This window comes from Schistocerca cancellata, chromosome 2 (assembly GCF_023864275.1).
Source record: "Schistocerca cancellata isolate TAMUIC-IGC-003103 chromosome 2, iqSchCanc2.1, whole genome shotgun sequence".
Lineage (NCBI taxonomy): Eukaryota > Metazoa > Arthropoda > Insecta > Orthoptera > Acrididae > Schistocerca > Schistocerca cancellata.
In genome coordinates this window covers 401,103,489-401,247,667 of record NC_064627.1, presented here as the reverse complement: position 1 = coordinate 401,247,667, position 144,179 = coordinate 401,103,489, and the positions used below count along the sequence as shown (strand labels likewise).

At 42.0% G+C, this 144,179-nt stretch overlaps 2 protein-coding genes and 1 non-coding gene across 4 annotated transcripts in view; 1 reads left to right on the top strand and 2 right to left on the bottom strand.

The window, feature by feature from the left end:
* LOC126161838 (uncharacterized) overlaps positions 1-37,463 on the top strand; it is a 55,389-nt gene extending 17,926 nt beyond the window's left edge. Inside the window, exons 2-7 of one of the 2 annotated variants that reach the window (XR_007534964.1) lie at positions 9,689-9,781; positions 14,599-14,743; positions 18,178-18,311; positions 19,263-19,412; positions 36,836-37,045; positions 37,177-37,463. Coding sequence is in view for 1 of the 2 variants with exons in the window: in XM_049917943.1 (XP_049773900.1) it covers positions 9,689-9,781; positions 14,599-14,743; positions 18,178-18,311; positions 19,263-19,412; positions 36,836-36,981 (668 nt within the window). In the remaining variant the exon portion in view is untranslated. Of the gene's footprint in view, positions 1-9,688; positions 9,782-14,598; positions 14,744-18,177; positions 18,312-19,262; positions 19,413-36,835; positions 37,050-37,176 lie in introns of those variants that run through there. The other variant, XM_049917943.1, reaches the window with a different exon arrangement.
* A 31,056-nt stretch (positions 37,464-68,519) lies between these two features.
* LOC126161837 (protein takeout) lies at positions 68,520-138,388 on the bottom strand. Its single transcript, XM_049917942.1, has 6 exons — positions 138,270-138,388; positions 97,808-97,900; positions 87,620-87,758; positions 83,799-83,932; positions 78,610-78,759; positions 68,520-69,298 (listed from the first exon to the last, which is right to left on the bottom strand). The coding sequence occupies exons 1-6, from the start codon at positions 138,361-138,363 to the stop codon at positions 69,144-69,146; spliced, it is 765 nt and encodes a 254-aa protein (XP_049773899.1). The 5' UTR covers positions 138,364-138,388; the 3' UTR covers positions 68,520-69,143.
* On the bottom strand, positions 90,917-90,991 carry Trnas-cga (transfer RNA serine (anticodon CGA)). Its single transcript has one exon. It is a non-coding gene; the product is annotated as a tRNA-Ser (tRNA).
* Positions 138,389-144,179: the final 5,791 nt, after the last annotated feature.

Here is a 144,179-nt window from a genome sequence, read left to right as displayed (position 1 = left end):
CAGTCTCCATTACTGGAAGCTGGTTGTAATGTCCTCTGTCCTTTTTATTGTATTGTAGAGCTAGATTTCAACCGATTGTGTAGCTGTCATCACTACGTTATTAGTAGTCATGGAGACTGTTCGTAATTATAATGACACAATCCACAAGCCTGAATTAGGTTGGAATGACTACTTATAACGCATTGGTAATAGCTACACTGTCAATTGAAATCTAGAGCTGCAGTGCAATAAGAAAAAACATCAACACTGAAATGTAAACATACAGCCGTTACTTTTCGTGGCATTTTCGTATAGATCTGCTCTTCAAAAAGCACCGCAAATCATCCTTTCCCTCCATAAAGAGCGTGGAATAAAACCGAGAATCTTTCTGGAACATGAATCTTATAGGACATCGAATTATTTCTAATTTAACAAGAAAAAGAAAATAATTTGAATTTTTCTCTCTATTACCAAAATCATGGTGTAAGCATAGGGAATGAATCGATGGATGACACTGAAGTGGCTGCGCTGTACGAGTGTTTTATGGTCGCCTCAGCCCCACGCCTTTCCTCTGCAGGCAGCGCACTGGGTCTTAACGGTCGAGAAACGGTTCTGACTGTATGTTAATTCACGTTATGGTGCGCTTTCGTTATACAGTCATACTTCTACGCAATATTTGGTTGTTAGATAATCTGCCTTGTAAGCACGATGGATACATCTCGAATACTCGAATATCTGTATGGTAGTAGCAATTTTCTAACACTATTTTCCTGCCCATCCTCTCTACCCTTACACATTCTTTCTTTTGTTTTCAAATGACACAGCCAAGTTCCACCTATCTGCGAATTCTCAGTAGGCCTACCTATTTAAACATTTTCGAAAGACTATGACATCATAAACTTAGAAGAAGGATTGTGGTGATAAAATAAGAAGAATGCCATTTGTATCGGTTTCAAAGGCTCTAGCCCTTTCAGTGACGGAGTAGAAACGTACGAACTGTATGTGAAGACGACAAAGATCCTGCTGCCGTAGCTAACATACAGCTATAATCTTTGTAACACAGAGCTTTCTTACTATCTTATTATGGATGTATGACGTATCATGCGCACTTGAACGCTGTTTGCGATAGTACTTCAAAAGCTGTTTAACACCATTGTTTCTATCACTACTCACCCTTTACCAGGTAAGGCTATAAAATACCGAAGATCGACTTTAAGTAAAATGTATTATAATAATTAAAACATGTAGCTAAATATAATTAATACACTTTCATCTGCACTTGTCCATTCCCTTTTGGATATGTAGGGCTTTGGCATGCAACCTGGTGCACAGTATTTTAGTGGTCACACGCAGCTTTTCCAGTAGTACGAGGGTCATTCGGAAAGTAAGGTCTGAATCGCCCTAACTATCGTATATCGCACGAACACTGAAACACGCAAGCGCACCGACTGCCGACATACCTTGTTCGTCGAACGGCGGTATTTGCATTGTTATTGTTGCAGTGTGCTGTTTACAGTCTCAGTTCAAAATGTTTAAAACAATTAATCAGCCCATTGACTACGAAATACGCTCAGTGATACGGTTTTTGATGGAAAGGAACGTTGTAGCAGCGGAAATTCATCGACAGATAAGTAAGGCGCAGGGTTCCATTGCGATGAGTGACGGCAAGGTGTCTAAATGGGTGAGAGCTTTCAAGGACGGAGGGGAAATGTCTGCGATGAACTGCGATCAGGTCGACCATTAGTGATCTCAGAAGATTCGGTCGAAGCCGCGGAAGAAAAGATTCGTGAAGACCAGCGAATGACAATTTCAGCTTTAGCACTGAAATTTTCAAATGCGGGTGTAAAAACTTTGGACTTGTCTTAGAAAAATTGTAATTTAGGAAATTCTGTACACATTTCGTTCCCAGGCTGCATATCGGAAAACACAAAATGGAAAGAACGGCTTGTGCCTGGACTGATATCATAAGAAAGGTGATCAATTTTTAGAGATCTGACATAGGGTACGAGACGTGAGTTTCTTACATGACCCTTACATCTAAACGTCAGTTAATGCAATGGCGTCACCCGATTCGCGTATCAAAGTCAAAGACAAGCAGACAATGTCAAGACAGGTTATGGCAACTGATTTTTGGGACAGAAATGGAGATTTTTTAGTAGGGTTATGAGTAAGGGGCAATAGTTGACGCAGCTACATACTTGCACTATCCTGGCTGAACTTCATTGTTCGTAATAGACTAAGCGATGTGGCCTTCTGAGTCTGGAATTCTGCTATTGCGTCATAATGCCAGATCCCATTCTGCCATTCACACCCAAAATCTGATCAGAACTTTAGGATGAGAATAGACCGTCCACCTGCTGCACGATCCAGACTTGTTGCCGAGCGATTTTCAATTGTTCCGCTGTCTAAAGGAGTTTCTCGGCTGCGAACACTTCGCGACAGATGACGAGGTTGGTTGGTTGGTTTGGGGGATAAAGGGACCAAACTACAGGATCATCATGAATGCGGAACAACACCTAAATAGAAAACAAATGGTACAACCAGTTCACAGGGAAAACATACACCATAAGGAAAAATAGAAGATTGTATTAAAACCATAGAGCTGATGGTCTGGGCTGGCTGATCACAAGAATAAAAGAGGATGAGCCAGCCGCTCTGCAACACATTAAAACGTCCACTCCAAAAAGACAAGGCAAGATGAACACATGTAGGGAAAAGATGAACACAAACAAATGCAAAGAAAGGTTGACAAAGTTAAATTGGAGGGAAGGTGGAGGCCACAGAGAGAAGGCCAAACGCCCACCCTTATATGGCATGATAAAAAAACCCTTCACGAATTAGAAAGTAAAACTAAATCTTCCATTGAGGAATTGTCACCCAACACCGAAGAAAGGCTGCTGAGAAGGTTAAAAGTCCGCCGCAGAGCAGCTAAAATTGGGCAGTCAAGGAAGATGTGCACGACAGTCAGAAGTGAGCCACAGCGACACCGTGGTGGGTCCCCACGATGGAGAATGTAGCCAAGTGTTAGCCACGTATGGCCAATGCGGAAGCGGCAAAGGACAACACATTCCCTGGGAGTGGCTTGCGTGGATGACCGCCACACTTTCGTCGTCTCCCTGATAGCACGTAGTTTATTTGGTGTACTCAGAATGCCCATTCAGTATCCCAGATCGCGAAAACATTGCGGCGGAAGACTGCTCGCAAATCGGTCTCCGGTAGGCCAATCTCCAGAGATGGTTTACTGGTGGCCTGCTTGGCCAGGTTGTCAGCAAGCTCATTGCCTGGCATCCCGATATGGCCTGGGGTCCAAATGAAGGTCATTGAGCGTCCACTGGTGTAGAGGGCATAAAGAGACTCCTGGATTAAGAGTACATAAAGATGCCTGGGGAAGCACTGGTCGAGAGCTTGTAGGCTGCTTAAGGAGTCACTACAAATAAAGGAATCTCCAGAGCAGGAGCGGATGTGATCAAGAGCGCGATAGATGGCAACCAACTCTGTTGTGAAAATGCTGAGCCATCCAGCAAGGAGCGTTGTTCAGTATGGACAACGTGAGCATAAACGTAACCAACAAGACCATCAACCAGTGATCCATCGGTGTAGATTATTTCTGAGCCCTCAAAGACAAGAACAGAGATAGAATTCCGACAGAGGGCCTCAGGTGGAACTGAGCCTTTGGGGCTTTGCAATAGGTCCAACCGTGGCCGTGGCCGAAGTATGAAGTGGACCTGCAGAAAAAAGGTGGTGAGGAGAAGCGCCGATTTCATGAAGAAGTGAACAGACACGGGTGGCGAAGGGAAGTCAAGTTCTAGGCCGCCGTTGTGGGAGATGGACAGCCATGTTGGGGAAAAGATGACGGTAATTTGGATGGCGAGGCGAGCCATATATGTGGGCGGTAGAATTTCCGAGGAATAGCTGCCGCTGGAGCCGCAGCTTCCATAAGTAGGCTGTTCACGGGGCTAGATCGGAAGGCACCCGTCGCGAGGCTAACCCCTCAGTGGTGGAAGGGGTCTAGTAGACTCAGTGTAGAGGGGGCTGCTGAACTATATACCACGCTCCCGTAAACAATACAGGACTGTAGAAGGACTTGGTACAGATGCAACAGCACCCCAGTCTGTGTGGCTCAGGCATCGAATAAGATTAAGGTGCCGCCAGCACTTGTCCTTAAGCTGACAAAGATGTGGAAGCTAACTTAAGCAGGCGTTGAAGATCAGTCCCAGAAAGCGGTAACTCTCCACTACATGTAGTAGTTGGTCATTAAGGTAAAGTTCTGGATGGCGCTGGATGGTAAGATGACGACAAAGGTGTATCACGCAAGTTTTGGTGGCCGAAAACTAAAAGCCGTGAGTGAGGGCTCACGATTGCGCCTTCTGTATAGTTCCCTGCAGACGGCGTTCAGCCGCAACAGTAGGAGCAGAACGAAATACAAAAATCGTCAGCGTGTAGGAGAGGAGATACTGACGATCCTACTGCTAATGCAAGACCATTGACGGTAATTAAAAAGAGTGGGACACTCAGGACAGATACCTGTGGGACCCCATTCTCTTGTATATGGGGTGCACTATGGGAAGCACACCACTCTGAAAGTGTGGTGTGATAAAAAGTTCTGTATAAAAATCGGGAGTGGACCCCAGACCCCACTCATGCAGTGTAGCGAGGATGTGGTGTCGCCAAATGGTTTTGTAGATCTTCGTGAGATCTAAAAGGATGGCAATGAGGTGTTGTCGCCAGGAAAAGGCTGGTTGAATGGCAGACTCCAGGTACACCAAGTTGTCGATGGTGGAGCGTCCTTGGTGAAAACAGCCCTGGGACGGAGCCAGGAGGTCCCAAGACTCAAGAAGCCAACACAACTGCTGGCTCACCATATGTTCAAGCAGCTTGCACAGAACATTGGTGGGGCTGATGGGATGATAACTGTCAACATCTAGTGGGTTCTTCCTGGACTTTAGCACTGGAATGATGACACTTTCCCGCCATTGCGATGGGAAGTCGCTATCGCTCCAAATGCTGTTGAAGACAGCTAGGAGGTAGCGTTGGGAATCCGTTGAGAGATGTTTCAGCATTTGTGAATGGATGTGACCTGGGCCAGGGGATGTGTCAGGACAGGAATTCCCACTCACTGAAGGGAGCGTTATAAGGCTCAGGGTGACGTGGAGCAAAAAGAGTTGTTGTCGCTCCACCCTTTGTTTGAGGAGACGAAAGGTTGGGTGGTAATTCTCCGATGCAGAGATGTGAGCATAATGCTCAGCAAGATGCCCTGCAATTACGTCGAGATTGGCTGAGACAGCTCCTTTTTGGAAATTCCAGATTCACCTGCTGGGTTCTGGTAGCCATAAAGTCGGCAGAGCTTGGTGAAAACCTGGGTGGGGGAGGTCCTGTTCCAATTGTGGAGACATAGCGTTCCCAACACTCCTGTTTCCTTCGTTTGATGAGGAGGCAAACCTGCACTCAGATCCATTTGAAGGTAATATGGTTCTCCGGGTATAGGTGGCGCTTATGTCGTTGGAGGGCCCACCTACAATCTCTAATGGCTGCAGTGATTTCAGGTGACCACCAATGAACTGACTTCCACTGGGGGTAACCAGATGAATGAGGGATTGCTGATTCAGCTGCGGGAACAATATTATTAGTGACGACATGGATCACTTCATCGATGGTGGCATACAATAGATACTCTATGTGGGTAGCAGATGTGAAAGTGTTCCAGTCAGCCTTGGGAAGAACCCACCTGGGCAGGCGCTGAGAAGAGGAACGCTGTGGTAGGGAAAGTAAACTGGAGAAGGTAAGGACTACAAACCGAGAGATCAATGGCTGAATATGTGCCATTTACCACACTGAAATGTGTGGGGGCACGTGTATTTAGTAGGCAAAGGTCGAGGCCAGTGAGTAGGTCCTCAACATCTTTGCCATGGACATTAACCTTGGCTCCATACCACAAAGGGTTATGGGTGTTAAAATCACCCAGAAGCAGAAAAGGGGGGGGGGGGAGTTGCGAAATGAATGCAGCCAAAATATGGGGTGGGGCTTCACCATCTGGAGAGAATGTAACAGATGGTAATTTCCTGCAGTGTCCTCACCCTGACAGCCACAGCTTCCAAAGCTGTTTGATGGGGCACAAGTTCGTTACAGACAGAGGTGAGGACGAAAATACTCACTCCACCTGACAGTCTGTCAGAGGCAGGATGGTTTTTGTAGTATCCCCAGTAGCCATGAAGGGTGGGTGTCCGCATTGTGGGAAACCAGGTGTCTTAAAGGACAATGAAAAATGCAGGTTTATTGCTTAGAGTTGACATAACTCAGCCAGTTGGGAGAAAAAGCCACCGCAGTTCCACTGGAGAATGAAGCTTTCTGTTATATGGGGTCTCATGGAGTGACCAAGGAGGCACATTAGGCCTCATAATCACCTGTCGCCACTGATTGAGCGTTGGCATCTAGTACCATTGCATCCGAGGCATCAGCGAAATCTAGGTCCTCAGGGGATGCCAGAATCTCCACCTCGACCTCGGACACATATCTGTGGTGGAGTGCTGGTGTAGGCAGCACTGGAGGCTCCCATTTATTAGTGGACTTCTTCTTTGAAGTTTTGCCCTCTTGCCATTCCTTGGGTGCTTGCCAGGAGGGCTTCTTGGAAGTAGCTTCAGGGACAGAGGATGACCTTGAAGCCCGTCCACCAGCAGCCAGTGGATATTTCAACCACTGGGTGGTGTCCACTGGGCTACGGGGGTGGGGGGGACTGTGGAAAGTAGCGTCGCAAGGGACTCCTTCCGCATAAGAGGAGCCAGGGGAGGCCATTGCTTCCCCAGCTGGGTGGAGGGAACAGATGTCCCCTGGCATTTTGGGGGGCGATGCTCTCAAAGTAGAAGCTCAGGGAGCAACAGAAGAGGATTTACCTCCAGCCACCTGGATGCGGGAGGAAGATGGGCGACCCTGAGGGCCCGCAGGACCAACCTTAGAGGAAGGGCATAACGACGTCATCGATTGCGACGCCGTTGCGGCGGCAGCATATGAAGATAGCATGGCAGCAGGGTTTAGTGGTTCATATTTTAGTTTAGCCTTGTGCTAAGGTAGGCTGTCCAGCGAGGGTCTTGTGCATCATAATTCTGCGCTCCTTTTGGAGTACCGGGCAGGCTGGCGAGCAGGGGAGTGATGCTGTCCACAGTTGACACAGGTAAGAGGAGGCACACATGGAGTATTCAGATGCAGTGAACAGCTGTAGTGGCATTGGAAGGGCACCGGGAGGACATGTGCCCAAATTTCCAACATTTAAAGTATCGCATAACGGGAGGGACAAAGGGTTGGACGTCACACCGGTAAATCATAACCTTGATCTTTTCAGGTAACGAATCACCCTCAATGGCCAAGATGAAGGCACCAGTGTCAACCCTATTGTCCTTGGGTCTGCTATAAACGCGCCAGATCAAACGAACACCCCACCTTTCTAAATTGGCATGTAGCTCGTCATCGGAGTGTAACGGGAGGTCGCAATGAAAAATAATTCCCTGGACCATATTGAGGCTTTTGTGGGGAGTGACTGAAACAGTGATATCAACCAGCTTGTCACAGGCGAGTAACGCCCGGGACTGGGTTGGGGAAGCTGTCTTAATCAAAACTGACCCATTGTGCATTTTGGATAGCGCTATCACTTCCCCAAACTTATCTTCCAGGTGCTCAACAAAAAACAGAGGCTTTGCTTCCATAAAGGAGTACCCATCAGTTCTGCTGCAAAATAAGTAAATTGGCGAATAAGAATCCTGTCGCTCTGAAGCCCTACGTGCCTCCCAAGGTGTTGCTAAGGAGGGGAATGATTTAGGATCATACCTGTCAGTGTTGTAACCACTCTTTCCTTTCTTAGAGACTGCTGGGGCCATTCGGTCCCCAGCAAAAGATAGTCCACTTCATTGCGGGTCATCCGCTCTGATGCCACTGACTCCGATCAGGGGCTCTCCCAATGGGCGCCATCCAGCCACGGCAAAGGCCACCTGGCTTGATGGCCATTGCCAGGAGTCCGGATGCTCCAGGACGACAGGCATCTACTCCTTGGCATACATGGGGAGTTTACAGCTCAGGTATCAACAGTGCAATCCCTGTATTGTCAGGGGGCTACCACCAAATGGGTACATGATAGCCCCACCACAATGGGCTGGGTACCGTGCTGGATATTAGGCGCAGAGAAATCCAGTATTGTCATGGGGGCAAAAGGGGACAGGAGACGACGGAAGAAGATGACCTACCCCAGAGAGTGTCCTCGCCCAGATAGTTGAATTGCACGTGGAGATGCAAAGCCATGACAAGAGGTTCAGCAGATCCAATCTAATGGCACTATGGATAACTCATGCACAACCTAAGGCGTCCTTCCCCATATGGCCTGCACTTCTGTAGAATTTGGAAAAATGGAGGTCAGACCCTACAGGGGATCATCGCATAAAGGCCGAAACGTGTGAGACTCCTTTTAGTCGCCTCTTACGACAGGCAGGAATACCTCGAGCCTATTCGAAACCCAAAGGGAGGTGAGTGGGGGGTGTGGATTACGAGGTGAAAGAAGCAGTTAAAGACTGGTTGTTCACACAGGCGACTGATGTCTATGTCTTAGCGATACAAACGTTTGTACCACGTTATGACAGATGCTTACACAAAGATGAAAACTTCTTAGAATAATAGTGAAACTTGTAAGGAATTAATTAAAACATTTTTTTGAAAAAAAATCTGTGATGGATTACATTTTACAGTAAATCAGACTTAAATTTCTGCATAACCCTCGTATTTACGTCACATACACTGCATATAAAATAAATCAAAGCTTATTTGCCTTAGTTCAGTTTAGAGGGAATGTATGTCAGATGTAAATACTACTGGAATAACCGCCTGAGACCATTGAAAGACAGGGCCGTAAGTTGCGCGCAAAAATCGTACATAAAATACGTGCACCCATGCATTATTAACTGACATAACTCCAGCGCATGTTGGAAATAAAGCCTCCGAAACGCGTAGTGGGAAGAACAATAAATATGACGTTATAGTTCTTCGTATTTCAAAGGGATATTCGAAACGGTCACTGTCAAACTTAATCTAAAATGTTCGCAATTGAAGATTCATTTTGTCATCAGTCGTAAATTTAGCTTCTGTGTTATCTGTTTGGTTGTAACGAATAACTAGTACAGGCAACGAATAATACACAAAATTCGCTACTCGCTATTGGAGAAAATAAGTATCATTGTGCCTGGTGAACACCTCGATGAACGGGCGGGTCTTCTGCTGACGTGGAAGGGCTCCGCCGTGCCTTCGCCGGCGTCTCTCCAACTGCGAAGGACCTCACCGTTAACTGAAGTGCTTCTTTTCGTAGAGTTATCACGAAGCTATTCCTATGCTATGGGAGGGAAGCTTCACATACATGTTAATTGATTTCAGTTGTTTCTTATTTATCTCTTCTAGCCAGACGACGCTTCTCTGTAAAAAGAAAAAACCTGCAATTCAACTTAACTTCTCATAATTTGATTTTCTTAGTATTTACATAGCCAATAATTAGATGAAAAAGCAAAATCTAATAACGAGTAGTATAATCCCTCTTTTCGAACAAGAGGACTTTTATTCATCTAATAACACCGCAAACATCATTTTAATTAGTTTTGACGTTAAACGTAAACAGGAAAGAGAACTTTTATAAAGTGTAACTGTTGTTTCAGGGTATAACACTGCTGCGTTCTGTTTGTTGCAGCGGACTACGTCCCCGTGTGTCCGAGGAATGACCCTGACATCAACGCCTGTGTTTCGAATGCTATCGAGAAGCTGAGACCCGCACTGATGAAAGGTAAGCGCAGGTTTCGTACAGACAGCAGTATACTGCAACCAAACAGCATTCTGTCTTGTAACTGCTGCTGGAGTGTAGTCCATAGAAGTAGATCGTAAAATTTATATGTAACTACCGTGATTCTACATGTCAATGGTTTTTTACCTTTATTTTGACTTTTACCCTATTTTTAACTTGGATATCTGTCTAAGATGTACTCATTTCTAGAAAGAACATTTCTCCATGCATTAATTTTAAGCATGTTAAGAATTCTGCTTCGATAAACCCTCTTCCAGGCACTCTTGCGTGATTTGCAGAGTATCCACGTAGATGTAGATGTACAGATGCCTAATGTATTTACTGATTTGGAAAAGAAAGTAATACGATCAGCAACGTTTCAACTTGTTTTCAACTTGGATGTAACATAAAACGTGAATGAGCTCTAACAAGCTTATTCACTAGCGAGTGAAATGTAAAAGAGTGGGCTTAACATTCACGCGATTTTCTTACACATTTTCGTTAAATGTAAACCTGTTGATGCACACTCATGAGCGAACTGATTAAAGATTGCTGGCCAGACTCCTGTAGAATCCACTTTGACATTGATAACGGCGGTCTCACATCGTGGGAACGCAACCCACGCTAGGTGCCAGGGAGCCTTCCCGATTCACGACCATCCACAAGTGTTGGAGAGTGGTTCGATTGCGCTCCACATGTGCTCAGTGTGACTGAGGTCAGATCACCTGAGGCTGTACGCTCAATGAGCGCCCTGACAGTTGAGGTGTGACTGATTGTGGGGCACCGTGTTGTTGAAAGTACATGGCGCCTGCTGGGTGCTGTAGACCAGCAGTCAAATTCACATGGTCAGCCAATAGGTTGCTGTAACGACTCACCGCTGAGAGAGCGTCGTAAACACAGCTGGAACGCTGTTTCAGATTATTTATGCATTAGAATACCTCCACCAACAGATTCAATGATGCCCATTTGATTAGCGGAGTGCATTAATTCACTTGATTCTAGACGAACTAATTCCTTCTCATTGGCGTGTACAGCGACTCACCAGTGAAGGTGGCACTCCTTACTTGAAGCGTCGAGGGGTGATGTTCCTGAGCCTGTTCTAACTGCTGGAACTGCTAATTTCAGTGGCTTTGTACCACACAGGACGAACGTAGTTTTGGCGGGTGACTCGGGGTGGAAATGGTGAGTCACCTCGTGCACTGTGGCTGGGCATTAACTGTCACGTTCCAAGACAGACCCATGTCACCGACACGCTGTTGCCCATGGCAGTTGATTCTGACATAAGCCTTTTTCTCATGAATCGAATCACTCGCGGTGCACTCTTGACACGATGGCACGTAAAAAGCCAGGAGCCTTCACCACTTTTTAAATGCAGTGTCCCATATGTCCCTCACCCTCAGACCACTTGCCCATCCCGCTCTAGACTGTCACGTCGACGGCCAGTGTAGCAACTGAAGAGATCACACTGACGAACTCTTCCAGTCACTGTGTTCATAGAAGCACTCTCTAAAACACAACAGCTACCTATAATTCGGTTGACGATGAATTAAATCTCTGTTCAAATATTTCTCGACACCCTTCTGTAATGCAGAATGGACCGCTAGACGTCACGATTCCACCAGTATAGAAGGAGGAGGGGACTTTTGTGTTGTCAGTAGGGAAGCAGTGACAGCAGGATGGTTGGGTCAGGAGAGCTCTGGGACTTCGAACGAGGACTGGTCATTACGTGTCATCTGGATAACAAATCCATCAGGGGCTTGTCAATACTTCTAAAGCTGCCCACATCGACTGTTGATGATGTGATTGTGAAGGCAGACCTCATATACTGATAGGCAGGGACAGTCGGACGTTGGGGAAGATGACTTATGAGTCCCACAGTGCTACGAGAGCGAAACTGAATGACGTACTATGGTCGAGCAGCTCCTTATAAGCCACTCGTTTCTTTAGTCACTGCTAATCGTCACTTGAGGTGGTGTGAAGGGCGACGCTACTGGACAGTGGATGAATGGAAACACCTGAAATGATGTACCACGCTATACCCTGCGCAACCCAAAGAAAGTACCGGGTATGGTGAATACCTGGAGAACCTTACCTGCCAACACTGAAGTATGGCGGAGGTGGTGTCACGGTTTGGGGACGTCTTTCTAGGTTAGTGTATGGTCTCCTTGCTGTTCTTAAGATAACGCTAAATTCTGAAGGATCTGGTGTTACAACAGAGGAACAATTCGGAGACGAAGACTGATTGTATAAGCATGACAGCCTATCGCTTCATAGAGAAGCATGTGTGAGCCAATGTTTCGCTGAGAACAGCATTTCTGAAATGAACTTGCCTGCCCGGAGTTCCGACTCTAACCCAATTGAACACTTTTGAAATGAGTTAGAACTTCGGCTTCGCTCCAGGCTCTAGCATCCACCATCTCTGGCTCCTAAGAAGACTGGATTGCCATTCCTCTACAAACACATCATTCAAAGTGTCCCCAGCGGAGGTGAGTCATAAAGGCGGCGGGTGGACACTGACGATACTTACGTCAACTATTAGTTGTCCGGATACTTTTGATCTGATCTCGTATAAACATCTAGTGAAATAGCGTGGAATACGCGTAGCTGTTACACATGTGTAATACAGTTACATATTGTGTATTTAGAGGTACGTAAATTATCTGTTTCTGTTTAACAGCTCAGTTATGTTACGGAAGGAATTATCAAAGAGAAAAAAATCGAATATCATGTGTTGTTGTCGTCTTCAGTCCAAAGACCGATTCGATGCAGCTCTCCATTCAACTCTATCCTGTGCAAGCCTCTTCATCTCCGAGTAACCACTGCAACTTACGTCCTTCTGAATCTGTTTACCGTATTCATCTCTTGGCGTCTCTCTAAGATTCCCGCCCCCCTCCCACCCAAGCTTCCTTTCAGTATCAAATTGATGATCATCTAATGCCTCAGAAGGTGTCCTACTATGTCCTACTAACCGATCTATTCTTCTAGTCAGGTTATACCACAAATTTCTCATCTTCACAATTTGTTCAGTACCTCCTCATTAGTTATCTGATCTACCCATCTAATCTTGAGCATTCTTCTGTAGCACTATATTTCAAAAGCTTCTATCTTCTTGTCTAAACGGTTTATCGTCCATTTATCAGTTCCATACATGGCCAGACTCCATACAAATACTGTCAGGAAGGATTTCCTGACACTTAAATCTATACTCGATATTAACGAATTTCTCTTCTGCAGAAGCGATGTCCTTGTCATTGCCAGTCTACATATTATAACCTCCCTACTTCTACCATCATCAGTTATTTTGATTGCAAAATACTAAAACTCATCTACTACTTTAAGTGTCTCGTTTCTTAATATAATTTTCTCAGCATCACATGATTTAATTCGACTGCATTCCATTACCCTGGTTTTTCTTTTGTTGATGTTCGTCTTTTATCCTCCTTTCTTGACACTGTCCATTCCGTTCAACAGCTCTTCCAAGTCCTTTTCTCTGTCTGACAGAATTATTATGTCATCAGCAAACCTCAAAGATTTTATTCCTTCTCCCCAGACTTCTGTTCCTACTCCAACTTTTTCTTTTGTTTCCTTTACTGCTTGCAGCAAGCCAAGTTGTGTGTAATGATTTAATAACGCTTGGCAAAACACAATTTACTGTTTTTTTCATTTCAGTGCTTGCATTAACTCCAATTGTTATATCATGTGCAGAAAAAAGCTGGCTCCTATTACATATTAAATAGTGCGTGACTCAAATACACCACTTAGGGCGGAAGACCCACGATCGAATATTATGAAACGTCCTTCATAAATTCTCCGGTACAGATCACATGCAGTCAATCAGCGATTTACTTGAAATACTGATTGCGTTACACACTTTGTATATACGAAATAAATCTTGCACTGTCTGATTAACACAGTTAAAAGGTCGCTTCAAAAAGGTAAAACCAAGGGTCGAAAATAAATGAAACAAAACCCAAAACTTTTATAATGAACCTTTTAAAATTTTCCTCCTGTGGATACTGAACGCGTAATAACTGTCAAAGTATAAAGACTTGCTGAAATCCACTCTCAATGCTTAAGTATCACATTGCTTTTCCGCCTCGTTACTTATTCAAGTTCCAGAAAAATATCTAAGGAGAGAGGCATGGCTGTAGCTGTGAACATCCCAATAATCACACTTATTTAAAGAAGCACAACAGAGGCATTTCGTAATCTGTCTAGAAAGGCCCAGCATCTACATGTCAAAGGAAGAGATCATCTAAATAAATTAAAAGCATCGTGAGTAGCATATGTTGCCCCTGAATCGCACGTGTTAAAGGCATTTAAATGGACGAAGGAGCCGCTCATGGATCATTTCTCCATTGTGGATGACTTTTCTGTTAGAAAACGTCTCCTTGCTATAACGGCAGAATGGAGCTACCGTTGTTTGGGGACCGAACAGAGGATTTACAATGCATATTCTGGTTTATATTCATCCTACTTGAATGATATCATCTAGTCGAGCCCCTCGTCCTCCAAAGCTCCAGTTTTTTCGTTTGTATAATTTAGCCATAAATGTTGGACATACATAACAGTAAATTTAAAACTCAGTTACCGAAGTCGGTACTCGAACCCATTACCTCTGCTTCAGAGGCAGAAATGCTATTACGAAATGATGGATAGGGGTCGTGCTTGATGTGTACAGTGGAGACAGCATACATCTGGGTAGTTGAAGTGCTTCAGAATGATAACAATATTGACTCTACACAGCAACAAACAGAACTAACACAGACTGTAGTCTTGGTGTAGTGAGTCTGAGCAAAGAGCGTGTGCATTTGCTTCAGGAATCCCGGAGCTGGAGGTGCCACCAATCGACCCACTGGAAGTTTCCGAGGTGACGGTCTCTCCGATTCCTGGACAGCGCGTTCGCGTCACCGCCAGCAACATCAAGGTGTACGGCCTCGAGAAGACCAGGATCAACAGGATCAAGTAAGGCAACTGGTACAGGAGAGGAAGGTGCCTTAGAAATATCTTACAGTGCACGAATGTTCCACGTATTGTGGGGTAAATATAGCACAAACTGACAGAACACGAATGAAACTATACGGTTGCAGAGATCTTATCACGTCTCATACGTTTACGATGTACATATAATACATATGCAGACTGAAGCGGCGAATGAAAATTTATACAAACGCCAGGATTCTAACCCAACTCTCCTGCTAACTACGCAGTTGCGCTAACCGCTACGCCACCTTGGCACAGTGACTTTCCTAGGACGCCTCCCTCTTCAATCCAGTCTGCACATATACGTCATAGATGTTTGAGAACTGAAAAAGTTTCTAGAACCGTATAATTTCATTTGATTAAAGTACCTATGCCTGTGTTTCGGGCAGGATCCCCCGTTTCGTTCGATGCTGAGGTGATATTCCAATGCAGTTGAAGAACCTCTGCAATGATATTCGAGTTTAGGGGCGTGAACCGTATAGGGAGTGAGCCAGGTGGCATGAAAGGGTAGCCCATGGAGTTGTGCAAAACCTAAAGCTACTGCGCCAACGTGGTTCCGTGGTTAACGAATCTCCTTTGTAAGTAGGAGACCTGGGTTCGAGTGCCAGCATTGGTACAAATTTTCATTCGTCGTTTCAGTCTGCATATATACATGACAGAATACGGTTCTTATTATCGATGCTGAACAACAGGAATAGAAATGAGTACCGATACTGCATCATTCCCTTAGAGGCCCTTTAGGGTGTCATTTTCGTATTATTTTTCATTCACAACGCATTTCTAACACCTATGTCAGTCACTTGATGATACAATCACTCGTCAGTTCGCACAATTCTTATTATCTTACGATGTAACCGGACCTTTAGAGCTCCACATTCCTCTGTGGAAATCCCCAGATTTTTTGGTGGACGATAAATCAGAAGAACTACAGCTGTAAATTTTTGTCTAACGATGTAACAGATTCATATGGTGGAAACACATAAGATTACGTTATACTTACGCAGATAGTCCCATATAGCGCGGAATACTGACAGGTAGTTTTCGTCACGTGTAATAGTGCAGCTACTTGGATAAATGGGTGCCAGTCTTATGTTCCAAAGATTGTGGCTTCAACGTTCAACTTTTGTCACTTACCGCTTCTTCGCTTCTGGTAATGGTCATTACATGTCAAAAACTTTAAGTGATACCACTGTTTAAAATCGACGTTTAACTACAGGTCCCTTACGAATGGCTCGATGAGCAAGTTCAGTCAACAGGAAACAAAGGACGTACCATCTCCGTTAGGCCCGCGCGTTGTAAAGCACTGCGGTGTTCAAACATACTTTCGGTTTAAAGATAGTTTCAGGCAATGTTCTATAATAGTTAAAGCTGTTTAACGAGGATATTTGTCACACCTTCGGTTTTGTAATGGTTCAATACATATGATTTTAGACAGATCACAATATTCTGAGGGCATTTGTCTTTATTTGTAGTTATCGTAATTCTTTCAGCAACAAAGCTGCTGAAGCAGTTTTTCAAATGACGATGTATGACTTTTTATGGTTTTCGAGAATTGTTAAAGAGAAAGGTTGGTAGTTTTCAGAGAAAGTTTTCTAAAAACAGTGACTTTATATGAAGCCAGCACAACTAAATTTCCTGACTATTCATACAAAAGATTTCCGATTCGTCGTTTCTTAAGGCCCTTTTAACAAGTGTATCGGCACAATGCCAATTAGCAAGAGATAGAAACACAAGTATCTGAGGCATTTTCTGTTCACACCAGGAAAAGTTGGTTGAAAATCGAAACTCGCCACGAGAGAGGTATAGAAGAATCACAGAACATTTTGCAACGATTCGTAATATTTGCTGAGATGATACGCCATCCTGTCCTATGGGAAATCAAGTAGAAACCGAGGTGACTTTAAGAAATGAGGATAGAGGAAATCAGAGGTAATGAAAATTGCCATTCAGAGCAGTGAAGGAGTCATTAGTCACGTTGCTGACGTCTCGTTATGCCCATTTACACCGTACTAATTTCCTAACGTTTTTTAGGGCTGTCAGATTTAGGGAAAGGAACTGACACTGAAACAGCTATCCACTAGTGAGATGAACAATCGTAGGAACAGTTATGACCGACGAAGATAGCGAAGCGTAGAATGGAAAGTTTTCTACGATGGAGAGCTACAAGACCTGTATGAGTACCCCAAAATTATGAGTCTGGTTAAGAGTCGAATTCTAGAACGTAGTTAGTATAAATAACGAACAATGGCCAAAGATTTGTACGCGCTGGTACTACTAGATTGGAAACTGGAAATTTGTGGTAAGGTGTTATGGGACCAAACTACTTAGGTCATCGTTCTCTAAGCCTACACACTACTTAATCTAACTTAAACTAACTTACTTACGCTATGGATAACACACATACCCATGCCCGAAGAAGGACTCGAACCTCCGAGGGGGGAGCCGTACGGACCGTGGCAAGAAGCCCGAGACCGCGCGGCTAACCCGCGCGACTGATACTAGATGCCAGAAGGCGAGTGAGAAGCCCTAGTAATGGACAGATAGGTAGATTAAAAGTGTGTGTCCGGGACAACTAAAGAGGACTGCAAAAAGGACGGAATGTAGTGTCTTAGTCGAGACGTCTCTTCCTCCATTGTGCTTGACCATACAGAACAAGAAACAGTGAAGAAGTAGAAATGGAATGAAAGAAAAAAGAAAAGGATATTCTACTGCTGTTAATATTTTATTATAACCAACACGAGGCCTAGTGAATGTGTAAAACATAGGTGAATGTTGAATATCGGGAAGGAAGAACCAACCGGTGAACCTTCAGTATCTCAGAAGTATACTTCCCAGTATAATATAATATTAGTCTCGTCAGTGAATTATTATGTGCCGTAAGTCTTATGAGATCTCCAATTGCGCATTAAATGTTATGTACGTTTATTTTTTGCCGGACACGGACACGAAATCGCCGTGAGGAAGGTGGAGATCGAACTTTAGGAAATTAAAACATACAGGACTCTGCTAAAGATGCTTTTTATAAAGACAGGTACGTGGTAACTGATGGTACTTTGAAGCTAATGGCAGCAAAACGTCTACGATATTACTAAATAATCGTTTCGTGAGTTATTTCATTTGACTTATACCAGGGCAAGAACGAACGGTAACCGTGTAGGACATTTCCAGAAAAACGTGCATAAAAGCTAGGCCAACGAATATGTCTCCGGCAGCGGATTTAAGAAGTCCGTATCCAGGAATAATCCTTGATTAATGTCTGGAAGCACTATATTGGAATTATCTAACATGCTTATTTCAATTTTTTCACACCATTTGCCCAGCTGAATGTTTTTTTAAAAAATTACTTGTTGTGAGGCTACATAATTAGGATATTTTTTACTTTCGTATTTAAAGAAGTTTTTTGCACTATGTTGTAGCGTCAACGTGCGGAACCAAGAATTCTCTGGAGCAGTGGAAATGCCTAATTTGATGTTTGCGGCTGACTACAATGTCGACGCTAAGTTCATGCAGCTGTCCATGAAAGGGAAAGGAGCTGTGAGCGGCAACGCGAGTAAGTAATCTACCTCTCACCTTTAGATTAGCATTAGTTTTTGTTCCAGGTACATTTCCCATTTCAAAGGAGAACTCATGGCACACTGTACTTGTTCGCTTGAGAAGAACTATATGTGATAAGATGAATTCTAGAAAGCGTTGTTTGAAATTTCACTGAAATGGTAAAATCGAGTGCGGCGGAGCCAGATGGAAGTGTGTTAGGCAGGCAGCTGGATGTCTCAACAGCCCATTACTTCACAAGTTACCACTTACGCAGAGGGTTCCGTCCACCTGAGTCAAGATGGGAAGAAAACGTAAATGTGTTACTTGAGATTGTGGCTTGAGTGATATAGAAGATTCTTCAGCAGCATTCCAGATCAGGAAAATGATATTTTATTACGACACTAAAATCCCTCTGTTTCGTTTCGCGAATTAAATTCCCTTGTTCACCGTAGCTGAGTTGAAATGACCGCCATTAAATTTTAATATTGTGGAGCGTCAAGGAAGATAGTGGGAACTGCTGTCTGCACATAGAGTAGCCTTCGCGACTCAAGTAGCAATGAAGGGAACACCGAAATTAAAGACCACATCGGGTGGACCGAACTCCATCAGCAACGTTATACGTCGCGGTCCTATGAGACCATTGTATTTACGGTATCATGAAGGACTTTGTGTAGCAGCTGCCACGTGACTACTTTCCTACCTACCAGGACACAATCTGATGACGAACATTTCTTTTCCTACCACCACTTATTCCTGCTACCGACAGATCGTGCTATTACAATAGCGTCAGTGGCCTCCACCAAAGAGATAGTATACGATGAAGTGGTAGAAGTAGGTCAAACCTAATACTTAAGTTTTTAATACAGTGATGGCTGTACTCTCAAACTTGACTGCACCATCAAATTTGCGAAATATTTTATGTTGTAGGGAGTGTTGATAACGAAACCTTAATCTTGCTCTATTACAGCTGGCGTCCATGGAGATTTTACGCTCAGAGGAAAGCTTGTGAAACGCAAGAACGGCAACTATTTGCAGTTCAATAAACTGAACCTTAACTTCAACGTGGATCGTTCGCATTCGCACATGGAAGGTCTCGTATCTGGCGACCTAGTGATAGGTAAGTTTGAAACGTGCAAGTATCGTTACCCATACACAATATAACGTAAGCATAATATACTAATATGCCAAATTAAATTAAGAAGCCCAAAAGGAAACGCACAAATTAACTGTAGGCGCGTAACAAAAATGAAAGCTCTTAAGATGAAGTGTTGGCCCTTTGGAAATATCAATTCGTATAATTCGTATATAATCAATTTGATTTACTCTACTGCAGTTGCAATTACTTCAATGATTTAAACTCACGCCGTAAGGCTATTACGATGCTCGTTGCGTCCCTTTTCAACATACATGGTAAAACAGAATGAAACAAAAATTAACAAAAATTAGAAATAGTGTAGCTTGTAAAAGATCACTGGTTTTATCTTACAATTTTCATTCCTCTGCACCTTATCACTACTGCAGTACAGTGGTGTCTCCCTTACGTTTTGACCGAATAGTGTTAAAAAAATGACTCTGGGACTTAACATCTGAGGTCATCAGTCCCCTAGACCTTAGAACTGCTTAAACGTAACTAACCTAAAGACATCACACACATCCATGCCCGAGGCAGGATTCGAACCTGCGACCACAGCAGCAGTGCGATTCCGGACTGAAGCGCCTAGAAACGCTCGGTCACAGCGGCCGGCTCGAATAGTGTAATTTGTAAATAAATTACTCAAGAAGTTTCCATTATCTTTATGACGTGAATATTTTTTAGTTTCTATATCGAAAAATACACCTCTGATTACAGGAAATAGCTGTATAGGGCATGTGTCTAATGGTGATAAAAATAAACCGGCATTCTCGGTGCAGTTCAGTACAGTGCGTTCTGTCTTCAACGGTGAATGTGACACTGGAGCTTTTATACATAGTCGAGTATATCAACATACCACGAAGTTTTACTTCAAGCTTAGATTGTGCACATAGTGTCAGTTTATGGCAAAAAGGGAAATTGCGTACCGAACTGGTGTTGGTCACAGGCTGTGAACAGTATCAAGTGGTGATCGTTGCCAAACGACTACTGCTCTTAGCTACACCTGTAGTCGAGCTGCCACAAGAAGATTCCTGACAGCTGGATCCAGCAGCTTCATATTCCTACATTAACGTGTAATGTAATGCGATTTAGTAAATGTGTGTCACTACGTTTGCGTGAAATGTTATCCTGATCCATAAAACTAATTACACTACTGGCCATTAAAATCGCTACACCAAGAAGAAATGCAGATGATGAACGGGTATTCATTGGACAAATATATTATACTAGAACTGACATGTGATTACATTTTCAAGCAATTTGAGTGCATAGATCCTGAGAAATCAGTACCCAGAACAAGCACCTCTGGTCGTAATAACGGCCTTGATATGCCTGGGGATTGAGTCAAACAGAGTTTGGATGGCGTGTACGGGTACAGATGCCCATGCAGCTTCAAAACGATACCACAGTTCATTAAGAATAGTGACTGGCGTATTGTGACGAGCCAGCTGCTCGGCCACCATTGACCAGACGTTTTCAGTTGGTGAGAGATCTGGAGAATGTGCTGGCCAGGCCAGCAGTCGAACATTTTCTGTCACCAGAAAGGCCCGTACAGGACCTGCAACATACGGTCGTGCATTATCCTGCTGAAATGTAGGGTTTGGCAGGGATCGAATGAAGGGTAGAGCCACGGGTCGTAACACATCTGAAATGTAACGTCCACTGTTCAAAGTGCCGTCAGTGCGAACAAGAGGTGACCGAGACGTGTAACCAATAGCACCCCATACCATCATGTTGGGTAATACAGCAGTATGGCGATGACTAATACACTCTTCCAATGTGCGTTCACCGCGATGACGCCAAACACGGATTTGACCATCATGATGCTGTAAACAGAACCTGGATTCATCCGAAAAAATGACATTTAGCCATTCGTGCACCCAGGTTCGTCGTTGAGTACACCATCGCAGGGGCTCCTGTCTGTGATGCAGCGTCAAGGGTAACCGCAGCCATGGTCTCCGAGCTGATAGTCCATGCTGCTGCAAACGTCGTCGAACTATTCGTGCAGATGGTTGCTGTATTGTAAATGTCCCCATCTGTTGACTCAGGGATCGAGACGTGGTTGCACGATCCGTTACAGCCATGCGGATAAGATGCCTGTCATCTCGACTGCTAGTGATACGAGGCCGTTGGGATCCAGCACGCCGATCCGTATTACCGTCCTGAACCCACCAATTCCATCTGCTAACAGTCATTGGACCTCGACCAACGCGAGCCGTAATGTCGCGATACGAAAAACCGCAATCGCGATAGGCTACAATCCGACCTTTATCAAAGTCGGAAACGTGATGGAGTGCATTTCTCCTCCTTACACAAGGCATCACAACAACGTTTCACCAGGCAACGCCGGTCAACTGCTGTTTGTGCATGAGAAATCGGTTGGAAACCTTCCTCATGTCAGCACGTTGTAGATGTCGCCACCGGCGCCAATCTTGTGTGAATGCTCTTAAAAGCTAATCATGTGCATATCACAGCATCTTCTTCCTGTAGGTTAAATTTAGCGTCTGTAGCACGTCATCTTCGTAGTGTAGCAATTTTAATGGCCAGTAGTGTAAGAGCCAGAGACACTTTTAAGAGATAAGCTATAATTTAGTGTGCACAACTTTAATGGACAACGTGAATGGTTTAAGGGTCTAGTTATAGACCCTAAAGCTATTCAATGTGAATGAAAGATGTTTAATAGAAACAGTCTTCCGATTGAGACAGTAATTAATTCAATTAAAAACACAATCATTCCCAACAGATGACGTATGAACATGAAACGATTTACAATCTCTTTATGCAAACTTCAAGTAGTAGCTTTGTTGATTTTCAACGGTACTTGAACAAACAGGAAAATTGCCTTTCTGAAACTAACGGCAGTCTGAAAATTATCCTCGAATCTCTTTAACACCAAAGAAAACCAGTGGTAGTAATACTAATAGTTTTTGAGGAACTGATACATTCGCTACATTAGTGGTGCACCTGAAACAGGTGATCGAAATTACTTCCACAATTACAGACCAAGAAACGCCCTAACACAGCAATGCTGCTTATTATGCTCATTGTAACTGTCCACCGACATTCACGCAGAATTCTGCTCTTGTGCAAATAGCTCTATGGTACAGGAAGAGGGTCATGCTGATGTAACAACTCCTGACCCCACTCGTTTACCAAGATGCACGCCTCTGTCCGTCTACAACGTACACGGCTAATATGCACAAGATACACACACTTACATGATTCCTGAGTATACATACATTAAAAAAAAGTTTTGTATCGTCATAGTTCACAGAACTCCTGAAGATAGCCGTTGACTGTGGATGTTGTATCACAGACACAGTCTCTTAGACTGTTCAGAGAAGTCACTAAACCCGCCCAAAGATGTGGAGAATCATGCAACAGCAGAAGGTCCGACGGCCGATCAATTCCAGTCATTCCACCAGGATGGATGTACACGACTGGTGTTGTCTGTAGTTTAACAATGCCTAGACGGTCAATACCACAGTTCGATCGCGTCCGCATTGTTACTTTGTGCCAGGAAGGGCTCTCAACAAGGAAAGGATCCAGGCACCTCGGAGTGAACCAGAGTGATGTTGTTCGGACATGGAGGTGATACAGAAAGACCAGAACTGTCCATGACATGCCTCGCTCAGGCCGCCCAAGGGCTACTACTGCAGTGGATGACTGCTACCTACGAATTACGGTTCGGAGGATCCCTGACAGCAACTCCACCATGTTGAATAATGCTTTTAGTGCAGCCACAGGACGTCGCGTTGCACCTGAAACTGCAAAATCGGCAGCATGAAGCGCACCTTCATTCCCGACGTCCATGGCGAGGTACATCTTTGTAACCACGACACTATGCAGCGCGGTACAGATGGGCCCAAAAATATGCCGAATGGACCGCTCAGGATTGGCATCATGTTCTCTTCACTGATGAGTATCGCATATGCCTTCAACCAGACAATCGTCGGAGACGTGCTTGGAGGCAACCCGGTCAAACTGAACGCCTTAGACACACTGTCCAGCAAGTGCAGCAAGGTGGAGGTTACCTGCTGTTTTGGGGTGGTATCATGTGGGGCCGCTGGGGTCATGGAAGGCGCCGTAACGGCTGTACTATACGTGAATGCCATCCTCCGACCGATAATAAAAACATATCGGCAGCATATTGGCGAGGTATTCGTCTTCCATAAACGACAATTCGCGCCCCCATTGCACATCTTGTGAATGAGTTCCTGCAGGATAACGACATCTCTCGAATAGAGCGGCCAGTATGTTCTCCAGACATGAACCCTATTGAACATGCCTGGGATTGATTGAAAAGGGCTGTTTATCGACGACGTGACCCACCAACCACTCTGAGGAATCTACACCGAATCGCCGTTGAGGAGTGGGACAACAGTGCCTTGACGAACTCATGGATAGTATGCCACGACGAATAAAGGCATGCATCAATGCGAGAGGACGTGCTACTGGGTATTAAAGGTACCGGTGTGTACAGCAATCTGTACCACCACCTCAGAAGGTCTCGCTGTGCAACATGCAATGTGTGCTTTTCATGAGCAATAAAAAGGGCAAAAATGATGTTTATGTTGATATCTGTTCTAGTTTTCTGTACAGGTTCCGAAACTCTCGGAACCGAGGTGATGCAACACTTTTTTGATGTCTATTAGGCTCAGCCTTATGCACTGGTATTTCTTTCTACCAAACGGGAGATGCCTGCTGATGCGGAAAATGCGAACACGGCCATCCAATAGCGAGGTTCCTTCAAGCAGACAAAATTCCACCAATACGAAGCATCACGATCATACATCTACCACATCACAATATGAGCTTCTACCTCTAAAGAACTGTCGTTTCGGTACCGTCTCCACGGTGTCACTATCAGCTTTACCAGTGGTTAATTTTTCCACCCAGCAACTAGCTTTGCTTCAGAGGTTGTCTGAAACTAGAAGGCTGCTCGTAAGGCTAGGCCATTATTTTCTGCAAGCCGTCTTTCTTTCTAAATACGCAATATTAGAAAGTGCCACTCTCCTTCTGCTAGAGTCGCTTCCCACCCTCAGTTTGGCCTCTGGACAAGGCTTGGTTGTAAAATGCACAGTAGCCTGCCGTAGGTGGGGAGTGATGGAGAGGGGGGTGGGGGGGGGGGTGTGCGGGGCGGAGACCACTCCTGAAGCTTCAGCCTGGGCTGATGCAAGGCGCCGCTCTTTTCGCTGCATTCTCTGCTCTGCCTATCCCAAACCCAGTGCACTGCACCTTACAACTTACATCACTCAGAAGAACAAGGGAGTCCAGCATCTTATCAAACAAAAAGAAATAAGGCCCGAAGGAGCTCAGTGTATATAGTCACTGTGTTCTGATATACTTTCATAAAAGCAATGCTATAGGAATCTGCACTGTTATTACCATCTAATCAGTGAATCAGAAACATATTAAATGAAAGAGGCACGTGGTTGTGCCTGATATATTTCAAATTCTTTATGCCGATTCCTCAGCGTTGTTGCAGTTCCATAGATGTTTACAGTTTTTGCGTGCAGCTGTCTGCGTGTCGCAGTTGAGTGTTGGCCACCACATTGCTGCCATCTGTCAGGGATCTTTTAACACTGGCTCCACTGCAGGAGAGTATTACAGAACAGTGCGGTGCCTTTTTAGAGGCAACCAGGAGGGCTGTGTTGTCCCAGACAGAGCTAAAGTCTCTCCACATGAGGAATTTGGCCTTTAAATGTACAATACGGCCAACAGTACAAGTCCTCAAGGCTGTAGACGAAGGGACACTTGGAAAGGAACTGGGATCAGTGGACCTGGGTTCTCTGCCACTGATGTATGTATTATTTGTCTGCCGCCCGCATCTCGTGGTCGTGCGGTAGCGTTCTCGCTTCCCACGCCCGGGTTCCCGGGTTCGATTCCCGGCGGGGTCAGGGATTTTCTCTGCCTCGTGATGGCTGGGTGTTGTGTGCTGTCCTTAGGTTAGTTAGGTTTAAGTAGTTCTAAGTTCTAGGGGACTTATGACCACAGCAGTTGAGTCCCATAGTGCTCAGAGCCATTTGAACCATTTATTTGTCTGCCGCCTAAAGAGCATCGTGGGAGAGAGTGAAGGCAGTCAGTGATTACCAGAGAGGTGAGTCAACAATGTTCGGGCCAGTATCATACAGGAATGTTGGGCGCCTCTCAACGCAATAGAGGGTAATTTTACGACTGTGCAGCACCAGTACAGGAACCTCCTACCTACTGCCCCGCCCTAGAGTTAACATTTCAGGGACGGCTTCGGCTCTCAAGACGATAATGCACGAATAAACCGCGGACATCTCGAGGACACCTTCCTCCAGGAGGCAGTAATCCTCACAGTGTGTGGAATTTCCTGCATTATCTGCTGACCTGAGCCCGACAGATCATGTTTGAGACCAGCTGTAATCTGTAGCGCATCATGGTACAAACTCTCGAACACACTGTGTAACATAAGGCACCTCTCCTTTAAAGAATGGGACAGGCTTGAACAACGCCTCGACTACCTTGTGTACAGCGTGCCGAGGAGGAGGCAGGAACCATACAATGCACGGGGCGGATCAAAACGGTACCTACCATCAGGTTTTCCTTTGGTCCATGTTTCCACTAGATTGACAACTATTAATACGTATGTACCCATACAGTACAAATAGAAAACGTATATGGCCTAAAGAGGTTCATAAACCGATATCTAACGTGTACTGGAGGTAGCCTTGTGCATTAGAAGTTATTTCTGTTTGTCCAGATTGTTTAACTGAAATATAACTTCAGTCGACTTCTTTACCCTCTCAAAAGGTAAAGACAACTCTAAGATTAAGATGTAAATGCTTCTAAGGATTATTTTCGAGTTAGATAACACATCCACAGCACTGGTTCGAGAACAAGTGTGAATATTAGAGGGTTATTGAAATATTTTAATTATTTTTGCCTATTTTTAAGCATATCATCTATGACATGTATATCTACATCTACATCCATACTCCGCACGCCACCTAACAGTGTGTGGCGGAGGGTACCATGAGTACCTCTATCGATTCTCACTTCTGTTCCAGTCTCGTACTGTTCGTGGAAAGAAGGATTGTCGGTATGCTTCTGTGTGGGCTCTAATCTCTCTGATTTTATCCTCATGGTCTCTTCGCGAGATATACGTAGGAGGGAGCAATATACTGCTTGACTCCTCGGTGAAGGTATGTTCTCGAAACTTCAACAAAACCCCGTACCAAGCTACGGAGCGTCTCTCCTGCAGAGTCTTCCACTGGAGTTTATCTATCATCTCCGTAACGCTTTCGCGATTGCTAAATGACCCTGTAATGAAGCGCGCTGCTCTCCGTTGGATCTTCTCTATCTCTTCTATCAACCCTATCTGGTACGGATCCCACACTGCTGAGCAGTATTCATGCAGTGGGCGAACAAGCGTACTGTAACCTACTTCCTTTGTTTTCGGATTGCATTTCCTTAGGATTCTTCCAATGAATCTCAGTCTGGCATCTGCTTTACCGACGATCAGCTTTATATGATCATTCCATTTTAAATCACTCCTAATGCGTACTCTCAGATAATTTATGGAATTAACTGCTTCCAGTTGCTGACCTGCTATGTTGTAGCTAAATGATAAGGGATCTATCTTTCTATGTATTCGCAGCACATTACACTTGCCTACATTGCAATTCAATTGCCATTCCCTGCACCATGCGTCAATTCGCTGCAGATCCTCCTGCATTTCAGTACAATTTTCCATTGTTACAACCTCTCGATACACCACAGCATCATCCACAAGAAGTCTCAGTGAACTTCCGATGTCATCGACAAGGTCATTTATGTATATTGTGCTGCACATATAAAGAAAGAGTATTTACTCCTTCGCAAAGACGGTTAAGAAAATTATTATTGCTTTATGAAGGAAGTAAATCCAGCATTTATTACTAAATGAGAGTACTTTGCGCCTGCGATTGGTTCAGAAATAAAGTGAATTCCATGTATGGAGAGAGACAGGGCTACCGGTCCCTTTTTATTTTATTTTCAATTAATCGTTGTTGCACCATCACTGGTTGCGAATTCTTAATGTTGAAACATTTCTGAATTTTGGAGGCTAAACATTATTAACGATGTTCCGAGAGGGCTCATGGAGAGATTCAAGTCAAAATCTGCAAAAAAAAAAAAAAAAAAAAAAAATGGCGTTCCAATACGAGTGGACACCACTGTTAAAAAATTGCGCTATCATCGTGACACTAAATGTAAGCCTTTGAGATTGGTGATTAAAATAGGGGATAACGTATAGAAAAATTAAATGATTTGATACACATATCACCAGTTAACTACAAGGGTTAATAGATAAAGAAAATTTGAAGAGCAACCTTACAGCTGAATGTCACATATAACTCAGAGAAGCAGATTTAGCTTATTTGCACAAAGGTAAGAGAGCTGTTGGTTGCGGTCTGATGCAAGCCTTTCTCTCGGTGATGACCTTAGAAAGACGTACCTCTCTAACATACAGAGAAAAAATCTGTAGCTACGTTTCACTGAGCTTAAAACTCAAAGATTCAGTAATCAATTTCTGATATTCGTAAGCACAGAAGGAAATCACTATATCTTTGAAACAACGCTCACGTAATTGTCATATGTTACTTTCGTGTTCAAATTAATAAGATACATTCCTACGTTAAGAATGTTAATGGCACTGTAAAAAGGTCGTAAAAAACTTTAAAATTTTTATATAAAATTATAAGCAACATTTCTTCTGTGAAATGTAAGATGGCTGAAGTAAAGAAACAAACTTACAGCAACAATTATTCGAGCAAATTTTCAGTAACAGTTTCAGAGAATAAAATAAAAGTAATTGATCAATGCTGGCGCAAATTCGCCGTTTCGGCGAAAGTTTTTACGATGGGGCGAAAATTGCAACTGTAATCGGTATCTGCTATAATGTAATTTAAAAGAATGCGTACGAAATACACGTAAAGTTAAGTAAGAGGCAATATAGAAAGTTCCATGTAGGCTTTCACGGCCGGCGTCTTTATCAGTAAACTCTTCCGGGCTAAGTTGCCGTGGTCGATCTGTAGAACTTCTCCCTGACGTTTCGTTTATACACGTATGTATAGAGAGGCAATTCAAATACACAAACACCAATTCAATTTTAATCGTAAAGAAGAAGGATTAAAATTGGACAAGATATGGCGGTCGACGTTGCATCAATCACGTGACAATCGATTGCCTGCAATCGAGAGAACAAACCATAGCCAGAGATAGCTGCACATCGACACCACGTGGCGTGTGGTGGCGCCCCCTACGATCTCTATATAAGCGGCGGCCCCAGCTCCTAGCAGCCAGTCGTCGAGTCACCTCGGAAGATGTTCTCCGTAGTTGAGAACGAAACGTCAGGGAGAAGAAGTTCTACAGATCGACCACGGCAACTTAGCCCGGAAGAGTTTACTGATAATATAGAAAGTTGTTAATAATTAGTTTTTATAAATCGATAGCTTGCTTTTAAAGTATTGACACTTCATAAAATATAGTTGTTACTGTTACAATTGTCCTTAATTATATCAACACTAGTCTATGAACAATGTTTACCACACATACTGAACACTGCGGAAATAATTACTGATCTTTCAGCAAAATCTTTCTTTCTGTCAATTCTGACTCCTGTGTGTTGCCTAGGAGAAGAGGTTGTTGTACTTACATAATGATAATATTAATAATAATGGTAATAATAATAATAATAATAATAATAATAAGGGCAAACACACTAAACAAGAAGATTACATATTGGATAACCACAGCGACTGCATAGAAGCGATGGAAAAAAACAGATGCCTATAAATACCTAGGATACACACAAAAAATAGGAATAGATAATACAAATATTAAAGAAGAACTAAAAGAAAAATATAGACAAAGACTAACAAAAATACTGAAAACAGAATTGACAGCAAGAAACAAGACAAAAGCTATAAATACTTATGCTATACCAGTATTGACCTACTCATTTGGAGTAGTGAAATGGACTGACACAGACCTAGAAGCACTCAATACACTTACACGATCACAATGCCACAAATATAGAATACATCACATACATTCAGCAACAGAAAGATTCACATTAAGCAGAAAGGAAGGTGGAAGAGGATTTATAGATATAAAAAACCTACATTATGGACAGGTAGACAATTTAAGAAAATTCTTTCTAGAACGAGCAGAAACTAGCAAAATACACAAAGCAATCACTCATATAAATACATCAGCTACACCATTGCAATTTCATAACCACTTCTACAACCCTTTAGATCACATAACATCAACAGATACAAAGAAAGTAAATTGGAAAAAGAAAACACTACACGGCAAGCACCCATATCATCTAACACAGCCACACATAGATCAAGACGCATCCAACACATGGCTAAGAAACGGCAATATATACAGTGAGACGGAAGGATTCATGATCGCAATACAGGATCAAACAATAAACACCAAATATTACAGCAAGCATATTATTAAAGATCCCAATACCACAACAGATAAATGCAGACTTTGCAAACAACAAATAGAAACAGTAGATCACATCACAAGCGGATGTACAATACTAGCAAATACAGAATACCCCAGAAGACATGACAATGTAGCAAAAATAATACATCAACAACTTGCCATAAAACATAAACTAATAAAACAACACGTTCCCACATACAAGTACACACCACAAAATATACTGGAGAATGATGAATACAAATTATACTGGAACAGAACGATTATAACAGATAAAACAACACCACATAACAAACCTCACATCATACTCACCAATAAAAAGAAGAAATTAACACAACTAATTGAAATATCCATACCCAACACAACAAATATACAGAAGAAAACAGGAGAAAAAATTGAAAAATACATCCAACTGGCTGAGGAAGTCAAGGACATGTGGCATCAGGATAAAGTCGACATTATCCCAATTATACTATCAACTACAGGAGTCATACCTCACAATATTCACCAGTACATCAATGCAATACAGCTACATCCAAACATATATATACAACTACAAAAATCTGTAATTATTGATACATGTTCAATTACCCGAAAGTTCCTAAATGCAATATAACATATACCATACAGTTACAAACCATACAGTTACAAGGAAGTCATGCTTGACTGAGGTCCGCGTCACGTTCCATTTTTAACCAGACTTAACTCTGAGAAAAAAAAGTCAATAATAATAATAATAATAATAATCCCCGTGAAGGCCCGGGAAAAGAATAGGCCTCCGGTATGTTCTGCCAGTCGTAAAAGGCGACGAAAAGAACAAACCACTAATAGGGCTAACCCCCCTTTTAGTGTGATTACTTGGTTCAGGACAGAACTAAAGAAGCCTCGGACAAGCGCCGTCATGGTCGGGGACGACGCTTGAACCCTATGCCCGCCCACAATGGTAATGACACTGCTAGCCAACTGGAAAATGATTTAAATCCAAATAGAGGTGTTTTGCAGGATATGCTTCCTGCAACCACCCTAGAAGGAAAACAAAGACAGAGGATGAGATGGTCAGATGAAGTTAATCGACACCTCATGTTCTGTTATTACCAAGCAACAAACCTAGGAACCAACACAACTGGATACAGATCACAAGTATACACAACATTTATTACCAGATACCCGGAATTAAAATTTTTAACAGAACAACAACTAGCTGATCAGATCTGTGTAATAATAAAAAATAATAGGATATCCCAGTCAGAATTAGAAAACATCAAACAACAAGTACAACAAATACTGGAACAAAATAATGTGCAATCAGAAGAAGAAGAAGAAAATACAGTAATGGACTCAAACATCCCAGAGCAAACAAACAAAGACCAACACGCATCAATTAAACAATCAGAGGAAAACGAAATCTTAAGACAGCCACCAGAACAAGCACAAATAGAACACGAAGAGACACACGTGTTAGATATAGAAGAGAAATTTCAGCTGACATATATAGAATACAAAGACACAAATACAGACATTAGACCATTCTTGTATAGACCGCCAAATAACCCACAAGTCGAAACAGCAATAAAAACTATCAACACAATCATACACAACAAAATAAAGGAAAATACAACTATGGAAGAGTTACAACTACTGGTTTATATAGGAGCACTCACTACACTAAATATACACACTAGGCAGAGATCAGAACAAACCAACACACAGAAGAAACCCACAAAACCAGCATGGCAACACAGGCTACAGATCAGAATAGAAAAACTGAGAAAAGACATTGGACAGCTAACACAATTTATAAGAAATGAAATATCAGACAAAAAACGAAAAAGGTTAGGTAAAATCTCACGAAAAGAAGCAATAGAGCAATTAGATGAAAAGAAGCAGAAATTACAAGCATTGGCCAAACGACTTAGAAGATACAAAACAAGTGAAAATAGAAGGAAACAAAACCAAACATTAAGGAAACAAAACCAAACATTCAGCACAAACCAAAAGAGATTTTACCAAACAATAGATAACACACACATTAAAATAGACAATCCACCAAACGTAACAGACATGGAACACTTCTGGAGCAACATCTGTTCAAACCCGGTACAACATAACAGGCATGCACGGTGGATACAAGCAGAAACAGACTCATACAAGATGATACCACAAATGCCTGAAGTGATAATTTTGCAACATGAAGTCACCCGAGCAATTAATTCTACACACAATTGGAAAGCCCCTGGAAATGATAAAATAGCAAATTACTGGCTAAAGAAGTTCACCTCAACACATTCACATCTCACTAAATTATTTAACAGTTACATTGCAGACCCATACACATTCCCTGATACACTTGCCCATGGAATAACCTATCTGAAACCTAAAGATCAAGCAGACACAGCAAACCCAGCTACATATCGCCCCATAACATGCCTACCAACAATCTACAAAATATTAACTTCAGTCATTACACAGAAATTAGTGACACATACAACACAGAACAAAATTATATATGACGAACAAAAAGGCTGCTGCAAAGGAGCATGAGGATGTAAAGAGAAACTGATAATAGATACAGAGGTGACAGATCAAGCTAAAACTAAACAAAGGTCGCTACACTACACATACATTGATTACCAAAAAGCTTTTGATAGTGTACCCCACTCATGGTTACTACAGATATTTGAAACATACAAAGTAGATCCTAAATTGATACAGTTTCTAAACATAGTAATGAAAAACTGGAAAACCACACTTAATATACAAACAAAATCGGATAACATCACATCACAGCCAATACAGATTAAGCGTGGAATACACCAAGGAGACTCATTGAGTCCTTTCTGGTTCTGTCTTGCTCTGAACCCACTATCCAACATGCTAAATAATACAAATTATGGATACAATATTACTGGAACATACCCACACAAAATCACACATTTGCTATACTCGGATGATCTAAAACTACTGGCAGCAACAAATCAACAACTCAACCAATTACTAAAGATAACAGAAGTATTCAGCAATGATATAAATATGGCTTTTGGAACAGACAAATGTAAGAAAAATAGCATAGTCAAGGGGAAACACACTAAACAAGAAGATTACATATTGGATAACCACAGCGATTGCATAGAAGCGATGGAAAAAACAGATGCCTATAAATATCTAGGATACAGACAAAAAATAGGAATAGATAATACAAATATTAAAGAAGAACTAAAAGAAAAATATAGACAAAGACTAACAAAAATACTGAAAACAGAACTGACAGCAAGAAACAAAACAAAAGCTATAAATACTTATGGTATACCAGTATTGACCTACTCATTTCGAGTAGTGAAATGGAGTGTCACAGACCTAGAAGCACTCAATACACTTACACGATCACAATGCCACAAATATAGAATACATCACATACATTCAGCAACAGAAAGATTCACATTAAGCAGAAAGGAAGGTGGAAGGGGATTTATAGATATAAAAAACCTACATTATGGACAGGTAGACAATTTAAGAAAATTCTTTCTAGAACGAGCAGAAACTAGCAAAATACACAAAGCAATCACTCATATAAATACATCGGCTACACCATTGCAATTTCATAACCACTTCTACAACCCTTAGATCACATAACATCAATAGATACAAAGAAAGTAAATTGGAAAAAGAAAACACTACATGACAAGCACCCGTATCATCTAACACAGCCACACATCGATCAAGACGCATCCAACACATGGCTAAGAAAAGGCAATATATACAGTGAGACGGAAGGATTCATGATTGCAATACAGGATCAAACAATAAACACCAGATATTACAGCAAGCATATTATTAAAGATCCCAATACCACAACAGATAAATGCAGACTTTGCAAACAACAAACAGAAACAGTAGATCACATCACAAGTGAATGTATAATACTAGCAAATACAGAGTACCCCAGAAGACATGACAATGTAGCAAAAATAATACATCAACAACTTGCCATACAACATAAACTAATAAAACAACACGTTCCCACATACAAGTACACACCACAAAATGTACTGGAGAATGATGAATACAAATTATACTGGAACGGAGCGATTATAACAGATAAAACAACACCACATAACAAACCGGACGTCATACTCACCAATAAAAAGAAGAAATTAACACAATTAATTGAAATATCCATACCCAACACAACAAATATACAGAAGAAAACAGGAGAAAAAATTGAAAAATACATCCAACTGGCTGAGGAAGTCAAGGACATGTGGCATCAGGATAAAGTTGCCATTATACCAATTATACTATCAACTACAGGAGTCGTACCACACAATATCCACCAGTACATCAACGCAATAAAACTACATCCAAACATATATATACAACTACAAAAATCTGTAATTATTGATACATGTTCAATGACCTGAAAGTTCCTAAATGCAATATAACATATAACGTACAGTTAAAAGGAAGTCACGCTTGATCAAGGTCCGCGTCACTGTCCATTTTTGACCAGACATAACGTCTGAGAATAGAAAGAAATAATAATAATAATAAGCACGAGGATGTAAAGAGCAACTGATAACAGATGCAGAGTTTACATATCAAGCTAAAACTAAACAAAGGTCGCTACACTACGCATACATTGATTACCAAAAAGCTTTTGATAGTGTACTTCACTCATGGTTACTACAAATATTGGAAATATACAAAGTAGATCCTAAATTGATACAGTTCCTAAACATAGTAATGAAAAACTGGAAAACCACACTTAATATCGAAACAAATTCTAATAATATCACGTCACAGCCAATACAGATTAAGCGTGGAATATACCAAGCAGACTCATTAAGTCCTTTCAGGTTCTGCCTTGCTCTGAACCCACTATCCAACATGCTAAATAATACAAATTATGGATACAATATTACTGGAACATACCCACACAAAATCACACATTTGCTATACATGGATGATCTAAAACTACTGGCAGCAACAAATCAACAACTCAACCAATTACTAAAGATAACAGAAGTATTCAGCAATGATATAAATATGGCTTTTGGAACAGACAAATGTAAGAAAAATAGCATAGTCAAGGGGAAACACACTAAACAAGAAGATTACATATTGGATAACCACAGCGACTGCATAGAAGCGATGGAAAAAACAGATGCCTATAAATATCTAGGATACAGACAAAAAAAGGAATAGATTATACAAATATTAAAGAAGAACTAAGAGAAAAATATAGACAAAGACTAACAAAAATACTGAAAACAGAATTGACAGCAAGAAACAAGACAACAGCTATAAATACTTATGGTATACCAATATTGACCTACTCATTTGGAGTAGTGAAATGGAGTAACACAGACCTAGAAGCACTCAATACACTTACACGATCACAATGCCACAAATATAGAATACATCATATACATTCAGCAACAGAAAGATTCACATTAAGCAGAAAGGAAGGAGGAAGGGGATTTATCGACATAAAAAACCTACATTATGGACAGGTAGACAATTTAAGAAAATTCTTTCTAGAACGTGCAGAAACTAGCAAAATACATAAAGCCATCACTCATATAAATACATTGGCTACAGCACTGCAATTTTATAACCACTTCTACAACCCTTTAGATCACATAACATCAACAGGTACAAAGAAAGTAAATTGGAAAAAGAAAACACTACATGGCAAGCACCCATATCATCTAACACAGCCACACATCGATCAAGACGCATCCAACATATGGCTAAGAAAAGGCAATATATACAGTGAGACGGAAAGATTCATGATTGCAATACAGGATCAAACAATAAACACCAGATATTGCAGCAAGCATATTATTAAAGATCCCAATACCACAACAGATAAATGCAGACTTTGCAAACAACAAATAGAAACAGTAGATCACATCACAAGTGAATGTACAATACTAGCAAATACAGAATACCCCAGAAGACATGACAATGTAGCAAAAATAATACACCAACATCTTGCCTTACAACATAAACTTATAAAACAACATGTTCCCACTTACAAGTATGCACCACAAAATGTACTGGAGAATGATGAATACAAATTATACTGGAATGGAACGATTATAACAGATAAAACAACACCACATAACAAACCTGACATCATACTCACCAATAAAAAGAAGAAATTAACACAACTAATCGAAATATCCATACCCAATACAACAAATATGCAAAAGAAAACAGGAGAAAAAATTGAAAAATACATCCAACTGGCTGAGGAAGTCAAGGACATGTTGCATCAGGATAAAGTTGACATCATACCAATTATACTATCAACAACAGGAGTCATACCACACAATATCTACCAGTACATCAATGCAATACAGCTACATCCAAACTTGTATATACAACTACAGTAATCCGTAATTATTGATACATGTTCAATCACCCGAAAGTTCCTAAATGCAATATAACATATACCATACAGTTAAAAGGAAGTCACGGTTGATCAAGGTCCGCGTCACTTTCCATTTATAACCAGACCTAAGGTCTGAGAAAGGAAAGAAGATAATAATAATGATAATATACAGACCTATTAACAAGAATTACAATGCAATACAGAAAATTTGTGGCATATTATGTCTGCATTCTCGAATTCTGCAGTTGCACGTATCGCCAAAAACTTGTCTGTTCGAAAATTTCTCCTTACGTTAAATGAATTAGTAACACTATGCTCCTCTAACCAAGGAGTTTCGCTCGGTCTTGAACGGGTTATATTACAGAAATAATCCGCAAATGAGGAGCGTAACTTGTCGAAATGTGAATATTTCGTCTCAGTTGTCTGTGACAGGGCTTCACAGGTCTCCAACCAGAAATTATTTTTTGCATATGCAGTAAATTTCTTTGATTTATGATGATATTCACAAATTTATTCTGAATTGTTTGCTACTTCTTTTTAGGTGATGATACCTATGACCAAGGCGACAATGGTATAAACATCTGGCCGCTGGCTAAACCTGTCATCGAGAGATCAATTGCAGATGTACTTCTTGAAATGGCCAACAGGATTGTGTCACATGTCTCCTACGACGAAATGTTCCCCTAATAAAAGAAACGACGGTCGCATTTAGTTTTTCTTGCCGTTTATGTCTTTCAATAAAAATTTATGTGTAAGTATATATTTTTATTTGTGTATTAGTTTTGATTGCCTCAAACACAATGTTTGGTGATTAATAATGTTTCCTTTGGATTTGATTTATGCGATATCTGTCAAATTTAATATTATAACAAAATTACACAGCCTGCAGAAATGGAACACTTTGACACTACCTCCGAATGAGATTCGAGTTCCTCAATGACGGACGCAAGGACGAAAAGTAAGCTTTTGCAGTCAACGTTGCAGTTACGAATGACCGCCCGTATGTAACTAAGAAATTTTTTATTATTAGCTGATAGCATTCAGCGAAATGAACAAAAGAAAAGAAAACTGTCTTTGTGAACTTATAAATACTTCTAAAATGTCCACCGACGAAAAGTGTAAAATGTACATGACTTGACACCGTAATAAAGAAGGAATTCTATATGTTACATGACGTTTCTGTCTTTTCGTTGCCAGATTTCTCATCTGTACTGCAATGTATTTCCTGTACTTGTCAATACGCTAAACTTCGTGAAAATCGCTACATCAAGAACGACAGAAGCGACTGAAATGAAATTTACACAACACATTACACACGTGACAGTAGGCATATGAATTACCAAGCTGTACCTGATCTGTGTCCTTCAGAATTGAGTGTGTTGTGCGTCTGAACTGAATTGTTTAGGAGCCTCTAATCATATTGAAAACAAATAAAACAAAAGGAAAATTACGGTTTAATGTCCTATCGATTGGGAGGTCATTAGAAACGAAACACAACCTTGTACTGGGAAAGTGCGGGGATAGGGCCATTTCATAGGGATCATCGTGACTTCAGCCTTAACTGATAGAGGAAACCACGGATAATCTAAATTTTAAAGACTAGATGGTAATTTGACCTTGATCCTCCAGAATGCGCCTTCAATGCCTTACTACTGCAACAACCTGAATGCTGTTGAATTAAAGAAGACGTGCATATGTTCAGGGGGAATATCCCACTCTGTTGTGTATGACTCAACAAGCACCAACAGTTGTTGCTGAAGGAACGTGAAGAACAGGACATTAGCTAACCAATTCTGATGGAGATTATTATGTTGTCTGTTTGTTGCTACCTTTTTCTTGCGCAGTATTCTTAACCATATAAATACTAATATTTAGTGTATATTAACACTATAATTTTTAAATCTAATTGTGGGATACGAAACTACTCCAACACACTAGTGTTAGTTGGCAATATAATCATTTGTCCTGTTATGACAATAGGGCGAAAAAATATTATGTACCTTTGACAGGCGATAAGTCGGGCTCACTTACTATTATGTAATATTACACATTTCCACTTTTGTTGCAAAAATTTCTTTCCTGAACTATTGTTGTTCTGCTTATGATGTATCAATGAAACAGTAACTTAGGAAACTTCAATAGCGCGAGAAATGTTGTAGAGAAGTCACGCCGAAAGGAGTAAATAAGAATGTGTAATATAAAACATCTTTGGCATGAGGGAAAAAAAGAAACATTGAAATGTAAGGAAGAGTGTGTCGGATTTCCATGGTGCTGCACAGGTCGAGTCTTAACCACTATGTCGAATCAAATGTAAACCACAGTCCTACTAGAATGAACCGTACTACAGTCAGTGTGGAACTTACACTGGACTGTCTACATCTGTGACATACGTGTACGTTTAGAAGGAGAAACTGCAGCCTGTCAGTGACCACCGAGGACTCTTCCAGACAACTTGTCATCCATTCCTTGGGGGGAAGGATAGACTGCCTACAGTGCCCTTGAATCACGTCACAGAGAGGGCTTTAGGTCGCTATCAAACATGTCTGCCAGCTTTGGGTAACCATATCGCATATCAACTGTTTTGTAGTCGTGGAAGAAATTTTCCGGTTTTATTCTTTATTTTTCGAAGAAGCATCTTCGATTTCAAAACTTTGCTCAGTACGTTTTAGACGCTGTTGCATGATTAACATCTAATAGTTTAGTTTGACCTTTTCCTGTAGCCTTCCTCACAACCCTTGAGGTTTATTCTCATTTCTTCATTATACTCGCTTATTGGATTGATACGGAGGCCTGAAATATTAAGAGCATTACTGTTAGATAATTTGTACAATCGTTTTTCTAGTGTAATAGTGGAAGTTACAACATATGAGTTTGTGTGTGTGCGTCTGTGTATAGTGGTGTGTACTGGTATTGTTTCTTAAACCATCCTTTAACTGGGTGACATCATATACGGAATTTTGGCGTACCCCTGATATAAATGATCAGTATTTTGAATGTAGACAGTGACTGACTGGTTGCTGTTATTCTTTCCAAGTGGAAACTGTGTAATGTGTGTTACTTATTTGTTGTAGTTCCCCTATTCCCATCGAGTCAAAGTCTTCCTTATTTTTAAGTGGAATTCAGAAACTTTGCAAATATTCTTTATCTGTTGTGGGAATAGCACCGGAGTAGCATTTCTGATTGCACTAGCCAACAAAATTTTACTTTTTTCCGTAACTGGCATGGAAACAGCAAGTCTTTATGTTTCCGGGAGCGTTGATAACGAAAATGTTAATAAAAAAGCAAGATTAGCCCTCATTTTATTAATAGATTTACGCTGTTTCCTATATAAGCTTAAGCACGTTTTTACCTTGGTGTTATTCCTCTGAGGAAAGTCACTGAAGGCGCAACCGCTTTGCATGGCGTTTGTAGTTTTCTGCTGGTGATTGCTTAATTAGTGTCCAGCAATAATCGGCTAGCATTGATGCACTCCACTTTCCCCGGTATCTCATTTCCATTTGCGAAATTTGCTGATAGAAGCATTCTGCGTACTCGTCGGTTACAGCACCACAATTTGCAGGAAAGCAGTCCAAATGAGAATCTAGGAAACGTAACTTAAAGGATATAGTGCACCCTAGTCTACTGTAGCAGTGTAGAACACTTGCCACTAAATCCTTGTGGTTTTCTGTTCTCTTACTTCCTAGCAAGTTTTTTGAGACTTGAACAAAGGCATTCAAAGCTAACTTTTCATCACTTGTTAGGAGGGTGTTGAAATGCTCATCTTTGTACAGTCTGCATATCCCCTCTTTTATTTTCGCCTCACTATGAAGCGGATATGTCTTGCACAAATAAATACTCTGATCAGTCAGAACATTATGACCACCAATATAATAGCCGGTATGTCCATATTTCGTATTGATAACAGAGGCAGCGCGTCGTGGCATGGAAGCAAAGAGACGTTGGCGGGTCGCTGGAGGGAACTGACACCACATCTGCACGAACGAGTCACCTAATTCCCGTAAATTCCTGGGAGGGCAGTGATGAGCTCTGACGTCATTTCCAATCATATTCCAGATGTGTTCGATCGGGATCAGCTCTGGCGAGTTGGGGGACCAGCACATCAACTAAAACCCACCAATGTGTTTCTCGAACCACTCCACCACACTCCTGACCTTGTGACATGGCGCATTATCTTGTCGAAAAATACCATTGCTGCCGGGAAACACGACCGTCAAGAAGGAGGGGGCGTACGATACTCCCTGACCGTCATGGTGTATTGCACGAGCTCCACTGGACACATGGCTGCCCACGTGAAAGTTACTCAGAGTATAAAGGAGCCGCCGCCAGCTAGTCTCCGTCCGAACGTACAGAAGTCAAGGAACTATTCCCCTGGAAGATGGCGGCATCGGCATGCTGAAGAAGGTATCGGGAATCATTAGACCACGCAACGCTCTCCCACTGCGCCAGCGTCCAGTGTCGATGATAACGTGCCCGTTCCACTCGTAGTTGCCGATGTGGTGGTTTTAATATCGGCTCATGCAAGGGTCGTCGGCTGCGGAGTGCATCGTTAAGAGTGTTTGGTGCACTGTATTTTGAGGCACACTTGTACACTTCCCAGCATTATAGTCTGATGTTAGTTCCTTTTACCAGTTTGACGAGCCTACGACTCCGACATCTGCAATGAGGAGTGACAACCCAATCGCACGACGTCTGGACGGAGCTTGACCTTGGTTAACGAAATTTTTCATTAGGTTCAATTTTATAGGGAGAGCTTGGAGAGCTGTTTTTTTGGATTCGCTAGTGCTTGTGCATAACAATGTGAGATCCGTGCGTCAAGTGATTGACGATTAGGTCAATCTTTCCTTTTATAAAGAACTGCTTTGGCGCGGCTATCCCAGAGACACAGGAAGCAGCAGAATTTGGTTAGCCGTGTTACAGCCCAATTAATAAGCCTATGACTTTCAGACCCCCGTAAATCTGACATTTAAACTTTTCAAAGTTCAGTTGCAATTACAACTCTTTCATGTTATCATCTCTTTCTTTCACGTAAAGTGCACATTCAATCGATGGTAACACATTGCCACTATAGAGTAGCACACACTTGAGACTTACTTTCGAGGACTCGATGGGCAACCTCCACTGATAACTTATATAGTCAATGACATCAGCTGCCATTAGTCCCTGTGCATGATTACAAAATAACAAATTATTTTCACTTTTGAAAAATGGAGGGAATGGCACATGGCGGTAACGGAACGCAGTCACATTTACCGTCTAATGTACAGAAAGCTGGCTGAAGCCAGAGATAAATTCTGCCGAAATTTTTGCAAAGGTACAGACGGTGTTTAGAAAGGATAGATTGCATGCAACCGGTGGTGGAGTGTTAGTAGTTTATCCCGTAGTGAAGTAGAAATGGGTAGTTCCTGTGAATTATTATGGGTGGAGGTTACACTCAACAACCGAGCTAGGTTAATAATTGGCTCCTTTTACCGACCTCCCGACTCAGCAGCATTAGTGGCAGAACAACTGAGAGAAAATTTGGAATACATTTCACATAAATTTTCTCAGCATGTTATAGTCTTAGGTGGAGATTTCAATTTACCAGATATAGACTGGGACACTCAGATGTTTAGGACGGGTGGTAGGGATAGAGCACCGAGTGACATTATACTGAGTGCACTATCCGAAAATTACCTCGAGCAATTAAACAGAGAACCGACTCGTGGAGATAACATCTTGGACCTACTGATAACAAACAGACCCGAACTTTTCGACTCTGTAAGCACAGAACAGGGAATCAGTGATCATAAGGCCGTTGCAGCATCCCTGAATATGGAAGTTAATAGGAATATAAAAAAGGGAGGAAGGTTTATCTGTTTAGCAAGAGTAATAGAAGGCAGATTTCAGGCTACCTAACAGATCAAAACGAAAATTTCTTTTCCGACACTGACAATGTTGAGTGTTTATGGAAAAAGTTCAAGGCAATCGTAAAATGCGTTTTAGACAGGTACGTGCCGAGTAAAACTGTGAGGGACGGGAAAAACCCACCGTGGTACAACAACAAAGTTAGGAAACTACTGCGAAAGCAAAGAGAGCTCCACTGCAAGTTTAAACGCAGCCAAAACCTCTCAGACAAACAGAAGCTAAACGATGTCAAAGTTAGCGTAAGGAGGGCTATGCGAGAAGCGTTCAGTGAATTCGAAAGTAAAATTCTATGTACCGACTTGACAGAAAATCCCAGGAAGTTCTGGACTTATGTTAAATCAGTAAGTGGCTCGAAACAGCATATCCAGACACTCCGGGATGATGATGGCATTGAAACAGAGGATGACACGCGTAAAGCTGAAATACTAAACACCTTTTTCCAAAGCTGTTTCACAGAGGAAGACCGCACTGCAGTTCCTTCTCTAAATCCTCGCACAAACGAAAAAATGGCTGACATCGAAATAAGTGTCCAAGGAATAGAAAAGCAACTGGAATCACTCAACAGAGGAAAGTTCACTGGACTTGACGGGATACCAATTCGATTCTACACAGAGTACGCGAAAGAACTTGCCCCCCTTCTAACAGCCGTGTACCGCAAGTCTCTAGAGGAACGGAAGGTTACAAATGATTGGAAAAGAGCCAGGTAGTCCCAGTCTTCAAGAAGGGTCGTCAAGCAGATGCGCAAAACTATAGACCTATATCTCTGACGTCGATCTGTTGTAGAATTTTAGAACATGTTTTTTGCTCGAGTATCATGTCGTTTTTGGAAACCCAGAATCTACTATGTAGGAATCAACATGGATTCCGGAAACAGCGATCGTGTGAGACCCAACTCGCTTTATTTGTTCATGAGACCCAGAAAATATTAGATACAGGCTCCCAGGTAGATGCTATTTTTCTTGACTTCCGGAAGGCGTTCGATACAATTCCGCACTGTCGCCTGATAAACAAAGTAAGAGCCTACGGAGTATCAGACCAGCTGTGTGACTGGATTGAGGAGTTTTTAACAGACAGAACACAGCGTGTTGTTATCAATGGAGAGACGTCTACAGACGTTAAAGTAACCTCTGGCGTGCCACAGGGGAGTGTTATGGGACAATTGCTTTTCACAATACAGAGAAGTTGCAGCATTAGAAAATTGTAGCGAAATGCAGGAAGATCTGCAGCGGATAGGCACTTGGTGCAGGGAGTGGCAACTGACCCTTAACATAGACAAATGTAATGTATTGCGAATACATAGAAAGAAGGATCCTTTATTGTATGATTATATGCTAGCGGAACAAACACTGGCAGGAGTTACTTCTGTAAAATATCTGGGAGTATGCGTGCGGAACGATTTGAAGTGGAATGATCATATAAAATTAATTGTTGGTAAGGCGGGTACCAGGTTGAGATTCATTGGGAGAGTCCTTAGAAAATGTAGTCCATCAACAAAGGAGGTGGCTTACAAAACACTCGTTCGACCTATACTTGAGTATTGCTCATCAGTGTGGGATCCGTACCAGATCGGGTTGACGGAGGAGATAGAAATGATCCAAAGAAGAGCGGCGCGTTTCGTCACATGGTTATTTGGTAACCGTGATAGCGTTCCGGAGATGTTTAACAAACTCAAGTGGCAGACTCTGCAAGAGAGGCGCTCTGCATCGCGGTGTAGCGTGCTCGCCAGGTTTCGAGAGGGTGCGTTTCTGGATGAGGTATCGAATATATTGCTTCCCCCTACTTATACCTCCTGAGCAGATCACGAATGTAAAATTAGAGAGATTAGAGCGCGCACGGAGGCTTTCAGACAGTCGTTCTTCCCGCGAACCATACGCGACTGGAACAGGAAAGGGAGGTAATGACAGTGGCACGTAAAGTGCCCTCCGCCACACACCGTTGGGTGGCTTGCGGAGCATAAATGTAGATGTAGATGTAATCAAGAAAATTCCACTGTTGTAGTCTTGAAGACAACAGTCCAGCTTCACTTTCCGGCAATTCCAGATCTCCAACTAGGTCATTAAGTTCACTGTGTGATATTTCGTGAATCACTGTACACCCACAGTTACAACAAAATCAAAATCTTTTGAAGAACAGGATTTTGGAAGTGATAGTGCAACACTAGTTTGGCTACCGCCCTCAACAATGTCACAGTCACGTGGGACAGGAACAGGCAGTCTCTCTCCGGGAGGCCCAGGTCGCACGGCCGACGGTATGTTAGGATATGTCAAGGAAGACTTTTTCTTTTTGGAAATACCGCGTTTTAATGGAGTTGTTATACAAAAGTAACAATCATTCACATGGTTTGATGATTCTCGCCAGATTATGGGTGTAGCAAAGCCAATGGAAGATCTTTCGCGTTTCAACTACGAATGAAGACTCGAGACACTATATACGCAACGTACATAAGAAGCCCAGGGCTTTTCCTGGTCTTCGATTTCACAGCCAAAATACAGGGTGTTACAAAAAGGTACGGCCAAACTTTCAGGAAACATGAAAGAAAGAAAATATGTTATGTGGACATGTGTCCGGAAACGCTTACTTTCCATGTTAGAGCTTATTTTATTACTTCTCTTCAAATCACACTAATCATGGAATGGAAACACATAGCAACAGAATGTACCAGAGTGAGTTCAAACACTTTGTTACAGGAAGTGTTCAAAATGTCCTCCGTTAGCGAGGATACATGCATCCACCCTCCGTCGCATGGAATCCCTGACGCGCTGATGCAGCCCTGGAGAATGGCGTATTGTATCACAGCCGTCCACAATACGACAACGAAGAGTCTCTACATTTGGTACCGGGGTTGCGTAGACAAGAGCTTTCAAATGCCCCCATAAATGAAAGTCAAGAGGGTTGAAGTCAGGAGGGTGTGGAGGCTATGGAATTGGTCCGCCTCTACCAATCCATCGGTCACCGAATCTGTCGTTGAGAAGCGTACGAACACTTCGACTGAAATGTGCAGGAGCTCCATCGTGCATGAACCACATGTTGTGTCGTACTTGTAAAGGCACATGTTCTAGCAGCACAGGTAGAGTATCCCGTATGAAATCATGATAACGTGCTCCATTGAGCGTAGGTGAAAGAACATGGGGCCCAATCAAGACATCACCAACAATGCCTGCCCAAACTGTAGAGCAATGAGTCGCATGTCAACACAAGCACCGAAGTCAACATTACCTTCCTTCCATTGGGCCAACTGGCGGTGAATCGAGGAAGTATAGTACATACTGACGAAACTAAAATGAGCTCTAACATGGAAATTAAGCGTTTCCCGTCTCATGTCCACGTAACATCTTTTCTTTATTTGTGTGTGAGGAATGTTTCCTGAAAGTTTGGCCGTACCTTTTTGTAACACCCTGTATAGTCTGTACGCTTTCCTAATATACGGCATTATTGACCTCCTTTTAATATTTCAACGTAACCTATCCGTACATGTGGCAAAAAATTGCCAGCGTTGTTTACACATTTGCGAGGCGTATTGAATCGCTGGAATTGCATCGACCACACGCACTAACTACATTTCAGTAACACGTTCTTCCAGCACACGAGCAGAACATAGCTTGTAACAGATGAAACAACTCAAGAAACATGCTCCGGTCATCTCTTCCTCTTCCCCTTACCCTTCTTCCTTCGAGTCAGAGCTAGAAATAGCGACAAAATACAAACAGCTACTGTTACCTGAAACTTCATCACTCTGTCTGCCATCAGTGTAATTTCTAAGCGTGTATGGGAAAGGGTTGGAAACGAATGCTAATAAAATATAAGTAAATGATTCTCCATTAATTAGGAAACAACGCCTAATTCGAGATTTTCATTCGTTTTCTTTATGAGTGTGGTTGATATAGTTAACAGACATTTATTTCATCCCCGTTACATTTTCCTGTTGGCTAGTCTTGCCATTGTCTAGATCTATTATAATGAACTCCATATGAATATGTGAAAATGGAGAACCCTGTAAGGCAGTGAGGGTGTTACAAGTGGTGTTAAAGTTATTGCCCTTTTGTTGTTTAAGCTGGTGTAATACGATTTGTGAAAAGTGCATAGACAAATATCACCTCTCTATGATTGTATCTGAAATTATCGGTGCTTAATGTGGGCAGCATATGTGCCTCAGCAGACGACTGCACATGTGCGCAATCCAGTGAAGCCGCTGCTGCCACTGCCTGAGAACGCGAGACTACAGCAACCCGCTTAGCAAATGTGTTCATTGGGTTGCCTACCTGCAAGCACTTGGTAAATCGCTGGGACGATATGGAGCAGATTATTTACCTACCTGTTCTGCCATGCCTGCCCCCGGGTGGTCCGTTCTGTAGCTATGCTACGACGTGTATTGCATACCGAATGTTAGAGAGTCGCTCTATCTACTGATATATGTCTGTTTTCTGTATGTCTTGCAGTTAAGCTTAGTCGTCTTCCGAAACCCTGGAGGTACTTGAGAGTAACACTGAACTTCTAGAGTGAGATTTACCAGAAGAAATCCGTGACTCGCAATAACTGATGACTGGAGTTTTCTTTCCAAACTGTTCTAAATGACAATGTCTATGGCGCCATAAAAATGTGGGATTACATACGAGGGATATTTCGAAAGTGCGTTCCCTCATTGTTTTTCACATGGAAACTTTCGTGCCAGAGATATCTGTTGTAGCCACAATCAGTTTGAAGAAACCATTGTGGTAAAACACGGTGCCCTGCGATGCAGGGAACTGTCGCATAGCCTCTAGCAATACCGTTCCCATTTGCGGTGTGGCGGGACAACCACGTCGACCTTTGTCTTCCGCAGTCCGTCTTCCTTCATTAAACTTGCAACTCCAGTGATTTGACGAGACATGAACTCACCATCTTACACGGTCTGTAGACGATCAGGGACGACGGGCACACTAGTCCCATGTGCTCATTCATACGTGATAAAAGCACCTATTTCTACTGGCGACCATGTTGTTACTAAACGCCCGTCTGCCACCGTGATGTGTACTCGAATACCCTCGGCCACATTGAAATGCCGCTACTTTCTCTTCTCTGAAGCTCTGCGTATGGTATGCGTATGTTGAACCAGCTACGGTTCTGTATTCATGTGGCGTATGTTTGTGTCGCCTGGTGTACCATCTCTTTCAAAAATAATGACGAAACTTACTTTTGGAATGTCCGTCGTAGTATTAGGAGACTTAGAACAACTACGTTCACAAATGAGAAACAACAGTGTAAATAAATGGGTAAATATACATTTTCTTCGAATAGACAACCACATATAGAACTTACATAACTGTCAGAAGAATCTATCTGAACATAAACCGTACAAACGAGCTGTACATTAGCACAAGCACGTTTGTACGGATTAAAATCAGACTCTTCTGACAGTTATATTTGACGAAAATGTATATTGATCCATTGATTTATACTGTTGTTTTTCATCTGTGAACATGATTGTTATAATTCCTGATGGCACAGTTAAGCTTTTTTCAAAATAATATACAATAATCTAATAAAAGATATAGCTTATAAATGATATTATTGGCTCTCTATTCAACTTTTTGAATCTTAAAAATTAATTCGTTACTGTTCTCAGTTAGTTTCATGGATACTATTCTTCTCACTTTAGTTACTCAAGTGTTTGTTATCTGTTCGATGTGCACTTCTAAACTGAATTTTTTGGAACTTTCTGTATTTATTATTAATGTGGAACATTAACTCTATTTTTCCATTAGTTTCACCCTGTGTACTGTTCTGCTGCACTTCCTACATTTACAGTCAGGAAGATGATAAACGAAAAGTGTGTGTGGGATCTGTTTGAGACTTGTATTCCTTGGCGTCGAACAACGATCTCCACATTTACATCTACACAGATACTCCGCAAGCCACCGTACTTCTCGCTGTGTCGTTATTGGTAACCCTTGAGAAAAGCTTCTACTATCACCTATACGCTCAGCAAGAATTCTCTGTTCAAAAAAATAATTTTGTGATCGAAGGCCTTTCCTTGTACCGCCTGCGTCGTAGTACGTGATAAGGAAATGTTGTTCTGCCTTGAGCAAATATAATTTTTCTTGTTCTATTCCCAATACATATTTCAGAGATTTTCCTCCATCTTCAGTTGCCAGGGATGTTCAATATCTGCCACAGAAAGTAATTTCCCCTATGCCTTGTTGACATAGCGAATTCAAGCCATATGGGAAATTGCAGTAGCTTTAAATCGAAGGCTATTGTTTTAGTTCAGTTTTCATTGTTTCAGGTAGGGCTGCATTTGAGCACGACTCGAACTCTTCGAACAATCTACGTCACAGTTCGGTAAATTTCGTGTTCAGTTCGATCACGAGCACGGACTAAAATATCTTCCATGGTATGTCATGTGTAACAACGGCAACTAATCAATGAATAAGAATTTACAGTCATATTTCTGTCAAATTTTCGAGCTTTCCCTCGCCCCGTGACGGGTATTACCGCTGTAATTTATTCTTTCGATAGAAATTACAGTCAGTTTACTGCAGTATATTTCGTTTGCTAGGCATTTAATTTTTCATTCATTCTTACATATTACGTACATATATGTTTCAAGTCAGATTACGAAATATTATGTTGACAGTGATTTTCCTCTTTCCTTCAAAGTAGAATGCGCAAAATTTCATCAAGATCAAAATAAAATTGTAGATTAGTACGAATTACAAACAAACAAACTGACACTTTTCTTTATGTATTTGTAGATAATTACATATTAGTGTTGACAAGTCTGTTTGGTATTTGCAGTAGAGATATAATGGGCTTCTAGTATGCCATTTGTTGTGGTACAGGCGTTTTCCTGCTTTTACAGGGTGTTTAAGTAGAGCTTCCTAACACACACTTTTTCAATGAGGCTCTACTGAAACACCCAATAGAAGCTCGAAAACGGGAGATAAAAAAAAATAGAGATGCTGGAAGGCAATTATAGCGGTAATGCAAATACCAGACAGACTTGTAAACAACAATATCCAATAATAAGATAATAAATAAAACCCACTGAAGACGGAGAAACTTCTCTGAAACGTGTATTGGTGGTAAAACAAGGGAAACTGTGTTTGCTAAGGCAGAACCACGTTTCCTTTTTCCTCTGTTCAAAATTTTCATCCTGCCAGCTGTTAATTGTGTTAACGAATCCAGAAGTTAGCGCACTTATGCTTTCACACGTATACTGTATGTTTGACCCGTCAGGTTAGCCAAGAGCGGTAATGCGCTGCTTCCTGGGCTCGGGTAGGCGCACCAGCCCCGGATCGATTCCGCCCGGCGGATTAACGACGAGGGCCAGTGTGCCTGCCAGCCCGGGTGTGGGTTTTCAGCGGTTTTCCACATCCTTCTAGGTGAATACTGGGCTCTTCCCCACGTTCCACCTCAGTTACACGGCTCGCAGACATCTTTACACATTCGCACTATTCCTTGGATTACACTAAATGCAGACAGCTGGGGTATACTGATTCCGTCCCGGGGGGTACGAGGTGGTGGCAGGAAGGGCATCTGGCCACCCCTTAAAATTAACATGTCAAATCCGATTAACCATGGCCAACCCTGCGTCACTGCGGGACAAGGCACAAGCGAAGGATGGACGGAAATATACTGTATGTTTCTCCTCCTCGGCCAGACCATTTTTGCGTGCTCACGACTGTTCACTTCACATGACTATACCTCCACAATAAGGAAGTACACTGTTCGTTTCTGCTACCATGATGTCGACAGTAGACAGGCTAGATAGGGGTGTGGTACTCTGAAGACCCATTGTTGCAGCTACTGACGAAGTACGATGCCCGCTTCTGGCATTCGAACATTTCTCTGTTTATGTCCTCTACCTATCAGAACTTACTGTAGCGCGAAAATTATCCTCCCAGATCGATGTAAAAATTGAACGAACCGACAACGACTGAATTTTAAGTATACCATTGTTATAATCTTCGTACAGTAGTTTTTACAGTACAATAGTGGAATGTTGCAACATATGAATGTGTGTGGGTATAGTGATGGCCCTCCTTACGCCATTGGTTTTAATTCACAGTTCGACTTGTTTCTTAAGACTTCCTGTACTTTGATGACAATATTAGAGTACGGGGTCTTGCTACACTCCTTATTACTCATGGAATAAACGCTATTTTAAATGTAGACAGTAACTGGTTTGTTGTTGTTGTTGTCCATTTCTTAATAGAAATTGTATGTATGAGTGTACATATGGTTCTTTTTATCGAGTAAAGTGACTTTAATCCTATAAAACGAACAATTATTTGATCATTTAGAAAGGCACTTGAGTTAACACGAGGAAATAGTGATGACTATAGTTACTGGTAAGTCTTGCCGCAAATTAATGAAGGAAATTAAGGTTTCAAGATTGAAGGCAAAAATCACAAACCCACTGTGTAGCAGGTTCATCCGCATGACTTGCACTCGGACCTCACTTTCTGGTCTTCCTTCGGTCGTACATTAGGAGGGCAAGATACAATTCACGGAAAACTAGAGGAAAGGCGGCAAATGTAGCATCTTATCGTTAACGGCAGTATACAAATGGATGTATCCACCTTTGGTACCCTCAGCTCCTAGCTCGTTTAATTCACTGAAGCTCTCGCAGCTCGTTCCACTGTTCAGCAAAATGACTTTGAAACTACGAATATTGAACAGACCGTAAAGAATTTCTTCTCCAACTTGTTCCTATAGGCTCTTAGATGATAATTTACAAAGTGTTTCGGTATTCCAAAACCAGCTAACTATGGCTACTCAAACAACAATCTGATTCATTTATATGAATGCATGGTGTATGTTCTTTCGGACATGTCTGAAACAACAGACACCACACATACATATAATAGATTCGCCTCGATGGGCAACGGATCAGTCTTCTTCAGTGTGGATGCTCGATTACGTCTCAAATGGAAATTTGTGGTAAGGGCTATGGGACAAAACTGCTGAGGTCATCGGTCCCTAGTCGTACACACTACTTAATCTAACTTAACCTAACTTACGCTAAGGACAACACACACACCCATGCCCGAGGGAGGACTCGAACCTCCGACGGGGGGGCCAGCGCGACGTGTAGCAAGGTGCCTCAGACCGCACGGTTATTACCCCATGCGGCGATTACGTCTCACCTGCGGGAATTTCAAAGTAGCGGGCATGGAGGACGTGGACAGAGATTTCGGATTGGTGGCGCTGGATGGGAGTGTGGGTGGGCCCAGTGGCGCGCCGGGGTAGTCGGCGCAGTTGTGGTAACGCTGCCCCTCCGTGGAGCAGTGGTTAACGCAACTCTCTAGTGGCAGGAGATCCCAGGTTCGAACCAGATCTGTCACACATTCGCCGCCGCTGATTCTGCTTAAAATTCAGATGCAGCTGACATCAATATTCCTTTCCTTTCTCTATCTTCCATTTTTAATTAGCATATAATATGAATCATGGTAGCTAGGGGACATATGAAAAGTTTTCAGTATCATACACTATACAAGTAACTATCAGCCGAAAATTCTGGAATTTTGAGAAGAACAAAGTTTTTCAACCTCTTCATACAACGTTACAAATGTATCGGAATTCCAGTGTCACGGTCACCTCCCTCTTGGCAGCGCCTTCCCAGAGATACGAATGGGAGACTGCGGACCAAATGTCCTGTGGATACACATTATGAGTCTTCAATGCAGTGGTTCCGATTGTCCTTCTGCATCCTCATAGTGTTGATCATCACATTTTAAGGTTCTGTTTCTCACCACCAAGGGCAAGAAAGTGCCCTGAACCTCTGTCCACCCCTCCGCCCTCTTTGACGAGGCCGTTGGTAGAACGAGGGTGACTTCTCATGCTTGAAGCTTTGAGGTGCCGTTTCTCATGATTTCTATTCAAAATTTAAGCAGTCGGCGTGTTTGAACGCTGGATCCACGACGTTTAGTTTACGAGTCAAAGGCGCTACTCTCCTCATTTTCAAGAATTTCTTCTAAATTTTTGCAGTTTCATTAAAAAAAAAAAGAAGGAAAATAGGAACCGAGAACGCACTGACCTGCTCCGTGTGCAGTATATTTTCCTATTTCAATGGTTGATTCACAGAACTACCAGAAGCTTCAGATAAACTCGACGGCAGTTACCTATTTTCAACTTAACGATAGTCACAGGACAGAGCACAGGAAACTACATGTGAATTCCATAGAATCTACAGCAAGTTGAAGGGAAGTGACTGAGGCGAATGTTACCGATCTTGTTAATTACTGTCACTTTTTAGAGCAAAGCATGTGTTACACACTATGTTATAGGAGAAGAATTGTCTAAAATAATAGGACTTCACATACAGAAAAATGTGTAATATTACAAATAAAAGTAAGAATTGTAGCATGTGAAATGATAGTTCTGCTTCATGTCGTTCAACGGCAAGAATATTGGCGTTAAAATCTGACAGTTGAGACTTAAAATATATTGAGAAATTCAAACTAAAAATCACCAGAATGTCAAACGCGAGAATGTCACAGTAATGTTGTGGAATAGCAAGTAAAGTGCTGAGATGGAGATAAACCTCAAAGCGGAACATCTGAATACATTTAGTAGCTAATTTAATACAAATCCGCGGAATGGAACTAAGTCAGATAGGCTACCAGTTGAGTAGTGCGGTGTTCGATGTGATCAGTCAATCACGTCGAATGAGAGTGTCGCCACATTCCAACACTGTAAGAGTGTCGGCTGTATGCGGCTGGCTGGCAAGCGGGAGTTCGGACAGGTCTGAGCGACGTTATTGCGATGATGACAGACGCCTTGCCCAGCAACCCGCCGTGCTTTCGTTCCTTGCCATGTCTCCATAGACATTCTGCAAGCACCTATTAACATCTACAATGCTCTAGTTTTCCGCCAAAAGAAACTGAATGACAGATTTCTGCTTGGAAGGAACCTTCATTACAGACGAGTTTTTAAGGCTATGTATAGCGCCGCCATGTACTGGAACTTCATGAAACTATAGGGGCTCAAGTGGGAATATCCCACGACGTCCCGCAACAAATTTCGCTTTTTTCAATAGAAATTGGCCGAGAAAAAATGTGCTGCATTAATTATTGAACGCCTCTTGGATTTCACTCAAGCGTGTAGAACCTTTACAAGGAGAAGAATAGTCTGTTTTGCGCTTTGTTTTACGAAACCTATTTTTTTTTTTCACGCATCTCAATGTTTATAACGTCATATCTCCTGAACGATGTGTCGTACAGTGATATCATTTTGCAGGTACATTCAGCGGCATACTTGGACACTGTCTGCAAAATGTGTTACTAATAGATTTAGTACTAAAGTAATAAATTAAAACGGCATGCCTGATGCTCAAATTTTAGTACACGAATAATGTGACAATAGTAAGTATGAAGTTTTGAAATGGATTCAAACTCTACGTAAAGTTTGTGGGAAGTCGCTAAGTGTCTCTGTAATGGCTGAATGTAGTCTACGTAATCTGTGCGGCGTTTGTTACACTGCCTCAGAATGGCTTTTAACTTTAATATCTGACGTACTGTAGAGTTCTATAACCTAAAATTATACCTCTTCATGAGTAGATTACTCCAGCATTTTCAGTTTCTAAATTCGGTTGATAATTATATGAAATAATGAAAGTCAAGACCCTGGAAGCCGCTATATAGGCAGCCAGGCTACCAGGAACTTGCATCGTTTTACCATTTAGTAATACTGATCCTCGTGTAACCTATAAGCATGTAGAGTAGTTTAACTTTCATTCAGGAGAATGACATGGGCAGCAATAAAAGGAGACATTGCAAGCCGTCACTTGTTTTAATCATAAATATATCTCCGAATGGTGCTAAATGTTACTTTCTGTAGGTAAAGAAAAGTATTATCTTCTCGACAACCTCCGAATCGTGAGCTACGCACTTAATTATTTTCATTTATGAAATTAGTGAATTTATTCATGACCCTTTTGTTGTCTATGTCTGTGGTCACCTTCAGAACCCAAATTAATAATCAAATTAACTAATTTAATGAGATAGAACACTGAATTGATAGTATACCCACGTATTGCCACAAAAAATTAAAACGGTGAATTGTCCAGAATGAATGAGAACAGAGCTATATTTAAGTTTACAAACATAATGACAAGTTTTTATTCATCCTTTCATAATTACAGCGACTTGATGAATCTTACAAAGAAAATGCCACAATTCAGAAAAGGGGACGGTGCTTGATTGGCAAAGCATTCGTTGCGGTGGAAACTATTCAAATTCTCTCTTGAATTAATCCCTTTTGCAACGCAATCTGTCTGTGTTTACATGAATCCACCGTGAGGCCAAATTCTATTTAAATAGGAGCAACTACGACCACAAACTATGGTTCACTGGAGAACAGGGAGCTGTGAATATTATTTAAAAACCCTACGCCGGTGTAGCAATTACTTACCTTTCCTCCTTTATTCACGTGGCAGCAAAAAACAGAAAGCAGTGGGCGAGGAGCGGCGCGCTACGGCAGCTGTAATTTTCTGACGTGTGCCCGAAAATTGGCAAACTATGCGGACTGGCGTGCTGCTTGTCAGATCGAGTGAAACTTCCTTATCAGAGCCCTGAAGTCCCGGCAAATTTCGGTGTGTACACCTGTTTGCTGGCTTGACCAAACCAATTTCACTCATTGGCACGACAGTGCATGCTGGAATTGTGAAATGTGAAACAGTTGACTCAGGACGAATAAGTTCACCCTTGCGACACACAATATGTTCAAGATGATATGCAGATCCACTGCTGATACAGTTGGGAAACTGACACTGGCTCTTAGTCCACCACAAGTTACAGACCACAAGTCTTACAGATTAGGGAAAGACTTGAAGTTCTTCACCAGGGGAGGACCAGAAGATGAGAAAACAAAGAATCACCAACCGTCGGTACGGGAGCCTAATAAAAAAAAAAAAAAAAAAAAAAAAACTCTACGTTGTACAAACAAATCTAAATATCCTCTACTCATTGACCCTCCGTTCTTCACTGATCTATTGATGTGGTAACCAATCGACACACAACAACTCGGTTTCCACGCTGGGAGAGAAAGCCTCTGCTTTGCATACCCAGAGGGAAGCCAATCAGCGACTCAAAATCCCTCTTGCCTGTAAAAAGACGATTTCAGACTAGAGTAAGTATGGCCATGTTTTAGCAGAAAACGTCTACCTAGATGGGACCACAGTCCGTCATTTACAAGGAGATTACATCATTCCAGGTAGACATTTCCAGTTTTTGAAAGAGGTGGTTAATCTTCCCAAACTGTTGTGACAGTGAAATATAAGTTTCTACCAGTCTCTAAAGGAACCTGGCAACTTCCTGGATTCAGGGGAATTACAGTCTTAGCTCCACTAAGCAACTGCACCAGCTGCTTTGTCTGTATCGACCTAGCTTCTAACATGTGAATCCTTGGAGTTTTATGACCGTCCCACCGTTTGCACAAAAGGTCCAATTACAGCACTCTCTTTTAAATGGCTTTCTCCACACGGCCTTGAGAAATCTCTGCCTCAGAGGTTTTGTTACCCATGCCCAAGCATTCACAGTGATTCAGACTTCCATAGAGACAACAACGTGACAAATTCTATCCTAGCCTTCAGCAAAACTAGTACAACAGAGTAAATGGTGTTAACACAAAAAAGATTTAAATGACATGTGTAATTTAGTGAGACTTAACACAAATAACAAAGACAAAAAAGTACATAGGTCAGTTTCAAAAGGTGGTTTGATTATCACTGTATTTGTTGTTTATGATCTTTTGTCCATCTCAGATTTTACATGAGGGTGACCTTGTACACTAGTACATATCTAAAAATTGTGTCCCTTAAAAGATTACCTTTAACCTAATAAAATAAACACAGCAAGTCACACAAAAAGAAAAATTAAAAACACAAACGTATTTTGTCTCCTACTGTTCCCTTCTCGAGGATCTTTTGGGAGTCCACACATTGACTTTAACATTAGATGGACAAATAAACGCAAAACTACATTCAAGAGGTGTGTAACCAGTTGGATGTGGCAGGTGTAGCAAGTGAGATGGTGCTAAGCGAAGGATTACCTCTTTACTTAACATCATCAATTGTGGCTGAGCTGCTACTCGACCCCATTTGGAATACCGTGGTCCTTTACACAATCCTAAGCACATGTTTTCAAAAAATGGTTCAAATGGCTCTGAGCACTATGGGACTTAACATCTGTGGTCATCAGTCCCCTAGAACTTAGAACTACTTAAACCTAACTAACCTAAGGACATCACACACATCCATGCCCGAGGCAGGATTCGAACCTGCGACCGTAGCGGTCACGCGGTTCCAGACTGAAGCGCCTAGAATCGAACGGCCACACCGGCCGGCAGCACATGTTTTAGTGTCGTATTTTTACAATGAATGTTTACAGAAACACATTCATAAGAATCATCACAAAATATTAACTGAAGGGCATTAAACTTTATGATGTTATTAATGGAGAAAAATGCCTTGCTGCTTTCTTTCATTTAAATAACGTACCAAACATCAATAATTAATCTCTCATCTAAAATACGTAAACTAATTATTTTCTAGTCGTGAAGCCATGTTGCTGGGTGTTACTCCATAACAACTTGCAGACCACAAGTCTCACCGATTAGCGAAAGACCTGAAGTTTTCCACCAGGGCAGGAGCAGAAGATGAGAAAACAAAGAATTACAGTTTCCACCAAGCCTCAGTACAGGAGCCGAATTAGCAAAAACAAAAACAAACTATCCTCTACTCATTGAATCTCCCCTCTTGACTGTTCTGTTGGCCTAGTGGCTAACCCCAACACAGCACCAGGGTTGCTTTGCATATCCTGAAAGGAACCAAATTCCCTCTTGTCTGAAAAAGGAAGAATTTAGACTTAGGATACGTTGCTCTCATGGTAAGCATGGCCATGTTCGGCAAAAAACGTCTACACCACAGTCTCTCATTTAAGGAAAGATCTAATCTTTTCAGGCCAACCATTTCCAATTTCTAAAAGAAGGCTGTTAAGCTTCCCAGACAGTTGTGCCTGTGAAATATATGTTTTTGCCACTCGCTAAAAGAACCAGGCGACTTCCAAGTGTCAGGGAAATTACAGTTCTGCCTCCGCTAAACACATGCACCAGCCACTCTGTCCGTATTATCCCAACTTCTAACATGAGAATGCTTGAAGTTTCTATGACAATCCCACCATTTGCGCAAAAGGTCAGATTACAGCAGTCTCTCTTAAATAGCTTCCTCCATTTACTTTTCACCATACAATCACCTGCGTGAGCTCTGTCACCTGGCCCATGTAAAATGATTTGTGAATCAGTGCCCTCCTGCTCTGACGCTAAATGGGAAGGGGGGAGCGTCATGGCCTGAAGTCCTTCTGCAGGTACAATACACAGAGTGCTGCTTCCCAGAATGAGTCACACGGCCAGGTCGCTGGACAAAGCATTTATGACGCGCAACTATCTTCCTCCATGTGCTCCAGTGGTGATCCACATCTCAACATGGCGTTTTGTAAAATACTGCTTAAAGTTTTATTCACTACACTTAGAACTATACTAGTTTATGAATGCCAACACAATTGTTGCTGAAGAGAAAACCACCACATAGTCAGGATCAAGAGATGCCAATAGTAATAAAACTGAACACACAGAAAGAACCCATTCCGTTGAGAATTATTGGACGTTAGTAATGTCTCCCGATAGTTTATCAAAGCTACAGACACACCTATGTAAGTTACGTAGAAAAGGAACTAAAAAGAAAATCATCCTTGCAGCGCATTTGACATTCGGCCTTCTCGCTTTAGCTCTAGCTGTGCTCCAAGTGTCAGACCGTAAGAGTTTCCAGCGAAGTGAGTGTCCCACCTGCATATGTTAATCTGCGATAACACTAGTCTGCATTTTAAGAATTTTTGTCACATGATCTATTGAAAATAGTGTTGTTGAATAAATTTTTATACTGATTCTTGAAATAACTTCCACTTCTGTCTCTCACATCTGGTTTTTTACACACAATAAGAGGTAATATTTTGACTATTTTAACGTCTGAGTCTACCAATGTGTTCAAACTCTAATTCACATGAGGTGAATTTTTAATCAAGATACATTTAAAATATGAAATATATTTAAAAATGCTCTACAGAACTCCCCTAACAACTCCCCTAAAAACAAGAATTTAGCAGTGTTCCATTAATTTTTAAACTTTCTCTTTCTCGTCTTTGTATATGATGGTCACTCCTCTTCAACATCTAACAGCATTATGCCATCATAGTCGCATTCCAGGTCACCTGGCAACTTCTCTCCATCTCAATATATTGGTGGAAACGTTCACCCTGTTTCTCACTATAATGTCCCAAAGTTTCTGGAAAGTAGTCGATATGCAAAGGTAGAAGGTGGACTTCCAAACTCATTTTACAACCCATCTTCTTGATATTTTGCAGCATTTTTTCAACAATGGCTTTGTAATTAGGATCACTGCTATTCTCTAGAACGTTTCCTGAAACTGATCGGAAGGTAGTCCATGAGTCTTTTTCTCTCTTCTTCAGTGTCTTATTCAAAATCTTATCCTTCATGAATTTGTTCATCTGAGTGCCAACAAAAATTCTAATTTTCAATTTGTCTTGTATAGTGAACGGAAATTTCTTGGAAAATTACTTGCAAAGTCTCCATCCTGTGCTAGAGCTTCTATAAATTGCTTCAAGGGCGGTTTTATGTGTAGTGGTGGAATCAAGATTCTTTTTGGCTCTACAAATGGTTCTGCAGGATATTTTTTAGATCAGTCACAAAATTTCTCCACTCGTGACAAAATATTTCACCCCAGTGTCTCTGCCTTGTCAGATTGTCCCATTTACATAAAAAGCAAAGCATTTTTGTGAACCCATCTTGTTGTCCTAACAGGATTCCGATAACTTTCAAGTTGCCACAGATAAGCCATTTGCGCTCCTCATACTGGAAAATTGTTAAGATTATCTTCAGGTTCTCAGATGCATTTTTCATTTGAACTAAAAGGGGCCACAGGAATTGACCCATAGACTTCCCCATTATGCAGTAACACGCCTTTCAGGTTCCTTGTTGATGAGTCTAGTAAAAAATCTCCACAGAACAGGATCATATCCAGAGCCATAGGGGTGCACTAACTCGTTTACTTTATTGCATTAAACCAAGGACTAATTCTTTGAGAATAAAGGAACTAGTTCTTTCTGTCAATGTCCGTACCTAATTCTGACTGCTGGACAAAAATAGTAACCATCACCATCCCATACAAGAGTTTATGGCACAGATGTGGTATGATAAAATTTTGTTTCTCACCACTAGATACTGCGCATAACTCAATCACCTAAAGCTACAGAACACTTCTCTTTTGATGCGAGTGTCTCACTAAACTTGTATATCACGCTGTCCCATTATTTTTTGCTTTAATCAGTTTTTAGTCAACATAATTTTATACAGAGTTGGTGGCGGTAAGTAAGGAATCTGTCCCTTCATTATCAATATACAGGTTGTCTCAGGAGGAATGGTCGATAGTCAGATATATGACAGGAACCTTCACTCGAAACAAAATATCTTGTAAATATGGGCTCAAAATGCAGACCTTAAGACCTACAAGCACTTGTTCAGCAATAGAGATGTGTTTCAGATTAGAAAAGATGAAAAAGTGATCATAGTTCGTAAAGCTTGCGTTTTAGAGCCCCTTTTAACAGATTCTTTCGCTTTGGATGGTAGTTTCTGTCGTGTTCCTGTACATTTACCATTTCTCCTGGGACACCCTGTATACACTGCACCGAGAATACATGACTGGATGTCAGTGTAACTTCGTACATGTATACGCCATAGTCGGGTATGTGAATTATATGAGCTGCAGTTATTCTCTGAGACTGGTAGAGGGGCCACCACCTGTTTTTCATGTCTGGTTTCGTTACCAGGCTTGGGAATCATACCAAGCCATCATGGTTGCATATAAGGCCAGTGAATAGCTTCAGATGTTGAGGGATCGCTGTGAAGGGCATGAAGGTGCCACATGCTCGAGTGAGACATCGTCGTCAGTACCTGACAGAGTTAAAAGGGGCCTCTTTGTGAGTTCCCATTTTGCTGGCTTTTCGAAAAGTGCAACAGATTTACGCAGCATTAGGAAGAGATGGATCCCAGTGCTGTACTGTATGGGTCTGTGGGATGGGCGTACTGTTTGTCAAGGTTCTGTTCAAGCACGTCTGACCGCCACAAACGGTGGGGGGGTGGGGGGGGGGTGGGAGGGGGAAGGGGAATGGCCGCTTTATGCACCAAGCGTATTATAACCACTTCATATCAGCGCCTGCCGTCTGAAACAAATAATGTACTCCCAGCAAATTTTATGTTCTCCCACACCACTTTCTTTTTTATCGGAGTGGGAATTTATCACCCATTGCTTAGGCTGCTGATAACACCATAACACAAAGGACTGTGTTTGGAGTCGCTTTGTGTTCAGCGATGAATCGCGGTTCCGCACCACGAATAACTAAGTCGGTGAATATGGCATCCAGCTGAGGACAGTATGGCGCCCATCGCTCCAATGTTTTGGACAGGCACTGTGGTGTTACTCGTGGTGTAAAGGCGTGGCGAGCTGTCGAGTGTGACCTCAGGTGGTGGTTAGCAGTGATTGAGGGAACCCTAATGGAACAAGAAACGGCTCTATCACACACGACTCGCATCTCTGTGAATTGTCTGCTTGATGATGAACTACTCTTGCGACCATCAAGGTCCCCAGATCTGTCCCAGACGCAACACGTGCAGGACCGGCTCGGGCGTCAACTCTGTCTTAGTGCTAGTATCTAGGATACCAGGAACAAGTTAAAGTAGTTGTGAACCAGTTTGACACAGTGATGGTGCGTTGCTTCTTCTGGAATAGAGCAAAAAGAGGAGTGTAGCCACTGTACATGATTGCTGCAGCAGTGGTTGCGGGAATGTACGGTCGCAGGACTGGGCTCCAGGACGGCCACGCGGCACTGCTAAGAGGGAAGACCATCACGGCTCTGTGGCATCGTACTGCATCTACAGCAGCATTTGCGCAGCAGTTGGCACCACAGTGATTCAACAAACTGTTACAAATCAGTTACTTGAAGAACAGCTTCGAACCAGTCGTCCTGCAGCGTGAATTCCACAGATCCAAACCACCACCATTTCGACTTCAGTTGTGTCAAGTGAGGGTAGAATGAAAATCTGTTGTGTTTTCTGATGAAAGCCGGTTCTGCTTTGGTGCCATTGGTGTCCGTATGCTGGTTAGAACGAGGCCAGTCGAGGACCTGTAACTAACCTGTCTGTTTGACGTTATATGCTCCAGGCCTGGAGTATGTTTTCGAATGATAGCAGGAGCACTCTCTTGGTTATTCCACGCACCGTGACTGCAAAAATGTACGTCAGTCTGGTGTTTGACCTGTTGTGATGTCATTCATGAACAGCATTCCAAGAGGTATTTTCCAATAGGATAAGGCTCGTCCACATACCCCTGTTGTAACCCAACATGATCTACAGTGTGTCGATATGTTGCCTTGGCCTGCTCGATTGCCAGATCTGTTTCCAATCGTGCACAGATGAGGCATCATAGGACGACAACTCCACAGTCATCCATAAACAGCATTAACCCGCCCAGTAGTGGCCGACGAAGTGCATGGAACTCCATCCCACAAGCTAACATCCAGTACCTGTGCAGAAAAATGCATGTCCGAATGCTCGTATTCAACATTCTGGCGGTCACGCCGGTTGGTAATGTACCAGAATTTCACATTTGGAATGGATTATCTCACTTGTACATTAACCTGTAATCTTACAATGTTAATCGCTAGACATATGTATCCCAGAAATTTCATTACTAAACATTAATCATTTTTTGTATTTCGATTTTTTTCCGTCATTGTATTTACGACGCGACAAACTCGCGGCATATAACCATTGGAAAACGTGAAGAATTTTCAACGAAATATGGTAAAGTATCTGTGAATTTCTACCAGGAAAAACACTGTTGAGATAAGATGCACACTGTACATGTAAATGTATGATTGATCAACATAGGAAATGTTGCAGAAATGAAAGGAGCTTACCTAGGTTAATTTAGTGCCATAAAATCCGAAACTCAGATTAAGAGCTGCATATTAACTCTTTTTATCGAATTCAGCCTTGTAAAGCTATTTTGATTAGGTATAATGCAAAAAGCACAACAGTGCTACCCTTCATATCTGGAAAGGAGGAAGCAAACATTGTCTTCCAATTTCAAGAAAGAGGGAAGAGATCTGAATCTGACTTGTGTCACGTAAAGTGTGGAACGCCGAAGTGTTCTGTTCTATGTCCGTTGCTTCGCTTAATGTAGTTTTATATGATTGATCTGCATCCAAACGTGACTGATGACTCAAAAATTGTTCCCTTTGCAAATGACACAAGTATTATTGACAAAGACATAAAACGTAACATACATCATGTAGTTAGAAGAGTACAGATCAACGCTTTATTGCTACGAATGCAATGATACAGTTTCTGCCATGGAACTCTCGTAAATTGGCCAAAGAGGCATTGAAGTCGACTATACCTTTGATTATGAAATACCTTCCATGCTACCAATCACGGTTTTCTTTTGATTTACATATTGCAAGATGCTTTTGGAGAAATGATCCTCATTTTGAAGTGCGTCTTCTGTGTGCTACGCCATTTATCCGTGATATTTTCCTTGTTTGAGGAAGTGTACTATTCTGTTGTCTTTACTGTAATTTATAAAGACAGGGAAAAGTTTTATGATTAATATTTGTACAGAGGTAGTGGCGAAACGAGGAAAGAGCATCTACTTACATTAATCTTGCGATCCCCAAGTTTTTTAAACTTCCTTATCCACATTCGTGCTTGAACACTTTCAAATGTTTCGACAGGGTGAAGAAAGGCAGCTGTATTCTATTAGTTTCTTTCTACTGTGGTGTAAATGTCTTCAATTTCAATAGTTAAATAATCTACAATCCCTTTGATTTTTCCGAATCCGAACTGAAACAACTGTACGACTGTGTTTGTCCAGCCATCATTTCAAACAATTTCCAAAAAGATTTATATGTTTCTGCGATGCATGAGGAGAGAGCATGATGCAGCCGTGTCTACATCTACGTGGTATTTTAGGATGGATATTACTAATTCAGTTATCCGGTTCTCTATCATTTCGTCGTTCATAAATATTTCAAGTATAAAATAATTATATGGTTTTAAAATTAGTATTAAAATGATAGGTGTAATTTAAGATGTTAAAATTGTATACTCTTTTGTTGGTAGCCTTTTTAGATGTGTTAAGCACTTCACTGCTGTAAAATTTCACAGGAGAGAATGTGACAGAAGTGGAAGAATTCAATGGTGCTGAGAGTGGTGACATGCCCAGGTGTTAGTGAATGGTTTTGTTGGATTGGTGTGTATCGACGGGAAACGTAGCTTGTGGCATAAGGTAACTAGGATGAAGAACAGACAATGGTTATGTAAAAACTGCGGTGGAAAGGAGAAAGAAACCCACATAAGAAGAAGGATGGAAAGGAGTGGGTTGGATATCATAGCAAGGATAGGTACCACTGTGGATTTTTTTGTCTCCTAGAATAGAAGGCTATTAAAGGTACATTGTGAGGTAACAGTGAGGTTAGGTAACTGTAGGATTGATTGGATTTGTTGGTGACTTGGTGGTATGCCAGCTTTAGTGTGTATGTGGGTAAAGATGAAGTAGTTGAACTCAAGTTTACTGGATGTGAAGGATCTATGGAGATATTCAGTGTTGATTAGGAAAGAGAGAAATTTGATGAATTAGAACAGACCGGCGAAAGCAAATGCTGTAATTTATGTGGAGTGCATGGCGTTAGTAGATTTGGAAGGCTTTTTAGAAACTGTGTGGTGTCGATATCCAGGCAAATATTGAGGAAGAGAGGATAGGTCAGTCAAGGCTTTGTAAATGTGTGGAAAGGCTTTAAGGTACGGGGTACTTACCAACGACTTTTAGCCTACATTGATTTGGCAGGGCGTTGGACCATTTATGAATCATCAAATCTCTTCTCTGTATTCCATGCTGCGCTTAACGATCACCTTTCCAAAGAAACTATTTTCAAAGTTTTTTAGAAACATACCTGACATGATTTAATTTCCTGTAGGTTAGGGTTTTCGACGAGCGAGTAATAAAAGAAATGATTATTACCGACTTTGCATCAGACACCACAGATAACGCACTTGATATTTAATGAATTTCACAATTTGATGTAATTGAAAGGTATGCTTCGCTCATGACAAGCTCGAAGAATCATGCTTTATTCCTGGATAAACTACTAAGGAACCCTAAAAAAAGTGTCGGATATCGTGGATAACTCTGACAAACCTGTTTTTGAGAGATACGATGGTGCGTATGCCGTGGCTGGTCGCCAGTCAGCTGTCAAAATTGTTCTCATTAACATGTAAGACATCCCCATTATGCTCACTGTTACAAACATCAAGTGAGTCCGGCTGTAGGAGAAAACGTCTGAGACAACATACGCTGGAATTGTTTTCACTTGTTGACATCTTATATATTTATAGTCTTTCAGCTCTTCCCAGTGTTTTATAATGTTATGAGATATGATGAATAGGAAAAATCCAACACGAGATTGAATTTTACATAAACGAAATGCAAGTTGTGTACGATAATAGATCGTAACGGAACAAAAAGCATTTAAAACTATTAATTTTCACCTCGGAGAATTTTTCCAATTACAAAGTAAGAGAACTTTATCTGAGGTTAGAGCATAAAACAATAACTTTTTGTTGTTTTATGTTTTATCATATGACTCCACACGTTGATACATGTTATGACACAAAAATTAACAGTTATTCAACTGACTAATAAAAGGGTAGAACTACACTCGTATTAACAAGTGCTGTACGAGATATTTGATGGGACAGCATTGACAAAATGACAAAATTCCACACGCAGAGTTGTGTAACTTTCTGCCAGGGGACTGTTGGGATATTATATTTCCAAATCGATTGTTTTTTTTTGTTTTTTACACAAATCTCAATCGGAATGGAGAATGATTTATTTTTTCGCTGGACACCTCGACTCTTGAAAACTTAATTCAGTACACAAGTAAATTGCTGCACACCTTTATGCAGTGATCTTGTGAAATATTGACCTGACTAGTTCATTATTAAGATCTGAGCTTCAGATATTCTACCTGAGTAAAAAGTTTGGGAGCTAATACTCTTTTGCAATTGATGCTCGAAAAAAGTGATATCAAAGTGAGTGCTCCATCACACCTGCTGTGGTGCAGCAATCTTACTGTATCATCTAGAATCACAATACTTCGTGTAAAAGTGTTTAACTTCTCATTTTAGGAAAGGATGAATGATGTTTCGTTCAAGCATTTGTACAAACTAGAGGTGACGTTATTCCCATATAGGATTTGGTATCTTAGGCATTTTACGTTAGTTATTTGTAACCTAGCAGTCCATCATCTGAGGAAACACTTAAGAAAACTTCATGATATTCCACCAGACACCATCTTCGAAGATTTTGTGTTTTTATTACTCACGTCATACATTTTACCAGTATTATTGCAAACTTTGGCAGTCCCAGTAGTGTTAGCTGTGTGAAATGTCACTGGGTTAAGTGCTTTATAATCTTGTTAAGTACAAATATCACTCTGCACGGTTTCCTGAATACGAAAATTTAGTAAACACTGCTAAGACTTTAGTATTGAACACGCTCAATATTTATTTTGTCTTTCTGTTTTATCCACTGTTAAACTCACCTTGGAGTTGTGCTCTTGAGCTGACAGAGAGATCAGTATTCGGAAGCTGTCTAGTTTTTCTTGATGTACTTGAAGACAATATTATTGAAATGGAAGAGGATGTAGATGAAGATGAAATGGGAGATATGATACTGCGTGAAGACCTGAGTCAAAACAAGGCCCCGGGGGTAGACAACATTCCATTAGAACTACTGATGGCCTTGGGAGAGCCAGTCTGACAAAACTCTACCATCTGGTGAGCAAGATGTATGAGACAGGCGAAATACCCTCAGACTTCAAGAAGCATATAATAATTCCAATTCCAAAGAAAGCAGGTGTTGACAGATGTGAAAATTACCGAACTATCAGTTTAATAAGTCACAGCTGCAAAACACTAACGCGAATTCTTTACAGACGAATGGAAAAACTAGTAGAAACCGACCTAGGCGAAGATCAGTTTGGATTCCGTAGAAATATTGGAACACGTGAGGCAATGCAGACCCTACAACTTATCTTAGAATATAGATTAAGGAAAGGCAAACATACGTTTCTAGCATTTGTAGACTTAGAGAAAGCTTTTGACAATGTTGACTGGAATACTCTCTTTCAAATTCTGAAGGTGGCAGGGGTAAAATATAGGGAGCGAAGTGCTATTTACAATTTGTATAGAAACCAAATGGCAGTTATAAGAGTTGAGGGGCATGAAAGGGAAGTAGTGGTTGGGAAGGGAGTGAGACAGGGTTGTAGCCTCTCCCCGATGTTATTCAATCTGTATATTGAGCAAGCAGTGAAGGAAACAAAAGAAAAATTTGGAGTAGGTATTAAAATCCTTGGAGAAGAAGTAAAAACTTTGAGGTACGCCGATGACATTGTAATTCTGTCGGAGACAGCAAAGGACTTGGAAGAGCAGTTGAATGGAATGGATAGTGTCTTGAAAGGAGGATATAAGATGAACATCAACAAAAGCAAAATGAGGACAATGGAATATAGTAGAATTAAGTCGGGTGATGCTGAGGGTATTGGATTAGGAAATGAGACACTTAAAATAGTAAAGGAGTTTTGCTATTTGGGGAGGAAAAATACTGATGATGGTCGAAGTAGAGAGGATATAAAATGTAGACTGGCAATGGGAAGGGAAGCATCTCTGAAGAAGAGACATTTGTTAAAATCGAGTATAGATTTAAGTGTCAGGAAGTCGTTTCTGAAAGTATTTGTATGGAGTGTGGCCATGTGTGGATGTGAAATATGGACGATAAATAGTTTAGACAAGAAGAGAATAGACGCTTTCGAAATGTGGTGCTACAGAAGAATGCTGAAGATTAGATGGGTAGATCACATAACTAATGAGGAGGTATTGAATAGAATTGGGGAGAAGAGGAACTTGTGGCACAACTTGACTAGAAGAAGGGATCGGTTGGTAGGACATGTTCTGAGGCATCAAGGGATCACCAATTAGTATTGGAGGGCAGCGTGGAGAGTAAAAATCGTAGAGGGAGACCAAGAGATGAATACACCAAGCAGATCCAGAAGGATGTAGGTTGCAGTAGGTACTGGGAGATGAAGAAGCTTAAGCTTACACAGGATAGAGTAGCATGGAGAGCTGCATCAAACCAGTCTCAGCACTGAGGACCACAACAACAACAACATAGTCTGTATTCCTTACAAGATATTAGTCATCATATTTCTCAAATATTTCCTGCAAAAATGTCTGACTGTACTGTTCCAAAACAAACACTTTACTTCCATTAGTATGTGTTTCACATCATCCTTATTGGAATGTGCATGAAGAAAAATATTACACATTAATACATGCCTTTTATGTATAAGGCCTTAAATAAAACTTGCATTGGAGCACAGATATCAGATTTTAATTGTTGTTAGTGTATTATGGAATTCATTATATTCAGAGATAAGCTATAGTTACTGTCTCATCAACAATAATTCTGTAGAAAATCTGATATTGTTGGGGCTCTTACTTCACTGTAAATTATGTTCTCCTGTACTTCTGCAGTGACTGTTCAACTATTACTGTAAAAAATACTAAATCATAAAGGTAAACCCAAAAGTTTTCAGATGTTTTTAAGGTAGTGAATGAATCAGTGGCTTGCATGTTTGTCATTAAATAAGAAAAACAATTTCTGATATGTGTCATGCACATAACACCACACATTACAGCCTTTTTTTTCTCTGTTTTGTTACCAGATGAAGTATATAGACTAAAATGGTAATATGGGTTGGTGCTCATATTTTTTATGCATATCCTTCCACAGCTCCATAATGCAATCTATTGTTGTTTATATTTAATCTCACCTGATTTTCACATATATGACATTCCAGAACAACTTGCATATAAGATCAGTTCTAGATTTTGAGAATATGTCAGTAAACTCATCAATTCAGCACATCAGCACATCAGCACTGATTATACACCTATCCTGAACATATTCTAGTGGCATACTTGTAACATTTTTGTTCTGTGGAGCATGGTGAGTATTTGAAAGGTATCCTTTAACACTACACTAACATATCTAACATATGGTTTAGGAAATACATTGTTAAAATGCTTGTGTAAAAAGTTAAAAATTCCTGCTTTTTATGTTACAGAAGACACTCTGCAAATACACAGTCTAGAAGCAGACGAAAAGGTCTTTTACTGGTTTAGTACATTGCTCATACAAGATTTTTGACTTTACTGTTTCTACAAATTGCAATACTTATATTAATATACTTAATAAATTTACATATTAAAAAGTTTTGCCATAATTCTCAGCTGCTGCTTATAAATCCAACAGCTATAGCTCAGTTTAACAACTGGTGAATTATAAATTATCTCAGAGACAATAAAATTTTATTGTACAAGGAGACATGTATGACTTTAGTCTTCTTGCTCTATAGTTCTCATAAGCTGTATCTGACATCTTACACCAGCACCAATAACACTTATTGCTTTCTTCTTTACTGCTGCTATTTCTCATTCTGACACTACTGCTTCCAGCTGCTCAGGAAAAGATTTTATTCTGTATAACTTATTGTTACATGTGTTTCGTGTACTGGCTTCTCACATTTATGTTTCACAGACGACTGATATTTTAAAAGTCTCAACTATACACTTAGATTATCTCTTCACAGGTTTTCTTGTTCAGTGCACACCACAAAAGTCAATTTTTGGCTTTGACCAAAAGTATATAGTGTCATTGAAAACATGCACTAAAACTGTATGTTCTTCTCGACTAGAGGAAAAGTTTCTGAGATTCAATGCTCAGGAAATATTACATCTTGTGGGTATGAATGTACCACTCTGTTTGAGATTTCCAGCATTGCTTTAGAAAGAGCTCGCTCAATAGATGGCTTTAACTCATTCACAAAAGCTCCAAAATTAGCATTGATGGCATTATTGACAGCTTCACCTGGAAAAAATACAGAACAGATGTATATATTGTAAAGTTATATTATTGTCATAATTTCAGAATACAAAACTCTGAAGCATAACAGTAGCATAGCTATCGAAATTCTGGTTCACTTTAAGGTGAAGGTATATGTGCTGTATACTGTAGATGTACATATTATACCTGTGATATCAGAAGCCATTTCCCATTTCTATGATGTCAGCATACTCTCCCTCTCCTAAGCCACACTCACTTTTTCTGGTAATACACCATTCAGAAAGCTAAGCTAACACACCAATCTTGTCGTTTGCCCAATCCCAGCCCAGTAGTTTATCAACCAATTACATTTCTGTATATTTCTTCATGAGCCACACCAGCTAGCCAATCAGAGAGCTTCTAAGCTATAACTAACACCTTTTGTTCTCCTCCAATTACAGCAAATCATTTTACTGGCCATTAAAATGAAATAGCCAGACCCCATCTTTGTTTTTTGGGTTGTTGGGTTGTTTTTTTTGGGGGGGGGAGGAGACCAAACAATGAGGTCATCAGTCTCATTGGATTAGGGGTGGCTGAGGAAGGAAGTGGGCCATGCCCTTTTCGAAGGAACCATCCAGGTATTTGCCTGGAGAGATTTAGGGAAATCACAGAAAACCTAAATCAGGATGGCTGGACGCCGGATTGAACCGTCGTCCTCCTGAATGTGGGTCCAGTGTGCTAACCACTGCGCCACCTCGCTCGGTTTTGTTTTCTGTACCTCACACTTGGCAATGAACGAAATTCAATATTTGAATCATCTAAATCTATGCTCTGAAAACTACTATAATGTTCATACCAAAGGGTACCTCCCACTGCACCATTTACTAAGGATTTTCCCATTCCATTTAGGTATAGAGTGCATATAGAGTGAGTGCTTAAATGTCTCTGTGCATGCTGTAATTAACATGTTTTCCTTACAATTCCCATGGGAGCAATGCATTATGGGGCTGTAGTACATTCCTACAGTCATCATTTTAAATCGTTTCCTGGAACTTTGTCACTAGGGTTTCTCAGGACTGTATACATCCACTTTCAAGTGTCCGCCAGTTCAGTTTCTTCAGCATCTCTATGACAATCTCCCACAGATCAAACAAGCCTAATCGTTTGTGCTGCCCCTCCCTGCATATGTTCAATATCTCCAGTTAGTCCTATTTGATATGGGTCCACACACTTTAGCAGTAGTCTGGGATGGGTTACATCAGTGATTTGGAAGGAATCTCCTTTGTAGAGTGATCGCATTTCTCCAGCATTCTACTAATAAACTGGAATCTACATTGTTTTACCCATCACTGACCTTATGTGAACATTTCATTTCACATCCCTACAAAGTGTTACACCCATGTATTTTCAGCAGTTGATATATTCCAGCTGTAACTGGTAAAACTTACAGAATCGCAATATTATTTCCACACTGTTCTTATTTATCAAAAATACATGAAGATATTGAGAATACCGATGTAACTTGTAATACAACCATGCCTGCACTCTTTATGAAAAATATACAAGCATACACAATGCTTGTGATATTCAAATATCTGTCAAAAGTATGTAAAGATATTGACGATATTTGTGTAACTGACAGGATTTCTATGCCTAAAATGTCTGTCAAAATACACATGGCACAACTAAGCAAATTTACAGATTAAGTTGCACTGGACAACATGCAAACTTTAATCCTTGTACCATACTCGGTGTGAGGCACAGTGCAGCCCTAGATTGAATATTTCCACAGCAATATTGATTATATTATTGTTCCACAGAAAAGACACATATTAGGTAAAATAAATGTCATTTACTGGAGGAGTGCAATTATTGCATAACTTACAGCTAACATACACTTGACATCAGAAACAAGACTATTATCTCTCAAATTAAATGCCAAAATTGTATTTCCAAGCCTCAGGTGTCTGTATTATTGTCATATAATAGTACAAAACGCATTGGGCTAAAATAACATGCTAAGTGGGCAGTGAACTAGTAATTGCTACTTCCTCTTAGGCTTAGGTCTAAATGAGGCCCACAAGCATCACATTTTATGACACTTTAGCACAACCAACCATACCAAAAACAGTGTGCTTCAATGAGATCTTTAATGTATTGTATCACCCAACTGCCTATTTCCGTGATAAGTGAGTATAACCCAAAAAAGCACCAAATGTGATAGGTAAACACTACTTGATCAGAGAGTTGATAAACACTGCTCTGTCAAAGACAATGATGGACAATGCATAATACAGAACTCTGGAAGCATAGCAACCCTTGTTCCTTTCCTATGTGAATGTGTATTAAATTCAGATGTTAAAGCTATTGTTCACTAAGCTCTATTTCACCAAAGAGCCATGTAGTTTACACTATGTGACAGCATAAGTGAGTTCTCACAAGATGCACCTTAACATGTGAGTTGGGTCAGTAGTGCCATGTGTGTTTTGTAATATTATACAACAAATCTTAGATATATTGATAAATGGTACAGACAATTTTTGGTCTCTTTGAAGTGTTGTGCAATGATCGAACTTTGCTCATTGCCAAGTGCAGCTTATCATGAAAGTCTGATCATTAGTACTGCCAATACATGAGCAATGTGTATTTACATTCACTGTTGTAGGACACTTAAATCACAACAGTACTGTTACATATCTTTTGTACAGTTATATAAGAAATCTTTATATGATTTAATAACTACTACATGGCACTTAAGTTTCGTGCAAAGATCGAATTTTCGTTCATAATAATGTCTTTGACCAACCCTTGTTTACATATCGTATTTGGTGCATTTAGACATTATATTGCATAATACGAAAATATGCAGTTCATGTGATAACATACATTAAACATCTCATTTAAGTACACTATTTTTAGTATTGTGTTTTGTGCTAAAGTGTTGGAAAACGTGATGCCGATGGATAAACATAGTGGTAGAATGTGTCCACAGGTAAGTCCTAGATCAAAAGTAATAAAGAAAGTTATATCAGCCAGTTAATAGCTTCGATTTTTATTTTTATTTCTGAATTATCTTCTTTGCTTCTAAAATGATCCTTGATTACGTTCCTTTTTGTACTACCAGTAACATAGGGTCATTTAGGCCTAAGAGGAATGGTCAGCTGCTAGCGCACTGCCCACATGTCATTTTAGCCGCAAGTGTTTTGTACTTTTACAGAACAATAATGCAGACAACTGAGATACGGAAATATTTAATTTGGGTGCCCCATTGTTTTTGCAAGTATGGTACTAAAATCAAACTTCACTTGTTGTCCAGTGAATCTTAACCTGTAACGTACATTTGTAGTGTCACCTGTATTTTAACAGAGTTTTAGACATAGAAACACTGAAGTTACACCAGTATTGTCGTTATTTTTTACTTGTTATTGATAGGCATTAGATACACGGAAGTAACATTGTCACACATGACATGAATAAGCATTCGTAGTTTTGATAAATCGTACACACTTGGAATTATTTTAAGTTACAAACATTATTTGTTTCTGACAGACATGTTTAACATGGAACTAAAATTGTTATAAACATTGTGTGTACTTCCATATGACTGATAAGTAATGTAGAGATGGAAATACTGTCAATGGCAGCTTAATCTGTAAGTTACATCACTGGTGCTAATGAGCGAGTCATAGGTGTTTTGTACTGTTACTGCAGATATTATTTACGTATCTTGATTAACAATGTAGACAGTTTAGATATAGAAATATTTAACTGCATGATTAAGTGGGAGGGAAGAGAACAAAGATGGTGGGCTATTTCGTTTCCGAGAGCAGCAAAGTACTGGAATGCAGTTGGTTGTTTCCCTTAAAGGCTGGTAAAATACTGGGCTGCGATTGGAGAAGAGCAAAAGTTGTGCCTTTTAACTTAGAAACTCTGACTGACCAAGTGGTGTCAAGTAAAAAAAAAATGTAATGGTCACTAAAATTATGGTCTGTGATTGGGAGATCTAAAATGTGTGTCTTGGCTTATAAGCTGTCTGATTGCTCTATTTCTGATATATGGAGCGTGGGTTAGGAGAGGGCAGAAGCATGATGGTGTCATAGAAAGGAGGCATGGCCTGTAAGAACAAAGGTACTTTATATATGCATATTTAGCATGTAAATATGTACCAAAAATTGCGCCAGGATGCCCAAAGATATACTAATGCAACTAATGCAAATGTAATCTGAAGGTAAATGTGAAGCACTTTCCATCTAGCTCTTGAAGCATCATTGGCTCTCTCTCTCTCTCTCTCTCTCTCTCTCTCTCTCTCTCTCACACACACACACACACACACACACACACACACACACACACACATTTTAATTCTGAATCCTTACAACACGTGAGAAATGTTTAAACGAATGGGAACAATGTAACGAGAAATATTGTCTGTTAAAACCAGTGTCACTCATTCAAAACCTGCACAGTTTTTTAAAATGTAATTTGGATAAATAAATTTAATTTAAAAGTGTCATATCATTCACAATAAGCTCCTACAATTGTCACTCGCTTTGCACAGGAGTCATTTTAGTAGGCAGTGTGAGTCCTATTAACATGCAAACACTTAAAACTGTAATATATGGATTGATAGTAATAAAGAACCCTAAGCAGATATTTGATTTTTCTGTTAACGTATTTCTTTTAATGGCCGATAAAATAGTGGGCTGTGACTGGAGGAGAGCAAAAGCCGTGTCTTTCGTTTAGAAGCTCTCTGAATGGTCAAGTGTTGCATGATTTCGAAATATTTCCAAAGTTATACAGAAGAAAGTAGGACAGTTTATATTCATCAGGAAATATTTGATGTACAATCTTGTCGATATGCCAAAATTTTTTTTAGGTGGCGTTGGCTTTGACTTACCTGCAGGAAAATTGTGACACACACTTTGGTAACAACATTAGGATAACATGTCTTAGTCAAGAAAACTTTATACTAGAGTTGTCTCGAAATTTCTCAGTACAATGGCATCAAAACATATCGAGTAAGATTCATTGTTGGAAAATTCCTAATCGAAACTAGTATGACTTGCTGTACAAAATATTTACAAACATTTTCCACTTCCCTCACAGCTATAGACTCACCGCATTTTTGTGAATGAGTTAACTGCAGCGAGCACGAACTAATCAGCATTGACACACAGTAAAAGACCCTTTTAAAGCTTAAGCGTAATTTTTCAGTCAGAGGATAACAAAAGCAAACGAAACTTAATCGAAAGTGAGATTAACATGGCAGTGTTATAATCACACAGACTTCTGGTGTAATGCACAAAATCTGTAGCCTACTACATAGCTAAAGGAGTATTTTTCAGCATCACCATAATCAATTTTCTGTTAGATCAGAAGCCTCTTTCCATCTCCATTTCCTGCGATGCACTACGTCGTTCTTAATGTTGCCTTATGTGCTGCCGTGCATTACGTCATCCAGGACCTGAAATCTCTTACTCATTATTCACAGTAATAATATTCCAAAACTTTCAGAGTTAGCTAAATGTATTCAGCATCCCAAACAGTATACTGGACGAGATAGATAAAGTATCATAACATATTAACAACTAGGTGGAACTGAATGAAACTGAGGGAGCATATTTTCAGAAGTCTCCTAGTCGGGTGCAGAAAGTTGGAAGTTGCAAGGCGTGAGATCAGCCTGACTACAGCGCCAAGTGCTGCTGGTTCCACTACACTAATCAGTTGAAGGAACCTGAAAAGACAGTGTGTATCAAACAGCGAGCAGTTACGGTGTACTGTGGTGGTGTTATTCATTAAGCATGGCCCATAGACAACATTTCGATGACTTCACATCAGGCAACTGGCAGAAGAGTGAAGTGTGACGAGTTTAGCCCAGAAGTTTGCTATGGCACACAGCAATGTTTCACGTGCATGGCGAGCGTACCCCAACAACACTGCTGCTTGAAGGAGAGGAGGTAACCGACCACAGTTACCTACAGAGCACAGCAAGCTGATGACAGCTACATTTTGCAACACTCCGGAAGTGATCCACGTCAGACAGCAGGATCAATTGCAACCACATTTAACACGCCTGCAAGGCGTACAACTTCACGCTCCACAGTGGCTCTCCAACTGCATGGAGGTAGACACTTTTCCCGAAGACCAATTCGTTGTGTTCCGTTGACACCCACGCATCGGCGGCACAGTTTGTCATTGTACCAATAGCTTGTAATGCACCCACGAACATTGTCGAACATGGTAGTTTCGGTTATTCAAGTGTTATGGTGCAGGGAGCCATAATGTTGGATTGGCATACTAATTCATTTAATACGATACACTCACTGGTCAACGTTATGCTGATACTGTACTTCTTCCCCATGTGCGTCCTTTGATCGATACATTCTGCTCAGACTTATTTTATATGAATGACAATGGACGACTGCATCCAACAGCGCCGGCGGAGGAACTCTTGGAGCGAGAGAATATTCGACGAATGAGTTGGCCTGTCGTTCCCGACTTAAATTCAGTCTAGCGTTTAGATACACCAGTGATCAACCAGCAGCGGTGGTAGAGGAATGGAACGACCTGCCACAAGTATTTCTAACCATCCTTGTCACCTGCGTGGGAGCCCGTTGCAGAGCCTGCACTGCCGTCCATGGTAATCATGCTCTCTACTAAGAACCATGGCCCCATATTTTGTAATTTCGATGACTCATAAAGTTTAGTGACCTCAGATTAATTGTTACTTTTGAATAAAAGTGTCATTTCTGTTTGTCCCACTGCGCGATTCCTTCTATTATCTTCTGTACCGTACTGTGACAGTTCTTCCTTAGCAGTGTCTAAGTTTCAACGAGGTATTTAACTTGGTTTTTTACACAGGTATATTTTTAGTCATTCGTCTTCCTCTTTGAATCAGTTCACTTCCATCACAAAACAATGTACCTTCTAAAACCTTTGTGTATTCTTCTTCTACATACTTACCTAAAACAAGTGTATCAATGTGACAAAAATTTCCACATTCTGCATCAAGGGTGTAGATGAAAGTAACTGAATTTCCAAATTGTTAGGCCAACCACTACAGGCTCACAGTGTTACATGCCATAGAGCCATTTATCTTCGACCATTAAATTGTGAGTTTACATACTGTTTTAATGTGGTGAACTGTCAAGGGTTCCTTCCTATGAAGTCACTTTGCTCTTAACTTTTGCTGCTTGTTTGATTTGACAACGTATTTTGCTTCTGATGCTCTTAGAGTACATGCAGATTTCTTTTTGTATCAGTTACAACCACCAATGAAGTTTCTTCCAGGCATTTTCTCAAATGTGATGTTGTTAGTATGTTATAGCACTTCGGGTTTAGCCATTTTACGTGAACATAATTCATATTAACATTCACTTTTGGCATTTTGTATGAAGATTATCCTTATTAACATTCATTTACCAGTTTCTGTCATTCTAGAGCAAAGTGGAGATCATTATCGTTCTTACTAAATACTTTACCTAGCGTATGGACTCAGTTTAAAAAACGACCGTTATATTTCGAAGTTCACCACTTTTGAACATATTTTGTTTACTTGTACGCCACTGATTCGAGTCATATTCATTTTCCATGCGTTAAATCACTTTTGCACTTTTATGCTGTAGCACTGCCTTTGTTTGTTGCGCGATAAATAAGAATTTGTTGTTAAGTGCGAATTTATAAAATAACTTATTCTTCATTCCTTATAAACTTCTCTCGAACATCACCTGTTGAGTACAAAACCAAGGACTAGTTTCCTTCCTCATAGTTTTTAGTTAGTGGCTGCAGATCTTTCATTTCCTTTTGTTATTATTTCATTTCCTTTTTGTCGCTTTCGTTTCTCTTCGTATAAATTTATTTGATCCTGTCTTCTTTTTTATCACCTTCCACTACCTTTCAAGCAGACACACATAACAATCAATATAAGACGCAGCGTCTCAGATTTTTAGACAATAAGTTCACTAACCAACTAAACATCACTTCTTGATTAGCAAAATAAATAAGTGTGGGAAACGTAGCATTACACTTTGTAAAAACACCGGTCACATTAGGAAAAACACCAGGGAAGCAGACATCAGCGCTAAGGTTAAGAGATCTGTAACTTCTTTGGCTAAAAGTATGGGAGAACTGTTGAAAAGAATGGACAGCGTTAGGTTATGAGTTGAATATAAGCGAAAAAAAGACAAAAGTAACCGAGATAAGCTCAAAGCCGGATAGTGACTAACCAACAACCTGAACTGTGGACGAGATTGCAGAAGAAGTGAAGTGGCTGCTGCAAAAAAGAGATCAAAACCATATTGATGCAAGTAACGATGTTTTTCCTGAATTTAAAGATTTATATTGATATCAGATATTGCAGAAAATTTTGGATAGAGGTTCTGATTTTTTGTGTTTATGTGGACAGTGACAAAACACCAGGAGAATAACCTAAGAATTTTGCATGTAAAGCCACAAAAGCCACAAGACTAAAAAGGTTCAGTTGACGCTTGAAAAACGAGATGATAATGTGCCTGGAAGAATAGGTGAGGGAAAATTTCATGGAAATCTCTTATCTGGACGGGTGGAACTAGTGGGATATTCCAGGAATATTTAACCAAGCTCTGTTGAGGAGGTCTAAAGTGATAATTTTCGTCGATAATATTCGTCGTTGGACGGCAGAGATGGTTTATAAGTTTATTGCGAAGAGAGGATATGTCGAGAGGAAAAAATTCAAGAAGAAAAAGGGTGGTTGCTGGCATCATACAAGTCGGAAGTCTCGTGACTGAGAGGTAAGTTTGTACGTGATGCAATGATGGCTAAATATAGCTTACCCACAGATACATTACACTGATGAGGTTCTTATGCCACTAAAGAAACAAGACAGAGTGGCTTCTATTCAATTTCAAGTGTAAGGGTAGACTGCCTTTTATTATTCTGATAGCGTGGCTATAAACAATTCTCAAGATATTGTGAATTATTATTAAAAACGACAAGCATACAACACTAAAACTCAAATTAGAAATTAAATGTTATGTGATGACAGACTCTAGATAACTAAAATAAGTCTTTACACACGAGTACCCATGTATTATTTCTGTATTTATGTTGAACAACAAACCATTATTTACAGAGATGAATCTTTCTCGTGTTATCAGCCGAGTGGCAGCTTCGTCTTAGAGTAACGATTCAGTGCTTTGCCTACTAGGTTTCTTTAGGCGATGATGAAGAGTACAAAACTCTTTGAAACGTTGCTTTAAGATGATTCTGTCACTCGCCTTAGTGATTTTACTAGCAAGATTCACTGGGAAAAACTGCATTTTCAAAATTAACATAATTTTGTAGGGAAATTTTGAACAGCTAAAAGGACCGTAACTTACCTAATGGCTTCTCGCCACCAAACAAGTTGTCCAAATGAATGCTGCCTTTTCCTACATGAAAGCGGACATCCATATTAGTGAATGTCATGTATTCTTTCCCTTGTCGCATTATTCTTTTACCCTGGAGACTGACGTCACCTTTGCAGTTAGCTGAAAGAAACATATCTAGTTACGTAACATATACAAGACCCATTTATTCAAGGAAACTATTTAGGAAATTATTTTAAAAAATACGTTATTTTGAACATGAAGTCTCAATATCGGTCCATTTTGTGCATCAATAAAACAAAATACGTGTAGTATGAAAACAATAAATACACTGCTGGCTATTAAAATTGCTACACCACGATGATGACGTACTACAGACGCGAAATTTAACCAACAGGAAGAAGATATGCAAATAACTAGCTTTTCAGAGCATTCACACAAGGTTGGCGCCGGTGGCGACACCTACAACGTGCTGACATGAGGAACGTTCCCTAGCGATTTCTCATACACAAACAGCAGGTGACCGGCGTTGCCTAGTGAAACGTTGTTGTGATGCCTCGTGTAAGGAGGAGAAATGCGTACCATCACGTTTCCGACTTTGATAAAGGTCGGATTGTAGCCTATCGCGATTGCGGTTTATCTTATCGCGACATTGCTGCTCGCGTTGGTCGAGATCCAATGACTGTTAGCAGAATAAGGAATCGGTGGGTTCAGGAGGGTAATACGGAACGCCGTGCTGGATCCCAACGGCCTCGTATCACTATCAGTCGAGATGACAGGCATCTTATCCGCATGGCTGTAACGGATCGTGCAGCGACGTCTCGATCCCTGAGTCAACAGATGGGGACGTTTGCAAGACAACAACCATCTGCACGAACAGTTCGACGACGTTTGCAGCAGCATGGACTATCAGCTCAGAGACAATGGCTGCAGTTACCCTTGACGCAGACAGGAGCGCCTGCGACCGTGTACTCAACGACGAACCTGGGTGCACGAATGGAAAAACGTCATTTTTTTGGATGAATACAGGTTCAGTTTACAGCATCGTGATGGTCGCATGCGTGTTTGGTGACATTGCGGTGAACCCACATTCGAAGCGTGTATTCGTCATCGCCATACTGGCGTATCAACCGGCGTGATGGTATGGGGTGCCATTGGTTACACATCTCGGTCACCTCTTGTTCGCATTTACGGCACTTTGAACAGTGGACGTTACATTTCAGATGTGTTACGACCCGTGGCTCTACCTTTCATTCGAACCCTGCGAAACCCTGCATTTCAGCAGGATAATGCACGACCGCATGTTGCAGGTGCTGTACGGGCCTATCTGGATACAGAAATTGTTCGACTGCTGCCCTGGCCAGCACATTCTCCAGATCTCTCACCAATTGAAAACGTCTGGTCAATGGTGGCCCAGCAACTGGCTCGTCACAATACGCCAGTCACTACTCTTGATGAACTGTGGTATCGTGTTGAAGCTGCGTGACCAGCTGTACCTGTACACGCCATCCAAGCTCTGTTTGACTCAATACCCAGGCGTTTCAAGGCCGTTATTACGGCCAGAGGTAGTTGTTCTGGGTACTGATTTGTCAGGATCTATGCACCCAAATTGCGTGAAAATGTAATCACATGTCAGTTCTAGTATAATATATTTTTCCAATGAATACCCGTTTATCATCTGCATTTCTACTTGGTGTAGCAATTTTAATGGCGAGTGGTGTATATAAAAACATCCACAGCTCAGTAAACACTGAGAAAAATGATTAATTTATAAGGTGGTACTGAATTGTATAAAATTATTTGTCCTCGCTGGATTGGCTAGACATTGCAGACATCTGATTCTACATTTGGTGAGCATATGCCCAACGAAGACCGTTACTAGAAGACACAAACTTATGACTTCCGCTGTGAGCAGCGGATGGTAGCTGAATCCGTTGGACGCCCCTTAGGTCAACAAACATCTAGCACGTAGACTACACTTAATCTTGAACTATCGAATTCAGATTAATATATCCACTCTCCTAGAATTTCACCTAATATCCTCAACCATTTCAGTATCTTTCCACTCAGTTAAAAACGTCCTACTCCTCTACTATGTTGCGTATTACTCTTATTTCAATTTACAGTGCATTGCAAATTGCTAAACAGTCTGATGTTCGAGCACTTTTTCAGTTCCTCTGGTAATATTAGATACCTAGAATTCTTTTGACTTTTGCATTCGTCCACTATTATGGGGACATTTCATAAATCTACTTTGGATTTCAAGCAAGAAGTCAGAAATAAAAACAACGGGCTTGACCAATAGCTATTTTGTATATAGAAATAATATGTATGTGGACAGACTATCAAAAGAGGTAATGAACATATGACAACCTCATGATCTCAAATTATCTTCTTCTTCTTCTGTAGTGGTCAATCCAAGGATTGGTTTGCAACAGCTACAATGGCAGTTTGTCTCCATTCTGTGCGTCTTTCAGCTTTTCTCTTCATTTCTTTATTGGTGTTACATCCTACATCTTTCACGATTTGATGCATGTACCTCAGCCATGGTCTTCCTCTTGGTCTTTTTCCCTCGACATATCCCTCTATGATTGTGTCAGGAGTCCTTTATGTCTTAACAGATGGCCTGTAAATTGCACTCTTCTTTTAACAATGAAACTCCAGAAGCTTCTCTTCTCACCTGCTCTTACGAGAACCACTTCGTTTGTGACCTTGTCGATACATTTTATTTTGAGCATGCGTGTATAGCACCACATTTCAAAAGAATTTAGCTTCTGGTCTTCCGAGAGTCCATGTTTCACACCCATAGCCACACTCCACACATATGATTTCAAAAATCTTTTCCTGATTTCAAGGCTGATGCTCTTAGATGTTAAGAAGTTTTTCTTCTTGTTAAAAGCAGCCTTTGCTTGAGCAATTCTGCTTCTCACTTCTGCCTTGCTCCTTCCATCCCTGGTATTATTACTGCTCAGATAAATAAATTTATCAACTTGTTCAAGCAGTTCATTGCCTACATGAACTTGGACTTTCACTTGATCTTTTTTGTCGCATGCGACTACTTTTGTTTTTGCTTTATTAATTCTCATATTATATCAAGTAAAGATTTAAGCGTCAGGAAGTCGTTTCTGAAAGTATTTGTATGGAGTATAGCCGTGTATGGAAGTGAAACATGGACGATAAATAGTTTGGACAAGAAGAGAATAGAAGCTTTCGAAACGTGGTGCTACAGAAGAATGCTGAAGATTAGATGCGTAGATCACATAGCTAACGAGGAGGTATTGAATAAAATTGGGGAGAAGAGGAGTTTGTGGCACAACAGGCCAAGAAGAAGGGACTGGTTGGTAGGACATGTTCTGAGGCATCAAGGGATCACAAATTTAGCATTGGAGGGCAGCGTGGAGGGTAAAAATCGTAGAGGGAGACAAAGAGATGAATACACTAAGCAGATTCAGAAGGATGTCGGTTGCAGTAAGTACTGGGTGATGAAGAAGCTGCACAGGATAGAGTAGCATGGAGAGCTGCATCAAACCAGTCTCAGGACTGAATACCACAACAACAACAACAACATCATATTCTTCCCCCTAACTTTATCCATTCTATTCAGTAGGACTACAATATCTTCTTCACTTTCACCTAGGAGAGCTATATCATCGGCATATCTTATCATATCTATTCGTTGGCCATGAATTACTACACCTGTCTGTGAATTTTCCCTTACTTTTTTCAGCGCCTCTTCAATGTATAGGTTAAAGATAACAGCAGATAGTGCGCAAATTTGTCGGACACCTTTCCGTATCTGCACCTCTTCTTGTTTTGTCCGTCCACAGATAACTGCTGTCTCGTTTTTGTACAGGTTCCATATCATTTTTCTATCTTTATAGTCTATTCCTACTTTTTTGAGTACCTCAAACATCTTATCCCATTAAACATTATCAAAGGCTTTCTCTTCATCTACGAAAGCTATGTAGGTTGTCAGGTTCTTATCTAGTCGTTTCTCTATTATTAGTTTTAGAGCAAATATTGCTTCTCTGGTTCCTCTATCTTTCCGGAATCCAAATTGGTCTTCGGAGAGTGTAGCTTCGACTTTTTGTTCTATGCGTTTTAGGATAATTGAGGTTACTATTTTAGAGGCGTGAGTAACTAGGCTGAGCGTCCTATAATTTTCACATCTTTTAGCATTTGCCTTCTTTGGAATGGGGATCATAATGTTTTTCTCAAAGTCTGTAGGGATTTTACCCTGCTCAAATTATCACGAATTTAAATTAACGGTATAGTTAAAAACCGAGCCTTTGAAAAACAGATGTAATGTATCTACATTACAATATGCATAATTTCGGGCAGGTATTCTTGAAAAAGCTTCATTACCCTTTATAAACAAAACAGACGAGAAATAAAGTCATGTGGATGTGATTCAATCTCGGTTTACTTTCCAGTCGTCCGCAACGAATTAAAGTTATTTAGTCCTCATGTTGTAAATGTGATTGAATAGCAGTTTCAGATTTGAAATAAGTGCTTTTTTTACTGTAAATAGAATGGTAGTCACAAAAAAAGCTATTGGTTTAGTAACATCTGGACAACGACTAGCAACTAGTGTCGACCGTTTCTTATGTACGAACAGTGGGACAGTATATAACATAATAGATAAACTTTCGTGTGAAGATATGTTTACTTAAACAAAAATGTAGTATAACTATGAGAATAAAATATTGCAGTATATTTAATACCTTACAATGTGTAGAACGATTTATGGCCATTACGACGAAATGCCAAAATAAATAAATAAAATCCACATTTTGATATGTCTCTCATAACATTACAAACATTATTAGTGGACGTCAAACATCTTTAGCAATATACAAGAATAAAAAGAGAAGATACAACACGAAAGTTTGTGGCTAACAGGTATGTTTAATCAGCTTTATTTATATTTAGTCAGTTTTCTTTATATATGAAACGAATGTTGACTACTTTTATACTTTCAGTGAAATATATTCACAAACTGACAGAGCACTGAAATAATTTTTCTTTGCATTCCACTAGTACCATGAATTAATTAACACTGAGGCAGTACACAGAGACAAAAACGTTACTGTCGATTTGATGTTTACAGACTCTCATGTATCGCCAGCAGACAGAAATGTACCAACTATAACGATGACACAAAGAACCCACTTATAACTGAGAGTGGTGATTTTACTTACTGAAGTTGCCCCTCATTGGTCCAGAGCCATGAATAGGGATGAGCAATATCCGCCCATGCACCTGATAGCGAGCGACGATGTACAGGTGGGGCAGATCAATGCCGAAGTCGAACTTGTCTCTGCGCATGTCTACACTGCAAAGGGAGAAACATTACCATTAGTGTAACATGTACCAGCCATCGTAGTCGACAGCGGTTGACATTTAGAGCTCACTGTATTAGTACCAAGGAATGATAAGCAATCTTAATGTTTTCGTTTTTTGTAACAGGGTTCAGCAAAGATGCTGATATATCCACGTATTTCCTGTGCAACACTCGCTCACTGAAGACGAGAAAACACTATAATGGCCTGTCCTTGGAGGAACGTGTCCGATGTTAAAGCGGCACTCACTGTTTGCAGCGCCCCCTTTCAGATCAGTACACTTCCTGCAAACTTTAACCAATCTTTTTCAAATGAACAGCTTCCATGCTTACAATAATGGGAGATTGGCAGAACAGCTATCTATAGCTGCCTTAACTTCTACGTTGGACTCAAAATGTTTACCTCGCTGTAGAGAATCTTTTTGTATCTTGTTCCAGTCAGATGTTCAGAAAACATGGTATAATTCTTGGACAAACATTTATCACAGTTACACTTCCTACAAAAGAATTCCACTGTTTCTTCTGAAAAAGCATGTCATCAGATGATGAATACATCATGTAACGGCTATTTGACCTTTCCCATTTGTGAACTCAGTCGATTTTTTAAAATCTATATTCCATTTTTTGGTCATACTTGATGTGGGTCATCTTCAAAGATAGTATGGCTACCTTTCAATTTAAGCTCACAATACTGTTGTTTATTTGTACAGTATTTTTTTAAGTAGATGCGCTGATTGTGTATCGTTTAAATGGGTAAATGGGAAACCCCGCCTTCATATGATGCTTTACATCCGCCTGCAACAACTCGACTCCAGTGACTAGTGTTTGGACTTGCCCTTCGGAGCCAATATGCTGCCCATGTTAGGTTGAGTCCGACACGCTCATAACTAAAGATCTCACTCCAGAGGTGATGTAGAGGCGAGAACAAAGTTTAATAACACACTGCTTGCTGTCAGTAGTAAAAGATCATGACTTACTAGTACTTTGATCTTTCCGGTCGATTTACCAAGTCTGTTGGCTTCTTCCAGTAGTCATATTTCTCGTTCTTAACATCAGTAACATCGACCACACCTACTGGTCCTTGCTGTCCAGAATATTTTTATTTCCTTAATAAGCTTATGGGTTTCTATTAAATTCCATTTCCTATCCAGTATGTCTGCCATCAGTAGTTTGGTTCCGATAATCTTGTCTAATAAAGTATTCGTATAATTATAACAGTTCACAATGCGTGTCCAAGGAGAAATCGTCGGTATTAAGAGCTATTACAAGAACGATCATTCAGAGCAAAAAAGTCCAGTAAGTGTGAGCTCTAAACTGCAATTCTTAAGAGTTACAAGCACTTGTTCGTCTACGCTGCAGTGAAAAGAATCTCTTCTGGTGCAAGCTTTTTGCTTTTCATATTTTTAGAGTTGTTACCATAGACGAAAACAAGAAAAAATGTCCAGGAACCGTGACCTCTTAAGTGCATAGCTTAAGAGCCATGACCATGTGTTCATCTCCGCTACAGTGAAACACATATCTTCTACTGAACAGGTGTTCATAACTCTTAACGTATGCATTTTAGAACACATTTTATCAGACTTTTTCTTCTTTTGGTCCATACTACCTCCTCCAAAAAGATGGAAGGCAAAGATCTTGCAGTGGAAGAGATGTTCACAGTATCGTAGATGAAGAAATGCTCGTAGCTCCTAAGCTTAAGTTATTTCTTTTAGAGCCCATGTTTACTACACATTTTTGCTTCGAATTATTGTTCTTGTCACATCCCTGAATACTGACCATTGCTCCTGGGACACCATGTTGTTGTTGTTGTTGTTGTGGTCTTCAGTCCTGAGACTGGTTTGATGCAGCTCTCCATGCTACTCTATCCTGTGCAAGTTTCTTCATCTCCCAATACCTACTGCAACCTACATCCTTCTGAATCTGCTTAGTGTATTCATCTCTTGGTCTCCCCCTACGATTTTTACCCTCCACGCTGCCCTCCAATACTAAATTGGTGATCCCTTGATGCCTCAGAACATGTCCTACCAACCGATCCCTTCTTCTGGTCAAGTTGTGCCACAAACTTCTCTTCTCCCCAATCCTATTCAATACTTCCTCATTAGTTATGTGATCTACCCATCTAATCTTCAGCATTCTTCTGTAGCACCACATTTCGAAAGCTTCTATAAAAGTAAAAAGTAAATGATGTCTGAATGTCAATAAAAGAATGGCTACCCATTCATCCTCAAGACCCGAAACCAGAGCAGTTAGTGGCGTTGGACGCTGAGATCTGGAGTGATGTCGACATTCCAACTCTCCCACTGAATTCAACTCGAGTCTCTGGACAGACAAGTCCATTTCAGTAATGTTATTGTCCAAAACCATTGTCTCGCAAGCATAACTGCTTTACGACAGGATGCAAACAATCATCGTCCGCTAAGTGTTCCTCTACTGTACACAGTACACAATTCTGTAAAATGTGTTCATATCCTTCAGCATTTAGAATTTTTTCAAGCGTAATAACAGGTCCACAGCCCAACCACGAAAAACATCCACATACCGTAACACCACACCGTCGATACTCTTGGCACTAGACATAATGGCCGGTAACGCTCCCCAGCATTCGCCAAATCCAAACACTTCAATCGGATTACCATAGGGTATTGCGCGACTGATCGCTCCAAAATACTTGATTCCAGTCATCCACTGCCCAGGGGCGTTACTGTTTACAGCCCATCAAGCGGCACTTAGCAATGACTACATAAAATTGCGGTTTGTGAGGAGCTGGTCATTGTGATACCTTGTGCACAGTCATTGTGCTACATGGTTCCTTGGTAGCACTTTTGGAACTGGTGAGTGATTCCTTCCGTTGATTTCATGCGGTTTTTCACAACAACCTTGTGCAATGTGGGATGATCCCCGTCCGTCATTACATGAGCTCTGCCTGGTCTTCGTTTGGTTGTGGTTGTTCCTTCGCGTTCTCACTTCACACACCTCACCGACAGGTGACTTGGGCAGCTTTAGAACGGTTGAAACGATGCTGTGGATCTATTACTCACATCGCATCCAATGAGTAGCCCACGACCGATGTCACTGAACTTTTTTTATCGGCCCATTCTGATGTTACTGCTCTTCGATTGACATATCCATTATAATTATCCGGGCTGTTATGCCGTGGTCGGTTGATGAACTCTGTGTCAATTCCCCACGTTTCGTCTCCGACTGCGGGGGGGTCCGTAGCTCGATGGAAGGTCCAACACACCCACTGGCTCGCTACTGCCGCTAAGTTCCGTGTCCGCGCGCTCCCGCACCGCGGCGTGACGTCACGTGTTTTGAAAACGTCAATGCAATTGGCCGCTGTGGGTGTGTTGGACCTTCCATCGAGCTACGGACCCCCTTGAGGATGTCTCCCGCAGTCGGAGACGAAACGTTGGGAATTGACACAGAGTTTATAAACTGACCACGGCATAACAGCCCGGATAATTATAATGGACATGATATTTCCGGCCGTGAAAGTCTACATTTTAGTATCTTCTATTGACAACACTACACTCACCGTCTCCTTTTATTCTGGCGGGCTTGTCTCTCGTGACCTTTAATGGTCAGTTCCATATTACACAGGGTTGTCCGGGTACTTTCGATCACACAGTGTAGGTGGCCTTGCATGGAAGAGAACTGGTAGAAAAGGCCTACGACACTCACCTCATGCGGTTGATGGTGAAGTCGCTGCAGCCATAGGCGCGCACGTTGGTCGCCGTGATGCGCAGCGTGGGACCGCCCGTCGCAATGATCTCCTTCAGCTCCAGTGGCTCGATGGACGGCACGTGGAACTCAGGAATGCCTGCGTAAAATAGGCAAAGGATTTACATCTGTAGAATCTCTGGCAATCGAGAAATACCCATCCATGACTACCATCATATTTTTTTGAAACGCTTTCTAGAGCTAGATACGTTTGGACGAGGGAACGGTTGGAGCTCAGGACTGCCAAATCTTTTAAATAAGGTGGATTCTCCAGCAGTTCACACTTGAAATGATACATTTTTCCCATTGTTACAGCACCTTTTTGCGGATATGTAGTGTTCCTGAAAAATATTTTTGTTTTTGTTTTTGTTTTTAATCAAATCTGATCTGTTATCAAGAGTTTTTCATTCATTTGGTTTAGAGGACGTTTGCTCCACGTTCCTAGTCTTGATAAAATGCGAATAACTTGAAATTTGTTTGAAAATAAATCAACAATTCGAATTAACCAAGAAGAGAAGTTATTTGTACAGGGTGAGAATTCCCTTCAAATGCCTTTTGAAATACGAAAAGTATTTGTAAGGCTTCTTCACCCACAGTAATAACCACGTCTTGCTCTTTAAGTAACAAGTGTTCTTGTCATCCTAACAGGATACAGGCTTAAGTTATGTTTTTCTGACACTACTGTGCGGTTTTCACCTCAGCGCAGCAGTTATCGATGCGAAAATTCAATATAATGTATCAAAATTTTGGTGCTTGTGTTGTGCATTTAGCGGGTTGAATGATCTTCGCCACTGGATGTTTCACCCATTCTTAGTAGAAATACACTCTGCAGAAATTAGAGACAATTGATAAATTGTGTGCTATGCCTGACAGAATTGCAGTAAAATAAGATGGAATTTAATACGTAGGCAAATCAGTTGTTGAATCGTTATTAACTAGTAAATATTTTGGCTGAACAATGACTTTTAAAAAAGAATTGCCTCACGTGATAGTGATTAACGCCGATTTTTGTAAAAAGAGATCTACGAACAGTATTTATATGCCGGTAGGTTTTCGAGGAGACGTTAATCATTTCGTCTGATATTAGTAATGTTAAAAAGCTTCAACGGACGAGGCTTTGCGTCATAACAACGCATTCGAAATAACAGTGTTACAACGTAGGTGCAGAAGCAACAGTGCCGACTGTTGTGAAGCTAAGAAGTGTGGTGCATATTACTTGCATTTGTTCCTAGTCTTAATTTTGTGAAATTATCTATTGGTTGGAACAAGGGATATATTATGTACCAAACATTACATTAATGAATAAAGTAAGTAGTTCTCATCATTATTTTAAACGAGTTCACCAAATCAAGAACTAATATACTCTCATCATAGTTCCATTTCGAAAAGAAAATCCAAATTGATGTTATCTCAGTAAATATGAAATCACATCTGTCATAATTTTTTGAGTCCTTTGTGACTACTTTACTAAGTGTATAAATATAAGTATGACATCAGAATGTTCGATAATCAGTATCGAGTCAGGATCCCACTAGCTTTGAAATAGTTGATTCTGTGTGAAATACGAGGTCTATTTTTCTCCATGTCCGATCAGTTGCGGAATGGAAAGCACAGAGAAAATAAAAAAAATATTTTATTTGAAACATTTAGCTACGCTTTCCAGCTGCTTCTCTACGTAGTCGCCACCCCGACTTAGATGTTTGTCGTAGCGTTGTACCAACTTTACGATGTCCTTGTCATAGAAGGCAAGCGCCTGTGCTTTCTTGCCTATACTGGTCTGCAGCTTGATGAATGTGCCAAAATGCTGTCCCCATAGCCAAAGGGTCATGTGAACAAAGAGGTGAAAATAAGAGGGAGCCAAGTCCGGGCATTATGGTGGGTGGTCTAACATTGTCTATCGGAAACTCTGCAGGAGCGTCTTTGTTGCAGCTGAGGTGTGCGGCCGAACAATATCATGTAGAAGAACAATGCCTGAAGACAACATTCCTCTTTGTTTGTTGTGTACTGCCCTTCGTAGAAGATTTTCTCATATCACCTGATCCATTCGCTGAACAAGATCATCCGTATGCTGAACCTTTGTACGTTCTGCTTCAATTTTCCCGCACCATTGCCGCACTTTGATGTCACGCATGACGGTCAGGTTCTGTGGGCGCATGAAATCAGACGGAACGCCTCAGCATGGACACAGCGGTTGACAGCAAAAACTTCACACTTGGCGCGAAACTCTATCATTCTAGGCATCTTTACGTGTTCACTGATCGCTCTCAACTGAAACGAGCGATGTGATACGATCGCCGGGCATGCTAGAGAAACAGTGCAACATATCTGTGCGAAGCTTCATCGGATTTTCAATGTGGCTTTAATTTCGGACATAGCAAATAAAATAGCACTTGTGGTTCATTCCGCAATGGAACTACATTATGGCAGGGACGGAACATGCCAGCTCACTTCAGCAATAGGGTAATGGGAAATCAGTGTAATGACAGTACAAGAATTCACTTTTTAAAAAGAATGAAAGGAACCTTAATTTGACCACGATGCTCTTGGAAACATTACTTACAACTGAATATGTTTCTTGTAATTGAATTTTGCTTCACGTTACTAACATGAAAGAGCGCTCTAAGGACTTGTAAATTCACAAATCTGCCGCAGATTGTTCTTGTACATTACAGTCATCCATAGTGTTTGGGAAAGCAACAACAACACCCAATATTTACAGCATATTTTTGAGAGAAATCAGTGTGCAGTACTACGTTTTTCACATGCTCAGCCACTCTGATAAATTAGCTGAATATTATTCCTTAGAAAAGTCTGACAAGAAATTATTGTTTGGATCTTCGATGCCACCAAGAAAAATCCACATATATTAGACATTATGTCTAATTCAATGTTGCGTTGTCTGTGCTGCCATCTATAGGTAAACTCTCTCTTGAAACTTCCTGGCAGATTAAAACTGTGTGCCCGACCGAGACTCGAACTCGGGACCTTTGCCTTTCGCGGGCAAGTGCTCTACCAACTGAGCTACCGAAGCACGACTCACGGCCGGTACTCACAGCTTTACTTCTACCAGTACCTCGTCTCCTACCTTCCAAACTTTACAGAAGCTCTCCTGCGAACCTTGCAGAACTAGCACTCCTGAAAGAAAGGATATTGCGGAGACATGGCTTAGCCACAGCCTGGGGGATGTTTCCAGAATGAGATTTTCACTCTGCAGCGGAGTGTGCGCTGATATGAAACTTCCTGGCAGATTAAAACTGTGTGCCCGACCGAGAATCGAACTCGGGACCTTTGCCTTTCGCGGGCAAGTGCTCTACCAACTGAGCTACCGAAGCACGACTCACGGCCGGTACTCACAGCTTTACTTCTGCCAGTACCTCGTCTCCTACCTTCCAAACTTTACAGAAGCTCTCCTGCGAACCTTGCAGAACTAGCACTCCTGAAAGAAAGGATATTGCGGAGACATGGTTTAGCCACAGCCTGGGGGATGTTTCCAGAATGAGATTTTCACTCTGCAGCGGAGTGTGCGCTGATATGAAACTTCCTGGCAGATTAAAACTGTGTGCCCGACCGAGACTCGAACTCGGGACCTTTGCCTTTCGCGGGCAAGCCATATGCAATTGTACTGGTGGCGGTAGTATCGCGTATACAAAGCATGAATGGGCAGTGCATTGGCGGAGCTGTCAGTTGCTTCCAGGTGACTGATGAATTGATGTCGCACGACGGGAATTAACAGATTTCGGAAGCGGAATGGTAGTTGGAGCTAAATACAGGGCATTGTATTTCAAAAATCTTTAGGGAATTCGACATTCCGAGATCCACAACGTCAAGAGTGTGCCGAGAATACCAAATCAGAGACAACATGTCTCACCGCGGACAACGCAGTGGCCGACGGTCTTCACTAAACGACCGAAAGCAACGGCTTGAGCGTAGAGCTGTAAGTGCTAGCAGACAAGCAACACTGCGTGAAATAACAGCAGAAATCAATGTAGGATGTACGGTGAACGTACACGTAGGATTATGCGGTGAAGTTTGGCGTGAATGGGCTATGACAGCTGATGAACGACGCCATCACATGTAGCACCTGGGCTCGTGACCATATCGGTTAGGCCCTAGGCAGCTGGGAAACCGTGACCTGGTTAGATGCGTCCCGATTTCAATGGAAGAGAGCTGATGGTAGGGTTCGAGGGTGGTGCAGATTTCACCTGGCCATGGACCCAACTTGGCAACAATGCACTGTGCAACCTGGTAGCGGATCCATAATGGTCTGGACTGTGTTTACATGGAATGGACTGGGTCCAACTGAACCGATCATTGACTAGAAATCGTTATGTTCGGCTACCTGAAGACCATTTGCAGCCTTTCATGGGTTTCATGTTCCCAAGTAAGGATGAAATTTTTATGGATGACTATGCGCCATGTCACCAGTTTGACAATTCGAGCTAATGATTTGGCCACCCATATCGCCCAACATGAACCCAATAGAACATTTGTAGGGGATAATCGAGAGGTCAGTTCGTACACGAAAACCTGGCAAAGAAGCTCCGACACGATATTATACGGTATCTCATTACTTTTGTCACCTAAGTGCAGTCATACATAAAAGTTTATATATATATAACCATGAAAATTCCTTGGAGGTGTCTGCTGCCAGGACAAACGACGACCTTAGAGGAGGGGTCGTGAGGTAACATAGCGATTCGTATGCACGCTGCCGTCGGCAGTTGCGGCATCCGACGAGGTCGGCCCACACACGACTCGACCGTATCGTGTCTGGCGTACAGAGCTGCCCGGCTGTGCTGAGGATGGCCTCCAAACACTGGGCACTGTTTCGGAACGTCCAGACTTCACCGAAAACGTTTGCAGATCAAAGTGTGTTTCGGAGCACCTGCCGAGTGAGATAGTGCAGTTGCTGAGGCTCCTGCCAGAATTCGGAAGAATGATGGTGTACTTGTACATTGCCGTCTGAACATCGTCATTTAGATTTCCCGTAGTTTTCTTAGATGAAGGTAATTGCAGTAACAGTTTCTTTGGAAACAAAACGGCAGATTTTACACTACATTCTTGTAGTGTAAACGTGTGCTTCGTCCCGTCGGGACGTTAAAACTAATGTCTCTTGGTAATGCATGTACACACATTCACATCTACAGGGTGTTATTCGGAATAAGAACCTATGTCCATAAACGTACCGTTTCCGGTCTATGACGGTTTCAGTTCAGATGTGTAATGCGTCCACATCTACTGAGGGAAAGTGATAAGTCTCAGAGGTGCCTGTCCTGATATGCAATAGGATCTGCTGCACTGGAAACTGAAGAAACGCCAGGTGGGATGGGGAGTATGTACTAAAATATGTTTCGTTCAAAAACATGGTTCAAATGGCTCTGAGCACTATGGGACTTAACATCTAAGGTCATCAGTCCCCTAGAACTTAGAACTACTTAAACCTAACTAACCTAAGGACATCACACAACACCCAGTCATCACGAGGCAGAGAAAATCCCTGACCCCGCCGGGAATCGAACCCGGGAACCCGGGAGCGGGAAGCGAGAACGCTACCGCACGACCACGAGCTGCGGACTATATGTTTCGTAACAACGCTGGTTGTCGCTGCTTCGAGCCGCTGTTGTAATTCATCAGTACGATTCTGTAGATACAGTACGCTGGGTTCTTTATTGTTTCGCAATAATGTAAACACGTAATGTTTAAGTGTAAATTGAGCCGTCCGCTGTGACCGAGCAGTTCTAGGCGCTTCAGTCCGGAAGCGCACTGCTGCTACTGTCGCAGGTTCGAATCCTGCCTCGGGCATGTATGTGTGTGATGTCCTTAGGTTAGTTAGGTTTAAGTAGTTCGAAATCTAGGGGACTGATGACCTCAGATGTTAAGTGTCATAGTGCTTAGAGCCATTTGAACCACTTTTTTGTCAATTGAAAGAAATGTGGTTAAGTGATAAATGGATGTTTCTTTATGTTTCCTTTCGAATTGTTACCTAATAATTGTGTTGCGTCACGCCTAATTCAGTTCCTCAAGCAGAAGTCGATGAGTTAAACATCTTAATTGAAACCGTCGTAGAGGGAAAGCGGTACGTTTCCTGACATGAGTACCTGCTCCAAATATTATTTACTCACTCCAGTCTACAAGTCCTAGAAGTATGTAACGGGAATTTCCGAACACATTGCATATTTTTCGAATCATTGTGAGAGGCCTTAAAGAGACTATTTATTTTATTGTACCATACGTTACGGTTTTTCTTCCATTCCATTCATGGTCGGAGTTTGTGAAGGAGTGCTTTAGCGGTGGAGATCTGGGAGAACCGAGGCAACCCCGTTGGAAGCGTACCGTATCTGCCTGGCATCAAGTTCTTTGGGAAACTCACTGTCGTGCTAGAGGAGGAGGAGATTAGTGTTTAACGTCCCGTCGACAACGAGGTCATTAGAGACGGAGCGCAAGCTCGGGTGAGGGAAGGATGGGGAAGGAAATCGGCCGTGCCCTTTCAAAGGAACCGTCCCGGCATTTGCCTGAAGCGATTTAGGGAAATAAGGGAAAACCTAAATCAGGATGGCCGGAGACGGGATTGAACCGTCGTCCGCCCGAATGCGAGTCCAGTGTGCTAATCACTGCGCCACCTCGCTCGATCCACTGTCGTGCTGACAATACGACTTTCTAAAATTAAGCGCGCATGCGTTTACAAGTCGATTGTGAGTCGAGTGAGCTAGTTGGCTGCGCCGTGATTGGAGGTAGGCATCAACTCGACTGGAACTGAATTATATTCACTACTTGTGAATATTAAAGGTGAGATGAATGTCTATGATAAGTAAGAAGTGGAAATGAGATGAGAGAATGAATATCAATTACTGAACTCATAAGTAAGGATGTGTGTAGGAAGTTACTAAAGAAGTTATGCTCAAGTTTAACTAGTTACAATAGTTAACGTTAATAGACGCGTGCACCATTACAAACAGTAATAGTCCTGTACGATGTTTCATGTAAACAGTAATACGTTTCAAGGGGAAAATTCCAAAATGGCCCTAACCATAGGCGCACTATTACAAAAGTACTGACATGTGTGAGTGTGGCCTGAAGCTAGTTTAAATTGAAATATTTGTCTTATATCAGTAACTATAATTACAAGCACTCCGCAGTTATGAACATAAACCAGACACAATGTAAAATGTCCTGCCACATTAATGTGACCACCTGTCAAAAGTTTAACCATCTCTTTCAGCGCAGGCGTGCAGGAACAGAATCAGTGAGGTCCTGGAAGGTGCAGAAAGGGATGTGGAGTCACGCCGACTCCAGTGCCGTCGCCAACTGCGTTACGTTTCTCGTTTGAGGATTTTCGGCGCGAATAGCCTGATGGAGGTGGTGAACCGAGTCTCGATAGAGTTTCAATCCATGGAGTATGGTGGCCATCGGAGTGTGAGAAATTCATCCTGGTAAACTTTGAAGGAATAAATAACTGCACGTACCTGTGGAGATAGTGGCCAAGAAAAGATCCACACTTGTTTCGATCCATTGTGCCTTACAGAAGGATGAGAGCACTCAGGTAATGCCACTAAAACATTCCCGAGACCATTGTGTCCCTCCTCCGGTTTTTGTGTTTGCTTTCAGACGTTACACGCCTTACACGTCAATGGCGATCTGTCTGGTGGGATATAAAACGTGATTAATCGACAAAGGCCATTTGTCGACACTCACAAGGGGAAGGCCTCAGACATGGCCAACCGATTCGGCTCAAATTTGGCAGGTCGCTTGTGTACAACCTAAAACAAAGAACTCTAAGTTATTTTGTGTCAACACCCCCGCAATTTTGAGAAAATCACCCCTAAAGGTTATGACGAGCAATCGACTCAAAATTGGCGGGATCGATAGATAATTGTAAATAGAGCATTTTTCATCATCAGGTATGGGGGCCGCAAACGCAAAATTTTCCAGAAATCGAGGAAAGAAACTTTTACAACTGCCGCTTCTGTACCCACACAAGTAAACGCCTTTCGCCGACAGCGCCGATAACTAGCCGGCACGGTAGCTCAGCGTGTTCGGTCAGAGGGTTAGCAGCCCTCTGTAATAAAAAAAAAACTGAGCTAATCGAGCAACAATGAACTTAAACGGATGTCTTACGACGCCCGCCCCGACCAGATGCAACGAACAAAACCGAACAAAATGAGATTTTTTTAAAAAAAAAGCGCAATAGCCAAGTTAATTGGCTGGGAATCGGAAAACCCGGGTTCGAATCTCGAGGAAACGCAGCGGATGTTATTCTTTTTGTTTGTATTTTTCCATATCTCAGTTGATAGGAATAGGAGGGTTAATAAGGTAAGTAAATCAATAAGGAATGATAATAATACTTACTTTATTAACCCTCCTATTCCTATTAATTGAGATATGGAAAAATACAAACGAAAAGAACAACATCCGCTAGGTTTCTTCGAGATTCGAACCCGGGTTCTGCAAGTCCCAGCCAGTTACCTTGGCCGTTGCGCTATCGGTGCTGTCGGCGGAAAGCGTTTACTTATGTGGGTACAGAAGTGGGAGTTGTAAAAGTTTCTTACCTCCATTTCTGGAAAAGTATCAATTTTCGGACCCTATCCCTGATGATGAAAAATGCTCTATTTACAATTATCTATCGATTCCGCCAATTTTGAGTCGATTGCTCGTCATAACCTTTACGGGTGATTTTCTCAAAATTTCTGGGGTGTTGACCCAAAATATCTTAGATTCCTTCGTTTTAGGTTGTACACAAGCGACCTGCCAAATTTGAGCTGAATCGGTTGGCCGTGTCTGAGGCCTTCCCCTTGTCAGTGGACGTCCAGTTGCGGTACTGGCGTGCAGATTCCAGCATTCGTCGCCGATAAACAGCAGTCAACACGGGAGCACGAATCAGGCGCTTGCTGCAGAGGCCCATACGCAAAAACGTCGCCGAACGGTTGTTGAAGAGTCACTGTTGGTAGCTCCTTGGTTCGTGTGGGCGGTAAGCTGCTCAACAGTTGCGCGTCTATTTGCCCGTGCACATATCCGCAGATGTCATTCACCCCGCCATCTATGGCCCGTGGTGCACACAGTTGCCTCATCTGTTTGAGTAGTGCTATTTTGCCACGCGCAGTGTACTTTAACCACGGCGGTACACGAACAGTTTACAAACGTAGTCGTTTCGGAAATGCCCCCACCCTTTGCCCGAAAGCCAATGATCATGCCCTTTCAGACGTCAGGTAAATCGCTCCACGTCCACAGGACGACAATGAGTGCACTGACGTCGAAAATAGGCGGTGGCCACTTTAATGTGACTGGACCCTGTATTATCTGTTAAAACGAACCATTCATCAAATTGTGTCAAAGTAAGGACACGGGGTTGACACTAGGTTAAAAATATATTCGCGTCGCTTCATCAAAGGGCAGGATTGCAGTGTTTGAGAAATGACCAGCATTGTCGTACATATTAGGGGATGGATCACGACAGAATCCATGAACGCTGACAGTGAAACCCCGATTCACATTCACGAAAAGCCAAAGAATTTTACTTGATACATTTAGTAAAGGCAGATACTGGGCCTGTAGCTATACCGAAGATGCAAGGCGAACGCCGTTAGCTGGCAAACTGGGGGCCACCGAATACACACTGCAGACATCAATTGTACTGATGGTATATTAGGCATCTGCCAGCACACTGAATGAAAACCAAAGTACATCGTCACAGACTTTATATTGTGTGTAACTGAATTCCCTTTACAGACTTTGAGGACAGATTCCTTACACCAAAACAAGAAAAAAAGTGTAGTAAACAGGGGCTCCAAAATGCTTACCTTGAGGGCTATAGGTATTTTGTTTATCTTCTATACTGCGAAACAAACACAGCTCGTTGTTTTCCAAATTTTGGGAACGGGTAGTACGGACAAAATCAAGAAAATAATATGCAGTGCCGAACATGAGCAATTGTTCATAGCATTTAAACTATGCATTTTAAATTCGGAACAATTGTTCTCCACGATTACGACTATGTGTCGCGTAAATTCCAGTTCATTTTATTGTGAACCAAAACAGCATTAAATTTAATGCTTTCAGTCACTGGCCGATCTTCGTAGATGTTTGAAGTGTGCATTTGTAAGAAGCGCTGTTTCCTTAAAATACATCAATGTCACATATACATCATGGTCTCACCTCTTACTAAATAGGGTCGAATTTGTTCCACAGACTTCTTGACGCAGTTATTAATATTAGGATCATTCCTCTTGCAGACGTGAATGTACGAAGCTGTAACAGAAAGCAAAACCGAACTAATTAGTGATTACTTACATACAACTTATTATCCTTATATTAAATTAGACTATTCGCTGTGCTGGACTATTGACACAAATGTACAGAGCAGTTAAGCTTTCGACCTACATTAGAGAAGAAAACGGAATTTAATGAAGGTAGAAATGAGGACACAATCTATTGACAACATTAGATGGCAACAAAAATACAGAAAATCACACACGCGTACCGTACCCCATATACTTTAATACACATTTGCAGAAGGTCATCTAGATGGCAGATGGCGAGTCCTTTATTCAGGTTTAGTGTACATTTGAACTTCATACATTTTATTTTCTTCTGATTACATCTGTACTAAGGAGAATTTGTACTAAGTAGAACAGAAAACAGAGAGTACAAGAACAGCTACACAAAAATTTGATGTGCTGTGATAAATCTGTCTATGTGCACAGCGTTTCCGAATAGCATGGATAATCTCAAGCAATAGTGGACTCACAATTAATTCTGTTGAGGGACTATTTACGTGCTATGATATTTATATTTACAACATGCTACGAATATGCAGGATGTAACAGGTATAAGTGCAGATATTTTAATAAGTGGAACCTTAGTACGTACACACGTCAGTGTGTTGGTGTTTTTTCTCGAACAGTCTTTGCACAAACACGTCACAAACTTTACGACCTGATGCTTTCTGTATGGCCGAAACTGCAGCACTAATTGGAATATGAGTGTCAGTGTGGACTAACCATTTTGCGTCCACGGATCCACACATCATCTGATCTGCTGCCCAGGGGAAAATAATCAATAACCACTAATGGCTAGCTCTTGCCACAGATACTTGGAGGTAACAACCAACTTAAAAATAGCAGCTATAATTATTAGTCTGCAAATGATGGAAATGCTGGCATAATGTTGTTCAGTACACCGTTGTTACTCACCAATAGAAATATCTGCACTTATACCCATTACACCTTTATTATTTGTGTGTCTAATAGATTCACATTCGCAATTACTGAATAGATGAAAGGAGAACTTCCACAACTGAATACAATGCTAGTTAAGTTTGTGCAATGCATCTGTTTACGTTGTGGTGGAGGAAGCGCGCTTTTAAAGGAATTTCCTGTTGCATAATGGGACGTCACAGTCATTTAATAGGAGCAAAGAAATTGTAAGACATTTTAGCAATGTATTCAATCATAGTACAAGATCAGACTTCCGACTGGTTCTATTTCTAAGGATCCCATTGAATCAGCTTTTGTTAAAGGCTTGGTCTGTCCATCAAAAGTTATTCTGGTATGGTTTAGTATCCATAAAAATGTTCAAATTATCTCTCTACAACTATTTTCCATTGCCTTCATACCTCTAACTGCTATTTATCACAGGCTGTGGCTAGCAGCACTGACATGTGAGTGACATGTAGTGGGTTTTCATGTTCTACTAGGGCTACAGTGTTACACAGTGGCGCAGTACTGCTTTTCAAAGTAGGAAACTTCTTACATTATTTTGACGACACTGCTGTGAAAATCACTGCAATTTTGTAACAGGTAGTTAGTCATTTAGTTACTATTTAGTTCCATAAAGCGTTTGCACGATTCTTACATCGAAATGAGGAAGAACAAGTCGGTTTTGAGGATATATACAAATGTTACACGTTAACATTAATGATGTTATATTCAGTCATTAATAAAATTATTTCTAATCTTTAATGACATTATTTTTAGTACTATTCAAATTATCAAACTTAAAAAAGAGTCTTTTCCCACTGTCGATTTTTAAATGGAAATTTATCTGTGGAATACATGGAATAGAACCATGTGTCCAGAAGAAACAATAGGTTACCAGTTTTTAAATAGAAATTCGTCTACGGAATACATGGAATAGAACGAGTTGTCTGGAAGAAATGATTCTAGGCTAGATTAAACTTGCTTTGCTACATGTCAAACATTTTATGGTACTGGGAAAATTACACAAGGCTACTTTACTGCATACTGAACTAGTTTCTAAGCATCAGACAGATGTAATAATGGATAACAAAAGTAATTTTATCCTCTAGCGTTGTAGCTATGAAGACACTATGCATTGTAATGGTGCAATTAAAATGCTCAATTCCTTGAAGAGGCACCCTAGGTGAACACCATTTATATTCTTACTGCTCACTTCTGTTCAAACAAAACTTTCTTCCAAATAAGAGAATAGCTCCAGGTGTAAATGAAAGATCTTAATGAAACATGATGAGTACATTGAGGAGTCAAAATAATGCAATATGTTTTCTTCTGTTACTGACCAATTTTAATTTTTTAGGTAAAACGTACCTCGAAAGATAATTTGGCATATTAGGTTTAGAGGAAGTGTCTTTGAATCTTTGGTATGTACCAAATGTGTTTTATATAAGAGTTTGAATGTATTTAACATTACTGCCAACTGTATAATCAACTTTTGAAATAATTTACAACTTTCGAAAACATCCCAGTACCATTAATTAATTCTAAAAAATGAAAACTTTTGTTACAACATGAATTAAAGAAACTTCAACAGCACATGGAGTTGTGTAATAAAACTTGTTTCTCAAATACCATTTTTGAAAAATAAGCAATACATAACATAATCAAAATATCCACGGGTATGCTGCCGGTCTATAGTGTCCAACGGGCACAATATTTCGGCGATCAAACATGTCGCCATCATCAGGTGAACTGACGGACTGAGCTCCTGTGAACGTGCCGGCACGGAGATCCGTACGCTATGGCTGCTCAGAGGGAACTGGGTTTGGTCGCGGCGGCGGCCGATTTAAATACCCTCCGCCCGCGGCGCGCTCCCTCCGCCGTCCGCGCCCAGCGCCACGGTCGCGCGGTGGAACAGATTGCGACGGCGTCTGAGATGACGTCGGTGTGATGGCTCTCTCCGCCGTGGTCGTCACAACTATACGTCTGCTCGATTTACTCTTGATTAACCCGATCGCTGGTTCCCAAGCCTTGCTAAGATTATAGCCACAGTCCCGGTTTATGAGGTCGTCATTGGTGCGAATTTCGATGGCCTCTCTAACAACGCTGTCCCAGTATCTCGACGTCTGTACCAGAATCCTCGTGCGGTCATACTCCATGGCGTGATTTTCCGACAAACAATGTTCAGCGACCGCCGACTTGCTCGGATACATCAGTCGAGTGTGCCTCTCGTGTTCACGGCATCGATCCTCGACGGTACGCATCGTCTGACCAATATACGACTTGCCACATTGACACGGAATCTGGTACACGCCGGCCTTCCTCAAACCGAGGTCATCTTTGGCGCTCCCCACCAGTGCACGAGTTTTATTTGGAGGACAAAACACAGTTCCGACCCGGTGTTTCTTCAGAATGCGGGCGATTTTCCCCGAGAGTGCGCCTGTGTACGGAATAAATGCAATGCCTACCTCCTCCCTCGTGACTTCATCCATCTCAACAGGTTGTGCTGCAGTGGGTGGGCGGAGAGCACGTTGAATCTGCCACTCTGAGTACCCATTTTTTCGAAATACAGTTCTCAGATGTTCCAATTCCTGGGGTAGACTCTCTGCGTCAGAGATAGTGCACGCCCTATGTACTAGAGTTTTAAGTACCCCATTCCTCTGTGAAGGGTGGTGGCAGCTGTCTGCATGCAAATACAGATCAGTGTGCGTAGCCTTCCGATACACCCCATGACCTAGGGTGCCGTCAGCCCTTCTCTTGACCAAGACGTCAAGAAAAGGTAATTTACCCTCCGTTTCAGTCTCCATAGTGAATTTGATGTTGGGGTGTATGGAGTTTAGATGTGCAAGGAAGTCAAGGAGTTTATCCATACCATGTGGCCAGATGACGAACGTGTCGTCCACGTAACGGAAAAAGCAAGTAGGTTTCCATACGGATGACGACAGGGCTTCCTCCTCGAAATTCTCCATGTACAAATTCGCTACCACCGGTGAGAGTGGGCTACCCATGGCGACTCCCTCCGTTTGTTCGTAGTATTCTCCATTAAAAAGAAAATACGTGGAAGTCAAGACATGCCTAAAAAGTTCAGTGGTCTTCTCATCAAACTTCTGACTAATCAATTCTAGTGACTCTCGCAGGGGTACCCTCGTAAACAAGGAAACGACATCAAAACTCACCATGATATCTGACTCATCCAACCTGAAGCTATCAAGGCGTTTAACAAAATCCACGGAATTACGGATGTGATGAGGGCATTTACCCACATAAGGACTTAATATTCCCGTCAGATATTTGGCCAACAAATATGTAGGTGCCCTGATGTTGCTGACAATGGGGCGTAATGGTACCCCTTCTTTGTGAACCTTCGGGAGTCCATATAGTCTAGGCGGTACCGGACCTTGGGGTAACAATTTCTTAGCGTCACCCTCCGGTAAATCTGCGTCTTTGAGAAGCGCCCTCGTCTTGTTCTCCACCTTCTTTGTAGGGTCAACGCTGATCTTCCGGTAGGAATCGTCATTTAGCAGGCTCTGCATCTTATCAGTGTAGTCCTTATGGGAGACAACAACTGTAGCATTGCCTTTGTCAGCTGGTAAGACAACAATTTCAGAGCGCTCCCTCAGATCACGAATGGCCGCCCTCTCTTTACTGCTGATATTTGACTTCATCGGCTTGGATTTCGTCAACGCACGACAAGTTTCACGACGTATTTCCTCGGCTGATTCTGGCGGAAGTCGAGCTGCAACCTGTTCAACAGCACTAACAATTTCTGCGACCGGAGTGAACTTGGGGGTGGGAGCGAAGTTGAGACCTCTCTGCAAAACCGAAACCGCATCATCACTCAACACCATGCCACTCAAATTGATGACAGTCTTGCACGGAACTTGCAGGGGTGGTTTGTCAATCTCAGGGAGCGCTCTGAAATTGTTGTCTTACCAGCTGACAAAGGCAATGCTACAGTTGTTGTCTCCCATAAGGACTACACTGATAAGATGCAGAGCCTGCTAAATGACGATTCCTACCGGAAGATCAGCGTTGACCCTACAAAGAAGGTGGAGAACAAGACGAGGGCGCTTCTCAAAGACGCAGATTTACCGGAGGGTGACGCTAAGAAATTGTTACCCCAAGGTCCGGTACCGCCTAGACTATATGGACTCCCGAAGGTTCACAAAGAAGGGGTACCATTACGCCCCATTGTCAGCAACATCAGGGCACCTACATATTTGTTGGCCAAATACCTGACGGGAATATTAAGTCCTTATGTGGGTAAATGCCCTCATCACATCCGTAATTCCGTGGATTTTGTTAAACGCCTTGATAGCTTCAGGTTGGATAAGTCAGATATCATGGTGAGTTTTGATGTCGTTTCCTTGTTTACGAGGGTACCCCTGCGAGAGTCACTAGAATTGATTAGTCAGAAGTTTGATGAGAAGACCACTGAACTTTTTAGGCATGTCTTGACTTCCACGTATTTTCTTTTTAATGGAGAATACTACGAACAAACGGAGGGAGTCGCCATGGGTAGCCCACTCTCACCGGTGGTAGCGAATTTGTACATGGAGAATTTCGAGGAGGAAGCCCTGTCGTCATCCGTATGGAAACCTACTTGCTTTTTCCGTTACGTGGACGACACGTTCGTCATCTGGCCACATGGTATGGATAAACTCCTTGACTTCCTTACACATCTAAACTCCATGCACCCCAACATCAAATTCACTATGGAGACTGAAACGGAGGGTAAATTACCTTTCCTTGACGTCTTGGTCAAGAGAAGGGCTGACGGCACCCTAGGTCATGGGGTGTATCGGAAGGCTACGCACACTGATCTGTATTTGCATGCAGACAGCTGCCACCACCCTTCACAGAGGAATGGGGTACTTAAAACTCTAGTACATAGGGCGCGCACTATCTCTGACGCAGAGAGTCTACCCCAGGAATTGGAACATCTGAGAACTGTATTTCGAAAAAATGGGTACTCAGAGTGGCAGATTCAACGTGCTCTCCGCCCACCCACTGCAGCACAACCTGTTGAGATGGATGAAGTCACGAGGGAGGAGGTAGGCATTGCATTTATTCCGTACACAGGCGCACTCTCGGGGAAAATCGCCCGCATTCTGAAGAAACACCGGGTCGGAACTGTGTTTTGTCCTCCAAATAAAACTCGTGCACTGGTGGGGAGCGCCAAAGATGACCTCGGTTTGAGGAAGGCCGGCGTGTACCAGATTCCGTGTCAATGTGGCAAGTCGTATATTGGTCAGACGATGCGTACCGTCGAGGATCGATGCCGTGAACACGAGAGGCACACTCGACTGATGTATCCGAGCAAGTCGGCGGTCGCTGAACATTGTTTGTCGGAAAATCACGCCATGGAGTATGACCGCACGAGGATTCTGGTACAGACGTCGAGATACTGGGACAGCGTTGTTAGAGAGGCCATCGAAATTCGCACCAATGACGACCTCATAAACCGGGACTGTGGCTATAATCTTAGCAAGGCTTGGGAACCAGCGATCGGGTTAATCAAGAGTAAATCGAGCAGACGTATAGTTGTGACGACCACGGCGGAGAGAGCCATCACACCGACGTCATCTCAGACGCCGTCGCAATCTGTTCCACCGCGCGACCGTGGCGCTGGGCGCGGACGGCGGAGGGAGCGCGCCGCGGGCGGAGGGTATTTAAATCGGCCGCCGCCGCGACCAAACCCAGTTCCCTCTGAGCAGCCATAGCGTACGGATCTCCGTGCCGGCACGTTCACAGGAGCTCAGTCCGTCAGTTCACCTGATGATGGCGACATGTTTGATCGCCGAAATATTGTGCCCGTTGGACACTATAGACCGGCAGCATACCCGTGGATATTTTGATTATCAAATACGCCGGGAGAAACTCAAGAATCACAATACATAACATGATTATGGCAAACTTTAAACATACCTATCTAAAATAAATCAATATTCATTACTATTATAATTATTTGAAATACTTATATTTGTTTTAGCTTTTAAATTATTATTTTACATTGAACATTCATGTTTTTTGTTTTTTAGGTTACCATTCCTCATATGTTTATTTTGTTAAATGAAAATAATGAGTAATGAATGATTATGGTACAAAATCATTACAATAATGATTATCTGTAAAGAAATGTTTAAAAGTTAATTGTTTCTTCTACACCATGCACATAAAAATAAACGAAAGTTGTTCATATAATATACGCAATGGACTACACAATGTAAATCAAAATCCAGCAGTATTCTCAAATTGTGGTGGGCAATGCTCTAAATATTCTGGATCATACCAGGCATGTTTCAGTACACTGGAAAAGCCAGACAACGAGAATTTTTTATGTACTAATGACAGCAGCTTGATTGTATTGTTTCTGAAGTGGAGACTGACATCATAATCATTCAGCAGTGCTCTCTGTGAAAATCTTCTCACAAAGTTTTTTCAACAATGAATATGATAATCAATACGGTTTTTGTCACTGATAAAATTTGAGAATTCTGCTGTATTTTGTTTTATGTTGTGTTGCCTGTTGACATATTATGTGAAGAAATTTTATTCATTTTATGTGCATGGTGTTAAAAAGCATTAACTTTTAATCATTTCTTTCCAGAAAATCGTTTAAATAATGAGTCACTTGTAATATTAAACTATCAAAATTTATCTGTCTGAACGGTAAACTAAAAAAAATTAATCCAAAATGTGAAATAACGATTTAAAACATAAAACAAAAATTAGTTAAAAATATAGAATAATAATGAATGCTGAGATATTTTAATTGGGTATGTTGAAAATATTCTGATAACACATTGTGTACATCTTTATTACACATAGATGGATATGATCTGAAAGCTTCTTTAAATTAATCTGTAACTACAGGTTCCTTTTTTCAGAACTGATTAATGCTAGTGGGGTATTTCTGAAAATTTGAAAGTTTTACGAAGTTGATTATAGAGTTGCCAATAATGTCAATTACATTTTAAGATTTTTTTATGTATCATGGTTTCAAAGGTACTCCCTGTTACGCTAATGAGCCAAATTACGTTGTGGCGTGTGTTTTATCCCTTAAAAGTGAATGTGGACAAAAACGAAAACATCAGCACTGTATTATTTTGTTCCCTCTAAATACCTACCAAGTTTCATCAAGATCGTTGACAAAACGTCAATAAGGAAGCTGTGAACACCGAGAAATCACCATAAAGGCTCTGAGGGACCCGGTTTCATCACGATCATGGATCCGGCGTGCAAGTGGCGCTTCATTGATCGCTGGGACCGTTTACAGAAAGCGCGCTGACCTCAAGGCACCCCTTGTGGTGGCTACCATTGACCTCCGTACAGCAAGACGGTTTGCAGCGATGTCGGGCATATTCGCCCTGGAATCTCACTGACTGGAATAGAACTGTCGGCAGTGACGAGTCCCTCTTCGAACTGAGTGACGATAACCAGTGAAGACGTGACTGGAGACGGTCCAGTTAATCTTACGGCACGACAGACAGGAGTGATGGTCTGGTAAGCCATTTATTTTCATAGCAGGACCCCTTTGAATGTTATTCATGGCACTCTTAGAGCACAGAAGTAATGTCGACGATATTCTACACCCAGTTTTGTTACTATTCATGGCAAGCCATCTTCGGCTTACATTTCAGCATGATAGTGAGCGCCTACACACGGTGAGAGTTTCCACCGCTTGTCTTCGTGCTTACCAAACCATACCTTGACCAGAAAGGTCGCCGATCTCATCCCGAATGAAAAGAATGGGTTCTCCAACCGACTCAGGATTTTGAGGACCGGACGTGGCAATTGGGCAGAATTTGGCACGATGTCTCTCATGAGGACATCCAATAACTCTGTAAATGAATGCCAAGTCGAATAACTGCTTGCCTATAGACCAGAGGTTGAGCAATACTGACTTGCTTAATTTGTAAAGCTCTTTCTCTTTGGCAGTCTTCCTGAAAGTGCAATCATTTGATTGTCTGTACATGCACGTGTCATCTACCAATTTCCATTCCATACGGATAAATCATTCGTGGTGCTTATTTGAGTGTGCTTTACTATTCGGCTTGGCTCGAATTCTTGGGCTAATGCACTGAAAAGGGGAGTAGATAAAGCTGACCGTGATCAAGTGTCCTCGGAATTCCATCGCAGGCCTATCAGCGGCACCCTGGGACACGCAGAGCCCCGAAGGTGAGCAGCCTCCGCCGTAAGCCTACCTGTTGGCTGATTGGCTGGTAAGGAATGCTGCTGCGGCGCATGCGCGCTGTGTGCCCGGCCCGGCCTGCCTCACCAGGCACGGCTTGGCCCAGTGATTCAGCGCCCTTGACCGCCGCGCAACCGATGCCCTCCTATTCCAAGGCTGCTTCCCGTTGTCCGTCATGCAATAGCTCTCCACTAAGTCAAACTACGACTCCATATTACTACGAAATACGTACTGCATATCGAAATGAGTTTCTGTTGCAGTCATCGTGAGGCGTTTACTTATCGATTTACTTCTCTTCCGACTTGTAGATTTTCCGTGCTTTAGGCGTATTGTATCATGTTAACAACTCATCTGATGTAAAGAGGCACCGAAAGAAGTTGAGTCTTCTACATATAGGACTACTGCAACTGCTACACGTCAAAAATCGTAGATTTCGGTAATGAAGGGTGCGGAAGGGTGAAGTTCTTTTGTACGAAGACAAACAAGTAGTTTCGGGGTAGTACATCAAAGGTAGTATCAACTAAAATGTGTATTGGTCCATAGCTGTATAGAAAAGTGCCAGATTTGCAACACTGTCCAAAAATGTGGATGGAAATTGGCAGCCTTTGCACCACAATTATACACTGGTCAGCCAGAACATTATGACCAGGTACTTAACAGCCGGTACGTCCACCTCCGACACAGATAACAGCAGAGACGCGTCGTGGCATGGAAGCATTGAGGCCTTGGTAGGTCGCTGGAGGGAGTCGCTGGAGGGAGTTGGCACCACACCTGCTCACACAAGTCACCTAATTTCCGTAAATTGTGCGAAGGAGGGCGATGAACTCTGACGCCACGTTCCATCATTTCCTAGATCTGGTTAATTGGGGGAGTCAGCAAACCAACTGGAACTCGCCACTTTCTTCCTCGAACCACGCCATCACCCTCCTCACCTTGTGACATGGCACATTATCTTGCTGAAAAATGTCGCCACAGTCGAGAGACATGATCGTCATTAAGGACTGGACGTGTTCTGCAACCAGTGTACCATAGTACTTGGCCGTCATTGTGACTCGCTCGAGCTCCATCAGACCCATGGATGCCCACGCAAATGTTCCCCATAGCATAATGGAGCAGCCGCCAGCTTGTCTCCGTCCGGCAGTACAGGCGTCAAGGAGGTTTTCCCCTGGAAGACGACGGCTTCGCTCCCTCCCATCGGCATGATGAAGTAGGTACCTGGACTCATCAGTGTGCCAGTGTCCATTTCAGCCGTAGTTGCCGATGTCGTGGTGTTAACATTGACACATACATGGGTCGTCGGCTGCGGAGGCCCGTCGTTGGGAGTGTGTCGGTGCACTGTGTGTTCAGACATACTTGTGCTCTGCCCGGCAATAAAATCTGATGTTAGTTCCACCGCAGCTCGCTATCTGTCCTGTTATACCAATCTGCACAGCCTATGACGCCCGCCATCTGTGACGAGGGGTGGCCGCCCAATTCCACGATGTCTGGCCGTCGTTTCACCTTAGTTTCGCCACGTGTTGAAGACACTAACCGTAGCACTCCTCGAACATCCGACAAGTCGTGCAGTTTCTGAAATGCTCGTGCCGAACCTTCGGGCCATCACAATGTGTCCTCGACCACATAGATCGGGCGCCTTCCACATTTCTACACATGGACCGACTCATTCGTACTACATGCACCGTGCGTATGTCTGACTGGCAGTCATTCCTCGCCAGGTGACGCGGCCGTCACCTGGACGGATTTACATCGACAGTAGCTCAGTGGTAATAATGTTCTGGCTGATCAGTCTATAAGTGTATTTCGTCTGTCAAAAGGTTATGGCCAGCGGCCTGCCACTAATTCCTGTCTTGTGCCAACCTACGTATTTATCTCAGCACCCTACGTCCTCAATTACTTGTTGGATGTATTCCAATCGCTGTCTTCTCCTACAGTCTTTGCCCTTTATGGGTCCGTCTAGTGCGACGGAGATTATTTGCTGATGTCTTGGCACATGCCCTATCATTCTGTCCTTTATTCTTGTCATTGTTTTCCGAATGTATCTCTCTTCGACGATTCTGCGCAGGAAATTCTCATTCCTTACCTTATCAGTCCATATAATTTTCAAAATTCTTATGTAGCAACACATCTCGAATTCTTCTATTCTCTTAAGTACCGTTTTAGCCACTGTCCATTATTCACTATTATACAGTGCTCAACTCCAGACGCACGAGTACATAATCAGAAATTTCTTCCTCACATTAAGGCCTATTTTTTATCCTAGTATACTCCTCTTGGCCAAGAACGCCCATTTTGCCTGTGCTTGTCTGCTTTTTATGGCCTTCTTGCTTCGTCCGTCATGGCTTATTTTGCTTCCAACGTAGTAGAATTCGTCTGCTTTGTAATATCCAATATTAATATTAAGTTTATAGCTATTCTCATTTGTGCTGCTGCTCTACTGTCTTTTTTCGTTTATTCTCACTTCGTATTCTGTACTTTGGTGAAGATAGCAATATGTCAGCTAATCTTATCAAGGATATCTTTTTACTCTGATCATTATTCAAATGAAGTGTTCTATGGGCTGCAAAAAGTGTTTTCGTTATTCATCACTTTGTAAAGGAAACAACAATAACTGACCAGAAGTATGCAGGTCTCCTGAAACAACAATATATATATGGAAAATAAATCAGAATTTCTTGACGACAATACGTCACACACAAAGTGCTTTGACCATTAGAAAATTGAAGGATTTGAAGTACTAACTGTTCTGACACCCACACTATTGGTCAGATTTAGCATGTGTGACTTTCACCTGTTCAGATATCTAAAGCAAAATGTGGCCTGAATATGTTGTGTATATAACGAACAGGCTGTCTTTGCTACAGAGGGGGGTCTTATAAGGCTGGACTTTTATAATGTAATTAAATGGTCTGCGCGAAAAGTAAGCAAATTGTATTTTGCTAACAGAGGACAACTGGCCACTTACTTTTCGATTTACTTTAGATTAGAGAAGTCGTCCAATTTTGGAAAGAACATATACTTCTTGCACCGATCTGGCGCTACGGACCCAACGCGATTTCCCGCTTGAGGTCAGCAATGCAACTTGAGCCAACTTCCCTTAACGCAGAAGAACAGTCTAGAAAAGCGTTTACTTGATGAAATTGAATTTCTTTATTTTATTGCTTACGTTCTATATGTCAATGAAGGAAAACGCAACATTTTCCTTCTTTGTTTGGATTACTTGTTCATTGGGTAAAAGAAGCAAGATTTCCCGTTGTGCTGAAGAAATGAGTGACGTGATGGAGCCATGAAAAACCTACAAGATGTAAATGGCGAAAGGTAGTTGAAGAGATATGGTGTAACTAGGACAGGAGGGAGAGAGGTGAGGGTAGACAGACAGTGTGGTTAATATGGAGAGTGTACATTTCGGAATAGATATCACTGTTAGTAAAAGTAATGAAGAGGAATGCGCGAAGCATCGATAAACGCAGAAGATGTAAAAAGAGAGAAATAAAGTATAGTGGAATATAAGAATTGCTTAGGTTGTGCTCAGTCATAGAGGCCGTTACGTTTAGGATATCAGCAATAAAAATTTTAAAAAGTTAAAAAAATCATGTAAGATGCTCTAAGGAGAACGAGCGGGGGAACGAGCGCCTCTGAGAATTCCGTAACTCAGTACGAAAGCCCTGCCGGGAAGCGTACAAGGGAAAGGAAGAAATGCAAAAAGCATGATTTCTAAAAATGAAGAGGTACGGTGCACCGTTCAACACTAGAATGGGTCAGGCTGGACTACACGATTTTTAAGTTGGCTTAGAAAATAAGTGTTGACAAAATTAGTCTTATGTGTACCTTTCGTAGGAGATGTTGGAGTTATTTTGCTTTCTGATGAATCATGAATCAGTTAAAAGTGAACATTGTGGGTTGTTTTTGGTCAAATATCCGAAAACAAGACTCCCTAGAAATTATACAACGGCGAAGCTGTCATTTGTACTGAGGTGATTCATGTGAAAAGGTTTGCTTGCATTGTTTAATTCATAAATTTCGGGCGTATTATAGTATTTGAGAGTTGTAGCATCGCGTTTTAGTACCTGAATAGTGTAAATTCGCGTAGTCGTCTGTCAACTGTTTTTGTTTTGAACGGCCAGTGTCGGTTGGTCAGTCAGTGTGCTCCCTGCCGCCGTTGGATAAGCAGCTGCAGCAGCAAGTCGTATACTCCTAGCTCACTCATTTGTTACATAGTTTAATTCTTAATTTCTTTGCGTGTTTTTGGTACTTGCATTGTTTAATTCATAAATTTCGGGCGTATTATAGTATTTGAGAGTTGTAGCATCGCGTTTTAGTACCTGAATAGTGTAAATTCGCGTAGTCGTCTGTCAACTGTTTTTGTTTTGAACGGCCAGTGTCGGTTGGTCACAGTCAGTGTGCTCCCTGCCGCCGTTGGATAAGCAGCTGCAGCAGCAAGTCGTATACTCCTAGCTCACTCATTTGTTACATAGTTTAATTCTTAATTTCTTTGCGTGTTTTTGGTACTTGCATTGTTTAATTCATAAATTTCGGGCGTATTATAGTATTTGAGAGTTGTAGCATCACGTTTTAGTACTCGAATAGTGTTAAATCGCGTAGTCTCCTTCCGCCGCCGAGCAGTGTGTCAGCAGTGCACAAGTGGCAGCATTACTGCATTTACTAGGCAATCTTGTATTTTAATAACCGCTTCAATTTTGTGTCGTTTTGTTTGCGCTCTCTGTAGATTAGTTCAGACGTTCTTTGCACAGTTTTTAGCATGGATAGGGAGTGCAACTGCTGTGTTCGGATGCAGGCTGAGTTGGCATCCCTTCGCTCCCAGCTTCAGGCAGTGTTGGCTTCGGTCACACAGCTTGAGGCTGTTGCCAATGGGCATCACTGTGGGGGTCCGGATGGGGGTTTGTCGGGGACGGCCAGCTCGTCCCACGCATCCCCCGATCGGACTACGACTGTGGTTGCCCGGGATACTGCCCGCATTGAGGCTGATCCCTCACCTGTGGTAGAGTGGGAGGTCGTCTCAAGGTGTGGCAGGGGGCGAAAGACATTCCGGAGGGCTGAACGGAAGGCCTCTCCAGTTTGTCTGACGAACCGGTTTCAGGCTCTGTCTCAGGCTGATACTGATCTTCAGCCTGACAAGGCTGCTTGTCCTGTTCCAGAGGTTGCCCCTCAGTCTGCAAGATCCGGGCAGTCGCAGAGGGTGGGCTTACTGGTAGTTGGGAGCTCCAACGTCAGGCGCGTAATGGGGCCCCTTAGGGATATGGCAGCAAGGGAGGGGAAGAAAACCAAAGTGCACTCCGTGTGCATACCGGGGGGAGTCATTCCAGATGTGGAAAGGGTCCTTCCGGATGCCATGAAGGGTACAGGGTGCACCCATCTGCAGGTGGTCGCTCATGTCGGCACCAATGATGTGTGTCGCTATGGATCGGAGGAAATCCTCTCTGGCTTCCGGCGGCTATCTGATTTGGTGAAGACTGCCAGTCTCGCTAGCGGGATGAAAGCAGAGCTCACCATCTGCAGCATCGTCGACAGGACTGACTGCGGACCTTTGGTACAGAGCCGAGTGGAGGGTCTGAATCAGAGGTTGAGACGGTTCTGCGACCATGTGGGCTGCAGATTCCTCGACTTGCGCCATAGGGTGGTGGGGTTTCGGGTTCCGCTGGATAGGTCAGGAGTCCACTACACGCAACAAGCGGCTACACGGGTAGCAGGGGTTGTGTGGCGTGGGCTGGGCGGTTTTTTAGGTTAGATGGCCTCGGGCAAGTGCAGAAAGGGCAACAGCCTCAACGGGTGCGGGGCAAAGTCAGGACATGCGGGGACCAAGCAGCAATCGGTATTGTAATTGTAAACTGTCGAAGCTGCGTTGGTAAAGTACCGGAACTTCAAGCGCTGATAGAAAGCACCGAAGCTGAAATCGTTATAGGTACAGAAAGCTGGCTGAAGCCAGAGATAAATTCTGCCGAAATTTTTACAAAGGCACAGACGGTGTTTAGAAAGGATAGATTGCATGCAACCGGTGGCGGAGTGTTCGTCGCTGTTAGTAGTAGTTTATCCTGTAGTGAAGTAGAAGTGGATAGTTCCTGTGAATTATTATGGGTGGAGGTTACACTCAACAACCGAGCAAGGTTAATAATTGGCTCCTTTTACCGACCCCCCGACTCAGCAGCATTAGTGGCAGAACAACTGAGAGAAAATTTGGAATACATTTCACATAAATTTTCTCAGCATGTTATGGTCTTAGGTGGAGATTTCAATTTACCAGATATAGACTGGGACACTCAGATGTTTAGGACGGGTGGTAGGGACAGAGCATCGAGTGACATTATACTGAGTGCACTATCCGAAAATTACCTCGAGCAATTAAACAGAGAACCGACTCGTGGAGATAACATCTTGGACCTACTGATAACAAACAGACCCGAACTTTTCGACTCTGTAAGTGCAGAACAGGGAATCAGTGATCATAAGGCCGTTGCAGCATCCCTGAATATGGAAGTTAATAGGAATATAAAAAAAGGGAGGAAGGTTTATCTGTTTAGCAAGAGTAATAGAAGGCAGATTTCAGACTACCTAACAGATCAAAACGAAAATTTCTGTTCCGACACTGACAATGTTGAGTGTTTATGGAAAAAGTTCAAGGCAACCGTTAAATGCGTTTTAGACAGGTACGTGCCGAGCAAAACTGTGAGGGACGGGAAAAACCCACCGTGGTACAACAACAAAGTTAGGAAACTACTGCGAAAGCAAAGAGAGCTTCACTCCAAGTTTAAACGCAGCCAAAACCTCTCAGACAAACAGAAGCTAAACGATGTCAAAGTTAGCGTAAGGAGGGCTATGCGTGAAGCGTTCAGTGAATTCGAAAGTAAAATACTAGGTACCGACTTGACAGAAAATCCTAGGAAGTTCTGGTCTTACGTTAAATCAGTAAGTGGCTCGAAACATCATGTCCAGACACTCTGGGATGATGATGGCATTGAAACAGAGGATGACAAGCGTAAAGCTGAAATACTAAACACCTTTTTCCAAAGCTGTTTCACAGAGGAAGACCGCACTGCAGTTCCTTCTCTAAATCCTCGCACCAACGAAAAAATGGCTGACATTGAAATAAGTGTCCAAGGAATAGAAAAGCAACTGGAATCACTCAACAGAGGAAAGTCCACTGGACCTGACGGGATACCAATTCGATTCTACACAGAGTACGCGAAAGAACTTGCCCCCCTTCTAACAGCCGTGTACCGCAAGTCTCTAGAGGAACAGAAGGTTCCAAATGATTGGAAAAGAGCACAGGTAGTCCCAGTCTTCAAGAAGGGTCGTCGAGCAGATGCGCAAAACTATAGACCTATCTCTCTGACGTCGATCTGTTGTAGAATTTTAGAACATGTCTTTTGCTCGAGTATCATGTCGTTTTTGGAAACTCAGAATCTACTATGTAGGAATCAACATGGATTCCGGAAACAGCGATCGTGTGAAACCCAACTCGCATTATTTGTTCATGAAACCCAGAAAATATTAGATACAGGCTCCCAGGTAGATGCCATTTTCCTTGACTTCCGGAAGGCGTTCGATACAGTTCCGCACTGTCGTCTGATAAACAAAGTAAGAGCCTACGGAATATCAGACCAGCTGTGTGGCTGGATTGAAGAGTTTTTAGCAAACAGAACACAGCATGTTGTTCTCAATGGAGAGACATCTACAGACGTTAAAGTAACCTCTGGCGTGCCACAGGGGAGTGTTATGGGACCATTGCTTTTCACAATATATATAAATGACCTAGTAGATAGTGTCGGAAGTTCCATGCGGCTTTTCGCGGATGATGCTGTAGTATACAGAGAAGTTGCAGCATTAGAAAATTGTAGCGAAATGCAGGAAGATCTGCAGCGGATAGGCACTTGGTGCAGGGAGTGGCAACTGACCCTTAACATAGACAAATGTAATGTATTGCGAATACATAGAAAGAAGGATCCTTTATTGTATGATTATATGATAGCGGAACAAACACTGGTAGCAGTTACTTCTGTAAAATATCTGGGAGTATGGGTGCGGAACGATTTGAAGTGGAATGATCATATAAAATTAATTGTTGGTAAGGCGGGTACCAGGTTGAGATTCATTGGGAGAGTCCTTAGAAAATGTAGTCCATCAACAAAGGAGGTGGCTTACAAAACACTCGTTCGACCTATACTTGAGTATTGCTCATCAGTGTGGGATCCGTACCAGATCGGGTTGACGGAGGAGATAGAGAAGATCCAAAGAAGAGCGGCGCGTTTCGTCACAGGGTTATTTGGTAACCGTGATAGCGTTACGGAGATGTTTAACAAACTCAAGTGGCAGACTCTGCAAGAGAGGCGCTCTGCATCGCGGTGTAGCTTGCTCGCCAGGTTTCGAGAGGGTGCGTTTCTGGATGAGGTATCGAATATATTGCTTCCCCCTACTTATACCTCCCGAGGAGATCACGAATGTAAAATTAGAGAGATTAGAGCGCGCACAGAGGCTTTCAGACAGTCGTTCTTCCCGCGAACCATACGCGACTGGAACAGGAAAGGGAGATAATGACAGTGGCACGTAAAGTGCCCTCCGCCACACACCGTTGGGTGGCTTGCGGAGTATAAATGTAGATGTAGATGTAGATCATGGCAGCACGACGGGGATTGACAGACTTTGAACGCGGAATTGTAGTTGGAGCTAGATGCATGGGATATTACTTGGGAAATATTTAGGGAATTCAGTATTCCGAGATTCACAGTGTCAAGAGTATGTCGATAACACCAAATTTCAGGCATTATATCTTCTCACGAACAGCAAGTGGTCGACGGCCTTCACTAACGACTGAGAGCAGCGGCGTTTGCTGAGAGTTGACAGTGCTAACAGACAAGAAAAGCTGCATGAAATAGCCGCAGAAATCAATGTGAGACGAACGACGTACGTATCCGTTGGGGCAGTGCGGCGAAATCTGGGGAAGACGGGCGCGACTGCCTTTGCTAGCAGCACGACATCACCTGCAGCGCCTCTGCTGGACTTGTGACCATATAGGCTGGACCCTAAACGACTGAAAAACCGTGGTCTGCTCAGAGGAGTCCCGAATTAAGTTGGTATGAGCTGATGGTAGGGCCCGAGTATGGCGCAAACCCAGGTTGCCAAGAGGGAGTGTGCAAACTGGTCGTGGTTCCACAATGGTATGGGCTGTGTTTACATAGAATGGGCTGTATCGTATGATCCAACTGGACCGGTCATTGACTGGAAATGATTATGTTTGGCTGCTCGGAGACTATTTGCAGCCATTCATAGACGTCATGTTTTTCTGGATGACAATAAGCCATGTCACCAGGTCGCAATTGTTCGCGATTGGTTTGAAGAACATTCTGGACTGTTAGAGCGAGTGATTTGGCCACCGTCACCGCCCAGTATGAATCCATCAAACATTTATCGGAAATAGTGGAGGGATGAGTTCGTGTGCAAAATGCTGCTCCGGCAACACTTTTGTAATTATCGTCGGCTGCGGAAGCAGCATGACTCAGAATTTCTGCAGAGGACTCCAACGACTCTCTGAGTCCATGTCACGTCGAGTTGCTGCACTACACAGGACAAAAGTAGGTGTTTCACGATATTGAGAGGTGTCCTATGACTTTTATTACCTCAGGAGTATGTAGACAGCGTAGGGTCTTTTGCTATTCTTCTTCTTCTTCTTCTTCGCGGATGGATCACTTAGGACCACGCCTAATCAACATTTGTTGGCCTTCCTTTTCGCGCAGCATTCCTTCATACGCAACGAATGGGCTAGTTTTCGTTGTGTATACCACATATGTCGGTTAGTTTTTCTGTCTTCTTCCTCAAAACCCCATGTGTTTGTGATTTTTACGATTTCATTTCTGTCATGTAGATATGGAGACCCTAATTCTCTCAGGTCTTTTTCCGTCTGTTTGTACCAGTTCCGTTTTGTAGTTTTGTTCTTTACAAAGGTATGGATTTTGTGCATTAACCTGTTTGAGTCCATTCTTTCTAAATGCTCCATGAATTGGATTCTTCTGATGCGCATTGTGTCTGTTATTTTGGAGATATGTTTATATATATCTGCATTGGGTTTTGGATAAAGCACACCATCTTTAGTTCTTGGTCCTAGGGATTTCCTCATTATTTTACGTTCTTTCACTTCCAATTCCCCGTTCAGTGTTCTGTGTTGAAGATTTAGTGTCTCAGATGCGTAGAGAGCTTCGAGTTTAATTACTGTTGTGTAATGTCGTATTTTGCAGTTCCACGAGGGACTCTTTTGTTGTAAACGTTTTTTGTAAACTGAAACGCCGTCTCAATTTTCTGGACTCTTGATCTGACAGATTTCCTTTCATTACAATTTTCTGCAATCCATTCACCTAAATATTTAAATTCTTTTACTCGAGAGATGTAGTTATTACCAATTTTGAAATCGGAAGGTGCATCTTTGATGTCAGTCATAAATTTTGTTTTTTCAAATGAAATTTCTAATCCTATGCCTGCTCCTGTAATATTTCTAGCTGTTTCTGTGCATCGCTAATGTCTTGGGCGATCAGTGCCATTTGCTATTCATGATTTCGAATTTCATTGCACGTGGTGTCAAATGTTTCCTGTCGAATATGTTTTATTTCCTACTTTTAGACAAATGATTTCACATCTCACTTGACGGTTTTTTTCAAAGCTTTTTTTATTTTCATTTCGCTTTGACTTAAACTACCGCCGTGTCTTAATTGAGGTGCTTCCTGGTTTGTGATATAGTAACACTGCGATGTAGCAGTTTCATTGCCGAGCAGAAGCAGCAGGAAGCAGAAAGTTGCAGTTGCGCGTATAGCAGAGGAAATATTCCGGTGAGACGTGACGTATCTGCACCGACGCGCATACTGCCGGGGGAAATTCCAAGCAGATCGCGGTCGCGCGGCGGTCTGGCGCCTGCGAGCGCCGCGGCCACGTAGCGGCTTCACTTTCTCCGCTGCTCGCCTCTGCCGCGGGCGCGGGTGAACGAACGCACTCCGGCCGCTCTGCACGGCTGGAAAGGCGGCCGCACCTCTGACGTCAGCACGCCTTTCGCAGGCGCCTGCGTCTTCGCCTCGCGAAACCTGCTGCAGACCGAGGGGTGGCTGGGCTGTCGCTTTGTAGACCGTGTGAACCGTGCGCTGCGACGAGCGTCAGCAGCCAGTCGGCAGTCTGCTCTCGATTACCAAGAAACTACCAAAATTGTTGGTAGCTTTCCGGGACCCTTTTAATTATGAGGCTGAGGAAACTTAACTGCCCTTTAAACTTCTTATTAGAGTTTCGTACCTCAATAGGTAAAAAACGAATCCTTATAGCATCTCTTTGGTGTCCGTCCGTCTCTCTATCTGTCGAACCGACTGTATCAGGTTGAAATTTATACTGAAGCGCCAAAGAAACTGATATAGGCATGAGTGGTCAAATACAGAGATATGTATACAGGCAGAGTACGCCGCTGCGGTCGGCAACGAGTATACAGGTTGTTACAAAAAGGTACGGCCAAACTTTCAGGAAACATTCCTCACACACAAATAAAGAAAAGATGTTATGTGGACATGTGTCCGGAAACGCTTAATTTCCATGTTAGAGCTCATTTTAGTTTCGTCAGTATGTACGCTCAATGGAGCACGTTATCATGATTTCGTACGGGATACTCTACCTGTGCTGCTAGAACATGTGCCTTTACAAGTGCGACACAACATGTGGTTCATGCACGATGGAGCTCCTGCACATTTCAGTCGAAGTGTTCGTACTCTTCTCAACAACAGATTCCGTGACCGATGGATTGGTAGAGGCGGACCAATTCCATGGCCTCCACGTTCTCTTGACCTCAACCCTCTTGACTTTCATTTATGGGGGCATTTGAAAGCTCTTGTCTACGCAAGCCCGGTACCAAATGTAGAGACTCTTCGTGCTCGTATTGTGAACGGCTGTGATACAGTACACCATTCTCCAGGGCTGCATTAGCGCATCAGGGATTCCATGCGACGGAGGGTGGATGCGTGTATCCTCGCTAACGGAGGACATTTTGAACATTTCCTGTAACAAAGTGTTTGAAGTCCGGCTGATACGTTCTGTTGCTGTGTGTTTCCATTCCACGATTAATGTGATTTGAAGAGAAGTAATAAAATGAAAAGTAAGCGTTTCCGGACACATCTCCACATAACATATTTTCTTTCTTTGTGTATGAGGAATGTTTCCTGAAAGTTTGGCCGTACCTTTTTGTAACACCCTGTATACGACATCAACTGTGTGGCTCAGTTGTTGGATCGGTTCCTGCTGCTACAATGGCAGATAATCAAGATTTAAGTGACTTTCAACGTGCTGTTACAGTAGGCGCACGATCAGACCTAATATGGAGACATGCAGTCCATATTCGTGGCATAGGCGATGACCGATGAATAAACATGAATAAATTAATGTATTTGAACTATATTAATGTAGCAGATATACAGGGCTACTATATATGATTTACTCTTTTTCATGTTTCTACATTTTCCGAAGTATTACATGTACAAATATAATATTGATGCATGGACAGAACGGTAAGCTGAGCCAGTCTGCATTGTGTCTATTGGCTTCAGCAGTGTACTGCTCGACTAAATGGCGACTCAGGAAGAAAAGAGTTTTTGTGCGTTTCAGTACGCGTTTTGTTTATTCGTTACAGCTATGAAGGATTCATTCAGAAGAAATTATGAAAATAACCGCCATGTAAACAGAGCATTATGCACTGTTGCGGGCAGTTTAGGGACACTGGTTTTCTCTCCAAACGGAAAAGTACCGGTGAACCAAACGTGCCAGATGCACCAGTGGAGGGGCGAGGGAAAGTTTCGTACGCAGTCCAAAAAAATCAGGGGTCCGTGAAAGCCAAGAACTAGGAATACCGCAACAAAAGGTGTGGAAGATTTTGAGACGGTGGTTGTATTTCAAACCGCACCGTCTGCAGCTCGCGCAACAATTGAAGCCGGAAGATTATGACCTTTACCTTCAATTTTGCATCACATTTAGGAAGTACTTGAGGATGAACATGTCACCTCCAATCTGATATTCAGTGACGGAGCAACCACCCAGTTACCTGGAAAGGTTAACCGCCGCAATTTGAGAGTGTAGGTCACTGAACATACGAAACTGTGGCGCATGAACGAGATTCGCCGATGGTTAATGCTTTCTGTTCTGTTTTTCTTCTGTGAGAAGACTGTGGCGGATACCTCATACGGCTATATGCTGCATTTCTTTCCACAACGGACTGCCTTCCTAGAAAACCAGGCACCCACTCATTGGATCATCGATGTTAGTCGCTACCTAATGACGACCTTGTGCATCGCTGGATAGGATGTAGTGGTGAAGGTGATGTGGTTCTAACAACATGTGAATTTTTCGTTTGGGGGTAAATTAAGGACAATGTTTACGCAACCTCACTGGCAAGTACACATAAACAGTTCGCAAATCTCATCAATGCTGTTACGGCGACCAGTGATAGGATATTGTTGCAAACTTATGGAACGAACTTAATTCCGTTTGGACGTGTGTCGTGTGGCCAGGGGGGCCCACATAGAACATTTGCGGATTGCAAAGTGAGTTGCTGGTTCTATTAATGCATCAATCATACCTGTACATATAACCCTTCTGAAAATACAAAGCTCTGAAAACGAATGAATCGTTCATAGTATTACAGTAGTTGAAACCTCTCTCAAATCCCAGGCGACCCAGGTGTCTACGGAGTCGCCCCTTTCATCATGCATTGTTATAAAATGCAGAGAGAGACGAAAATGGCCAAAATTACGTGCAGCCTGTTCATAAATAAATCGAATGTTAAGTGCAAAAATGGACAAGAAGATGAGATGGAGATTCTTGGACAATACTGCTATGAAATCTAGCCATTGTGAAGGCAGATACAAGGCGTACACTTATCGGTAGAGTCTGTAGAAGTTGTATGTAAACTGAAGGTGGAGAGGCGAAGAAAGGAAAGGAATCACGGCTGTGAGCCGCATTGGCAACGAGTGGAAATTTGTATTGGACCGGGATTCGAAGCCAGGATCTCCACCTTACTTGGAACTTGCTTTAATCACTGTGCCATCCGGGACACAGCATTATTAGAGCTGCGTGGACTATCTCAGCACGCCACGCAGTCGATCCGTAATCCCATCGAGTGCCACCTATCCGAAGTCCCTGTCCATTTCCTCCATGCTCGGTACTCTGAGATTCTCATAGGAGGTCGGACATATTTATGCATTCGCTCTGAAGAAGGTGGATCCATTGCCCACTAGGCGAATCATATCAATGCGTGGTGTCTGTTCTTTCGGTTATGTCCGAAAGAGCATACACCATGCATTCTGACCTCATGCTGCTCCACACCGCATCCAATGACGTCACTGACAGAGGTTGACACGGCGATCGGTCGGACCCGACCGCACGTCAAGGTTCAGAACGCGGAACTATTACAAAGTTTAAACCTAGATATGACATTCTGCGTAATATAAAAACAGGGCACTACGTTGCTCGGGTATCACAAAGGACACATGCTGTCGCTTCCACGCAGAAAAATATGTTATCAGGATGAAGTGGAAATCACATAACGTATAAGATTTTGTACTTTCCATATTGTAGTGTAGATAATGGTATGACGAAAAAGACTGTGATACATGAGCGAAGTCTATTCCAAGATAACTTCAGTGACGAGATCATGAACTAAATAAAACTAGCAAGCTTTAATCTACTCTTATGAGGTAGCCCTCTTCAGGGAGACTTCTTTCGAGATCTCGCAAAATTCTACTGCTATATAAAAAACCGTACTTATGATGATTCATATTCGATCATTTCAGATTTAAGTGATCTATGGTTTGCCAAAATTAATACAAGCAAAAGCTGTGATGGTTCCTATATCACGTTTTTACCCGCATTCATGCAGAATGGCTTGTTTTGCACGGAATAGCAATACCTAATGTGCGTGCGTGCGTACGCGCATGTTCGCTCAATTGTGTGTGTGTGTGTGTGTGTGTGTGTGTGTGTGTGTGTATGTGTCTGTGTCTGAAAACAGTTTAAGTAGCTAATGCTCTGTCCGTAAACCTCAAATACATTCCACAAATGGCTGTGACTTTCAGAAGATCCGTAACAGAAGGTTTTCTCCATTTGAAGGAATCTGGACTTTGCTACCGAATTACCTTTGCCCATGGTATTTACTTTCGCTTTTCTCCCCGTTCTACATTACCTACGCAGATACGTATAGCAGCCCACTTATCTCCCCCCACCCCCACTTCCAACAAGAACGAGATTGGTGCTAATTGGTGCTAACTCTGTGTTGCAGTGATGCTGCATGTTTACCTCCATTTTAATGCGGTTCGTATCTTCAGGTTTGAGGAAGTGCTGAAAAGAAATGCCTTCGAATGTGATAACTCTCGAAATTTTTTAAATAAAATAAATGTTACTCACATTGCACATCTTTATTCTTCATGTCTCTGCCTCTAGAAGCGGCTCCACTTCGTAAAGTATAAATGGAGGTGTGTAACGTAACTAGTCATATGCCGTTGCGCGAGAAACACCGTGCTGTAATCGAGTATCGGATTCGAAGAGTTCGTCCACTCACAGAGCAACATCTAGATTCGCACGAGAGTACCAGACCACACACGAGCGTTGCGACATCTACAACAACCCGACGCCTTGAGGTCAATGTCATCGATCATCCTCCATACAGTCCCGACTAGGCCCTACCCGATTTTCATCCGTTTCTAGAACTTAAAGAACACCTTTGACGTCTTCACTTTTAAAGTCATCAAGCGGTGCAAGCAGAGATGGGGTTGTGGCTCCGTTCAAAAATGGCTCTGAGCACTATGGGACTTAAATCTGAGTTCATCAGTCCCCCAGAACTCAGAACTACTTAAACCTAACTAATGTAAGGACATCACACACATCCATGCCATGCCCGAGGCAGCATTCGAACCTGCGACCGCAGCGGTCGCGCGGTTCCAGACTGTAGCGCCTAGAACCACTCGGCCACTCCGGCAGTAACTATGTTAAGAAATAAATATGTAGACGTGAAGAATAAGAATGTAGAACGTTCATAACATTTATGTTATTTAAAAAGCTCTGAGTTTTCACATAAAAAATTGGAAGCATTAATTTTCAGCACATCCTCGTATAAGCGTTAAAATGCGAATTATGCCGTGGCAAACGAAGGGATGCAGAGCTGGGTTTCTAGCAACCAATGACGAAGCAAGCAAATGTACACATCTGATATGCTCGATATCTTCTAGGAAGCGAAAGTAGTTATACTGCGAACTAAGTATGTGAAGTGGAAGCCGTTTACAATGCATCCACATAGAATCTCCTGTGAACATCAATGAGATTATATAGCAGATGTTTGGTTGCAGAGTTACATATTTTGTAGCTTCATTTCATATATTTTAACGACTGCTTTCTGAATGCTATGGTGACAAGGATCTGCGGCTAGTGACGAGTTCTAGATCAGCTTTATGTTTACATTTTTTACTTTCAAGATGGCCTTAATACCAATAATTCCTAGTTGCCTTACGTTTAATGATTTTGATACTTTCGTCTGACACATGATGACGCTTAGTAATTCTGAGAAAGTATTATTTAATATATTTTTTAAATTTCTTTATTAAATGAATTAATTTTTTCTTTGCGCAGTAAACTAATGTTTCTATCATGGTGCAATTACCGCTATATACTCTGGGCGAACACCAGGATCTGCATTTACTAACAGACAACTGTCCCTTCTCTAAGTGACTCTGTACTCATCGTTGTTCAGTGCTGAGGAAAACGCACACCTTTTCAGAATGGCGGGATGATGCCACAAGTCATAATTTATACCATTTCTTGGCGTCAGGACCAAAGTACCAAAGTAATGTATTTTCTCACTTTGTCTGCTTTCTATATCTGTATGTACACACAGTACCGCCATGGTCCCTCTAACGTGCCTGACAGTACTCATTTCAATACAGTAATTGTGAGTAAAGAGGGATACTGCCAGAGTTGACTGCTTGCGATCTCGGTATTCTCCACAAAAAAAAGAAGAAAGAGAGAAAGAAACGTGCTCCACTGTCGCAATGTTTAAGACGTCGTTCGAAGCGATATCGCCGGAAATAAAGGTGTGTTGAATAAACCACCTGTGGCCCTGTCGAAGACATCGTCTCAGCATCCAAATGAATTTAAAAAGCGGAACCAAGTCAAGGAGATTGGATCTTACCATTTTCTAGCAGGAACTACCAGGTATGTATTACCCATTGCTAACTAGGTATGAAGGACGTTCAATAAATAACGCAACACATTTTTTCTGAAAGCAAGTTGGTTTTATTGAGTATTCCAATACATAACATTATTGCCCCCTCTTTTGGCTATAGAATGCTATTTTCAGTAACCTTCCCGTCATCCACGTATTGCTTCCTGCGGAGTTCGTTCTTCACTGGGCCAGACAGGTGGAAGTCGGAAGATGCGACAATCGGGTTGTAGGGTGGATGAGGAAGAACAGTCCAACAAAGATTTGTGAGGTCCTCTCGAGTTCAAAAATGGTTCAAATGGCTCTGAGCACTATGGGACTGAACATATGAGGTCATCAGTCCCATAGAATTAGAACTACTTAAACCTAACTAACCTAAGGACAGCGCACACATCTATGCCCGATTCAGGATTCGAACCCGCGACCGTAGCAGCAGCCCGGTTCCGGACTGAAGCGCCTAGAACCTCTCGACCACATCGGGCGGCTCTTCCCGAGTGCACAAACTTGCGTTGTCATGGAGAAGGAGAAGTTTGTGTGGTGTCACCGCCAGACACCACACTTGCTAGGTGGTAGCTTTTAAATCGGCCGCGCTCCGCTAGTATACGACGGACCAGCGTGTCGCCACTGTCAGTAATTGCAGACCGAGCGCCACCACACGGCAGGTCTAGAGAGACGTACTAGCACTCGCCCCAGTTGTACAGCCGACGTTGCTAGCCATGGTTCACTGACAAGTACGCTCTCATTTGCCGAGACGATAGTTAGCATAGCCTTCAGCTACATTTGCTACGACCTAGCAAGGCGCCATTACCAGTATAGATATTGAGATTCTATTAATGTATCATCAAGAGCGATGTTCTACAAATGTGGATTAAAGTTAAGTATTCCAGGAGCTACGTACTTTTTTTTATAGCTTTCATTACGTATCCTGTTTCAGACCTCACGCCAGCCTGCGTGAGTTTAAGCGCGTGCCTTTCGGCTTCCTCTCATTGTGTCAAGGCTGTCTTGTCTAGACACAACAGTTTGTTTCCATATTTTTTTTGGTCATGAAGACAATGAAATAGTTTCATTTTCCTGAGGGTGTGTGCGGCCGGACGGCACGCGGAGTATCGAACAGGTATGCGCGACCTTGTTGTGATGGTGACAGACGCCTCGCCCAACGACTCACCGTGCTTTTGTATGCTCCGAGGTCTCCATTCACATTCTGCAAGCACCTACGAGTTCCTGCAATGCTCTCGTTTTCAGCGCAAAGAAACCTAGTTACAGCTCTCTCCTTGGCACACTCTTCCGTTGCGAATGCCGATTTGAAGGCTGCATATAGCGTCGCCACCAATTGGAACTTCATGAAACTATAGGGGCTGAAGCAGGAATATTCCTCGATGTCCCACAACGAATCCCGTATTTTGAACCGAAATTGTCAGAGTAAAAATTTGTTGCATTGGTTACTGAACGCTCCTCGTATTGGAAGTTATGTGTAGCATATAAAGGGACTTCATTCATTAAAATTATACTGAAATCCAGTTTGACATCAGAATTGTTCTACTGATTTCGTTGGAAGTTGTAACTGGAGATATTGTGTTTTGTGAAATTCTAACTATAAAATAGGAAGAAGGTTTTATGCTGCTAAGAGATACTCCATTAAAAATAAGTTGTGGTTATTTCAGTTTAACACATTTTTATTTTCGTTCAGCTAAAATATCTCGCTTCTGTTACTCATTTTTAAATTAGATTTTCTGATCATATATGATAAATTCCTAGGTCATTGTAGTTACTGTGGCTAGTTTTAGTTAAGACATATTGAAGGAGAGGAAGACCACAAATCGAACGATGCTTGCAACAAAAGGTGCGCGATTTCATCACGAGAGTTAGTGGATAAGCCAACACGGTTTAACACGTTACGTTGAGTATTTGAGATTGAGGATACTACTAATGGACTCCTGCAAGTTCTAGCCAGAAACATCCTGTTGGCGCCCTTAATATGAGGGCGCAGATCACTTGCAGCGGCCGAGCGGAGTTGTTTTGACGCGGAGTTTTCCTCTGCCGTGACAAACAGGTGCCGTGGCGCTCCAATGCCAACGACGAGGGTGAAGAAACACGCACACACATTACGCCTGGCTGCCGCCGATCTGACCCTCCGGCGTCGCTTGCGAAATTAACGGAACGGAAAACTCATATCTTTCCCTTGCGAGTGGAAAATGAAACAGACAGAGGGGATAGGAAGAAAGCAAAAATGCGAAATAGCAGATGAGAATATCCGTAACTCCACAAACATTGAGTAAAAGACCGTACTGTACACTTTTTTCAGCATAGGAAAGCCTCAATCTACAAGGCTATGATATATTTATGTGAAAACTCTTGAACCTCTTCGTAAATAAAACAAACTAACACTCTACATACTTATTCTTGGACTTCATATATTTATTTCTAAACATAATTACCCTGGTGACGATCACATTTTTCCCAACGAGAGACCAGTTTGTCGATATCCTCACTGTAGAATGTTTGATGCACCGCTTCATCACTATCAAACTGATGTCCTCGAAAGTGTTCTATCAGACGAGGTGAAGTCGGGACTGTATGAAGGTTGACTGATGACAGTGAATGGTTCAAATAGCTCTGAGCACTATGGGACTTAACTGCTGCGGTCATCAGTCCCCTAGAACTTAGAACTACTTAAACCTAACTAGCCTAAGGACATCACACACATCCATGCCCGAGGCAGAATTCGAACCTGCGATCGTAGCGGTCGCGCGGTTCCAGACTGTAGTGCCTAGAACCGCTCGGCCACACACCGGTCGGCGAACCTAAGGCGTCGGGTTGCTGCGGAGGTCACAGTGCTCGTGTATGGTCCGCCATTTTGCTGAAAGAGAGGGTGATCTATGTGTGGGCGAATTCTTCGATTTGGTGCTTTCAGTTTTATAAGGGGTTACAGAACACTGTTTCTCACGCACCGACATTTTTATGTTACCCACCGCCTTGTTACATGTTACAATTTGGAGCACTCTAGCGGCAGATGGTTGCAATTTGTGTCAGCGAAGTGGGAAAAGTGGACCGATAAATATGCGAGACAGGTAGTACCTCAAGCGAACTCGAGAACAGAATGAAAAATTCGGAGGGATTACTTTTCAGCATGCCTTCTTACATTTAGAGGGTGCTTAAGGCAGGAATTCAAGACTCCGTTTAGACATCTTTTTCCACGGTTCTTAACATTCATTTAACGATTAGACGTCTGGTTATTGTCACCTTTACAATCGATCTAGTGTCTCCATTGCATTGTCGTCATTTCGCACACGACATCTACGTGGCTAAACATTGAACCATTCAAGCAATGCTCTTGGTTTTAAGAACGGCATCTGTTGTTTTCAACATGTACGCAATAACAACTTTCTAACAACAACAGCATCATTCGTGAACTATGCTAGTCTACAGCAGCAGTGAACGTAATCTGTAATGCAATGCATCTTTACGGCATGCGTGAAATTGTTACCCATCCCATGAGCTCAGTGATGTACAAAATGAGCCAAACGGGCATTACAAAAGAACTTACTAATTACATTCAGCAGGCCTACATTAAGAGAGGTGCATTTTAAAGTACGCGCCGTGTTCATGGAGGCCGACATTGGGAACCCCAACAGAATAAGCTGTCGTGACGCTATACTTCCTATGTCTGTGTATCTTTTCTTCCAGACGCTCTCTTCTTCTGCTTCAGCCGCTCTCTCTGGTGTATCGTAGTAAGTTCCGTCGGTATTTATTGGCTTTAAAACATTATAACAACCACAAACTGTACGTCACCGCAACTTTCTCGTTAAATTATTGTTCACGTACGACCTCCTTTCCTACTCTTCGTTGACTGCCGGGTTTTACGCCTGTAGTTTTGCAGTTGTGTGTGTGTGTGTGTGTGTGTGTGTGTGTGTGTGTGTGTGTGTTTCTGTGTGTATGTGTATTTGTGTGGATGGGTGCCTGTACGAGTGCGTGTCTGTGGACAGAGAGAGATGTGTGTATATATACGCAGAGAGAGAGAGAGAGAGAGAGAGAGAGAGAGAGAGAGAGAGACACGGATAGACAGAGAGAACGTTCGTGCACAGAGAATGACATCCAGAGTATGTCTCGGACATCTAGAGCTATGCTCCGCAATGACCCTTGTCCTTACAGGTACTGTTTGCTTAGAAAAACAAGTAGAATTTGTTTTAGTACTATACAGATTTCTTCTTACATGTGGTATCCTAAAGCGAGTTGAGCGACTATCACAATGGAGATTTTGAAAACGATACAATTGTTTGCAATCGCTATCTTTGTTCTATTCGAACCTGTGCTCCGTCTCTGACGGCCTAGTCTACATAGAATATTAAACCTTAAGCTTCCTAGATTCTTCTTATGTCAGCTGCTTTATTTTTAACTATAGCCGACTGATTTTATTTTTATATTGGAGGAATCTTCCTTCCAAATGTTCCGCTACTGTACTCTTCTGTGTGACTTTATCACACTTTCCACCATCTCTTGCATATGTTTTAGTGCTGTATTTGTTACCTTGAAATTGTAGTTGTCGTAGAACTCTCGTTTGGAAAGAAATGAATTTATAATAGTAATGGATAACTGAAGGTCTGTCTTTTCTCTGGTTTATTTTGATACTAACAATTTTGTCGTTTGAAATATATACGAAACTTCAAAGTCGATGGAAGACAAAGGGCACTTCCGCGGAATTTGTTGTAGAAGGATCATAATCATCGCACAAGCAATCTGTTAGATATACGAAGACGTAGATAGGGTTTAGAAGTTTGGTACAATTGTAAACGGACGGATTGCAACAGTGTCGATTTTAAATGTTATAAATTACTTATCCTCATCTTTTTATCAGTATTGAATCATGAATAAAGAATGTTAGCCACTTTAGCATTGTGCTAACTAGTGGAAAACTAGGAAGTAAACTGAAGACACTTAAGCGCGCGAATGAGACTTTTCAGTTAAGTAATGCTGATCTAGTTATTGTGCTCTCCTCGACTTCTATTCTGACGTGAATTGGTAGTCTCAGAGTTGTTGTGAAAGTGTAAATTAAGGACACCAAAGAAGTTACCACTGCAAATAATGGTAGTGCTTAAACGAGGCATTTGAGGACACTTGCGAATGCATACCTTAGAGTGACAGGCATTAAATGGGGATAAAGAAAGTTTCCATGTGAAAGAAATGCCTGTTTATTCAGAAAGCTACATAACACAATTAATTAAAATCGGAAAAACGGCAATAGTCTTCAATTTCTCAAATTGCTCAAAATATGATATTCTGATGGATACAAAATAGTGGAAAATCAATGAAATTTTCGAGGGACAAGCAACCTGATTTATGAGGAAGAAAGCTGAGAACAAATTTCAGTAGAAGGAGAAATGAAAAAGAAGGAGCAAAAAGAAAAAAAGATAGAAGAGGAGGAGGAGGATGAAGGTATTTCTCACAATTTTATTAGATTCGTAGTACAAGAGTCATTTCGCGAAACGAAATACTTATAATTACATGTTTGCATTCTCTGTGGTGTAGCAAATGTGTAGGCAGTAACTATTCCTTCCCGGAAGGTGCTGAGAAACAAACCGGTTTAAAGACTCGTAGCAATGAGAAGTATTTCTCTGGAAGGAGTGACGTCTTTAATATGGACATGCTCAGAAACTTGGTTCAACGATATAGTAAATACTTGGAGAGAAATCAGAGTTGCGTCACTTATCGCTTTGCGAAAAATGCTCGCACCCGTCAGCGTGCAACTTCAAATAAATGCTGTTGACAGTTTACGGAGGCGGTCTTCGTGATATTGAAACAGGTTGCTGACACAATTGCCAAGAGGGGTATGCTATGAGGCGACGGCCGCAGTAGAGATGGCAGAAATATGCTGCTCCACTCGGCAGCAAGTAAAGTGAACTCAGGAACATGTTACTCATTATGCTCACGTTCATTCATAAGTTATCTTGCAATTTTGACTTCTGTTCTTTGTTGCGGAGCGAGGTACACTGACATTTGACTTCTTGTTTTTAGTCTATATCGTGCTTCTTATCAAAACGCTTTACCAACATATAATTTGTCGTAACCCACGATTTGTAAACGATGCTTCTTCCTTAAACAAAATTTTGCTCAGATGCGCTGCATCACATAGTCCTTTTCGTAGATAACGTTTGGAGAAATGTAACCAATTTTAGAAGTCACTTCTATGAAGCTGTAGATACAGCGAAATGTGAGGGGGATGAAATGCGATGGGATGTAGTGTTCGGAGAACGCGGCTGTCATACCAATTGCTCAAAATTTTGATCTCCAGCATTCCTACTTGCTATGAAGTTATACTGTAGAAACAATGCTACACGTTGGTTGATCCTTCTCATACTTCCTAGATGCCTGTTAGTGATATTTGCATTGTGTGTTACTGCTCCTATAATGTAAGTTTCATTTCATGCATCATTTGCTCTTGTTTTCTCTTGGAGTTTTTTATTCTCTACATTTTCAGTTCCTATAACTTTTTTTCTTTTTTTACAATTGCAAGGACGGATCGGGAGTGGTCGGCACAGTCGACACTCCTCAGCATACAACCGCACCCCTGCTCTAATAATTTGCCAACATTCGCCGTGAACGATGTTCACTTTTTCGACTGTCGCATATGTTTTGAGTTTCTCAACAGCTTTACGAGCAAGTTATCTGATTTCTGCAGAACACAGACTGGTGGTCTACATGCGCACGGGTCAACACAAGAATAGCACCTGAGGTACGCGTTTGCTTGTACTTGGTATAAGACATCAGACGTTTGTGGAATCTGTTCTCCTGACGGTGGGACAATGTTTGCGGTGCTGTTATCTCGATACTGTTTGATCAAGTCCCATGCATGTTGTGTCGTTGAAATTCTCTAGAAGTTTATTTCAAACGTCTAAGAAAAAATTATGTGGTTCCATTTTGAAACGTCCCCTTTGAACATTTATACACGACTGTGCTTAACCTGACACACAATATTATTTAGCGCAACGCAATCTGACTATGAAAGATCCCTGCAAAAGAATGGCCCTGAGTAACATTAGACTATACCTTTCAGAAATCACTTACCTAACAAAAATCTTCATTACTCGAACTACTGCGATACAGCGAGCGCCACTACTGCCAGCTAAATAAAAGATTCAAACTACTGAAGGCACTAACTACTGATAGGGATAGTTAGCAAATGAAAGATATTAATAGAGAACAAACAATGTATTTACCTTAATAGTCATAATATATATAGCAGTTCATGACAAATTACAAAACTCCGCCATCTCTCTCCCCACATCCACCACTGCTGGCGGCTCACCTCCAACTGTGCAACGCTACGCGCTGTTCACATCCAGCTGCCGCTGCCTAACACTACAATGGCAGACAACAATGCAAACTAGCCACAGGCTTCACACAGCACAGCCAGAGCGCTGCGTGGCATTACCAATATAAAAATCTAAACAGCCTACTTATAATTTGAAAAAAAGTCGGTGTCGTAATTCGACGACTATGAACTATAAAACATTGTCTGCGATAACTCGGTGAAAACAGCACCTCGATCTATTTAGTCATGCTACGTATATCTCATATGTACTGTTTTAGCTGCCTCGCCCTGTATTTCAGTGACACCACTGCAGCTGTATGTCCATGAAGAGGAGCATTTCGTTTGATTACGTGTATTATGTTATAATTCACCGAAGCGCCAAAAAACTGGTATAGGGTTCAAATGGCTATAAGCACTATGGGACTTAACATCTGAGGTGATCAGTCCCCTAGAACTACTTAGACCTAACTAACCTAAGGACATCGCACACATCCATGCCCGAGGCAGGATTCGAACCTGCGACCGTAGCAGCAGCGCGGTTCCGGACTAAAGCGCCTGATACGGGGATGCATATTCAAATACGGAGATATTTAAAGAGGCAAAATACGGCGCTGAGGTCGGTAACGACTGTATATATAAGACAACAAGTGTCCGGCACAGTTGTTAGATAGGTTACTGCTGCTACAATGACATTATAGTTGGCGCACGAGCGATGGAACACAGAATATCCGAGGTAGCGATGAAGCGGGGGTTTTCCCGAATGACCATTTCACGAGTTCAGCGTGAATATAAGGAATGTGGTAAAACATCAAGTCTCCCACATCGCTGCGGCCGGAATAAGATGCTGCAAGAAGGAGAACAACGACGACTGAAGATAATCGTTCAACGTGACGGAAGTGCAGCCCTTCCGCAAATTTCTGCAGATTTCAATGTTGGGCCATCAACAAGTGTCAGCGTGCGAACCATTCAACGAAATATCATCGATATCGGCTTTCGGAGTCGAAGGCCCACTCGTATACCCTTGATGACTGCACGACACAAAGCTTTACGCCTCGCCTGGGCCCGTCAAGACCGACATAAGATGACTGGAAACGTGTAGCCTGGTCGGACGAGTCGCGTTTCAGATTGTATCAAGTGGATGCACGTCTAGGGGTACGGAGACAACCTCATGAATCCGTCGACCCTGCATGTCAGCAGGGGACTGTTCAAGCTAGTGAAGGCTCTGTAATGGTGTGGGACGTGATATGCGACCCCTGATACGTCTAGATACTACTCTGACAGGTGGCACGTACGTAAGAATCCTGTATGATGATGTCCATTGTGCATTCCGATGGGCAGTTAGCAGGACAATGCGATATGCGATACGCAACGCGTCCAGAATTGCTACAGAGTGGTTCCAGGAACACTCTTCTGAGTTTCGAAGACCTCAAGCTAGCTGCACGTCCATCAGAATATTCCACTACTGCTAACCCCTTTGGTACACGACAGACACCAAGAGAAGACAATACGTCTGGGAACACGGCTCGTTGACTGAACAGCTTGTCTCATTTCGATGCTCCACCTTTATTTTTAAACCACTCGGTAAATACTCAACAAGGAATTGTACAGCGCATAGGTGATAACAATTAAAAATTACGCTTCTCTTCATCTCCATTCGCGATTGGATGGAGGGTAAGTTCATATTACCCCAAACGCATCCTAATATATTTCGTCTTCTCGTTGTGTTCAATGTAAGTACTACGCTAGTGTTCATCACGTATTCGGTAACTTTTACCGTGAGAAACATAGTCGTACCGTCTTTTTGCCCTTTCCGTTAGTAAGTTTCCCGTATGTCGCCGTATGCCAAAGAACTGAATGGTTGTAACGTAGTCACATCTATAGCAGCAAAACTCTGCACTCCTTCTACATCTTCCCAAAACCCCACAAGGTGATGATCATAGACACCAGGCCAGCTTAAAAAATAAACAATACATGCAGTCTCCTTTGCAGAAGTCGTACACTTTCGCAGTGACATCGCAGCGATTCATAATCTACCATTCACCCTCGTCAAAAGAGATGTTATATGTCCATATTACTTTTTTTGCTTCGTTAATATTACATCCGGATACTCAAGCAACGTGACTTCGCCACTCAAATCTACTACATATATAGTGTGTCCCATGAGGAATGGTCATTATATAGGGATACCACAGGAACCATCACTCAGAGGAAAGTAGTATACATGGGCTCTGAAACGCTTACGTTCAATGAGCACCTCTTTATCTTCGATACTGTGAAACACGTCTCTTCTACTGCGAACTCTTGGGTTTCCCTATTTTGTGAGGAGGTAACATGGACCAAAACCAGGAAAAGTTATCGAGTAAACATTGACTCTGAAATGCATAACCTTAAGAACTGTGAGCACTTGTTCATTAGTACAGATATGTTTCACAGTAGGGAAGATTAGTAAGTGTTCATGGCTCTTAAGGTATGCACTTTAGAGTCCATGTTTACTGGACTTTTTTGGCTTGTTTTCGTTCATACTACAACGTCTCAAAAGATGGGAAGCAAAGGGCTCTCAATAGAAAATATTTGTTTCACATTATCGAACAAAGAGAAGAAGAAGTGTTAATAGCTCTTGACGTATGCATTTTACAGTCCTTGTTTACTGAACTTATTTTGCATTGAATGATCGTTCCTATCGGATCCTCGAATACTGATTATTCCTTCTTGGACAGTCTGCATCGTACTGTTCGTGATTACGTCTTTTAGGTTTCCACATTTATGGTAAACCATCATTCAGAAGGTGAAGTAGATATTCTGTGTAATTCTATATGGAATTGCCTGCTACAACTCAAAGATGTTACTATTCTGCAGAGAACAGCGTAGTCATCAAGCAGTCTGACGCAGATCCTTACCGTCAGCATAAACAAATGTAACATATTGCCTATAAATATGAAGAAAGTATCGTTATTGTTTGATTACACACACTACTAACAATCGTGTTCTCTAATTATTTGGAAGTATGTGTAGATAGCTAATTAAAATGGAACGACCACATAAAATTAATCGTCGAAAAAATTAGATACCAAACTGAGATTCATAGAAAGAAATACCAAACACATCGTCATCACTGAAAGGCAACCCAGAAAGAGTAGAGCAACCACGAAGAAGGAATCCAACAAAAACATTCGTTCGACGGATACTTACTGATCCTTATCCTTAGTCTGGGACCCATACCGGATGAAACTGATAGAGGAAATGGAGAAGTACCAAAGAAGGACTCTGCGCTTTGTCACGGGTTTGTCTAATAAGCGCGAAATTTCTGAAATTGAGTGAGAGGCGTTACAAGACAGGAACTGCGCATAACGATGTGATTTCCTGTTAAAAAATCTGAAAGTGTACTTTCCTTGAAGATTCAACTTAAATGTCACTTTCTCCCATATACATCTCGCAAAAACAATAGGAAGCGAAAAATCGAGATTCGAGCTTATACTGAGATTTGTCAACAGTCTGCTCCACACCATTCGCTACTGCAACAGAAAGTAGGAAGTGGCGCGGGCACAGAAAGAAGCCTCCGTCAGGCACGTAAGTTGAGGAGAGTAGAGGATGGTCAGAAACAATGTGAAATGCTTGTAAGAATGTTGCAAGGTGGATGTGCTGTTTTAATTGTTAAGAAACAAATTCGATACGTTGCGGCGTTTTCGTGTTAATTAACATTGAAGTTAACCAATCAGGTGACACAGAAATTGGACATGGGGCGGCAGTAAGAATCGAACCTGAGCCAAAGTTTGAGAGGACTCGTTCTGTAGCGTCTACGTTAAGAGAACAACTGACACTAATTGTATTTGGCGGAGCGCTTCCGTTTGCTCGCGCAACGGCCTGATTAACTTACTTCAATGCTGATTGACTCGGAAGGTATCGAATTTTTTTTCTTAACAGTTCCCTCTCAGCACAATATACCCTGCAACACTCTTACAAGGGCCGGCCGCTGTGGCCGAGCGGTTCTAGGTGCTTCATCCGGTCATCCGGCACCGCGCTGCTGCTATGGTCGCAGGTTCGAATCCTGGCTCGGGCATGGGTGTGTGTGATGTCCTTAGGTCAGCTAGGTTTAGGTAGTTCTAAGTCTAGGGGAATGATGACCACAGATGTTAAGTCCCAAAATACTTAGAGCCATTTGAATCACTTGAACCCTTACAAGGTTTTCAGACTGTTTTCGAGCAGCCTGTAGATGTAGGAGCACACACTGTTTAATCGTTTATGTGTGGTTAGCACACTGGACTCGCATTCGGGAGGACGACGGTTCATCGTGATTTAGGTTTTCCGTGATTTCCCTAAATCGTTTGAGGCAAATGCCGGGATGGTTCCTTTGAAAGGGCACGGCCGATTTTCTTCCCCATCCTTCCCTAACCCGAGCTTGCGCTCCGTCTGTACTGACCTCGTTGTCGACGGGACGTTAAACAACACTAACCTAAAACCTAATCGTTTATGTAGAGTACATCGAGAAGATGAGTGCAGTTCTGACCTTCGTTTCTCATGCATTCATTTAAGTACTATGACGTATAAAAATACTTCAAAACACTCACGTATATGATTTTGAATTTCATACGGTCACGACGGTGAAGTGCGGTTCATAGTAAATGACGGTAACTCATCTAGTGAAACCGAAGTTATATCTGTGGTTCGCCAAATTACTTTATAGGCCCTTTGATATTCTTAATGTATATAAAAGATTTAGGAGACAGTCTTAGTAGATCTCTTATATTGTTTGCAGATGATAGTCTCGTTCATTGTCTAGTAAAATCATCAGATCAAAAGAACTAGAAAATTATTTGGACGAGATGTCTACGTGGTGCGAAAAGTGACATTTGGCAGTGAACGATAAAAGTGTGAGGTTCTCAACACGAGTACTAAAAATACGTTGTTAAATTTCGACTACATATATATATCATATATATTCAAAAAATTTTGGTGTAATTGGGGAACACAGCACTCCAAAGAAGCAAAAATCTACTGCTTCCAGTATGCTTGTCCGACCTCTTTTGGAATATTGCTCCACTGTATGAGACCCTTGTGAGATAGGTTTGACGCAAGACATCAAACAAATCCAAATAAGGGTAGCTCGTTTTGTAATATCACGAAATACAGGAGAGAATGCCGCGGCTATGGTAATGAGATGTTCTCATGAAATTTTCTCAAAAGAATGCCGGAATATTTTTTTGATTCTCACTTACAGTCTGTTAAATAATAGCGTGGTCGGCATTACACGCAGATGGTAAAACATGTCGCCTTAGTATCTTTACAGCCCAATAGAGGGAACCTTCGTCCTTGATGCAGTGTCTTTAAAGCATTTCTTGACTACGATGAACAAGGAGAGACATGCGAGCAGCTTACGCGTCGGCTTTTGAGGCTGTTTTTCTCCTTAGCCATTCCAAAGGTCCGAAAATGAGTCATACCTCGGCGTCTAAATATATGGGGAAATCAAAGCCATTGTACAAAAGCGCATAATACGTTATAAAATGGTTAAAAAGGAGGATGACATTGAAGAAAGTGGCTCAATCTGTAAAGTGACTTCAAAAGTGGAAAAAAAATATTATTAACCGTTTTTCAAGAAACCCATTTTTAACACTGCGTCAAGAGCAAGCAAAATTCGCAAATTAGACGCATTAGGTCATCTTCACGCGAATACCCGTAAAACTTCGATTCGAGTATGCTTCGGGGATGCCAAGTAATTATCGACGCTGCAAGTGACTGGGGGTATCATTAATTGCAAATGCATTTTTCTGCCGGCCGCGGTGGTCTAGCGGTTCTGGCGCTGCAGTCCGGAACCGCGGGACTGCTATGGTCGCAGGTTCGAATCCTGCCTCGGGCATGGGTGTGTGTGATGTCCTTAGGTTAGTTAGGTTTAAGTAGTTCTAAGTTCTAGGGGACTTATGACCTAAGATGTTGAGTCCCATAGTGCTCAGAGCCATTTGAACCATTTTTTTGCATTTTTCTTTTTTTCAGTTTGATTCATCTATAAGTTAAAATTAAAAGGAAAGTCAGCGTTGGCCGTAATATTGATGTTTTATTGATGGCAGAATCGATTTTCGATCATATAATGATCATCTTCAGTGCTGATATGTACAAATTAAACCCAGACACTGGTATCAAGTTATCAATAACCAAAACTGAGAAGCGATCGCTTCTCAGTTTTGATACCAGTGTCTGGGTTTAATTTGTACATATCAGCTCTGAAGATTATCACGATGTGATCGAAAATCGATTCTGCCATCAATAAAACATCAATATTACGGCCAACGCTGACTTTCCTTTTAATTGAACATATATGGTCGTTGTGCACACAGCACTCCATGGAGTCGCCAATCATCTATAAGTTCTTGCTTGTTGTGAAATACGTTATTCTACTGATTAATCTGAGCATGATCTTACTTAACAGACTGTACATAGGGAGAAATGACCACAGTGACGGAGGAAGAGCAATGAGATGTCACACGGAGAAGTTTAGGTGTTCATTTCCCCGTGTGCTGCTCGAGAACAGAACGGTAGAGAAATAATCTGAAAATGCTTCTGTTTGTACTCGAGAAACAAGTTGGTGTGTGTCGTAGAGTAATCGTGTAATCACTGAGACGTATACCTAAGGAACGTACACAATGCACAACACACCACAAACGGTAATGCCTGTGAGCCGGTGAGGCCGCAGAGGCTGGAGTACTCACGGAGGGGCTGCCTCTGCGCGCCGGCGAACGCGACGACTCCGAGCGCCACAGCGGCGGCCACAACGGCAGCGAACGCCGACCCACGACCCGCCATCTCCGCCACCTGCCAGCGACACGCGCGCCCGCCGCCCCACGCAGCCTCTAAACGCTGCCCGCGTGACGTCACCCAAGGCCGCTCCCCCTCCCTCGTCGCGGCTCCGGGGGAAGGAGAGGCGGCGCCGCTTCCTCCCTCGCACGTTCCTCCGTTGCTCCCCACGACTTAACATTTTGATACACGTCAGTGCTCCTCTTGCGTCAAACGGGATACAGCAGAGCCGTAATTTCCTTGTTCTGTGTCAATCTCGTGGCGTGATTTGTGACCATATAAATCCTCTAGTAGCTCACTGTTTGCTTCCTCAAGTACGTTCGAAGCGCAGAGCACGTTTCATATCATTAACCAACAAAGCAAAGTGTGACCCTTATACACTGAAGCGCCAAAGAAACTGGTATAGACATACGTATTCAAAGAGGCGCTGCGATCCGCAACGCGAAGTGTCTGGCGCAGTTGTTAGGTCAGTTACTGCTGCTACAATGGCAGATTATTAAGTGAGTCTGAACGTGGTGTTGTAGTCGGCGCACCAGGGATGAGACACAGAATCTCCGAGGTAGCGATGAAGCGCGATTTTTCCCGTACGACCATTTCACGAGCGTACCGTGAATATCACGAATCCGGTAAAACATCAAATCTCCGACATGGCGGCAGCAGAAAGATCCTGGAAGAGCAGGATCGACGTCGACTGCAGAGAATCGTTCAACGTGACAGAAGTGCAACCCTTCCGCAGATTGCTGCAGATTTCAATGTTGAACCATCAACAAGCGTTACCGTGCGAACCATTGAACCAAACATCATCGATCCAAAACCCACTTGTTTATCCTTGATGACTGTACGACACAAAGCTTTACGCCTCGTCTGGGTCCGTCAACACCGACATAGGACTGTTGATGACTGGAAACGTGTAGCCCGGTCGGACGAGTCTCGTTTCAGATTGTATCGAGCGGTTGGACGTGTACGAGTGTGGAGACAATCTCATGAATCCATGGACCCTACATGTCAGCAGAGGCCTGTTCAAGTTGTAGTCTCTGTAATGGTGTGGGATGTGTGCAGTTAGAGTGATATGGGACCTCTGATTCGTCTAGATACGTGTATAACTGCTGACGCGTACGTCAGCATCTTGTCTGATCATCTGCATCCCTTCATATCCATTGTGCATTACATTACGTTGACATGGTTTAAAGCCATAATATCAGCACTTGATAATGGACTAAGCATGAAACTGCAATAGTGCAATAAAAACTTATAACAGTCACTGACGTAAAGATGATGTCTTCCAAAAATTTTTTATGTCTTTGACTCCAAGCTACAACAAGTTTATTCCCTGCAGGATTCACGGTGTCAGTTCCCTCCAGCACAACTTCAGACATTTGTCGAGTCCACGCCACGTCGTGTTGCGGCACTTCTGCCTATTCGCGGGGGCCCTACACGTTACTAGGCAGGTGTACCAGTTTCTTTGGCTCTTCAGCGTATGAAAGAGAGGGAGAAATGGAGAGAGAGACAGAGAGAGAGAGAGAGAGAAAGTAAGGCTACACTAAAGCCAGAGGCAGGAGACGAATTCGCTACCACGGAGACTGTCATCAGTCAATATCAAGCTCAAAAGTTTGTTTCTTGTTGTTTTGCGGTATTTCCATTCCATTACAAGGAATGTCTTCATGGGAAGGAATGACAGCTACCGTATTTATTAAATTTAACTTAAATTTATCCACCTCATGTGGAGGTTATTTGAAGGCTGCGCCTGTCCTGTAAGACTTTTATGAAATAATGTACACCGCAACGCTCACTTCTTACCAATACTTCCTTAGCACGACGCGTTTCAGCAGCATGCTGCACAGTCACTTTTACATTGTAACTAATTTAGAGTGAGCTAAGTTTACTTTGCCGTGTGTGTCTCTGAGGTTATCTGCCGAAAAAGATTTCTGTTCAGGAAGATAAATGTGTACATTGTGTGATAATCATGATTAGTCATTTTGCTAGTGCATTTTCTTACAATGCGCTCTGGGGGCCAGACAAAGAAATTACCAACAGAAATGCACTGACAAAATAACTAATCATGCTTATCACACAATGCACCCGCTATAACATATTTATCTGCCTGAAAAGGCATCTTTTCCGACAGATGACCCCACTGCCTCACACAACAAAGGAAACTAACCTCGCTTCATACTAATCACAATGTAAAAGTACTGTAAATGCACCCGATGTGGCTCATTGCTGCCGAAATGCGCCGTTTTAGTAAGACATTAGTAACAAGTGACTGTTGTAGTATATATTATTTCATAAAAGCTTCGTTAAGTTTATTGACACACAAAGGAAAAAAAGAAAAAGAAGACTAAGTGTCGATAATAACGGCATAGACCTTCCAAAATGACGTTACAGTATAACGCCGTAGGAACAACTTGTGAACCCCCTACTACGCCATGTATTTCACTTATTTATTGTACAATTGCTGACGTGCTATGGATAACACAAAAAGTTGTTTCATAGTAGCTTACACAATCTGCGTAAGAAAGTTCCGATTCTAGTATGAGTCCCTTGGGATAAATGCAAAACATTAAACAAAAAATTACAAGGAAAACTCTTTCATTAAATCACATATTTTTGTAAGATCGTACAATGTATGTCAAGAATATTTCTGCGTTCTTCAAAACGTCCCCTTATTTCGCTCACTTTTTTCTCCCTTTCTTTGATAAAAAGGGCCTATAAAACTCTTAACATGTGTTATTCATCCAAAAACTTTGTTTAACTAAACTACAATCCATTGGATACGGTGGTGCACATGGCTTCCACGTAAATGCTGCATCAGTTGTCACATGTTTATGCTCCGACATGATTATAACTCCTGGTAATGCATCGAAGTCGAAATCTATATATGCAAAAATTTACTGATTTCTGCGACTGACTGCTGTCCTTTACGCTGAATGTTTCTTTTTTTGCTTTCTTGTAGGAGATAAATCTTTGCGAAGCTTCTGCAACACAAAGCTCTACAGAAGGTCCGTAGTGATTGTAATTTACGCCCTTCTCTATTGGGCACTCATATTGCTATCGTCGGATGAGCTCATAATGATAAGGGATTGGAGTGATCAGCTGAAAATAGAACTGACGAATACCTTCTGAAAATTTTTCATTAAATCACACACATAACCAAATCAATTTAGCGGTTTGCCTCACAATTTAGCGACTCCCATAACCTTCTATTTGATGTTTCATAATGGACCTCTACTGTACCAGGTATCAAACGAAGAAAACAAAACGCAGTACAGTGGAAATATGGTATCATTATTGACTGTCAACTATTTCCATTTCGCAGAATAATTTTAGAATGCACAATAATACAATGCTTAATAATAATAATAATATGTGTGTGTGTGTGTGTGTGTGTGTGTGTGTGTGTGTGTGTGTGTGTGTATGTGTGTGTGTGTGTGTGTCTCAGAGAGAGAGAGAGAGGGAGAGAGAGAAAGTGTTTGATATATATATATAGAAAGAGAGACTCTACATATTTTCAGTATAAATCACTGTATACAAAAATACAAAAAGAGATGAGTTAGACTAAGATTAATGTTAAAGAAAATCATGTAAAATGTCAGCATGTTGCCATATTTTTCACTGAGAACTTGGATCACAATTATAAACTGACTCGTTCCAGATTATAACGAGAAATAATAATTATACTGTAGACAACATGTAAATAATTAAATAATGAACTATCCCAAGACGCTGAGCGCTCTCCTCAATGCAGCTATTTTTCAATGACTTAGGTTATCACCAGATCGGTACACTATGATAGTTACGATGTTCGTTATATCTGTGCTGTGGTTTACCTTTAAAATTCTCTACTGTAGTAATGTGGGAGTGGTAGGCGTTGAACTGGTCTCCTTATACAAAGTTTATCTTCATCAAAGGGTCTGAGCATACCCACTTCCCGGCTAATGTAAGGTACGGAGAATGCACACAAATAGTCTGGCATGATAAGCTTTCTTGTTTGCGAATATCCCATATCAGCTATCAGTGGCTGGCGTCAGATGTAGTGGGTCGCCCACCATGAAGTATTCTGCGTGAACTAGAACCACAGTGTAGACGTCATTGTAGGATATTGGCGAGTCACATCTCTGCTGCAAACATGTTGTTGTTGTTGTGGTATTCAGTCCTGATTCTGGTTTGATGCAGCTCTCCATGCTACTCTATCCTGTGCAAGCTTCTTCGTCTCGCAGTACCTACTGCAGCCTACATCCTTCTGAATATGCTTAGTGTATTCATCTCTTGGTCTCCCTCTACGATTTTTACCCTCCACGCTGCCCTCCAATACTAGATTGGTGTTCCCTCGATGTCTCAGTACATGTCCTACCAACCGATCCCTTCTTCTAGTCAAGTTGTGCCACAAGCTCCTCTTCTCCCAAATTATATTCAATACTTCCTCATTAGTTAAGTGATCTACCCATCTAATCTTCAGTATTCTTCTGTAGCACCACATTTCGAAAGCTGCTATTCTCTTCTTGTCCGAACTATTTGTCGTCCACGTTTCACTTCCATACATGGCTACACTCCCTACAAATACTTTCAGAAACGACTTTCTGACATTTAAATCTATACTCGATGTTAACAAATTTTTCTTCTTCAGAAACGCTTTCCTTAGCATTGCCAGTCTACATTTTATATTCTCTCTACTTCGACCATCATCAGTTATTTTGCTCCCCAATTAGCAAAACTTCTTTACTACTTTAAGTGTCTCATTTCCTAATCTAATTCTCTCAGTATCACCCGACTTTATTCGACTACAGTCCATTATCCTCGTTTTGCTTTTGTTGATGTTCATCTTATACCCTCCTTTCAAGACACTATTCATTCCGTTCAACTGCTCCTCCAAGTCCTTTGCTGTCTCTGACAGAATTACAATGTCATCGGCGAACCTCAAAGTTTTTATTTCTTCTCCATGGATTTTAATACCTACTCCGAACTTTTCTTTTGTTTCCTTTATTGCCTGCTCAATATACAGATTGAATAACATCGGGGATAGGCTACAACACTGTCTCACTCCCTTCCCAACCACTGCTTCCCTTTCATACCCCTCGACTCTTATAACTGCCATCTGCTTTCTGTACAAATTGTAAATAGCCTTTCGCTCCCTGTGTTTTACCCCTGTCACCTTCAGAATTTGAAAGAGAGTATTCCAATCAACATTGTCAAAAGCTTTCTCTAAGTCTACAAATGCTAGAAACGTAGGTTTGCCTTTCCTTAATCTTTCTTCTAAGATAAGTTGTAGGGTCAGTATTGCCTCACGTGTTCCAACACAACGTAACTCAGCATAATGTGTTTGTGTGAATTCCTAAGGACCAAAATGATAAGGTCATCGGTCTCTTAAACTAACTTATGTTAAGAACAACACACACACTCACGGCCGAGGGAGGACTCGAACCTCCGGCAGGAAGGACGGCGCAATCCGTGACATGGCGCGTCAAACAGCCCGGCCACTTCGCGCGACCACAACTCACCATAAAAATATGATCTTTTGATTACATTCACTGATTCCATCAATCGGCGGAAATAGAGAATTCGAACAAAGCTGCTAGGTGTCGTGGTGCAGTAGTTCATAACGAGGGAGGTGCCTCCAGACACGTTTCGCTGTTCACTGGGGCTCAGTTAGAATTGGAACTCATCACTGGAGACAATTCTGCTCCAGTCGATGAGGTTCCAGGCCCAAGGCGTGTCTGGAGGCGCCCTGGACAGCGGTGGGGTACCGACCTGAGTGACGCCCGCCGTACGCCCTGACAGCCAAAAGTTATCGTCAGTGGTGCCATTTCTTCTCATAGCACGACCCCTCT

Coding starts and splice junctions, on each gene's coding strand:
- LOC126161837 (XM_049917942.1), bottom strand. CDS start 138,363: ATGGCGGGTCGTGGGTCGGCGTTCGCTGCCGTTGTGGCCGCCGCTGTG. Junction 97,901..138,269: donor CGCGCAGAGGCAGCCCCTCC/GTGAGTACTCCA, acceptor TTTCTGTTACAG/CTTCGTACATTCACGTCTGC. Junction 78,760..83,798: donor ACCAATGAGGGGCAACTTCA/GTAAGTAAAATC, acceptor TGTTTCTTTCAG/CTAACTGCAAAGGTGACGTC.